We start from the raw sequence: 144179 nt of genomic DNA, 5'->3' as shown, positions 1-144179 counted from the left end.
TTCTGGGGGAAAACTTAAATATTGAAATATTGACTGGAAACAAGCTTTGTTCTGAAACACAAATTATTCATACCTGTTACTATGAGTCTTCCATTCAGTCTTTGGTTTAGTACAGTGAACAAGAAAAGGGAGGCATAGACTTCTGTCTAAGAGAACCAAGGAACATTCTGCAAAGAAGGAATTGGTAAGTTTTTATTTTCTCACATATTTAGTGGCTGGGATTTAGGACACCAGCCTACAATGGAAATTTGAATGGGAAACCAAAGGCATCTACTTAGATACCTTCTTTTTTTTTTTTTTTTTGCAAGCTTTATTTATTTATTTATTATTTATTTATACATACAAGCACTGGGTACAGTCAGAAACGCGGGAAGGTGAAAGAATTCACCAGAGCCAGAGCAGGGAGCAGAGCAGGCAGAATGACCGAAGTACACTGCTGAGGGGAGCAGTGGGCGGCAGGAGAGGTCTACGCGCCATGCGGGACCCTCCTCTGGTGGCCAGGGAGCAGCCGGGGATCGAACCGGTGCCACAGAGGCTGTGGGCAGCTTCGCAACCCAGCGCTCAACCGCTGCACCACAGGGGAGGCCCTACTTAGATACCTTCTTAACGTTATTTTAAAATTATCATGATTCAATATACAGATTCAACACTATTCAAACGAAATTCTCAATGACATTCTTCAAAGAAATAGAACAAACACTGATGAAAATTTATATGTAAACACACACACACACACACACAAAGAAAACCAAAACCATGGATAGCCAAAGACCTACTGATGAAAACAAAGGAGAAAGGAGGTATCACACATCCAAACTTCAAGCTATACTACAAAGCCATAATAATGAAAACAGTTTGGTACTGGAACAAAAACAGACATACTGACTAATGGAACTGAATAGAGAGCCCAGAAATAAAACCACACTTATATTGACAACTGATCTTTGACAAAGGAGCAAAGAATATGCAATGGAATATGAATAGTTTGTTCAATAAGTGGTGCTGGGAAAACTGGAACACCACATGCAAAAGAATGAAACTAGACCACTACCTTTCACCATGCACAAAAATCCACTCAAAATGGATAAAAGAACTGGACATAAGACCTAAAACCATAAAACATATAGAAGATAATATATGTTTTATATACTACAAAACATACATCACAATAGCATCTTCAAAGACTCATCACACAAAGCAAAGAAAGACAAGGAAAAGATAAACACCTGGGATTACATCAAACTGAAAAGCTTCTATACAGCCAAAGAGACATTAACTAAAACAGAGAGACACCCCACTGATTGGGAAAAAAATATTTGCACCCCAGTCAACTGATAAGGGACTGATGACAAAGATATACAAAGAAATCACAGGACTCAACAAAAACAAAATAAACAATCCAGTCAAGAAATGGGCAGAGGCCTCCCATGATGGCACAGGCGGTTGAGCACAGCACTGTGAAGCTGTTGCAGCCTCTACAGAGCCAGTTCTATCCCAGCCAGCTGGCCGGGGAGGGTCCCATATGTCACAGCAGACCTCTTCTGTCACGCCTGCTGCTCCCCTCAGCAGTGTATTTCAATCAGTTGGCCTGTTCTATTCCCCATTCTGTCTCTGCTGAATCCTCTCACCCTCCCACAAATCTGGCCTGTGCCCCGGTTCTCATATAAATAAATAAATAAATCTTAAAAAAAAAAAAGAAAAAAGGGCAGAAGAACTTAAAAGACATTTCTCCAAAGAGGAAATGCAAATGGCCAACAGGCATATGAAAAAATGTTCAACATCACTTGTAATCAGGAAAATGCAAATTAAAACTACATTGAGATACCATCTTACACCAGTAAGAATGACACATATCAAAAATACAAGCAACAACAAATGTTGTGAGAATGTGGTGAAAACAGAACTCTCCTACATTGCTGGTAGGAGAGCAAACTGGTCCAATCACTATGGAAAGCTGTCTGGAGGTTCTTCAGTCTACTAAAAATGGAGCTACCATACGACCTCGCAATTCCACTCCTAGGGATCTACCCAAAGGACACAAAAACATTGATTCAAAAGAACACCTGTACCCCTATGTTTAGTGCAGCACTATTTACAATAGGTAAAACGTGGAAAAAACCCAAATGCCTGAAAATAAATGACTGGATCCAGAAGATGTGACATAATGAACATAATTGAATATTACTCACCAATCAAAAAAGATAAACTCATGCCATTCATGTGGATGGAACTAGAAGTAATTATGCTCAGTGAAATAAGCCAGACGGAAAAAGAAAAATATTGGATGGTTTCACTTATAGCAGGGATATAGGGGAACCAAATAAGATGCCAGTGTGAAAAAAAATAATAACAGTACAAAAAACACAACAAAGCAAGAATGGACAGTTATAAATCAGAGACATACTGCAGGGGAGGAGGAAGGAGAGGGATCAGAGGGAGGGAGAGAGGAGCACAGGGGCCTGAGGTGATGGTGCACAGGTGCACTGGTGAAGGAAACTCTATGGGGAATACACCTGAGGGCGTGGGGGAAGCAAATATTGTTTAAAAATGAACAATGGGGCCTCCCATGGCGGCACAGCAGTTGAGCACTGGACTGGGAAGCTGCCTGCAGCCTCTGCAGCACCAATTCGATCCCCGGCTGCCGGCGAGGGTCCCACATGGTGCGCAGACCTCTACTGCCGCCCGCTGCTCCCCTCAGCAGTGTACTTCGGTCCTTCTGTGCCTATTCTGCTCCCCGCTCTGGCTCTGGTGAATTCTCTCACCCTCCGGCTCTTCTGTCTATACGCAGTGCTTGTATAAAATAAATAAATTAATCTTAAGAAAAAAAAAAAGAACAGGCAGACTTAAAAAAAAAAAAGAACACACTATTGAGGGGAGCAGCAGGTGGGGCAGGAGAAGTCTGCCAAGCCATGTGGGACCTCGCCAGCCAGCCGGGCTCAAACTGGTGCTGCAGAGGTTGCGGACAGCTTCCAGCGTTGTGCTCAACTGCCTGCGCCACCTGCGGAGGCCCAGATGTAAGAAAAAATTAATATTAAAAATTATCAAACTCCTACACTATAGAGAAATACAAAGGTTCATATCATACAAGAATTCTAATATTTCAATAAACATTCGTTCAAATATTACAATTCTGGGGCCTCCCCGGTGGTGCAGCGGTTGAGCGCGGGGTTGCGAAGCTGCCCACAGCCTCTTCAGCGCCGGTTCGATCCCCGGCTGCTCCCCGGCCACCAGAGGAGGGTCCCACATGGCGCACAGACCTCTCCTGCCGCCCGCTGCTCCCCTCAGCAGTGTACTTCGGTCCTTCTGCTTGCTCTGCTCCCCGCTCTGGCTCTGGTGAATTCTCTCACCCTCCCACGCGTCTGACTGTACCCAATGCTTGTATAAATAAATAAATAAATCCTTAAAAATAAATAAATAAACAAATAAATAAATAAATCTTTAAAAAAAAATCTAAAAAAATTATCAAGCTTCAGAGAGGGCCTGCAACTAAGAGATAAGTGGTTATATTAATTTAATTTTTGCCATAACATTGCATTTTCCTGTACAAATTAATGCAACCTAATGTGCAAAAAGTTTGGAATGAATTTTTTTTTAAAGATTTTATTTATTTATTTATACAAGCACTGGTTACAGTCACAAGCGTGGGAGAGGACAGAATTAACCAGAGCCAGAGTGGGGAGCAGAATAGGCAGAAGGACCGAAAAACACTGCTGAGAGGAACAGCAGGCAGCAGGAGAGGTCTGCGCGCCATGTGGGACCCTCCCCTGGTAGTCAGGGAGCAACCGGGAATCGAACCAGTGCTGCAGAGGCTGTGGGCAGCTTCGCAATCCAGCGCTCAACCGCTGCGCCAATGGGGAGGCCCTGGAATAAATTTTTTAATGACCAGTGCAATACTTCAGTTGTTTTAATCAATGGCATATTTATCAATTATGACAAGAAAAGTTTACTTCAGTGAGTATACCCAAAATTATAATAGCTGTAAATCAAAATACTCATTATTTTTAATACATGGTTTTTATGAACATCATTCAAATGACAATGTAAATATTTTAAATTGCAGTGCAGCCCAATACTTGAAGATTATTTGAAACGTTTTGCCAAGTTATAAGTAACCAAACACAACATTTATATAAAAACTATTAAAGGGCCCTTGAAGGTAGGGGAATCAACTAATTCCTATTAAAAATTAACATTTGTCATTGTCATATAATTTTTTTGTAGTAGGCCTCATTATATTCTTTTTGTGTGTGTTCCATGTTATCTGTTCATTTCTTCAAAAGATGTATATGTTGCCACTCCCTTTATCTTATTTGCTTCTCTAAACAGAAATTGCTTGAACAGTATTCATGATAAGAAACTACTATTACTTTGACAACAACTACTTCTACTATCTTTATCCTTCTCTCCCATTAAGCATAATGGAGGTAGATAGATAGATCTTATAGTCCTTGTGTTCTATCTCTTTATAATTTCTTCTCTCCCATCTTATCCCCTTAACAAACCTTTTTATACATAAGAGCAAATGTTTGCTCAATTTACAGACTTGTATCTTTGCCCTTCCCATAGCCCTGTATTGAAAATGGTTCAAGAATTGGGTTAAGTCTTAGAGCCCACATATATATCAAATAGCCAATATTTTATTTCCCATTCTTTAATGAACATCACTGGACAACTGTCTTGTTCCCTTGAATCACATATTGCAAACTGTACAACTTATGCGCAGAATATAAAACATTTCCTGATTAGAAAGTAAATAAGCATGTAGTATATGCTAATTCTTTCTTTATGAATAGTTATTTGTGTTCTCAGTATTTAATGAAGTTATGGACTGTGGCCTTTGTGTGAAGTAATTAGGAATCAATTATACTTTATATTGAAACACTGGTTACTCTGCTGCTGCGGGATAATTGGGAAATAACTATGTTGTCATTTTTATGTACTCTGGGCACATTGACTCAAAACATTTCAGTTATGATGCACTAGCACATTACACATATATTTGTTCATATTATAGCATGGCATGTGAAGACAATTAAAAAAAAAAAACTGCCCACTTAGAATGAACTTTAAAGATAATGCATAAGTTCAGGCAGTTATGCAAAGACAGTCAGGACTTCTCAATTAATTTCCATTCTAAATGCAATTAGTGAATTAATAGAGTGTGGTGTAATACTAGGAAATGGATCTAAATACCATTCTGTTTTTCTTGCTTTCATTTGTTTTTGTTATTGTTTATTTTTGTTTGACTGAACTGAAAAATAATGATTTTTAAAGAATAAAAAATGATTTCTTTAAAATACAACTGTTTTGAGGGTAATATATCAAATAAATGAACACACTAAAAGGCTGATAGAGTGACTTTCAGTTGTGAATTAGAACTTTTTTTTTAAGATTTATTTTATTTTTATGCATACAAGAGCTGTGGTACAGGCCAGAGCTGTGTCGGGGGGGTGGTGGCGAGAGGATTCACCAGAGACAGAGTGGGGAACAGAACAGGCAGATTGACTGAAATACACTGCTGAGGGGAGCAGCAGGCGAGTCAGGAGAGGTCTGCTGCACCATGGGGGTTGCTCCCTGGCCAGGGATGGAACTTGTGCTTGCAGTGGCTATGGTTAGTTTCATAGGATGTGTCTTAACCCCTTGCAACAGAGAGGCCCAGAACTTTATTTTTATATTTTTTTAATTTATGCATACAAAAACTGGAGTATAGGCCAGAAGTGTGAGGGTTGAGAGGATTCACCAGAGACAGAGTACGGAACAGAACAGGCAGACTGACTGAAATACACTGCTGAGGGGAGCAGCAAGCGAGGCAGGAGAGGTCTGCTCTGCCATGTAGGTCACCTTCCTGGCCGGCTGGGGATTGAACTCATGCTGCTGAGGCTGCAGATAGCCTAACTGTGCTGTGCTTAACCCCTTCTGCCACCAGGGAGGTCCTTAATTGGAACTTTTAAAAGGGAAAATTTAAATGTTTATTATTATTAAGAAATAAAACCTGTGATATTGGAGAAAAGTTTTGTTTTGTTTGTATTTATTTCTAGAATCGACATCACTAATCAGGGAAAACTTGTAATGCTACATCTTGAGCCAAGAACTTTTATGGAGATTCTAATATGAATATCATTCTAATATTTAATATGAATAATGGACTTCCACACTAAAGGAAAATATGCTGTTGCTTATTTTCTACAATTAAAGCAATAAAACTCTGCAGGACTCTCCTACTAAAATAACCTATGTGTCATCAGAACCATATAGTTTAAATGACTGCTCTCAACTTTTGAGAGTTTAATTTGGCATGCAGATGCATTGTTTTTTTTTTTTTCTTTTCCTTTCTTATTTTTCCTACATTAAAATATTTGTTTATAATCCATTATTTTAAAAATGGAGATTTCACATTTATCAAAGATTTTTAAAATTAGAGCAGAAAAAATATTTTAGTATAGGCATAGGGAAATGTATCTAAATTATTTTTTTCATATGCCAAGATACAACCCAATTTTCTATTTAGCCTTGTCCTCAATCTGAAAGACAAAGACTTTCCTGACTTTTTGTATATTTTTGTTTTGTATTTTTATATGACCTCAAGTTGAAAAATGTAACCTTTTTGAAATACCTGGATTTCAATTGTTTCATGAAAGTAAGGTTTGGATATAAATTGATTCTGTACCATCCATTCAAATGTAGTGGGTACTTGCATTAACAGTGTGTAAGGGAGGGTGATATGTGTATAGCAAGAGTTGTAGTCTAAAAATAAATTGAAAGCATTGTTCCGGAGCTACATTCAACTAATACCAATAATCTTCATTCAGACAATCCCACCAAATGAGGCAGTACAAATATCCTATAAGCATCAAACTGTTCTGAAAGCTTGGTATACTTGATCACTGATTACATAATTACTTTAGAAGGGAAATCTGAGAAAAAAGTAATTAAGTAGAGGAGACTTTTTTTAATAAGTAATCTAATTTAAGTAAAGCACAGAATTATTACCGTGAAAGGAAGACTACAGCAAAATTGTCACAAATGTTATTTTCTAAAGCATTACTTAGTAGTCAACTTACTTGCATCATTTAACAATAGAAAATTAGAAAAATGGGTACAAATGTGCTTTTCATTTCCTGAAGTGTAATTTGATTCTCCTTCTTTCGTTAAATTTAACAGTGAAAGAAGTAAAATTATTTTAAATATTTTTGCTAAAAATTTACATTTTTCTATGTAAATAACAAAGACTGAATAGGCATCATTTTACCTAGTTGTTTTTTATCCCCTGTTGAGCTAAATATCTGTCAAAACAGTTCATATTGAAGTTATAGAATAATGCAACATTAGATTTATATATACTTTGTAAAGGAAGGAAAAAAGTGATAGAATGTAGTAATAGTTTATCATCATGCAAGGTTAAAATTATGAAATTTTCATTGTTTCAATTGTTTCTCATATTAAGATTAAAATTTATTTTGCTAAAATTTCGTTGACAATTATTTCATTCTATGTTTATCATGGATTTTGTTCTTCAGATTTCCTTGTTTGTGATATTGTAGCTGGGTGGTGCCCAGGAATAAAGAGCAGGTCCCAGGTTCCCTGTCCCACCCAAAGGAGGGTGGAGCTGAGCAGGGAGGAGAAGAAACTGGAGAAGAAACGGAGGAAGAGAGGAATCATGATGAAGAGGAAGAAGGAGACCTGGAGGAGGCATGTGGAATAGAGAAGAATGTAAAGAAACTGTGTTTGCTTCTTGGTCCTATACTGGTTGGACAGATGTGGGTAAGAGACCCATGGGGAGATTAGCAATGGCAGCTTTTATCTTGAATTTGATTTTGTTCTTTTTCTCCTGGACTGTTTCTAAGCATTTTTTTATGGGTCCCTGCTGGAAGGTACTTTAAACTTGTGACAGCCTTTCTAGGCTTGTTTTGGGCTAACCCTGTTTGGCTGGACTTTTAACCATGAGGGGATGAGTAACTTTGGATTCTTGATTTAAAAACCATATTCTTTGTCTTTCCTATATTGCACACTAATTGTATTAAATTTCCTTTCCATTAAAGGTCTTCTATGGTTTGTCTTGATGCAGAGGTGTCAGAACCTATTTGTTTACATATATTTTTATTAAAGATTTATTTATTTATGCACAAAAGAGCTGGGGTGTAGGCCAGAGGTGTGGGGGTGAGAGGATTCACCAGAGACAGAGTGGGGGACAGAACAGGCAGACTGACAAAATACACTGTTAAATGGAGCAGCGGGCCAGACAGGAGAGGTCTGTTGCGCCATATGGGTTAGTTCCCTGGCCAGGGATTGAACTCCTGCTGCAATGGCTGCTAATAGATTCATAGTGCTGAGATTTAACCCTTTGTGCCACAGGGAGGGTTGGCAGAAACTATTTAAAGCAGACAGGTTTGCGGGACTCTCGAGGGCCCTCCCTCTGCCCAGTAACATTATTTTTGTCCTGTTTTGTAGCAGGTAAAATGCTTTTGGAACCACTCTGTCTTAAATTTTTGGAAGGCTTTGAGGATTATAGGTAATAATTTGTCTTTGCAAGTTTGATAAAATGTATTAGTGAAATTGTTGTTTTTTTGCTTTCTAGGAAACTTTTGAATACTGTTTCAATTTCCTTCCTTATAAATGATCTGTTCAGGCTTTCTATTTATTTCCCATTCAATCTTAGATTTTTTTTTTATTTCTAAGAAGTTGTCCTTTTATTCTAGGTTATTCAACTTATATTCATACAAATGTTTATAACAATCTCTTATGATCTGTATTTCAGGATGTTTGCTGTAGTTTCTTCTCTTGTTTTTCTTTCATTAGATTTTTTCTCCCTTTTCTGGAGAGTACATTCCCCCCCACCCCCAAGAGCCAGCTTTTCAGTTAATTGTTCTTTTTTATTTCTATATATTTTATTTTTTTGCTCTAAATTTTATTATTTTCTTCATTCTATTGGGTTCTTGGTATTGTTGTTCTCTGTCTTGTATCTTAAAGAGAGAGGTAGACTTTTGTTTTTGAGGTCTTCCGTATTTTTTGATGTGAACCCACACTACAATGTACTTCCCTCAACAGTGATTTCACTGTGTCTTACAGCTTCTGGTTGGCTGTGTCTTCATTTACATTTGTCTTGAGGTATTTTTTACTTCTTTTTTATTTCCTCATTATTGTATTATTCAGTTGCTGCATGTTAGGGTATTTTCCTTCTTCCTTTTTGTGGTTGATTTCTAGTTTGATATCATTGAGATCAGAAAATGTATTAGACATGATTTCAATATTCACGAAATTATTGGCACTAGTTTTGTGATACAACATGCAGTCTGTCCTGGAGAATGTCCCATGTGCATTCAAAAAGAATAAATATTCATTTTTTAGGGGGCACAGAATCCTATAAATTTTATTAAGTCTGTTATAATACTTCATTTAAAAGCATTGTTTCCTTTTTGATTTTTTAAAAATATTTATTTATTTATTTATACAAGCACTAGGTACAGTCAGAAGTGCTGGAGGGTGAGAGAATTCACCAGAGCCAGAGAGGGGAATAGAACAGGCAGACTGTCGAAATACACTGCTGAGGGGAGCAGCAGGCAAGACATGAGTGGTCTGCGCGCCATGTGGGACCCTCACCCGGCGGCTGGGAATCGAACAGGCGCTGCAGAGGCTGTGGGCAGTTTCGCAGCCCAGCGCTCAACTGCTATGCCACCAGGGGAGGCCCTCCTTTTTGATTTTTCCCTATTTGATCTGCCCATCAGTGAATCCCAGTGCCACTGTTGCGTTCTTGCCAATATTTATTTTCAAATTTGATAATATACATTTTGATACTCCTCCATTTAATGCATATGTATCAGTGGATTTTATGTTTCCCAATATATTATTCCCTGAGTGATTATAGTACACAGAGTATTGTCTATTGCTACCTTTTTTTAAGATTTGTTTATGCATGCAAGAACTGGGGTATAGTCCAGATGTACAGAGAGTGAGAGGATTCACCGGAGACAGAGTGGGGAGCAGAACAGACAGATCTATTGCAACACACTGCTGAAGGGAGCAGCAGGGAGTCAGGAGAGGTCTGCTACACCATGTGGGTAGGTCCCTGGCTGGCCGGATCAATTGTGTGCTGTAGAGTCTGCAGGTAGCTTCACAGTGTTGTGCTTAACCCCTTGCACCACCGGGAAGGCCCTATTGCTACCATTTTAATCAGGAAGTCTTTTTTTTTTTTAAATAATAAATTTTATTTTTTATATTCCCCATACAATTGCAGCCCCCCCATTCTGACCACAATCCCTCCCCTCCTGCCCCCGCCCCCCTAAAAGTGTCTCTGGTTCATAGTTTTTTGTTGATTTTGATTTTCACTTTCTTATAGTTATTCATTTTCCTGGTCCCTTATTTAAGTTTTCTAGATTCCTGCTATGAGTGAGACCATCTGGTATTTTTCTTTTTCTTTTTGGGTTATTTCGCTGAGCATGATGCCTTCCAGCGCCATCCATGTTGCTGCAAATTGCATGTGTTTATCTTTTTTGAATGCTGAGTAATATTCCATATGTACCACATCTTCTTGATCCAGTCATCTATTTTTGGGCATTTGGGCTGTTTCCAAAGCTTAGCTATTGTAAATAGTGCTGCTATAAACATAGGGGTGCAGGTGTTCTTTGGAATTGATGTTTCTGTGTCCTTTGGGTAAATACCTAGGAGTGGAATTTCTGGATCATATGGAAGCTCTATGTTTAGTAGGTCCAGATATCTCCACACAGCTCTCCACAGTGGTTGGACCAGTTTGCACTCCCACCAACAGTGCAGAAGAGTTCCTTTTTCTCCACAATCTCGCCAACATTTGCTGTTGCTAGTTTTTTTAATATGTGCCATACTCACTGGTGTAAGATGGTATCTCATGGTAGTTTTGATTTGCATTTCCCTGATTGCAAGTGATGTTGAACATTTTTTCATATGCCTGTTGGCCATTTGCATTTCCTCTTCAGAGAAGTTTCTTTTTAGCTCTTCTGCCCATTTTTTGACTGGATTATTTTCTTTGTTGTATCTGAGTCTCATCAGCTCTTTGCAGATTTTTGTGATCAGACCTTTATCCTTAGTGTTGGGTGCAAAAATGTTCTCCCAGTTGGTGGGGTTTCTCTTTGTTTTTGTTATTGTCTCTTTTGCTGTGCAGAAGCTCTTTAATTTGATATAGTCCCAGCTGTTTATCTTTGCCTTCACTATCACTGTTTTGGGTGATGTGTCTGTAAAGATATCTTTGATGTGCAAATCCCGTAGTGTTTCGCCTATATTTCCTTCTATATATTTTATGGTTTCAGGTCTTATGTCGAGTTCTTTAATCCATTTTGAGTTGATTTTTGTGTATGGTGTGAGGTAGTGGTCAAGCTTCATTCTTTTGCATGTAGCGACCCAGTTTTCCCAGCACCATTTATTGAACAAACTTTCTTTGCTCCAATGCATAGTCTTTGCTCCTTTGTCAAAGATTAGTTGACCATAAATCTGTGGGTTTATTTCTGGATTTTCTATTTGATTCCATTGGTCTGTATGTCTGTTCTTGTTCCAATACCATGCAGTTTTGATGATTATGGCTTTGTAGTATAGTTTGAAGTCTGGGAGTGTGATGCCTCCATTCCCTTCTTTTTTTTTTCAGGAGAGCTTTGGCTATTCGGGTTTTTTTGTGATTCCATATGAATTTCATCAATAATTGTTCTATTTCTTTGAAGAATGACATTGAAATTTTGATGGGAATAGCATTGAATCTGTATATTGCTTTTGGAAGGATGGCCATTTTAATAATGTTTATTCTTCCAATCCATGAGCAGGGGATGTCTTTCCATTTCTTTGTGTCTTCTTCTATTTCTTTTAACAGTGTTTTATAGTTTTCTTTGTATAGGTCCTTTACCTCTTTTGTTAGATTTATTCCCAAATATTTGATTTTTTTTGTTTCAATAAAAAAGGGATTTTTTTTTTTTTGATTTCTTCTTCTTCAGATTTATTGTTTGTGTATAGGAAGGCTACTGACTTTTGCGTGTTGATTTTGTATCCTGCCACTTTACTGAACTGATTGATGAGTTGAATTAGTTTTTCTGTGGAGTTTTTGGGGTTCTCTATGTATAGTATCATATCATCTGCAAATAGTGATAGTTTGACTTCTCCTTTTCCTATTTGGATTCCTTGGATGTCTTTCTCTTGTCTTACTGCTCTGGCTAGGACTTCCAGTATTATATTGAAAAGCAGTGGTGAGAGTGGACATACTCTTTGAAAAAATCAATAAAATAGACAAACCCCTAGCCAGGCTCACAAAGGAAAAAAAGGGAGAAAGCACAAATAAACAGGATCATCAATGAAAGAGGAGAAATCACAACGGACACAGCAGAAATCAAAAGAATAATCAGTAACTACTATGAACAGTTATATGGAAACAAGTTTAACAATCTAGAGGAGATGGACAAATTCCTACAACTCTACAATCACCCAAAGCTAGATAAAGAAGAAATAGAACACCTAAACAGACCAATTACAACCAGCGAAATTGAAATGGTAATCAAAAACCTCCCCAAAAACAAAAGCCCAGGACCTTATGGATTTACAAATGAATTCTACCAAACATTCAGAGACGAATTAGTGCCTATCCTTCACAAACTCTTCCAAAAAATTGAGAAGGAAGGGACAATACCAAACACGTTCTATGAAGCCAATATTACACTAATAGCAAAACTGAACAAGGACAACACAAAAAAGGAAAACTACAGGCCAATCTCCCTAATGAACACTGATGCAAAAATCCTCAATAAAATTTTAGCTATCAGAATCCAACAATGTATCCATAAGATAATTCACCACGACCAAGTAGGATTCATTCCAGGGACACAAGGATGGTTTAACATCCGAAAATCAATCAACGTTATCCAACACATCAACAAAAAGAAATATAAAAACCATATGATAATATCAATAGATGCTGAGAAAGCTTTCGACAAAGTGCAACACCCATTCATGATAAAAGCCCTTGAAATTCTTGGGATACAAGGAACATACCTCAACATCATAAAGGCCATCTATGACAAGCCAACAACCAGTATCATTCTCAATGGTGAAAAGCTGAAAGGAAGTCTTTTATCTGATGCAAGTATGCCTATCCACTTTCTGGGGTAATGGTGTTCAATTGCTTTTTTTTTAATTAATTAATTAATTTATACAAGCACTGGATACAGTCAGAAGTACGGGAAGATGAGAGTTTTTATCAGATTCACCAGAGCCAGAGCGGGGAGCAGAACAGGCAGTCTGATGAAGTACACTGCTAAGGGGAGAAGTGGGTATGGCAGGAGAGGTCTGCGCGCCATGTGGGACCCTTGCCAGAGGCCTGATTGAACCGGTGCTGCAGAAGCTGCGAACAGCTTCAGAGCCCAGTGCTCAACTGCTGTGGCATGGGGGGGGGGGGCGGTGTCCAATTGCTTTTAAGATTGTTTTCCAGATAATTACTTTGATCCTATTATTATCTTTGGAGCTCAGGGTTTTGCTTTCTAATCCAACTAGCCACTCTGTGTTCATCTATTTACATTATCCATAAGTATTGATATTAAGGGTCTTTTATTCCCATTTGTCTTTAGTTTTATGGTTCTATCTATTTTCTTGCTAAGTTTTTTTTTTTTCTCTCTCTCCGTGTGTGTGTGTGTGTGTGTGTGTGTGTGTGTGTAGATTTTTTCCTTTGAATTCAATAACAGAGCTTTTCCAAAATTTCTAATAGAGGGTGGTCTAATATTTAAAATATCCTCCAGTTTCTATTTTTCTGTATCGTATCTGAAGGACAATATTGCAGGATATAGTATTATTGGTTTCCAGCTATTATAGTTAAACATTTTGAATTTATCATTCCATATAATACTTGTTATTTTTCTTTGTGAAGATCTAAGCCTGTTATGGGCTCATTTATAGTGTATATGCCCCCCTTATCCACCTTTAATATTTCTTCTTTGTCTTACATTCTTGGAAATTACATAAAAATACTACTATGAGAATATGTTCAGCTCTCATATCATTTATGTAATAATATATATTCTTTTACCTTCACGTATCTGTATATTTACTTTCTCCGGTTTGAAACACTTTTCTCTATTATTTATAAGATTAAGTTCTTTATTTAATTCTTTCCTCTTCCACTTCTGTAATATCCACTATCCTTAAGATCATTCTCTTAATGAACTCAGATAATTCTCTATGATGAAGTATTATATCTCAACCAAAAGAAAACAACCCAATTAAAAATGGGTAGCAGAGCTTCTCCAAGAAATACATGAAGATCATCAACAGAAATTTGGAAAAATAAAAACTATATATTCATACAAATATATATGAAGAAAACATTTGAGTGTGATCCCTTCCAGCTCCATCCATGTTGCTGCAAAGGGCATGAGTTATCTTTTTTGATTGTTGAGTAATAGATTATGCTAAGCGAGGTATAAGCAAAGTAAGCCAGAAAGAAAAAGAAAAATACTGGATGGTTTCACTTTTAGGAGGAATGTAGAGGATCCAAATAAGGTATCAGGAAAAGAAAAGTAGTTATAATAAGTAAATATCAAAATCAACAGACAACTATAACCAGAGATTTTTATGGGGTGGGGGGAGGGGAAGAGAAGTAGGATCAAAATAGGGGTCTGAAGAGCACAAGGGACTATGGTGATGGTACATGGGTGAATTTGTGGTGGGGATTTCAGGGGAACTATAACTGACATGAGAAAGTATACATGGTACAAAAATGAAAAATTATGTAAATTATATATATAAAATAAAAATGTTTTAAAAAAGAAAGCATTAAATAAAGTTCCACATCCATTAACTAGGAAAGCCCTGGAAAAAAATGTGGATTTAAAATAACATATACTAACATAATAAAAGCCATATATGACAATCCTACTACAAGTATAAATCTTTTTCTTTTTTTATTTATTATATATATATATATTTAAGATTTATTTATTTTTATACAAGAACCAGGGTACAGGCCAGATGTGTGGGAGGGTGAGAGGATTTACCAGAGACAGAGCAGGGAACAGAACAGGAAGAATGTTGAAATACACTGTTGAAGGGAGCAGCTGGCAAGACAGGAGAGGTCTATGGCGCCATGTAGGTTTCTCCCTGACCAGCCAGGATCAAACTTATGCTGCAGAGGCTGCAGACAGATTCACAGTGCAATGCTCAACCACCTGTGCCAACAGGGAGGCCCATAAATCTTTTCTTAAAGATTTATTTTTATTTATTTATGCATAGAAGAACTGTGGTATAGGATTCACCAAAGACAGAGATGGGAGTAGAAAAGGTGGATTTACTGAAATACACTGCTGAGAGGAACAGCGTGGGAGACAGGACAGGTCTGCTGCCCCATATGTGGATTGGCTCCTTGACTGGAGATTGAACTCAGGACAGAGATGTGATAGCATGATAGCTCTAAGACTTACCCCCTATGCCACCAGGGAGGCCCCAAGCATTAATTTAATGGCCAAATTCTGAAAGCCTTTTTACTATGATCCTGTGGAAAGAAAAAGATGTTCACTCTCACTGATTCAACATAATATTAGAAGTCTTGGCTGGAGCAATTAGGAAAGAGGAAACTATAAAAGGAATCCAAATTTGGAAAGACGCAATAAAGCTATCATTATTTCCAGATGAAATGATAATAGAAATACTATAACCTAAAAATCCACAGAAAAACTAAATAAAACATTATGCAACTTCAGTACAGTGGCAGGTTGCAAAATTAATAAATGAAAATCAGTTGACTTTTTATATGCAAACAGCCTGCAGAGGAAGAAATTAAGAAAACCATCCCACTTAAAATTGTAAACCCCCCAAAAAAAGAAAACCCTGAGAATAAACCTAATAAAATACATGAATGACCAATGCAAGGGAATCTATAAAACATTATTAAAGGAAATAGAGGAAGAAACAATGACATGGAGATTCTCCATGCCAATAGAATGAAAGAAACATTATCAAAAAGGCCATCCTACTAATAGGGATATACAGACTCAATGCAATTCCAATAAAAATCTCAACATCAAATTCAAAGGAATGAAACAAATATTGCTGAAATTCGTTAGGAATCCCAAAAGACCCCAAGTATCCTATACTCTTGTGACTAAAAGGGGGGGGGTGGTAATATACTTTCAGACTTCAAGCAATACTATGTAGACATAAAATTAAAACAGTACAGTGCTGTGACAAAATGAGACAAATAGATTAGAAGATAGAATTGAGAGTCCAGAAATAAAAACACACATTTATAGGCAATTAATCTATAATGAAGAAGCAAAGAATATACACTGGAACACTGAAAACATATTCAATAAATGTTGTTGGGAAAATTGGACTGCCACATGCAAAAGAATGAAACTACACCATTATCTCATTCCATAACAACAAAAAATCAACTAAAATTGGATAAAAGATTTGGATGTAAGACCTGATATCATAAAATGCACAGAAGAAAACATACATAAAACACTTATGACATAAGCTTCAGAAATATTTTTTCAGATTTATTCTCAGCAGCAAGAGAAATAAAGGAGAGTATAAACTAAAAATATAAAAAAGTATCTGTATAGCAAAAGACATAACCAAAATGAAGAGACACTCTATTGAATGGGAGAATATATTTGCACAACATATATCTGACAAGGAACTCATATCAAAGATCTACAAAGAATTCATAAAACTTTATAAAAACAGAACAAATAACCCAATCAAACAAAGGGCAGAGTAGCCAAACAGACACTTATCTAAAGATGACATGAAAATGGCCAATAGGCCCTTGGCTGTTCTTCATGGCTTATACAAATAAATACAAATAAAAATCACAGTAAGATACCACCACCCATTCCCATAATAAAAAAAAAAACCGGAAACATCAATGTTGGGGAGGGTATGGAGAGACAGAACCTTCTTACTCTATTGGTGGGAATGTATATTGGTCCAGCCCTTATGGAAAGCAGTGTGGAATTTTCTCAAAAATATAATTATAGGACCCTTCCTGTTGGTGCAGTGATTAAAGTCTCAGTGCAACCAAACTATCACCAGCCACCTTGGCATGAGTTCTATTCCCAGCCAGAGAGCAACCCACATGGTGTAGCAGACCTATCCTGCCTCACGCGCTGCTTTCCTCAGCCATGTATTTCAATAGATCTGGCTCTTCTGTTCCCCACTCTGTCTCTGGTGAATCCTATCAGCCTCCCTGCCACCACACCTTTAGCCTATGCTCCAGTTCTTTTCTTTTTTTTTAATGCTCCAGTTCTTGTGTGCATAAATTAATAAAATATTTTTTTAAAATATGTATGCATAAATATAGATTATCCCATAATCCAGTAATCCAAGTGTTAAGTATCTACCCCAAATATACTAAAATGCTAATTTGAAAGAAAAAATGCACTCTCATGTTTATAGCAGCACTATTTATTTTAGCCAAGATATTGAGACAAACTAAGTGTCTTAAAATAGACAAGTTGATCAAGAAGATGTGGTATATCACACAGTAGAATACAATTCAGCATTCAAAAAAGATACATTCATATATAAGAAATACATTAATAAATAAATTAAATAATAAATTAAATTACATTCATAAATAGGAAATACATTAATAAATACATCCATAAATAGGAAAAAATGCTCATTGTCTCTTATTGTCAGTGAAATACAAATTGAAACCTCAATGTGAGATTATCCATATCAAACAGGTCATAAACAAATTTTTATGAAGATGTGCAGAAAATGGAACCCTCATACATCTTTGGAAGAGATATGAACTGACCCATGAGCTATAGAAAACAGTATGGAATTTTCTCAAATTATTAATTGTTGATCTACCATATTACCATATTATACATACATCAAGGTATCTGCTTGAAGAATGCAAATACCCCAACTGGAAGGAAACATTTTTATGTTTATTGAAATATGTTTTGCAATAGCCAAGTTATAGGAAAAAAAAAGTGCCCAAGGACAAATGAATGGATTAAGAAGTAGTGGTATATAATTGCTCATTTTAACTGATCTTTCAGTCAAAATCAACTTAGAAGAAAAATCCATTATAAAAATGATGGCCTCTTGCAATTTGTGGGAACATGGATGGATGTGGGGGTGGAGGGGTGAGAACAATAATGCTAAGCAAAATATGTCAGAAGGAAAATACAAAGACTGAGTAGTTTCACTTGTGTGTGAAATATTGAGAAACATAAGAAAAGTATGGACAAAGTAGGGTCCTTTCTAGTGGCATAGGGGTTAAGTCTCAGAACAATCACCCCTATAGCCTGAGCTCCATCTTGACAGGGAGCTGACCCACATGGCACTACAGACCTCTCCTGTCTCACCCGCTGCTCCCCTCAGCAGTGTATTTCAGTCAGTCTGTCTGTTCTGCTCCCCACTCTGTCTCTGGTGACTCCTCTCACCATCCGCACCTCCGGCCTATACCCCAGCTCTTCTATGAGTAAATAAATAAATCTTAAAAATAAAGGAAAACAAGTAACAAACCCTAGAAATTTGGATGTAGAATCAATGTTAGCAGAGGGGTGTAAGAAGATGGAGAACGAAGGGGGTAAATTTCTCAATAGACTGTGAGGGAGGGTGATGGGTGACATGATGGTGACTTTGGTGTGTTAACATACATCTGAAGGTACCACTGAATTATATACAGTTTTGTCAACCAATGTGACATCAATAAGATAATAAAAAAAATGTTAAGTTTAGAATATAAGAACAGTTATCCCCCCAATCCACTCTTTATGTGTACCTGATTAATATGTTATTATTTCTATTGAGGGCATGCTGAAGGATAAATAAAATATTGAATTAATACATATGTAGGTGCTATTATTTGAGTATTTTAAAACTGAAAATGGATGTTTCATAAGGTTACATACAAAATATTTATTAGAGTGTGTTTTGACCGAGGTTTCTGCACAACAATATAACATTTAAAGGAAGAAGATAATTAATAGTGTGAATGTGACTTAGTAACAACTCTGAAGAATTCACATCCTGGTGATATATTTTGAGTGATTCTGCAATGGTAGATGGTAGGCCTTGTTTTAAACAAATATTCAACATTTAAATAAAACATCAGAGTAGAAGAGAATTATAGAAATGGCTATCTTAAAGACACATTGTAAGATAAATGATCAGAATGTTGTTTCTTCTTTTGTTCCTATGAGCAACTCTAGTTTGTATGAGAGCATGATGAATCAAGACACCAGTAATCAGAACTGTCATTTCTATAACTGAGTAATGACACTACTTACGTATAATTTAGGAGAACACAAAAGTACTCAACTATATACCTTTTGTCATTCATTAACCTCTAATATGTTAGACATACTACACCTAGGACCTCTAATACATTCTTTGAAATAACCCTTAGAATATGACAGAGGTTATCTCTCATCGGCTTAGCTATATTCCCTTCATTTAAATGATTTCTTCTTCTCACTGTTATTGATCTTTCAGTCAGAATCCATCTTGAAGAAATATCATGGGATCAAGCACTGGGAAATGAGAAAATAGTGGGCTACATAACATTACAATTTAGAAAATAAGGTTTAAGTATATTAAATGTTTTACACAGATTATAAAGAAAGCTAATTAGAATAAATATGACTTACCTACCAAATCATATTTAACCAGTCAATTATGTCTCAAGGCAATACAAGTCTGCTAAGGAAAATAAAAGCAATTGTCTAAATTATATTTTATTAATATTAGCGTGGAATCTGGAATGGCATTAGCAAACTTGATCAATGAATCCTTTAAGTCAGATCAATATATTTGAACCCATCAAATTTTATTTTACTTTTTTAAAATTTTTTTTATTTATTAGTACAAGAACTGGGGCACAGGTCAGAACTGCGGTAGGGTGAGAAAACTCACCAGAGCCAGAGAAAACTCACCAGGCAGATGGACCGAAGACACTGCTGATGGGAGCAGCAGGTGAGGCAGGAGAGGTCTGCTGCACCAGGTGGGGTTCTCCCTGGCTGGCGGGGAATCCAACCAGTGCTGCAGAAGCTTTGCAGCGCAGCACTCAACTGCTGTGCCACCGGGGAGGCCCTTGATTTTACTTTTTTAAGATTTATTTATGCACACAAGAACTGGGGTACAGGCCAGGGGTATGGGAGGGGGTGAGAGGATTCACCAAATACAGGGTGGGGAATAGAGCAGGCAGATTGACTGAGGGGAGCAGCGGGTGAGTCAGGAGAGGTCTGCAGTGCCATGTGAGTAGCTCCCTGGCAGGGGATTGAACTTGTGCTGCAGTGGCTGTGGATAGCTTCATATGTTGTATCTTAACTCCTTGCGCCACCAGAGAGGCCTCCCATAACATTTTAACAACTTACTAAAACATCAGAATAATCAAATCCTATTTTCATGTTTATATACTTTAATGGTTTGCCATTTTTGTGAATTAGAACTGAAACTCCTTGGTCTATTATTATAGTTTCTGCATAATCCAAGTTACCCATTCTCACTTATTTCTTTCTCTCTCTCTCTCTCTTTCTGTATGTGTGTGTGTGTGTGTGTATACATACATATATATACACACATACATATATATGTATAGAAAAAAAAAATCCCTGATCTGCTATTTGCTAGAGTATCAAGTATCAATCAGAGTTCAAGACTCTTATCAGCTTATCAGAAAAATAAAGATCACTTAATATGGATTCAGAACATTAAATTTTATACACATACACATTTATGTATGATATACACATATGTGTTGTTAATTATATTAATATATACTTATTTATGATACCAAATATAGACTTAAATGATAATATGGGTATAAAATTTATTTACTTATATATTTATGATAAAACAAACCCTAGAAATCTGATTACAGAATTAAAATTAAAAGAGAGAGTGGAGGAGGGGTGCTGAGCAAATGGGCGAGGGTCCAATAGACTATGGTAGAAGTTTACAGATGATTTTGTGGTGGTAGTGGAATGGAAACCTACATCTGAATAGGCATGAATCTATACCTATAACTCATGTATAATATTGTAATCTAATGTAATGTCAGTAAAAATAATACCGTTCAAAAAAGAGAGAAAAAATTAGATATCTGATATATAGACACGTTAATTCAGTAAGTCCTAAAATACTGACATAACATCTGACACAAATGAAAAAAAAAAATGAGAACAGAAATTCTAGCACAAATAATAAATACAGGAAAAGAGGATTTATGAGACAAAGATTTCAAAGCAGCAACATTAAAAATGTTAAATGAGATATTGGAATATCAGTCAAAAAAGAAACAAGAGTCTGAATGAAATTAAGAGAAATATATAGAAAGCACTTTAAATATAATTAAGGTGACAGAAAAATGAATTTCAGAAAGAGACGCCTCAAATATACAAATCTCCCAGTTAGAAATTAGAGAAAGCAGCAAGTAAAAGGGGAAAATTTTGGAAACTCTATGAGTAATGTCATCCTTGATTAAAACAGGAAACATAAGGATATTAAGTGTTTGAGAAGAAGTGAGAGAAAGGAACAGAAACACCATTCAAAAAAATAATAACTGAAATGTCCCAAGCTTAAAACTGAATGAAGTATGAAAATCAGGAAGCAGAGAGAACATCCAGATTTTTAAATGAAAAAAAAAAAAAAAATAGGGCCTCCCTGGTGGCGTAGGCGGTAGAGCGCAGCACTGTGAAGCTGTCCTCAGCTTCTGAAGTGCTGGTTAGATCTCCGCTGGCCTTGGAGCAACCCACATGACCAGCAAACCTCTCCTGCTTGCCCGCTGCTCCCCTCAGCAGTGTATGTTGTCAGTCCACCTGTTCTGTTCCCTGCTCTGTCTCTGGTGAATCCTCTCACACTACCGTGCCTCTGGCCTCTACCCCAGCTCTTGTATAAGTAAAAATAAATCTTAAAAAAAATATATACATATATATATAGTCACACACATCATTGTTAAATTATCAGAAACCAAAGATTAAAAAAAAAATTGGAAACAAAGATAAAGAAAATATTTTACAAAAACACCCAAATAAAGCTTTCCTCAGACTTCATCACACTGTCCAGGCAAGAAGAGAGTGAAAGGAAGTATTCACAATAATAAATGAAAAAACTTTCATAAGAGATTACTTTGTACTGAAAGATTATCATTCATTTATGATGGTGAACAAGTGGCTTGCCAAGACAAATGGAAGTTAATGGAGTTTATTAACACCAAATCTGCCCTACAAAAAATTTTGAAAGGAGTTTTCTATAAGAAAAATAAAATTGAAACACAAAACCCTGAACAGAATTACAATAATAATGAAAAGCAGCAATATGAATCAGATAAAATATTAAGGGGAAGAAGAAATGGACAGAAAACCTGTATAGTTAAATGACACTGAACAAGGCAAACTAATAAAGGACTTACTAAATCACAGTAATTTAAGCAGTAACAAAAATCAAAAATCCAGACTATAGGTTCACAGGGCAGAAACAAAGAAATACATAGAAATTAAAATATATATATATATATATATATATGGAAAGACATCCAAAAAAAGAAGAGAGAAACAAAAAGAAACAACAGAAAAATGAAACAACTCCTGAAATGAATGATAATAAGCATATAAAGATGCATCAATAATCACTCTAAAGTGAATGATAGGACCTTACAAGTTAAAAGACACAAAGTGAAAAATTGGCTCAAAAAGTTTTCGTTATCTAAACTTCCTGTTTCAGAAATCTAGTTAAAATTGAAAGACCTAAACAAACTAAGAATAAAAAGTTGGAGCAGGATCTTAAATGCCAATTATCCACAAGGAAAAGCAGGGACTGCTATTCTCATATTGGGATAAATAGACATTTCAGCTAAAGAAAATGATTGTGGGAAAAGATGGACATATGAGGATGATCAAGGAAACAATTCATCAAGAAGATATGCTTAGGATCTTCCCCAGTGACACAGCAGGTTGAACATAGTGCTGTGAAGCTGTCCACAGCCTCCACAGTGCAGGTTTAATGCCCAGCTGGCCAGGGAAATACCCACATGGTGCAGCAGACTTCTCCTGCATCGCCCACTGCTACCCTCAACAGTGTCTTTGGTCTATCTGCCTGTTCTGCTCCCCACTCTGTCTCTGGTGAATAATTTCACCCTCCCATGCCTCTGGCCTGTACCCCAGTTCATGTATAAATAAAAATAAATCTTTAAAAAAATAAGAAGTTTCTTTTTAGCTCTTCTGCCCATTTTTAGACTGGATTATTTTCTTTGTTTTTGTTGAGTCTCATCAGCTCTTTGTAGATTTTTTGTGATCAGTCCTTAATCATTAGTGTCATATGCAAACATTTTCCCAGTCACTGGGGCTTCTCTTTGTTTTGGTTATTGTATATTTTGCTGTGCAGAAGCTCTTTAATTTTATGTAGTCCCAGCTGTTTGTCTTTTCCTTCACTATAACTGCTTTGGGTGATGCGTCTGTAAAGATGTCTTTGAGGTGCATGTCATGTAGTGTTTTGCCTATATTTTCTTCTATATATTTTATGCAGAAGAGCTAAAAGGAAACTTCTCCAAAGAGGAAATGCAAATGGCCAACAGGCATATGAAAAAATGTTCAACATCACTTGTCATCAGGGAAATGCAAATCAAAACTACCATGAGATACCATCTTACACCAGTGAGAATGGCACATATTAAAAAAAAAACTAGCAACAACAAATGTTGGTGAGGATGTGGAGAAAAAGGAACTCTCCTGCACTGCTGGTGGGAGTGCAAACTGGTCCAACCACTATGGAAAGCTGTGTGGAGATTCCTCAACCTGCTAAAGATGGAGCTTCCATATGATCCAGCTATTCTGCTCCTAGGTATTTACCCAAATGATACAGAAACATTAATTCAAAAGGGCACCTGCACGCCTATGTTTATAGCAGCACTATTTACAATAGCTAAGCTTTGGAAACAACCCAAATGCCCCAAAATAGATGACACAGTCCTTGCGTTCTTCCCTCCTCTGTTTTGACAAATTCCCCAGTCCTCTCCCTTGTTATGTTTCAGATCTATGGGTAGATCCTAGATCCTAGTAGTGGAATCTCAGGCCTAGATAATACAACCATTTTCAGTATTTTTTTTAATCTTTTTTTAAGATTTATTTATTTATTTGTTTGTTTATACAAGCACGGGGTACAGTCAGAAGCGCGGATTGTGAGAGAATTCACCGAGCCAGAGCGGGGAGCAGAGCAGGGAGCAGAGCAGGCAGAAGGACCGAAGTAGACTGCTGAGGGGAGCAGTGCGCGGCAGGAGAGGTCTGCATGCCATGTGGGACCTCGCCCGGTGGCCAGGGAGTGGCCATTGAGCAGCTGGGGATTGAACCGGCACTGCAGAGGCTGCGGGCAGCTTCGTAACCCAGCGCTCAACCACTGCGCCACCGGGAGGCCCACCATTTTTAGTATTTTGAAGAATCTCCACATAGCTTTCTTAAGTGACTGGACCAGTTTATGTTCCCACCAGCAGTGTAAGAGGGTTCCTTTTTCTCCACACATTTGTCATTATATGTTTTGTTTCATTTTGTTTTTTAATATGGACCTTTCTCACATGGGTGATGTGGTATTTCATTATGGTTTTGATTCCCATTTCTCTGATAATTAGTGATTAACATTTTTTCCATATGCCTGTTGGCCATTTGTGTGTGTTTTTTTTTTCTTTGCAGAAGTGTCTTTTTTATCACTTCTGCCCTTTTTTGGGGGGGTTGTGGAGAATCTAAATGGTACACAAAAATGGTCAAAAATATGTGAAAATGAATAAATAAACTTAGGGTAAAAAGACGAAAATTTTATACATACAACAATCCTCAGCCAAAAAGAAATATATTTCATCTATTTAAGGTAGTGTCTTTGTCTATGATTATCCAAATAAATATTTTATAATGAATTAACAACACTAAAGGAGTCAGAAATAAAATACAAAGTTCATGTAAAGGAGTTAAGTAGTTTCCTGGAAGAAATTAAACATTGGGGCCTCCCTGGTGTCCTATGGGTTTTCTTACAACTATCACAGCAACAGCCTGAGTTCCATCCCCACCCAGGTAGCTAACCCATATATGGCTAAGCAGATCTCTCCTGCTTCACCCATTGCTCCTTTAGCTGTGTATTTCAGTAAATCCACCTGTTCTGCATCCCCATTCTGATTCTGGTGAGTCCTCGCACTTCCCACACCTATGGCTTACACCTCAGTTCTTCTGCACATAAATAAATAAACCTTTTAAAAAAAGAAATTAAAAACTGTCAGTGGTTTAAGAAGATGAATTTATTACAAAGATCTACCAAAAATCATTAGCATACATGGATATGAGTATATATGTGACATTCTTAAATAATATTTAAAATAATCAATTTTATTTATTTTATAATAGTTATCTGTTTATAGATTAATAGCTTAGTTTATAGATCATAAATACTTTGTTTCTGGCCCACATAAATTTTAGCTCAAAATTTCTGAGATGATTTACTCATTCTTTCATGGTGTTCTAGTAGAAACGGCAATACATGCACAAAATTCTAGAAGTTTATAAAGATAGCTGCCAAATCTTGGTATCAATAAGAAAAGTTATGGTGAATGCCTTGACTGGTTTTTGGAGTAGAAAAGCAATATTAACAGAGAAACACTGTCCAATTTTGTACTTTTAGTAAACAACAGAAATAAAAGTATTGAATTAGACCAAGTATGACTGCTGATACAGTCAATTTTTTGGACTGCAAATTAAAAAAAAGAGCTTAGAAACAATGAGTAAACAAAATTGATGTCATGAAGACCTAACTTTTCTCTCTCCTGTTATCATCAGATTCATTGATAGAAATGCTATAGGAGGTGAGTGTTATGTTCTATTACTGAAAGTTTAAGTAGTGCAATTGATTATTTTTATTTCTTTAACCCAAATAAGGAGAAAATAATTAAATGTGGGTGATGTGTTCATTATCTTAATTGTGCTAATCATTCCAATACATATGTGTATCAAATCATCACATTGTCTACTTTATATATGTGTATATATGTTTGTATACATACATACATATGTATGTATGTATACACACACATAACCTTCCACAAAGTTAGAGGGGAATAATGTTAAAAAAAAAAGTTATCCTGTCCCAGGCTTTTTTTGTTACTGTTGTTAGGAAAGTTCTTTATATCTCTTTCTGAGTTTGTTATTAGATTATTTAAACTGTCTATTTTAGTATGTTTGTATAGAACATCTTGGGTGTTTGTTTGAATCTAAAATTGTGCCCATTTCCTTAAATTTGTCCAGTTTGTCTGCATAGGTACACTTAGAGTAGGGAAGTAGGGATCTTTAAACTTAGGTATTTATGCAACATCTGTTGTAACTTTGCTTCTTTCATTTCTGATTCTGTTTATTTTGGTTTTCCTTCTATATTCATATAACAGCTATATCTATATTAGATATTTAAATATAAATAAGAATTATGTCTTTTTTATGAGAAATGATACACATTTATTGTTTAAGTCATAACATTTGGCAGTAATTTGTTGCATAGCAAAAAATCATTTGTACATTATTTCACAGAGAATGGAAAACCTTACTTGATATAATCCTATGTTCTATTCATTCCAAGTCATGCTAATTTTAGCTCTTTTGATATTTATTATCTTATATCATTGTTAATTTTTAAATATATTTGATTTCTCCCCGATTGCAAATCAAAACCACAATGAGATAGATAGATAGATAGATAGATAGATAGATAGATAGATAGATAGATAGACAGATAGAATGGCTCATAATAAAGAAAAAAAGAACAAAAAGCAAACCAGAAACAACAAATGCTGGTGAGGACATGGAGAAAAAAGAAACCTCTTAAACTGTTGGTACAAATGTAAACTGCTTTAGCCACTAGGCAATTCTGTGTGGAGGATGCTCAAAACACTAAAAATGGATCTACCATATGGCCCAGCAATTCCATCCCTAGGAAACGACTCAAAAAATCCACAAATTGAAAAAAAAATTACTGAACCCCTATGTTTATTGCAGCACTATTTGTCATAGTCAAGATATAGAAATAAGCTAACTATCCCCAAGCAGATAAATAGATCAAGGAAATATTTTATATATGCACAATGGAATACTACTCATCTATTAAAAATGATATATTCATGTGGCAACATGAATGGTAATGAAAGGGTTGACACTAAGTGAAATAAGTCAGAAATAAAAAAAAAGATAAATGCAATTATATTCACTTATATTTTAAATATAGATAAACCAAACAAAGGATCAGTAAAGTGACAAAACTTTCAAGCTGAACATAGATCTGAATCATATGATAAGGGGTAGGACAAGAAAGGGGTCAAGACAAGGAAGGGAAGAGCACAAGGGACTATGGTGATGGTTCATGGGTGCTATGGTCAGGTGAGAACCACACCTGAGGGCCAGATGACTTCTCCATTGATTACTACCAAAACTCCAAACAAGAACTATACTTATTTTTAACTCAAATTCTACACAAAATTGAAGAGTGTGGTAAACTCCACAACATATTCTATGAGGCCAACAGTATCCTAATACAAAAACAAAGCACTGCACAAAGATACAAAAGTATAGAGCAGTATCACTGATGAACATAGATTCAAATATCCTCAACAAAATCCTAGCAAACTGAACACAGTAATGCACTAAGAGACTCCTCCATCACAATTAAGTAGGTTCCACAACAATGATGTAAAATTGGTACAACATATGAAAATCAATCAATGCTATTCATCTGATGAACAAAATGAAACATAAAACTCACATAATCATTTCAATAGATGAAGAAAAGCATTTGGCAAGATTTAACATCCATTTGTGAAAAAAACAGTTAATATTATGGAAATAAGTGGAATGTATACATTATAAAAGTCATATATATAACCAACCCACAGCCAACATCTTACCCTATGGAGAAAAATGAAAATATTTCCATCAAAATCAGGAACAAGACACAGATGTCCTCTGTCATCACTATTCAACGTAATAAGAATTCTTTGCCAGAGCAATTGGGTAGGAAAAAGTCACAAAAAAGTAACCAAGTTGAAAAAGAACTGAAACTATTGTTATTTGCAGATAACATGATAATATGCACAGATAATCCACAAGACTACCAAAAAACTATTAGCAATTAATGAATAAATACTGTGGCAGAATACAAAATCAGTACACAAAGTTCAGTTGCATTTATGCATGCAGACAATGTTTGAAAAGAAAAGGAAATAAAGGAAACAATTCCAAATATAATTACACCAGAAAGAATGAAACACCTGTTAGTAAACTTAGGGAATTTGAAGTACCTGTACATTGAAAACTATAAGACTCCGTTAAAGGAAATAACATAACACCCTAGAAATGGACAGATATGCCATGCTTACAGGATGGAAGAATAAATACCTAAAACAATTTACAGGTTCGGTGCAATAATTAATCAAAATACCATGTATTTTTTTCAAGGAAAGTCATTATAAAGTTTGTATGGAACCACAAAGGCCCAACTAATGAACATATTCCTAAAAGAAAAGAAAAAAGAGGTATTACATTTCCTATATTAACAGCAATAGTTTCCCAAACAGTATAATATTAGAACAAAAACAAAAACCTTTGTCAATTGATTAGAATAGAAAGGCCAGATTAGGAATAGTTAATTTTTAACAAAGGGACCAGGACCATAGACTGGAGGGGTGGGGAGTGGGAATATTCTCTTAAACAAATACTATTGAGAAACATGCATAGCCATATGCAAAATAATAAAACTGAATACATACTTAACTCATTAAGCAAATAATAATTATAATGGATAAAATATCTACATATAAAAGCCAAAACTATAAAATACTTGAAAGAAAACACAAGGGACACACTACAATGCATCTACTGCAGAGAGGTATTTGGAGACTCTATCACAGTGACAAGGAAAACCATACCAAAAATAAACAAATGGGATCGTATTTGTCTTCATATAGAAAGAATGATAGGAAAATTCTTTTATAGACTTTTTTGTTCTCTCATATGACATATCAATTAAGGTTAACTTATTTGATTGCTTTAGAGTCACCACTATTAATCCATCCCACTTTGGAGAAATATATAGAATATATTCATTTAAAAATGTGTCTATATCTGTATTAATACATACACCTACAAAGTTATTACTACATGATAGATGCTATTTTATGCACTGAAGATCAAATAGGAACAAAAAACAAATCTCTTCTCTTCTTTATATGTTAATATTCCAGTTGCAAGGGACACACACACACATATATATAAATTGTATGTATATATATATATATATATTTGTGTGTGCTATATATTATATATTACAATTATAATAAGGACTTGAAAGTAAAAAAAGAAAGGTGGTGAGTCAGGAAAAGTGAAGGCTGTGGAGTTTTGCTTTAATTAGGATACTCAGAAAGGTCAAACTGTATAGTGTTTAGAATTTCAAAATTTATGTTACTAAAGGTTCCATAATCTACCAATTGGCTCAGGAAAAAATGTATACCATTAATAACAATATAAATTAATACTGATAGGAGAATATATTGATAATATTTGGCAGAACTTTGTCAAGGATAAGCTAATCTATTTGGGTATCTTATTTTTTGTCACTCCAGATCATGTGACAGTGAATTTGCTTTGTACAAAGAAGTTGATTTCAAGTCATGAGTAAATGGTCACTTATATATTTGAAAATCACTCAGACATGCAAATCTGTATTACCCCCTATGTTGTCATAGGCATTAATTAATGTTATTCCAATAATAGCAAACCAAAAAAAAAAAAATCAACACAGACAACTTAAACTATAGTATACAAGATTCATTCCATTAAAGTAGTCTACTTCTGTTTCTTTAAAAAGACACAGCGGATCCATCATCATAAATTTATATACACTCTATATAACTCAAGTTTTTTTATGGATACTCTTTTAGTTTTATGAAACAGCCATTTCGGTTTCATATATTCAAACATATTGATTTTTCCCAACCTGTTCTATTGCTAGAAGATCATTCCATTTAAAGAGTGTATGCAGGGCCTCCCTGGAGGCACAGGAGGTTGAGCTCAGTGCTGCGAAGCTATCCACAGCCTCTGCAGCTGGCCAGTGAGGGGCCACACGGTGAGGGTCCACATGGCATAGCAGAACTCTCATATCTCGCCCGCTACTCCCCTCAGCAGTGTATTTTGTCAGTCTGCCTGTTCTGTTCCCTGCTCTGTCTCTGGTAAATCCTCTCACCCTCCCATGCATCTGGCCTGTACCCCGGTTCTTGTATAAAATAAATAAATAAATCTTTAAAAAAAGAGTGCATGCAAGAATAGTTATCTATTGACTGTTTCTATTGATCATGCATAGAAATTTGAATTAATGGTATAACAATATACTGTAAATTTAAGGCTTTTGCATGGCATATAATTCCTCCAATGGCTGAATTATTAAAAAAAAAAAAACAATAGAGAGAGAGAGAGAGAGAGAGAGAGAGAGAGAGAGAGAGAGATGGTTTAAACAGAATAGGAAGACCGAGGCCAAATTCTTGACTCTGATTCTGCTTTTAAAACATTATGAGATTCTCAGGTTTGACATAGTGTTCTATGCTCATCCTAATTATGCAGATTACCGTTACACTGAGGTGGTTTCAACTATTACTAAATTCACATATTCACAAGCTCATACATGTATATATTTTTGCATTCTCTCTCTCTGTCTGACTCTCTGTGTTACTCTCTCACACAAAACACACAGACAAACATACACATACACAGAACCACAATTTAACTGAATGGCCATCTCATAATTCTTGTTTTGTTAGTTATGAATGAAATTGATGTGATCAGTTTCTGAGATTATATTGACTGTGCTAGACATGGGCCTCCCTGGTGGCGCAGCGGTTGAGCACAGCACTGTGAGGCTGCCCACATCCTCTGCAGTGAGGGTTAGATTTCTGGTCGGCAAGGGTGATACCCACATGGCTCAGTAGTCCTCTCCTGTTGCACCCATTGCTCCCCTTAGCAGTGTCTTTCATTTATCTGCCTGTACTGCTCCCCACTCTGTCTCTGGTGAATTTTCTCACCCTCCCATGCCTCTGGCTTATACCCCAGTTCTTGTATAAATAAATAAATCTTAAAAAAAAATGAGCTAGACATATTAGACAAACCATTTAAATTGACCTGTAACCATTTCTCTTCTTTTGGGAGGGGAGAGGAATGAAATTTTACCTCATTTGGAGATGTGATTGGATTGTTTTCATCCAACAAAATGAAAGAGATTGATATACAGACATTTGAAATTTTAGTATGAAATTTTGGTGACTTCTTTGGCCAGTTCTGTTAAAAAGTGAATTTTTTTTCATTTTTAACTACTAGCAATGTTTTATCTCTCATTGAGAATTATTTTTACAGCAATCAATATTTACATAAATATGATGTAGGAAAATATGTTTTTATATATGTAATTAAGATTTTGTCAATGAAAGTTAGCAAAAAATCAATGAAAAACATGAATGGTTATATAGTTTATTAACTAAGACAAATTAATCATATCTACCTATCATCTAATCAATCAGATATCATCAACCCATCTACCTAGTATATATAAACAAAACAGAATAAGTAAATTATAAAAGACCCTGAAAAATGTTCACATCTAAAAAAAATCAAAAATAATGAAAAGTGCAAATAAAAGATATGAAAACTTATTTACTAAGAAAGAAAGGTATTTAAATGACAGTGTTAAAACTTCAAAATCTATGGTTATATATTTGTTAAAATAGCTTATTCTTAATTTTGTTTCATAAAATATTTAAAACCCAATTATAATATATGACATGACATAACATAAAATAAAATATGTTTTGATAGTAGAAACAAAGAAATATAGTGTAGACTTGAAAATAAGAGAAAATATTTCCTCAAATATTAACATCGTGTAGACTTTTTTTTTTTTTGTATATATGCTAGGGGTAGTTAAAAGAAAAAAACACACACCAAATTTCTTAGTGGCCAGGGGAAAAGGAAAATAAGTTTATATAAAATATTCATACTGTCCAAACAGAAAATCAAATCATTGACCAGGATAAATTGTCTTAGCATTAGATTGAAGGGGGGATTTATTTTCCAAGTATTTCCTGAAGAATATACCATAATACTTGGATATATCCTAACCTAACATCTCTATGACTATATTTAAAGTGCTCATAAAAATATCAGAGTATGTATCAATGCAAACTGATAGCATGAGACCTAGCATAAATCACTGTATTCAAAAAGCAGTCAAATTGAAGTTGTTCAATGTGGTAGTTTTATATGACCTCGGAAATAATATATATAATATCTAAATAAACAAATCCATCTAACAAAGACATATGTACTTTATATAATGTTGCTAAAGTTTAGGGAGCAATCAACTTAAACTTTATAAAAGGTGTAATCCTTGTATTTCTGCCAAAATAATCCCACTAATATGCTGGTAAATTAAATTATATCCTTTTATAATTCAATAACTGTGTTCTAGAAGTTGAACCCTAATCATATGAAGGCCACCTGTAGGAATTCACATAGTATAAAAATACCCTTCACTGGCCAATATGAGGAGAATGGCACCAGAAAGAAATAAAATAATTAAAATGACTATAGAGACGACTTAGATTGTAGATAGAACATTCTACCCTTTCAAGGAGATAGTTTCCTGAGGATATGTGTACTAAGATATCAGTCATAAGAATCTTATAGGTGAAATAATCCGATGATATAATTGACAATCAATAAATAAAATAGAATGAAAAAATAAGGGAGAAAACATCAGGGTCTGTATTTTTAGAGAAAAAATAGGAAATATTTTATACGGATACATAGTAAGTATATTAAGCCAAACTATGTGGGGATGGCTGAATCTACAAAGGGGAGAAACTTCCAAGTCACGAATATGACGAAACAGTGAATTTCCAAATATTAGCGATCAGATAATCTCACCTGAAATATTTGGTAATTATGCAGATTTACAGATTCTGACCCCAGAAATTCAAATTCAGGAGACCTAGAGTGAAGTAAGAAATTTTCACTGTTACAGATATCTAAAATGACACTGAATCAGAACGTCCTATGTAGCTACCCTAAAGAATGTTCATTCCCAGGTCCTCCCCGGTGGTGCAGCGGTTGAGCACTGGGTTTCAAATCTGCCCAAAGCCTCCGCGGCGCCAGTTCGATCCCTGGCTACTCCCCGGCCACTGGAGGAGGGTCCTGCAAGGCGCACAGACCTCTCCTGCTGCCCGCTGCGCCCCTCAGCAGTGTATTTCGGTCCTTCTGCCTGCTCTGCTCCCCGCTCTGGCTCTGGTGAATTCTCTCACCCTCCTGCGCTTCTGACTACCCAGCGCTTGTATAAATAAATAAATCAATCTTTAAAATAAATAAATAAATGAAATAAATAAAAAAAGAATGTTCATTCCACAGAAATATGCAATACAGCTTAAGAAAATAAACTAACAAATATGATTTTGAAAAATCCAATTTTGATTTAGATCCTCACAGTTTATGGTGTCTCAGACATTGGTAGGTTTCCCTCCATGACAAGAAAGACGAGTAAGTGGCTACCTGAACCTAGTATTACTTTCAAAACAGTAAGATATATTCACAAAGATAATCACTAGGGTAACATATGGTTATGTATAAAACAGTTAAAAATAATAGGTTAGATGCCTAATAATATGAGAATGCTAAATTATGTAAAATTATGTTAAATTCGATGGAATTATAATAGCATATTGAAAAAAATGACACTGTCAAATTTGTACATATAACTGCACATATTATGTATAATATCTATGTAGCAACAATTGAAAAGACAAAAATGAAAATTAAATGCTCATGATGAGGGCCTCCCCTGGTGGTGCAGCAGTTGAGCGCTGGGCTGCGAAGATGCCTGCAGCCTCTGCAGTGCCAGTTTGATCCCCCGCCGGCCTCTGGTCAAGGGTGCCACATGGCGTGCAGACCTCTCCTGCCCCCGCTGCTCCCCTCAGCAGTGTATTTCGTCACTCTGCCTGTTCTGCTCCCCGCTCTGGCTCTGGTGAATTCTCTCACCCTCCCGCGCTTCTGACTGTACCCAGTGCTTGTATAAATAAATAAATAATTCTTAAAAAAAAAAAAAGAATATTTAAAAGAAATGCTCAGGATCAAAAAAATATGATTTGTGTATAGTAATATCCACAAAGGAACCCTGGAAGAATTAATATAGTTGTGTATGGAATAAGAAAAGTGTATTTTTTTTTTGGTGTGGTTTTAAAATTGGTGTCCAAATATTAAATTATCTTAATTAGTTACATTAAATTATAACTTGTATGATTTCTGAAAATATATGATATATTAGTAGTTTGACTACCATGTGTTAATATATGTAACACTCTGAAAATGCATAAAACATGTGTATAAAAAGTGCATAAAATATTTTTTTCCAGATTCTAAGTGGTTAGAAGAAAGAGATCTAGTGAAAATTTAAGGATTAACTTCCATAGATGTATGAAAATTAGTTTTAATTAAGGGTTGAAAGAATAAGTTTCAAACACCACGACATTAGTGCTTGCTGTGGGAAGGAAAGGACAATTGACTGTAAACAGGCTTTACTTATTTGAAAAGGGATAGTATGCTTTATGCATATCATTTCAAAGTGATGATTGTGTGTCACATCTCCAGGGCTTGCATGTTAGGTGAGTGAAGAAGGAAAACCAAAGATGTTAGAGATCATTCAGGTGTCTCACAAAGCACAATTCATGAGCTATGACATCATATCCAAAATAGGAGAGAGAAGTATGACAGACACCTTTGCATCAGAAGTTAGTGTCAGTATAAAAAACCAAATATTTGCTCTATGTTCTCTTTCAGTGGTGTCTACCCATTATCTTTCAATTAAGACAGTTATTTTTAACCAGTCTCCCCTTTCTAATTTATGTATATTGTTCTTTTTTTCCCTCAAATAGTACAAGGTGAGAGTGAAAGTGAGATGATTTTGTTCCCATTGTATCCTCATGTGTATTTAAGGTGAAAAAGGCTTTTACAGTTTAAATTTATATTACTATTAATAAATTGATTTATTTAATAGAAACTGCAGATATACAATTCCTAGGGAATATTGTTATTTCTACTCTTTTAAAAATATTTAGTGAAAAGTAATAGAATATTCCTTAATATTCTTGGGGATTGTATTATAATGTCAAGTAAAGAGTAGGATTTTAATATTCCCCAGATTTTATTTTTGTGGTGAAAACCACCCACTTTTTTTCTCAGCTCCTATAACATGCTTAACAATAGTTGGTATTATGATACTTAGATGATTACAAGAATCCCTTTGCAATTGTGTAATGCTTGTGCCTACATAACTTAACAGGCAGCTAGCTATTAATCAGAGACACTCTGAGGGGAGGGGGAGGGGAAAGGGATCAAAACAGGGAAGGGACTGTGTTCTTAGACAAGGGACTATGGTGATGGTGCAAGGTGGAATTGGTGGTAAGAATTTTACCATGACCACACTTGAGAGGAGAAAGCATGCATTGTACAAAAAGGAAGAATGATGTAAAATATATATACAATATAGTTAAATTAAAAATAATATTATAAGATTATAAACTTATTGACCAGCTAAAAATAAATTTCCATAGGTATGTGACAGCTATCCTTTGACACTTCTTTGGTTCTTGTTTTCCAAATTGTCTGGTCCTAGAAAATCATGATATAAAATTCGATGTAATTTTTCATGCATCCTTACCAATGACTCAAATCTACACCTAATGCATTCCAGAATAACTTTCAGTGGTACTTTTCAATTAACACTATTTATATTTCTTCTTTCCTGAATTGATTTTTTTAAATTTTATTTATTTATGCATACAAGAACTGGGGCACAGTCCAGAGGTGTGGGAGGTGAGAGGATTCACCACAGACAGAGTGGGAAACAGAACAGGCAGACTGACTGAAAATGTACTGCCGAGGGGAGAAGCAGGTGAGACAGTAGAGGTCTACGGCACCATGTGGGTAACTCCCTGGCCAAGGATTGAACTTGTGCTGCAGTGACTGCCCATAGCTTCATAGTGCTAAGACTTAACCTCTTGAGCCACCAGGAAGCCCCTTTCCTGAAATGATTTTGAGGAAATTAAAAGCATTAACTTTTATTTAGAATGTATTTTGGGGGCTTCAACAGAGTTATATCAATTTAAATAACAGTATTGGAGGGCTCCAACCTCCACCAAAACAATCTGGAAATTCAAGTAGATCATTACCTTTATCCAATATATTTTTTTTCCAGTGCCCTGGGGGTGACTGCTATTTGCCAACAACATCATGTCCATTTAGTAATGTTATGTGCATACTCTCCTGCTCTGGCTACTGTAAATGCACTTTGTACAGAATTATCTAAGGAGCAGAAGATAGTCAAACCAGGTGCCACTTCTGTCTCCACTGAAAGAAGCTGAAATTGCCTTTCTACTCATTGCCTAGTGACAACATGTTCATTCTTTTCATTTACTCCCTGATACCTTAACAAATTTGAGAAGCTGAAGTAGGCATTGGCCATACAAAAATAAATGTGCCGTTGTTCTTGTGCTGAAGCAGCATACTGTGTAGGGGAAAGAAAGGAATGCAGGACAATAATACAGTATGAAAAAAAAAAGTTTGCTATAGTGTAAGGAAAATGAGTGAAAATCAGGCTATTTTCACCTTCCACACAACAGACAATCCATACTTTGAAATGCTATCTAGCAAACAAGACATGCCCTTACATTTACAACACTGTATCAGATGTGTGGCACTTACCAGTGTAAAGAGTCCAGGTAGTGGAGTAGCTGTTCTGCCTCTCGCAGGGTTGTAGTTTCTCTTGCTTTGCCTGCCTGCCTGTGTATGGCCCAGTCTCAACATTAAAGGTCTGCAAAATCTACCAAAACCCCAAATTCTCTTTAAGTCTGAGACAACTGACAATAAACCTAACTGGTCTATGATGGTTGCACAACAAATAGGTAAGCAGAGTACTACAAAAACTCAAAAGAATAGAATTAAAAAACATTTTTAGAGGTTATGAAAGGCTACTAATAAAAAGTGTCTATGTTGAAATTTAAATAGGAGCTAACCACATGAAACCATATGTGGTGTATAGAGGGAGAAATAGAAAATATTAATAATGTAATAGCATAATAATAGAATTTTTGTAACAATAGTAATAATGGTTATTTAAAAAAATTATATTTACTCATAACTATTTTGAGAAATATATAAAGCATGTATAATCTCCAAAAAGTATTATTTCAAATTTATCATACTTTTCTCCATAAAAATGTTAAATGTGTACAGTATTCATTACCACTGATTTTTTATAAATTCAATATCTGTGAGTACTCATTTTATTGTGACAAATAATACATATATCTATAGACACATGAGAAAATTTTCTGGTGTTTTGACTCCCAACATCTCATACTGATCTCAGTGGCACCAGGCAATTAACCTTCTTCTGATAGCATTAAAAATATACCTCATTTTGCATCTGTGTCCTGGTGAAGACAAGTGACCATGTGATAAGAATTGGCAAACATGCTTAGAGGTCCAATCAGACCTACCAAATAATGAAATCAGATAGGTCCCTGAGGACCCCATTATAAAATGTAAATGGTACATTCAGGATTAGAATCAGGCAGGTTCAAAGACCACACTAAGTAGCTAAAGAGGTTGACTTCATGCTATCAATCTATGCTGCACTGGCTTCTATCAGCTTATACCTTATCTCATGGGAACTAGGTGATAAGGATGAAAATAACTTGAGCTGATTCAAGGGACGGTCAGGTCAACATATGTTTGCAGGAAGAAAAGGGGGCAGAATTTTGAGCAGCATGACTTTTTAGTCAATTTATATAATGAAATTTGCTGCTGAGATAAAATTATACCTGGATTCCGAAGAATAGAATGCATAGCCAATTGTTTGTGGTCTGGAACAACTACGATTGTGAGCTCTTTGCAATGCAAGTTTAAGTATCTTTCAATGCAAGATACTTGTGTTTGAAAATATGGAAGTGGACACAAGATGTGGGGACCATGTAATTCCTACAAAAAACATCCACTGCTCTAAACAACCTAAGGAGACATGATGACTTAACAATCAGATTACAGTCAGTTATCCTCTTGCTTAGACAACGGAATCATAAACGAAGTGGACAAAGTGTACAGATAGATGTACATGAATGATAATTATAACATTGTGTTTAATTGCTAAAGCACCACATGTATATCAGTATAAATCAGATTAAGTAAATCTTAATATGGCCATACATTCCATATGAAGGGAATAGGATTAAGTAGATTCATTTGCTTTAATATAGACACATACCCAACATATTGTAGGAGTAAATCAAACTGAGCTTAAAAATACACACTTTTTGTATTGGCTGAATTGAGTCTTTTACAGATTCCATCTCTTATTTACTGTCTGTCAGTGAAAATGTTTATATCTTGCATCTCATTTTCTTCATTTTTAGTTTGAATTTTAATAACATAACCCATAGAAAACACTTAGCACAAAATTAATGGTAAATATGAATTGTTCTTCCTTTGTTTTATTATATTTTAACTGAAATGTTAATTAGAACGATGATTCATTGATTGTATTTATCATTTGGTATAACACTTAGTAATGTAGTTTAGATAGTACAGAAGCTTCCGTTGGCTAATCCTTTGTTCCGTCACTGTTTTTTAACCTTTGGGAATTTCTTAAACTTTCTCAGTGTAATGCCAGGAAGGCACAGAGTTGGTTCTCTATGATCCCAGCAGACAGGTAAAGGAGAATCTTGAAGCCCTCAGTGGCTTTTCTTGGCTTTTAGTAAGGTTTTTTTACATGTACTGCAACGACCAGGTACATGACATGCAGGGTTTCTAGGGGAGCCAGGAGGCTGGCAGACCTCCCAGCCCCCGGTGAATCTTTGCTCTTTGCTGGGCTCTCTTGCTTTCTCTCATGCCTCTGTTTCTCTTGGAAAATATAAATACTCCAGGTATGGCCCACAAAAGTAAACAATAAACTGAATATAATAATGTAAAATATCCATCTGCTTGCCATTAGACATGCATTCAGGGGCACAGGGATCCATCATCAATTCTAATGGTGGGAGAGCAGAAAAGCCTGACAATCATTTACCCTACACTAAGCTCTAATTTCTTTGTCATAAAATCAGGTATAATAACAGTTTCTTCCTTTGGTGAACACTACCCCAATAGACTTAAAGGCAATAAGGTCATGCATATTATGCTTACTAGATGATAGGGATTGTTCTAAATGCTTTACATGTTTTGTTCATCTAGCCTTACCACAACCCTCTGAGGTAAACATTGTCATCATCCACAGTTTGCAGATGAGGAAACTAAAGCACAAAGTAATTAAATAAATTGTCAAGAATCATACACCTAGTAAAAGGTGAATCAGGTTTTGAATGCTGTCAGATTTCGTATCCTGGATATAGCCCTTTGATATACTGTGGTTCTTAAGCTATATTAATAGGTCAACAAATGTTAAATATCACATTTATATAAAATAGTGTATACATATATGTATATATACACATGTATATATAATCACTCATTAATAATGTGATTATTCTGGGGTAAACATCTAGATATTTTTTAAAGATTTATTTATTTATACAAGAACTAGCATACAGGCCAGATGCGTGGGAGGGTGAGAGGATACACCAGAGACAGAGTGGGAACAGAACAGGCAGACTGACGAAATACACTGCTGAGGGGAGCAGCAGGCGACACAGGAGAGGTCTGCGATGTCATGTGGGACACTCACTGGCTGGCCAGGATCAAAGTGGTGCTTCAGAGGCTGCAGACAGCTTCACAGCATTGCGCTCAACCTCCTGCGCCACCAGGGGAAGCCCAATATCTAGATTGTTATTGCTAAATCAGGACTATTTGTCAGGAAGCTTAGAGGTGGAAATTCAATTTTTAACATCAATGTTTATATTTTTACACATTTTAAAATTGTTGTGAATTCATTCAAAATATATAATTGAAATATAGAAATAAATGTCCTATTAAAATTTCTAAAAATATCTAATAAAGAACAAATTGAAATTAGTACAACTTGGTGATAAAGAACCAGTTACACTTTAAAGTTCAGGTTGGTAAGGAAAGTAGAAAAATATGACATCCATATTTATAGTTCACAAGAGATGAAATGCACTTAACATGTTGGAGCAAGGCTTGGGAGACAGAGTCACTGGTGTTCTTCAAGTAAACAGCTCATTGTTCAGCTAAAGGCATGTGTATCATTTAATGACTCTAACTGGGGCACTCTCTCTCAAATTCTTCAGAGAAGCAACAGGACCATTAGTGATAGACACCTCCTCCTGGGCTTTCATTCTTCCCCTTTTAAAAATGTAAAGAAGGGCCTCCCCTGACGGCACAGCGGTTGAGCGCTGGGCTGTGAAGCTGCCTGCAGTCTCTGCAGCACCGGTTTGATCCCTGGCCACCAGAGAGGGTCCCACATGGCGCACAGACCTCTCCTGCCGCCTGCTGCTCCCCTCAGCAGAGTACTTCAATGGACTGCCTGTTCTGTTCCCCACTCTGACTCTGGTGAATTCTCTCACTTTCCCAAGCTTCTGACTGTACCCAGTGCTTGTATAAACAAACAAACAAACAAACAAATAAATAAATAAACAAACCCTTAAAGTAAATAAATAAATAATTGGGCTAATTAATTAATTAATTAATAGAAGTGTGAAGAACATTTGTGTTCCACATGAGAACAAAACCTTGGAATATTCATTTGTTATTAAGCAGAATTTTCAAAATTCCTTGCCATATTCCCAGTCAGCCTAATATTAAATTATTGATCCTGATCAACAAATTTTGATTTCAAGACTATAGAAAAGGTTCATTGACTATATAAGACAAATTGTAAAAACTATTAAAGGTGAATGCACTCAGTGATAAGAGTTGGGAAGTAATATAGACACTATATTTCAAGGAAGAAAATAAAAAAAAAGTGTGGTGTATTGATTTGGGGTGTTGACAACTACAGTTGACATGACACAAATAGTCAAGTTACCTTGCATGCATTTCTAACAATTCAAACTTATGCTGTACTGAATAGTTCCATAGAAAACATGGTGAATAAAGTGACGCAAATTGAGTATTATTAGCACAAAGAAATAGAACCTGTAGAAGTAGAACATATTCTATAATTCTATGATGGATCATTCTCTCAAATAGCACTTATTTAATTGTTGAATGGATAAAATGTTCTAAGAATAGTTTAGCTCTACTAAAAGTAACTGTACTCCAGATTTCTTTGACTAGAATTGCTCTTATGATATCTTATAGAACTGTCTCATTCTAGATGATGTCCAGATACTTAAAAGAGTGAAAGGTAGGAGATACAAGCCTTTAAAGATAGAACATTTAAATGGCTGGGAAATATATCAGACCTTTACATTAGTCAAACTTTATGCATTAAGGATTTTTTTTTAATTTCTCTGAGTCTCCCAATCTCAGCTAGCAAAAATAACCTTAAATGATTCAGTAAAATTATTAAGATAATTCACTTGGCAATGCAGCATACAATAGGGTGATTATAAATTAGAAGTATAATTATTTTCCTATAACCTTCCACAGATTCTATTATTTTTGAAAATAACAATGTCTTACTTACTAATGTATTATAACAACTGGACACAAAAGAATCGGTCATATTTTATAGAAAATGGAATCATCAATTATCAAATGGAGGTACTAGAATGCAGAAAGCAGAATTATGCAGAGAGAACAAGAAATGGTACATTATTTCTGATTCTAGGATAACATTTTCTGTTCTTTGGCATGAAAAGTTATGACAAAATAAAGGGAAACAGTTACCATGTTTGCTACTGTTCTTTATTTTGTGGTCTGTTTTAATGTGAATTGAATGTAGGTGAGTGGTCAGTTCTGGGAGAATCAATACTTGGGTGGATAATTAAAAAAAATTCAAGTAAGGGGCCTCCCCGGTGGCGCAGAGGTTGAGCGCTGGGCTGCGAAGCTGCCCGTAGCCTCTGTAGCACTGGTTTGATCCCCGGCCTCTGGCGAGGGTCCCACATGGTGCACAGACCTCTCCTGTCGCGCCCGCAGTGTCCTCCGTCTGTCTGGCTATTCTCTTTCCTGCTCTGGCTCTGGTGAATTCTCTCACCATCCCGCGCTTCCCACTGTACCTAGTGTTTGCGTAAATAAATAAATAAATCTTTGAAAAAAAATCAAGTAAGAATTCATTCATTCTAAAGAAAAAACAGGTATGCTGATGTAGTCATTCCTGGAGAAAACAAAGAGTTCAGTGCAAGGAGATACAGTTTATTGAACACACACACACACAAGCACACACGAAAATTTTCAATAATTGGAAGTACTTGCAAGATAGACTACACCATAACTGATTGGTGGCATCAATTTTCCACAGTTTGGAAATGAAATTACTTCCTTTAAAAAAAAAAAAAAAAGATTTATTTACTTATGCATACAAAAGCTGGGTACAGACCAGAGGTGCGGAGGGTTAGAGGATTCACCAGAGACAGAGTGGGCAACAGAACAGGCAGACTTACTGAAATACACTGCTGAGAGGAGAAGTGGGCTAGTCAGGGGAGGTCTGCTGCGACATGTGGGTGCTCACTGGCCCGCCCGGGATAGACCTCGTGCTACCTCGTGCTGCAGATTGCTTCTTAATGAGGTACTTAACGTCTTGTACCACCAGGGAGACCTGAAATTGCTTCTGTTCTTACTAACATTTGGGGTTTGATGATCTGATGGAATTTTAACAACATTGATGAAAGTTTGGTTTTCTTTCAAACTGTAAACTTTGTCATTTGTTATTTACTAATTTATTTAGAGAGAAATAAGATCCCCCCTCCATGTACAAGTATTATAATATCAGGAAATCACTTTTTTAATATTCAGTCTGTCCTTTAAATGGTAGACACCTTTTTTTTTTTTTTTAAGATTTATTTATTTTTATACAAGAGCTGGAGCACAGGCCAGAGGCGCGGAAGGGTGAGAGGATTCACCAGAAATAGGCTGGGGAACAGAGCAGGCAGACGGATCAAAATACACTACTGAGGGGAGGAGCAGACGTGAGAGGAGAGGACTGCCACACCATATGGGAATCTCCCTGGCCTGCCAGAAATCGAACCTGCACTGCAGAGGCTGCGGGCAGCTTCACAGCACTGTGCTCAAACTACTGCACCACTCGGGAGGCCCAGCAGACATCTTCTTAGAAGATAAGAATGCAAAAGTGATTTTGACAAGATTTTATCTTAGAGATGTCCATAGGCTAGTGGGAAAATAGATGCCTTATTATTATAGAAACTACTGAATTCATATTTTAAGAATAAATGAGTATTTCCCAGATTGAAGATGTGAACCAAGAATTACAAAACAAAACAAAACAAAATCATAAGAATATAGACTGTTTGGCTTCTTTATCATGGATCAGTAACTGAGAAAGAAATTATATACATTAACACATTTTTACCTAGTACAAATGCCTTAGATAAGTTTTGTTTTTACTCTCTGGTACATGGGAGTTACAGGTGCCTTGTATAATGGACACACATTTGAACCGAGGGAGTCTAATTTCATTCTTATTACCATTTCACTGGAACATATTTGGTTAAATGGATTTTTATACCACTATTGTAAGGTACAAAAGGCAAAAATAAGAATATTATTAATTAGTGAGTACTTATTTGAAAGCAGACATTGCACTGGAATGAACTTTGCAGAAAAGTATAACATACTCTACAGACAAACAAGTGAGACTGGATAAATTGGCAATAAGAGTAAAAGCAACAACTGGAAATTCATTATTGGCAGTAGATGAGGCATGTGAGATGAAATAGACAAATATGTTATATTTGCTAGAAAAATTGAGTAAATATAATGTCATAATATGAAGCAGGTAAATCATCAGGAATAACAACTTAATAGGTGAAAATAGCAATTCATTTTGGAGCCTTGAGATTCCCCTAAAAATTAGAAAGTGATTTATCCTAATTGTCTCAAAGTTCGGTTTAGAACACCAAATTATATACTAGAACATATTACTCAGAATTACTGTGTCAATTTTAAAATGAATTATTTTATTCTAAATTAATAAAACTCCATAATGATAAAAAACCTTATTTGTTCTACAAGCTCAGGCGAATCTAAGAACAGCCCTTAGGAAAATAAATGACTATTCCAGCAGTTTCACACAGAGAAGATACTTAGTAAACATTTGAGTGAGGTAATACATTATTAAATGAAATAATTTACAAATTCATGGTGATAATATTTAGCGGCATAATTAACTTGTAAAACATAGATTCTATATAAACTTCAGCTGACAGAAGGGATAATTTCAGAAATTTAGGATGCAATGTACAAGAAATAAAATTTAGGAAAAACAAAAGAAATCAATGAGATATGTCAGAGTTTTCTAGAAGACACAAAAATGGGTAATAGATATTGCAGAATGAGAGAAGGGAGCCAAGAAGGGAGAGAAAATTTATACCTGAAGACTTTCCAATTCTATGGAAAGAATTATGCATGGATGACCAGGAAGCCAAAAGAACAACCAGGGACCTCCCTGGTGGTAGTACAAGGGTTTAAGATGCAGCACTATGAAGCTATCCACAGCCACTGTAGCATGAGTTTGATCCCCGACCAGGGAGGTAGCACACATGGTGCAGCAGACCACTCCTGACTTGCCCGCTGCTCCCCTCAGCAGTATATTTCGGTCAGTCCACCTGTTCTGTTCCCTACTCTGTCTCTGGTGAATCCTCTCACCCACCACACCTCTGACCTGTACCCCAGTTCTTGCATGCATAAATAAATAAATCTTTAAAAAAATAACACAAAAGAACAACCACATTTCTAAATGTAAAATGATCTGCATCAAAATATTGTTGTTCTTTGTGGTTGTTTTTTATCATATATATATATGGTATATATATATATATATGTGTGTGTGTGTGTATGTGTATATATAAATATATATATATGGTAGAGTCTACCACAGAGTCTACCATAAAACTATGACAAAACACAAAATCAATACCAAAAAATCTGCTTTGTTTCCATATGCAAGAAAAAAAAAGGAACTGGAAGAAACAGAAATAAGAAAACACCCCATTTATAATTGCAATCAAAAGGATAAACCATCTGGTAGTAAATATAAAATAGGAGACATACTGAAAGCAATAAAACACTGTCAAAGAAAATGAAAGTCAGAGATGGAAAGTAAAAGAATAAATTGAAAGATAAATGTTTTCATGTATTGCAGAATAAGTATTGCTAAAATGTCCATATTACTAAAACAATGTATATACTTGACACAATACCTATCAAAATTCCAATGAAATACTTCAAGAAATTAGACATAAAATACTAAAATTTGGGGCCTTCCCAGTGGCGCAGCAGTTGAGCGCTCGGTAGCGAAGCTGTCCGCAGCCTCTGTAGCGCCAGTTCGATCCCCAGCCGCAGGGCGAGGGTCCCACATGGAGCGCAGACCTCTCCTGCTGCCCGCTGCTCCCCTCAGCAGTGTACTTCGGTCCTTCTGCCTGTTCTGCTCCCTGCTCTGGCTCTGGTGAATTCTCTCACCCTCCTGCACTTCTGACTACACAGTGCTTGTATAAATAAATAAATATATTAAAAAAAAAATTAAAATTTGTATGGTACCACAAGATACCACCAGTAATCATATGGATCCCAAGAGAAAAGAAGAAAAGTAGAAACATCAGACCCCTTGACTTCAAACTAAGGGATAGTAATCAAAACAGTGTGATACTAGAACAAAAACAGATGCACAAATGTATTGAAGAATAAAGAGTTCAGAAATAAATGTAAAAAAATATCAACAATTAATGTTTAACAAAGAGCCATCACTATACAATAGAGTAAGGACAGCCTCTTTAACAAACAGTGTTGAGGAGGAGAAATGCTATATTGTGAGAAAATAAACAAGTTTTTTTTATTTTTTTTAATGATGTTGGGACCCTTGGAAAGTCAAATGCAAACAAAAGAAAACTAGATCCTTAACTGCAGATACAAAAATTCATTCAAAATAAATTACATATTGTTGGCGCCTTACCTCATGGCATCAGGATACTTCCCCCTTCTGTGATTGGCTGTGCTCCTTTCGGCCCAGTGCGCATGACGACCTCCGGCGCACCAAATAAGGGCATGTGCCCTTCCGGGATTAGCTTCTTTTGGTCCAGTGCGCATGACGGCGCACCAAATAAGGTTATGTGTTTGATCATTGGCTATGCACTGTTGGCCTGCTTCTTCCGCTTCCAGTCCCCAGCTATAAAGCCCCGCCGAAACCGAAAGTAAAAGAGACCTGCGATAGCTGAACGAAGAGTGCACGTGTCTCCCTCCGTGGTGTACCCCTGTTCTTCAGGTCGCTGCTCTCCCCTCGAGAACCTCGTTGACCAGTCCGCGGGCTCGGGCAACATATGCATAATGGAATATTGCTCAGCAATCAAAACAGATAAACTCATGCCATTTGCAGCAACATGGATGGAGCCGGAAGGTATCATGCCCAGTGAAATAAGCCAGAAAGAAAAAAGAAAAATAACTGATAGTCTCACTCATAGCAGGAATTTAGAAAACCTTAATAAGGGATCAGGAAAAAGACTAATTATAATAAAGTAAAAATCAAAATCAATGAGCAACTATAAATCAGAGACACACTACAGGAGGTGGTGTGGGAGGGAGTAGGACCAAAACAAGGGTGGTGGGAATTGTATAGGGACTATAACCAAGATGAAAATTCTTACATTGGGGCCTCCCCAGTGGCACTGCAGTTGAGCGCTGGGTTGCGAAGCTGACAACAGCCTCTGCAGCGCCAGATCTATCCCGGCTGCCGGGAGAGGGACCCACATGGCGCGCATAGCTCTCCTGCCCCACCCGCTGCTCCCCTCAGCAGTATATTTCATCAGTCTGTCTGTTCCACTCCCCGCTCTAGGTCTGGTGAATTCTCTCACCCTCCCATACTTCTGACTTTACCCAGTGCTTGTATAAATAAATAAATAAATCTTAAAAAAAATGATGCAAATATATATAAAATAAATGAAAAAAATAAAATAAAAATATATTAAAGACTTGGGCTTCCCTGGTGGCACAGTGATTTTAACCTCAGCTTTAGCCTCAGTTCTATCAAGCTATAATCAGCCACTGCAGCATGAGTTCAATCCCTGGCCAGGCAGCTGACACACATGGCACAACAGAACTCTCTTGTCTTGCATGCTGCTCCCCTCAATAGTATATTTCAGTAGATTTGCCTGCTCTGTTCCCCACTGTCTCTGGTAAATCCTCTCACCCCTTAGTACCTCTGGCCTACTCCCCCAGCTCTATGCATAAATAAATAAAAATAAATATTAAAAAATAGACTTGATATAAGAACTGAAATAAAAAAAAATAGAAGAAAATGTAGGTGATATACTCCTGTATATCAATTACAGCTACAGAATTAGAAAATCAAAGCAAAAAATTAAAAAAAAAATGATGTAGGGCCTCGCTGGTGGCACAAGCAATTGAGTGCCGCACTGTGAAGCTGTCCGCAGCCTCTGCTGCACGGGTTCGATCATGGCTGGCCGGCTAGGGTCCCACATGGCACATCAGACCTCACCTGTCTCACCCACTGCTCCCCTCAACAGTGTATCAGTCAGTCTGCCTGTTCTGTTCCCTGCTCTGTCTCTGGTGAATACTCTCACCCTCCTGCACAACTGGCCTGTACCCTGGTTCTTGTATAAATAAATAAATCTTTTAAAAAATTGGTGTAGATCAAACTAATTATTTTTTTCATCATAAAGTAAATAACCTCAATAACAAAACAACAATCTATGAACTGGGAGAGAATATTTGCACATCATACATCTGACTAGGAAGGAGTTCACTTCCAAAATACATAAATAATCTATAAAACAACAATGAACCAAATAAATTTAAAAAGGGCAAAAATAAAAACTTATCAAAAGAGAACTTGCAGATGGCTTACAAGCACATGAAAAATTGTTCAATATCACTTACAAAGGGAATGAAAAACAAACCACAAAGATTCATCACTTCATTGCTATGTGGATGCCCTATATCTAAAAGACTGAAAACAACAAATGTTGGCAATGATGTTAAAATAGCAACACTGATCACTTTTGGTGTAATTTGGTTCAGCCTTTATGAAAGATGAAAGTGCCTATGGAGAAAACTAAAATAAATATATAGAAATAACGTATGATCCAGGAATATAATTTCTAGGTATTTACCCAAAGAATATAAAAACACTAATACAAAATATATATATATATATATATATGTATATGCACTCTTCTGTTCACAGCAACATTATTTACAATAACCAAATTAACAACCAACCTCAATGTCTACTGACAAGTAGCTGGATATAGAAATTGTGCAATATATGGACAATAGACTATTACTCAGCTACAAAAATGATTAAAGCATCTTTTGGGGCAAAACTGATTGATCTTGAGGTGATTATGCCAAGAGAAATAAACCAGAAGTTGCAAGACAACTATCAGAAGGCTTTACTCATTTGCAGAATTTAAATTACCAAAGAAAAACTGTCAGAGGGCCTCCCCTGTGACGCAGCGGTTGAGCACTGTGTTGTGAAGCTGCCTGCGGCCTCTGCGGCGCCAGTTCGATCCCCGGCTGCTCCCCGGCCACCGGAGGAGGGTACCACATGGCGCGCAGACCTCTCCTGCCACCCGCTGCTCCCCTCAGCAGTGTACTTCGGTCCTTCTGCCTGCTCTGCTCCCCGCTCTGGCTCTGGTGAATTCTCTCACCCTCCCGCGCTTCTGACTGTACCCAGTGCATGTATAAACAAAACAAACAAACAAACAAATAAATAAAAAAAAACATGCCTCTATTAAAAAAAAAAAAAAAAAACTGTCAGAACTTAAAAAAACGATTTTTTTAAAGATTTATTTTTTTTTTTATTTTAAAGATTTATTTTATTTATATAAGAACCAGGGTATAGGTTAGATGTGCAGGAGGGTGAGAAGATTCACCAGAGACAGAGCAGGGAACAGAATAGGCAGACTGACTGAAATAAACTGCTGAGGGGAGCAGTGGGTGAGACAGGAGAGGTCTACTGTGGCATGTGGTTATCTTCCCGCCTGGCCGGGACTGAACCCGCACAGCAGAGGCTGCAGACAGCTTCACAGAGCTGTGCTCAATCGCCTATAGAACTAGGAAGACCCCCAACAAAAACAATTCTTGGACACTGTCAGAAGGGTATGGTGGGTTGGGATGAGGTTGGGGAGGCAATGGAGGGGCATATATTATTGGTACCGGAGCTAGGTGGAGGGTGAATGAGGCATGTGGACATATGGAGGCGGGAATATGTACTGCCAGATGTACTTGGTATGTAAATGACTGAAAAACCAATGAACTATGGGGGGGGGTGTGTCAAGGATGCCCTTATTCTGAAAATTGAAAATTGTGCTAACAGATTAGAGGAATATATAGACAGAAAAATTGAAGTGTCATATATTGAACATTATAGAAGGAAAGAAATCACTATGAAAAATAAACACATATGTCAGTAAACACATATTAACATAATTATACACATGCATATACACATACATACATATGCATGAATACCCACATATATTTAAATAAATTAAATTATTTCCATTTCATCATTTTATTGTAGTTAGACTGTGGGGTTGACACCAATGTAATGATTTATATGTTTCTAAAATACAAATCGTATTTTTCATTATTCTTTTCCCAATTATATTTGAGGTAACATTGGTTACATCACTGTGTTTGTTTTAGGGGCTATGTATGTTTTCACACCACACAAAACACCAAAGTCCCAATAATCTTTCAACATGCCCCACTGGGCCTTACCCTCCTTAGCTCCTACCTCGCCACCCTCTGCTTCTTACTGCTTCAGTTTTACAGTCAAGGGCTTGTATTGGTTTGGTTTTGTCTGACCCTTTGTTTTGTTTCTGTATATTACACATTTGAAAATCTGGAATTTGTCTTTTTGCGGATTTATTTTACTTAGCATTATCTTCTCCAGTCCCAAACATGTTGTTGTAAATGGAAAGAGTTCATCTTTTTTATATATAGCTTACTAGTCTTTTGTACATACATTGTATTCATACACCCCACTTCTTAATTCACTGCTCTGTCAATGGTCGTTCAGGTTGTTTCTAAAACTTGGCTATTTTAAATAATGATGTATATATCCCTTCAAATTAGTGCTTTTTGTGTTCTTTGGGTAGATAACTATTAGTGAAACAACTATGTCCTATGGCACATATTTAAAAAAAAAAAAAAGATTTATTTATTTATTTATACAAGCACTGGGTAGAGTCAGAAGTGTGGGCAGGTGAGACAATTCACCAGAGCCAGAGCGGGGAGCAGAACAGGCAGACTGATGAGACACACTACTGAGGGGAGCAGCAGGTGCAGCAGGAGAGGTCTGCACGCCATGTGGGACCCTCGCTGGCAGCCTGTGATTGAACCGGCGCTGAAGAGGCTGCGGGCAGCTTTGCAGCCCAACGCTCAACTGCTGTGCCTCCGGGGTGCCCTCCGGTTTTTTTAATTGGACTAATTTATTTATTTTTGCTAACTGACTAGAGTTCTTTATATATTTTGGACATCAGTCTTTTGTAAGATCCATGATGTGCAAATATTTCCCATTCATTTGGACATCATTTTGTTTTACTGATAGTTTCTTGCTCTGTGCAGAAGGTTTTCAGTTAATGTAGTCCCATTTGTTTATATTCTTTTTTGTTTTACATCCTTTTGGAGATCAACTAAAAAAGACATTGAAACAAAAGCTCTAGAGTGCTTTTCCTATGGCTTATTTTATTTATTTATGGTATTAGGTCTTACATTCAAATTTTTTTAACTCTTTTGAGTAAATTATTATATATGCTGAAGATAGTAGTCTAGTTTCAGTCTTTGCACCTGGCTGTTCAAATTTCCCATCATCATTTTTTGAAGAGACTCCTCTTTTTCTTGGTTTCTTTGTCATAAGCTCACTGTCCATTATTATAACTGTTTATTTCTGGACTCTGGATCTATTCCATTGGTCTGTGTTTATTTTTTTTTTCCCAGAATACTGTTCATATTTTATTATTACATTTTAGTATACTTAACACTTTTTACAGGATTGTTTTAGCTATTCAGGGTCTTTTGTAGTTCTATATGAAGTTCATTATTGTTTAATCTCTTTCTTTAAAGAATGTCATTGAAGCCTTGATAAGGATTTCACTGAATATATTGCATTTATAATGTTGAAGATTTTTCAATTATATGCCCAAAATTTTTGAGGGATTTTCTCATAAATGAATGTTGAATCTTTTTTTTAACATTTTTTTTAGATATTTATTTATTTATGCATACAAGAGTTGAGGTACAGGCCAGATGTGTGAGGGGTGAGAGGATTCACCAGAGACAGAGCAGGGAGCAGAACAGGCAGACTGACAAAATGCACTACTGAGGAGAGCAGCAGGCGAGTCAGGAGAGGTCTGCTGCACCATGTGTGTTGCTCCCTGGCCAGCCAGGGATCCATCTCATGCTGCAGAGGCTGAGAACAGCTTGATAGGTTGTGTCTTAACCTCTTGCGCCACTAGGGAGGCCTGAATGTTGAATCTTATCAAATGTTTTCTCTATCTCTATTGGTATAATCATTATTTTTATTGTTCCTTACATTGATGTGGCCAATTATCTAGATTGATTTTTTGTATACTGAGCCATCTTGTGTCCAAGGAATAACTCCCAGATGCTCATTGTCATGATGTGTGATTCTTTTGATCTATTGTTGATTTAGTTTGCTAAGATTTGCACTTTTGTTCATTAGGGAAATTAATCTGTCTTTTTTTCTGTGTGATGTCTTTGTCAAGTTTTGGAATCAGGGTAATGGTAGCCTTGTAGAATGTGCTTGGAAATATTTCATTTTTCTTAGTTTTGGAGAAGTGCTTGAGAAGAATAGGTATTATTCATTTTGCTAGCTTTGCTAGAAATCTCTAGTTAAACAGTCACTAGTGTCTAGTCCCAGGCTTTTGTTTTCTAGGAAAGTTTTGCATACTATATCAATTTCCTGTCATGTGATCAGTCTATTCAGGCTTTCTATTTATTTTCTGGTATAGTCGAAGGGTTGCATATTTCTGAAAATTCCTACACTTCATCCAGGTTATTCGATTTGCTGACATATAGATGTTTGTAGTAATATCTTATGATCATCGCTATTTTTGAAATGGCTGTTGTAATTTCTCCTCTTTCATTCCTGATTCTATTTATTGCCTTTTCTGCCATTTAGCACAAGGTTTCTCTATCATTGACTATTTCAAAGAACAGGTTTAATTTATCTTTTGAATTGTATTTTTGGTTTCTATTTAATTTCTACTCTAATTTGATTATTCCCTATTTTCGATAGACTTGGTTTTGTTTGTTCTTTTTCTAATATTAATATATTGAGATGAGAGATTAAGTTGAACTATTTCTTATTTCTTGAGAATGGACACTATAACTATATACTTTTCTCTTAACATTAATTTTGCTTCATCACATAGGTTCAGATAGATGATATATCCATTTTCCTTTGTCTCCAGATATATTTTAATTTCATCTTTGATTTTCTCACTTATGCAAGAGCAGTGTTATTCAATCTCAAAATGTTAGTTGTTTTTCATGTTTTCTTTCTGTAGTTTATTTATACATTGATATCAATGTTATCAGAGACTATAGCTGATATGGTTTTGATGTTCATTAATGTATCCATATTTGATTTGTGATCAAATATGTAGTTTATCATGGGGAATGATCCATGTGTACTTGAGAATAATGTATACTAAGTATTTTGGGGGTGAACTGTTCTATAATGTCTACAAAGCCCTGTTCTCTGATTCCTCATTTTAGTTTGTTTCCTTAAGTTCTGTCCATTATATCTCTCCACTGGTGAAAGTGGGGTGTTGATATTCGCAAACGATATCTTGTTGATACTAGTGCCTAATTTCATATTTGCTAATAATTACCTTATGTATTTTGGTACTCATTAATTTGTATACATATTGGTATGTATATGTCTTCCTTATGTATTGATCACTGAATCATTATATACTATTCATCTATGTTTCTTTTTACTTATTTTAGCTGTAAATCTGTTTTCTCATATGTAAGTATGCGTGCCCCTGACTTTTTCTGGGTCCTCATTCATTTGTAGGACTTTTTCCAATTTTTTATTTTGAGTCAATATTTATCTTTGGAGCTCAGGTGAATCTTCTGGAGAAAACAGAAAGTTGGCATTAGTTTTTCATCCCAATGGCCACTCTGACTTTTGGTTAATAAATTCAGTGTGTTTACATTTGTAGTGATTATTGATTTATAGGACTTGTTATTGCCATTTCAATTTCATTTTCACATTTTATCTATGTCCTTGGTTTTTATTTTGTTTTTGTTTCTGTGGATTTTCCTTTCTTCAGTTTAGAAAGGAGAACCCTATGCATTATTTCTGGTAGGGCAATTCTGGTGTTGGAAAACTTCAAAAGCTTCTGTTTGTCTGAGAAGATATTTATTTTTCTTTCATATAAGAATGAGAGTCTTGAAGTATACAGTATTTTGGCATGCATTTTTTATCATTGAGCATTTTAAATATGGCATACCATTTTCTGTTTGTTCATAGGATTTCCTTCAATAATTGTGATGTCTGATTTAGGGGATTTCCTTTATAGGCTAACTACTTGCACCTTTCAGTATTCTTTCTCTTGTACTCTTGGTAGTTGCAGGAGTGTGTTCTTGGTATAGGTCTCTTTAAATTTAGATAATCATGTGTCTTTTAGCTTCATGATATTTCACATTTAGTTCCTTCCTTTGATTTGGGGAAGGTCTCCTCTTCTATTTTTTTTTTAAGATTTTATTCATTTTTTTATACAAGAACTGGGGTACAGGGCAGATGCATGGAAGGGTGAGAGGGTTCACCAGTGACAGAGCGGGGAACAGAACAGGCAGACTGATGAAACACACTGCTGAGGGGAGCAGCAGGTGAGACAAGAGAGGTCTGCCGCTCCATGTGGGACACTTGCCCGCCAGCCAGGAGCCAGTTGGTGCTGCAGAGGCTGCGGACAGCTTCACAGTGCGGCGCTCAACTGACTGTGCCACCAGAGGAGGCCCTCCTCTTCTATTTCTTTGAGCAAATTCTCTGCTCTTTCCTCACTCTCTTACCTTTCTAGAATTACATTATATTTATTTTTTCTTTCTCAGAGGAATTGGGTAGTTTTCAAAGTTTATCTGTATCCTTTGTGTATTGTGATCTTCAAGCTCCCTTTTCTCCACTTGATCTATTCTTCTTCCATGACTATCTGGAGAATTTTTAGAAATCTGTTGTATCGATATTTTGCATCTTGCAACTACATTATTTTCTTATTTAAAGCTGCAATTTCTAACTTGTATTTATTAATTGCATTTCTTAAGTCACTAATCTTTCTCAATTCAATGTATTTCTAATTATTTTGAATTTCTCTATCATGACAATTTGAACCATCTGTTTGATAAGAAGATAAAATCTTATATATCTTTCTGATTGAGTTCAGAAATGTTGTTTCATCTTTGTCATGATAGACCTCAAGTTGAGGTCTCAAGTTGTTTTGTGTTGTGGATTTTTATTTATTTATTTTTTGTGTGCCCATTCTGCACACTCTAGCAGTAGAAAATTGGAAACTTCAGGGAAAGCCCAATAGAGGGCTCATGGAGAGGAGACTTGTACCTCTCCTGCTTCCCCATATTGACCACCAACAAGCAGGAAGACTTTTGTTTTCAGGCTTTTTTCATTGGAATTACTTGTAGTTTCATACTACAAACTCTGACTATAGGTCCAGATGTCCCACAGGAGGGAGAAGTGTGTGTGTATTCAGCCTTTCCAAAGTCCATTGTCTAGAAGACCCCTGTCCTAGACTATGCATGTGATATGCCAGAGATGCTGCATTCTTACTTTATGCAGTGACACTGTCAGAGGAGTAGCACTCTTCCAGGTCAGCCCTCTGTTTGCCTCTCCAATGTGGGTACAGAAATGTCACTGGGCAGACCAAGTTCACTGTGACATCTTGCAGATTTGATCTAGGTTACACTAGCAAGGAAGGAGTGTATGTGTACTGAGTCCCCAAAGCCCATGGTACAGAAACCCTCAATGAAAAGACTATACCCATGATATGTCCAAGGATGTCATATTCTCACCCCCATACAGCAATGTGGTCACCAGGATTAACACTGGTTTTACATCAGTCCTTTGATTTTCTCCCCAAGACAAGACAGTAAAAGTCATTGTACAGTCTGAGTTCACTGTGACTTCTTGAAGTTTCTTTCTAGATGCAGGATTGAGATAGCTTGGGTGGAAGCAGGTTTAAGTGTTTCCATGACTCCACATGGTAGGTACAGATAATCCTGAGAACCTAGAGACCATGACAGGAATCATGATGTGACTCTCCCCACTCTTGAACGTAGTCTGTGGCCACCTGCGTGTTCTTTGAAATGACAAACAGTCTGTTCTCTGAGTGATAATTATATACTCTCTTTCCCAAGTGGAGGCCCCAGAAGTGGAGGGATTCTATGTAAAGGACCAGTATCCTTTCTGGTGTACTGTCATCTGTCATGTCTTCCTGTTTCTCAGTTGTTGCTAAACTTCCCAATGGTTTCTGGATCCATTCCTTGCTACTGATTGTTAGTTCCCCAGATCCAGTCCAGATGTGGCTAATGCCTCTGAATACTAACGATCAGTAAATTTTAATTGAAATAGAGCTGCAAATGAAATTATATTGTTAGCACATTACCTCCCTCCCTTCCTTCCTTCCTTCCTTCCTTCCTTCCTTCCTTCCTTCCTTCCTTCCTTCCTTCCTTCCTTCCTTCCTTCCTTCCTTCCTTCCTTCCTTCCTTCCTTCCTTCCTTCCTTCCTTCTTTCTCTTTCTCTCTTTCTTTCTCTCTTTCTCTCCTTCTCTCTCTCTCTCTCTCTCTCTCTCTCTCTCTTTCTTTTCTTTTCTTTCTACTGGGATGTAGGCTAGAGGTGCAGGATTTGAGAGGATTCACCAGAGACAGAGTGGGGAAGCATTGACTCAACAAGCCTGTCCACCTGCCATGTTCCAGAGCTCCCTTCTATCCCCATTATTTGAATTAGCATTATATATTTTTAAAATTACTAAGGATTATAATTATGTGTCACTAATTCAATAGTTCACATTTCTAACACATTAGAAAAGGATCGATGTCTTTATGATTAAAAATGAATACAGAGTGACCTCTTTTGAAGTGGTTGACCTATGTGAAAACACAAATTATTAAAGTTGTTGGAAAAAAATGTAAAATTCATGTTGATTTGTGTGAAGCATACTTAAAATACGATATTTAAAATATTCATACATCACAACATTTGAATTTTGATAAATGTGACATAGTATAAGATAATGTTAAAATGAATTTAAAATGACTATAATTTCAAACTAAGATAGGTAGCAAGATAACCTTTTTTTTTAAGATTTATTTTTTTATTTATACAAGCACTGGGTATAGTCAGAAGCACGGGAGGGTGAGAAAATTCATCAGAGCCAGAGTGGGGAACAGAACAGGCAGACTGACGAAATACACTGCTGAGGGGAGCAGTGAGCTCGGCAGGAGAGGACTGTCGCACCATGTGGGACCTTCGCCGGTGGCCGGGAATTGAACCGGCGCTGCAGAGGCTGCGGGCAGCTTCGCAACCCAGTGCTCAACCAATGTGCCACCAGGGGAGGCCCAAGATAACCTTTTAATCTGATTATGAATTAAATGTATTTTAAAAAGTAGAGCCTAGGGGACAAATTTCTGTTTTCTTTCAATTCACACAGGTCTAATAAAGAATTCAAGATGGTCATTAAATGTTGTCTCTGATCTCATTTTAACCTTAGTTGTGATGAGCTTCTGAATTATATGTCCTCTAATGTCCTTTCCATCACTGAAATTGTTACTCTGTAATATAGTGTTATATATTCATTTCTTCTGCAAGAGAAATGTAAAACCAATAGTATTTTCTAAATGAAGATGGTCTGTTGCGTGATATAACATAACTATTAATGCTATTATTGAGAAAAAATTCTTAGGTAAGGTTTGGATGATTAATCTGGACGACTTTATCCAAGATTAACAGAGGATATATTGAGGCACTTTTTACCATTTTTCTATTTAAATTTTATTTGAAATAGAACTACAAATGAAATTATATTGCTGGCACATTACATCTATTTATCTATCTATCTATCTATCTATCTATCTATCTATCTATCTATCTATTTATTTCATAGAGAGAACTGGGGTGTAGGCCAGAGGTGTGGGGTTTGAGAGGATTCACCAGAGACAGAGTGGGAGCTGAACAGAGAGATTTACTGAAATACACTACTGAGGGGAGCAGTGGACGAGACAGGAGAGGTCTGCTGTGCTAGATGTAAGTTAGCTCTCTGTCAGGGGATCAGGCTGTGGCAGTGATAGTGGTAATATTTAACCCCTAAGCCACTAGGGAGGCCCCCCACATTATTTTTAAATTCTTTACTTTTTCTTCCTTTTCCCATATTACATGTGTGTTTCAGTGATGAAAGTTGTTATTAGCATAGCTAGAAAACTTTAAAGAGATTATAAGGGCATACTAAGTAATTAAACTTCTATCTAAACATGCATAATGTTGCATAGTGGTAATGCCAGGGAGAACTAGTAAAGCATGTTTACGTGTTTTAAATTATAAATTAGCTTTCTCTAAACTTGGTTTGGTCAATTAATTGCTGTAAACTAAGTCTACCTTAACTTTCAAATTTATTTATATAACAATGTAAATCATTTGTATGCCTTACTAGTGATTTATCTAGCTTCATCTTTTTAATTAATTAATTTTCTTGCATTGTCATTATTTTTGCACACTATTTGATTTCTCCTCTCAGATGTAGTGCCTGTAGGTCCCCTACTACCATAGCACCTTTGATCTATCACCTCTGTCTCTTGTGTTCTTTTCTCGCCTGTTTTAATCCCTCTATCTAACTTTCCCCTACTGTATGCTTTCCCTTAAGCTTGCAAATTTGTCCTTATTTCCTGAATATTTCTTTGGTTTCTCTATTTTCCACACATAAATGAAACCATCCAATAGTCACCTTTTTTTTTTTTTTTTTTTTCCTTCTGACTAATTTGTCTTAGCATAATCCCTTCAAGCTCAACCCATGTTTCTGGAAAAGACATGAATTTATCTTTTTTTGATTACTGAGTACTATTCTGTTGTGCAAGGATACCATATCTTCCTGATCCATTCATCTATTTAGGGATATTTAAATAATTTCCATATCTCGGTTTATGTAAATAGTGCTACAATTAACACAGAAGTGCACATTTTCTTTCAAATTAGTGTTTTTGTGTATTTTGTGTAGATTCTCAGAAGGGGAATCTCTGGGTCATATTGTAGATCCATTGTTAGGTTTTAAGGAACCTCCACAGACTTCCATGGTTGCTGGGCAAGTTTACATGCCCACCAGAAATATAGGATTCCTTTGTCACCACATCTTCACCAGCACTTGTTGTTTGTTTTTTGTTTTTTGTGTGTGACCATTTGCACTAGTGTGAGGTAGTATACCATTGTAGATTCAATTTACGTTTCCCTGATAGCAAGTGATGCTGAATAATTTTTGTTTGCCTGTTGGACATTTGCATTTCTTCTTCTGAGAAGTTCTTTTTAGCCCTTTTGCCCTTTTTTGATTGGGTTGTTTGTTTTTTGTTTGTTGAATTGTATTGGCTCTTTGAAAATATTTGCTATCAGTCCCTCATCAGTTATGATGGAGAACAAGAATAGAAAAACTGAAAAGGAGGTGCACAAGACCAGAAATGTGGCTCATACAATATCAAGAGCTGGAGGTGGGGGTAGAAGAAATTAGCATAGCCATTGACCCAGTTATAGAAACTGAAATCCTTAGGTGTCAAAGCTTAGATTATAAAGCATAAGATCCAAGCAGGTATCAGACTGCTGTAGGGAGTGTCTAGAGCACAGACACAGATAGGAAGATTGAATCCATTGCAGACTCTTGATCCCTTTCAGATTCTGCCATAGTTTTCCAAAATCAGCAACTAACCTAGGGCTAACAAGCAATGAGCCTCTCCCAAAGAGAAGAAGTCTATAGCACTGCAGTCTTTGCACTGGCGTGAGACAGTAAGTGGTATGGTGTGAAATATTTTTCCCCATTCAGTAGAGTGTCTCTTTGATTTTGTTGCTCTCTTTTTTGTTTTAGAGAAGCTTTTTAGTTTAATGTAGTTCCAGATGTTTATATTCTCCTCATTTTCCTTGCTTCTGGAGATGAAACATACTCAAGATATTTCAGAAGCTTATGTCATGGAGTGCTTTGCCTGTGTTTCCTCCTATATGTTTTATGGTTTCAGCTCTTACATCCAAGTCTTTAATCAATTTTGAATTGATTTTGTGTATGGTGTGAGATAGTAAGCTAGTTTCATTCTTTTGCATGTGGCAGTTCATATTTCTCTGAACCATCCTTCTGCACCACCAGGGAGACCCTATTCTTTACTCCTTTGTCATAGATTAGTGTGACTGTATTTTGGTCTGTCAATTTGATTCCATTGATGTAAGTATCTGTGTTTTATTTTTCCAATGCCACACTGTTTTTATTATTATGGATGCACTATAATTTGAGTTCTTGGAGGGTAATACTGCCATTGTTCCCTGGTTAGTCAGCAACGGATTGTTTTTCAATATTTTTTTAAGATTTATTTATGTATTTATTTATACAAGAACTGTGGTATAGGCCAGATGCGCGGGAGGATGAGAGGATTCACTAGAGATGGAGCGGGGAACAGAACAGACAGACTGATGAAATACATTACTGAGGGGAGCAGCGGGAGAGACAGGAGAGGTCTGCAGTGCCATATGGGACCCTCCCCGGCAGGACTGGATCAAACCGGCGCTGCAGAGGCTGCAGATAGCTTCACAGCACTGTGCTTAACCACCTGAGCCACCAGGGGAGGCCCTCAAGATTTTTTTTTTTTAAGATTTATTTATACAAGCACTGGGGTGTAAGCCAGAGGCACAGGAGGATGAGAGGATTCACCAGAGACAATGCAGGGAGCAGAACAGGCAGAAGGACATGACCGAAGTACACTGCTGAGGGGAGCAGCCGGCAAGACAGGAGAGGTCTGCCATGCCATGTGGGAATCTCCCTGGCTGGCCGGGAAACGATCTGGCTCTGCATATGCTGGGACAGCTTTACAGCACTGCGCTCAACCCTCCACTCCAGCGGGGAGGCCCCTTGAGACATTTTGTTGTGATTCCATGTGAATTTCAGTATGTTACATTTCTTTGAATTATGTCATTGAAATTTTAATGGGATTGCTTTAAATATGTAAATTGGTTTGCATAGGATGACCATTCCCATCCATAAGCAGGAAATGTGTTTCCATTTCTTTGTGACTTCTTCTATTTCTTTTAACAATTTTTATTTTTTTAAAGATTTATTTATTTATGTGTACAAGAACTGGGGTATGGGCCAGAGGTGTGGGGGGTGAGAGGATTCACCAGGGACAGAATGGGGAACAGAACAGGCAGATTGACTGAAATACACAGCTAAGGGGAGCAGCAGGCAAGTCTGGAGAGGTCTGCTGTGTCATGTGGGTAGCTCCCTGTTGGGGATTGAACTCATGTTGCAGTGGCTATGGATAGCTTCATAGGTTGCATCTTTGTTAGTATAGTCCCCATACAATTCCCACTACCTTTGTTTTGACTCCCTTCTCTCCCTCATCCACCCCCCCGTAGTGTGTCTCTGATTTATAGTTGCTGGTTGATTTTGATTTTTACTTTATTATAATTAGTCTTTTTCCTGGTCCTTTGCATCTTAACCCCTTGTGCCACCAGGGAGGCCCCTTAACAATTTTTATAGTCTTCATTGTATAGTACTTTCCCCTTATTTGTAAGATTAATTCCCAGTTGTTTATTATTTAAGTACAGTTGTATGGAGTGGTTTTCTTAATGTCTTCCTATTCAAACTGATTGTTTGCTTATAGGAATTCTACTGGTGTTTTTTTGTTTGTTTGTTTGTTTTGTTTTTTTGTATATTGATTTCGTGACCTGCTACTTGACTGAACTAGTTTATTGATTTAAAAGTTTTTCTGAAGAATTTCTAGGGTTCTCTCTATATGTTACCATATCATCTGCAAATAATGATAGCTTTACTTCTTATTTCCCAGTTTGGATTCATGTTAGTTTTTCTCTTGCTAAATCGCTTTAGCTAGGACTTTTAGTATATATTAAAAAACAGTAGTGAGAATGGCCATACACTTCTTGTTTCAGGAATCAGTGGGGAGGCTTTCAGTTTTTCAACATTGAGAATGAGACTAGCTCCATGTTTGTCATACATGGCTTTTATTATGTTAAGATTACTTTCTTTTATCTCATGTTTTTCAAGAGCCTTCATCATAAATGAATGTCGAACTCTATCAAATGCTTTCTCAGCATCTATTGATATGATAATATGGACTTTATTTTCCTTTTTGTTGATGTGGTGAATTATGTTAATTGATTATCAGATGTGAACTATCCTTGTGTCCCCGAAATAAATCCTGCTTGGTCATGGATTTTAATCCTTTTGATGCATTGTTGGATTCAGTTTGCTAAGATTTCATTGAGGATTTTAACAACCATGTTCATTATGTGAAGTGATCTGTAGTTTCTTTTGATACATTGACTTTGTGCTTTTTATTAATGTAATGTTGACCTCACAAAATTTATTTGATATTGTCCCTTTCTCAGTTTTTTGTAGGATAGATATTACATCATTTTTGAATGCTTCCTCAAACTCACTTGTGAAACCTTCTGGTCCTAACCTGTAGGTTTTTTTTGTAAGGTTTAATTACTGTTTCAATTTCCTTGCTTATAATTGTTTTGTTCAAGTTTCCTGTATCTTCTTGTTAAAGTCTATGTTGATTATATAACTCTAGATTTTTTTTACTTTTTCACATGTAAATGTTCATTGTAATATCTATCCTCTGGATTTCTGGTATGTCTTTTGTATCCTCTTTCATTTATTATTTTGTTTATTTCAATTTTCTCCATTTTTATTTGTGAGCTTAGTTAGAGGTTTATCTATTTTGTTCATTTTTTCAAAGAACTATCTTTTGATTTCATTAGTATTTTAGAATGTGTTTTTTTTTCAATCATTTCTGCTTTAATGTTTCTTATTTTCTTTCTTCTACTGGATTTTCAGGATTTTGTTCTTTTTCTAGTTCTTTGAGGTGGGTAATTAGATTGTTTCTTGGACTCTTTCCTATCTCTTGACACAGGCATTCATTGCTACGTACTTTCCTCTTAATATTGTTTTTCCCATGTCCCATATGCTCTGGAAGGAGGAGTATTTGTCATCATTTGTCACAAGGTATTTTTTTTTTTATTTCTTCTTGGATTTCCACATTATCACAAGTTTTTCAGTACCATGTCATTCAATCTCCATGTAATAAAACTCCATGTTTTTTATCATTGATTTTTAGTTTGATACTCTTATCATTAGAGAAGGTACTTAGTATCACTTGAATCTTTTTTTTTTAAGATTTATTTTATTCATTTATGCATACAAGAGCTGTAGTGTAGGCAAGAGGTGCATGGGGGCGGTGAGAGGATTCATCTGAGACAGAGTGGGGAACAGGACAGGATGATTGACTGAAATACACTGGTGAAGGGAAGACAGGAGAGGTCTGCTGTGCCATGTGGGTTAGCTCCCTGGCTGGGGATTGAACTTGTGCTGCAGTAGCTGCCAATATCCTCATAATGCTGAGACTTAACCCCTTGTATCACCAGGGAGGGACTAATTTCAATCTTTATGTACCTGTTGATATTTTGTTTTGTGACCCAATATGTGATCAATTCTGGAAAATGATCCATGCACACTTGAGAAAAATATACATTCTGGTTTTGGATGAGTAGCGTCCTATCAATGTCTTTTATGCCCACATAGTCTAAATCATCTAAATCTAAATTTAGGGCCAATTTGTCCTTGTTTATTTCCTGTCTCATTGATTTCCGCATTGGTGAGAATGGGGTTTTGAAGTCTCCCAATACATGTGTATTTTCTCCAATGTGCATTTTCAGAGATGTGTGTAATTTTATAATATATTTTGGTGTTACCTCACTAGGTGAATATATATTAATGTTATGTCTTCCTGGTTTATCATCCCCTTGATCACTATATAGTATCCATCTATGTGTCTTGTTGCATTTTTTAGCCAGAAACTCACTTTATCTTACATAAATATGGCTGTCCCTCTTTGTGTGCGTGTGTGTGTGCTTGTAGAATTGTTTCCCTACCATTTACTTTTGATCTATGTTTATCTTTGGACTTAGGTGTGTTTCCATGAGGTTGCAGAAGATTGGATTTGGTTTTCTAATCCAACATGCCACTCTGTATTTTCATTAGTGAGTTTAGTCCATTATTCTTTAAGGTGATTATTCATATGTGGGAGTCCATTACTCATGTATTCATTGTTTTGTGTTAACATTTAATTCCTTGTTTATTTATTTATTTACATTCCCCTATATTTTATATCCTAAAGATCCTTATAATATTATTTGTAATGGGGGTTTTGTAGTAGCAGATTCCCAAAGATTTTGTTTGTCTGAGAAACTCCTTACTCTTCCCTCAGGTAGGAAGGAGAAATTTGTAGGATACAGTATTCCTGGCTGGCATTTTCTTTTTGTAGTTTTTTAATATGTTGCTCCTTTGCCCTTTTCTGATGTTAGCCTAATTGGCTTTCCTTTATTTTTTTTTAAGATTTATTTATTTATTTGTTTGTTTATTTATTTATTCATTAATTTATTAAAGATTTATTTATTTATTTTATACAAGAACCGGGGTACAGGCCAGAAGCACGGGAGGGTGAGAGAATTCAACACATACAGAGCAGGTAGCAGAACAGGCAGAAGGACCGAAGTACACTGCTGAGGGGAGCAGCGGGCAAGACAGGAGAGGTCTGCTGCACCATGTGGGAATCTCCCTGGCTGGCTGGGAATCAAACCCATGCCGCAGAGTCTGCGGGCAGCCCCACAGTGCTGTGCTCAAACCACTGCGCCACAGGGGAGGCCTGGTTTTCCTTTAGAGGTTATCTTTTTCTTCCCCCATGGCAAGTTCTTTTTGTTTTGTTTTGTTTTGTTTTGTTTTGAACTCTTGGAAGCTTTACTACTAAGTGTCTTGCTGTAGACTTCCTTTCATTAAAATACTTTGGCAGTTCAAGCCAAAAAAAAAAAAAAAAAAAAAAAAAAAATCTGGAGGCACTAGCCAAAACAAAACAGCAAATATAACAAATCACAGGAAAAATATTAAAATTGATTCAACTTATGCAAAAACAGGTTGTCTCAACCTGTACTGATAAACTATTTCCCAGGAATGGAGGACTTTTGCTTTTCACAATGGACAATACCTGGAGAGACTGGTTTGCTTTCCAATGGGAACCCCGAGAAAAATTTTCATCTGAGACTATACCCCAGCATCCAAACATTTGATCTTCAACACCATGGAAACGATGGCAAAAAGTGAAGCTAATTCCATCAGGCTTTGTGGATGCCACTCTCTCCCATTCCATCAAGACACCTGGGAACTATGAAACCCAGGATCCCCAAAGGGAAGTGGCGAGGACCTAAGGGCAGAGTTAAGCAGCCATTTTCTCTATTTGTAAATAAAAACCAGCCATGTTAGTGGTGTTGGGCACACCTGGCTCATGCTCTTGGCAAATAATAATAATAATAATAATAATAATAATAATAATAATAAACTTGCTTATGTTTCGATCCCAGACACAGGTGCTTAATAAATGTTTGTTGGGTAAAATAAATAAATAAATAAATAAATAAATAAAGTAGGATATAAATAAAAGTAATGATGATATAAATTATGGTATAATTTATAAATCATTATGAATGACTCATTATGATATAAATAAAAGTAATGATGAACTTAAAAAATATTTTGGCATCCTTTTAACTTCTTGTATGAGTATTTTAATTTTATTCAATTATTACTTTGAATAGATTTTCAATTCCCTTATTTCTCTCTCTTCTCTTTCTGGAATTATATGACTGTTTCATTTCCTTCCCTCATGTTGTAAAGCAATTCTCGAAGTATTTCTTCATTCTTTTTTTTTTTCCTTTAGTATATATTTCTTTGTCTTTCTTGGTTCTCTTCATTTCCATGTCCTCATGATTATTCCACATTGTTTATTCTATTTCCATGGATTTTTCCAGAGTTATTTTTTTAACCTCCTTCATGGATCCTGATACTCCTTTATTCTCTTATTCAAATTTTCAATCTGAACTTTGTCAATTAATATTCTCGTAGCACCCTTTTCTGCATATTCTTTATATTCTTTGGCTTTCTTATTTATGAAAATATTGAATTGTTCATCTGAAAATAAGAAAAAATATTTCATTTCGATGGTCTTGGGTTCTGGAGATAGATTTTCTTTCTAAGGATTATTGTTCCACCAAGGGCTTGCTTGACCTTTTTTAGTATTCATTCTCTTCATTGTTTGCTTTTGGGTTTTTTCCACTATAGATGGGTCTTCTGTTGGGCATGAGTATCCCTGTCCCCTCCATTCTGAGTGTTCACTGGGTCATGGCATGGATCATATGGGTTGTTCTGTTTGCTTTATCTTTGGCACACGGAAGCACTGCAAAAATACTCTATTTTATCTCTTGAATGTCAGTTTTTGTTCTTGGTGTGTTTTCTGTTTGTTATAATGCCATATTTTGGATATTTCAAAACCTGTTTACCCTACAAGGACATAATACAAAAAAAGGAACACTTGTGCACACTTTATAAAAATCTAGACTGGTGTAGCCCATAGGCAAAAGAAAATTAATTTTTTTCAAAATATTTAAATATATTTACTATATAATACAATGATTGTACTATTGGTTATCTACCCAAAGAGTGCAAAAACACTGATCCCAAGGGATATATACACTCTTGTGTTGATGGCAGCACTATTTATTATAACTAAACTACGGAAATTATGTAAGTGCTCATTGACTGGTGAAAGGATTAAGATGTGATCACACACACACACATACAGACACACACACACAAGGGGATACTACTCTGGTATAAAAATATTGAGAATTTATAATCTGCAATTGCATAAATGAGAGTGGATTATGCTATGCAAAATAAGTCAGAAAGGAAATGAGAAAACCAATGATGTCACACTTATATAGAATATAGACAAACAACAACAAAGAAACAGACTAAAATAAATCAAAACAAACCTTATAAATTTGAATGTTGAAATTTAAGCTACCAGAAATAAAACATTTGATACTCTTGCATATGTAGTTACTCCAGTATTTAATTATCTAATAACACATAGTAAATTAAATGTAACTTTTTAAACTGATTGTGCTTAAATATGTGAATGTGCCCATGATAATCAGTGTCAATCATTCTAGAAAATATAATAGTATCTCCCTTTTTTTTTTTGGTGTGTTATTTGAGCAGGAAGAGGAGCCCCAGATGACCAAGTGTTGATTTCATATCAAGTTGATGAATTTATATAATCAGTCTAAACTTTGTAATGGAAGAAATGAATGCAATATATTATTTGTTATTAAGAATAACATGATATTTAGTATTCATTCAATGATTTAGGTTCAACGTATTTTATTATGGGATATGTAGCACAGCCTCATATATTGGTGACTGATTTTTAAATTTCCTTGTCTCCACCAGAAGGTAGTATTTTCACATGTTTCTAACTAATATACTAAACTCAGTCTTTAAGAATCAATTCACCTTCTTCGCATTTGGGAAGTTCTCTTCTATTATCTCCTGGAATATTTTCTCTGTTCCTACATCTCTCTCCTCTCCTTCTGGAATTCCTATAACTCTTATATTTCCTTTCCTCATGGAGTCAGATAGTTCCCAAAGTCTTTATTCGTTCTTTTTCCTTCGTACTTCTCTTTCCTTTTCTGTTTTGGTTCTTTTTATTTCTGTGTCTTCAAGAGTACTTATTTGTTCTTCCATTTCATCTATTCTGCTTTCATTGCTTTTCCCAGAGTTCTTTAGTTCCTCCATTAATTCTTTGATCTCCTACATTTCTTTTACTTCCCTCTTTAGGGACTCAATTTCATTCTTCTGACCATTGTTTTCCCTCTTTTTTTTTTATTTTTTTTGTAGTTATATTAGATTTTATTTTTATTTTATTTTATTTTTTTAAAGATTTATTTATACAAGCACTGGGTGCAGTCAGGAGCGCGGGAGGGTGAGAGAATTCACCAGAGCCAGAGCAGAGAGCAGAGCAGGCAGAAGGACCGAAGTACACTGCTGAGGGGAGCAGCGAGCGGCAGGAGAGGTTACTGTCATTGCAATCTGGGGGGTGTTTTCTTTTTGTGGTGTGCTTCTTTCCTGAGGAGTTGTTAGGTTGTGTGTGGTTCTTCTATTCCCTACTGTCTGTTTTCTAATTTGTCGTATGCATTGGGACACTGTGTTGCTCGGACTGGCTGGCATCTTGGGTGAACTTCTCCGCTCCCCTCTGGCTCCTCTAGGAGCCATCTCTGGCTTCTGGGGGAGCTTTCTGCTGGCTTTAGGCAGTCTTTACTGAAGAAATGTCCCTGATCTAAAATGGCAAAGCGGGACTCAGTCCCTGTGCATCCAGTCTCAGGCACACTCTTCTGCGTGCCCGGTCATTCTCAATGGTGAAAAGCTGAAAGCAATTCCATTAAGATCTGGAACAAGACAAGGATGTCCACTCTCACCACTGCTTTTCAATATAACACTGGAAGTCCTAGCCAGAGCAATAAGACAAGAGAAAGACATCCAAGGAATCCAAATAGGAAAAAAAGAAGTCAAACAATCACTATTTGCAGATGATATGATAATATACATAGAGAACCCCAAAAACTCCACAGAAAAACTAATTCAACTCATCAATCAATTCAGTAAAGTGGCAGGATACAAAATCAACATGCAAAAGTCAGAAGCCTTCCTATACACTAACAATAAATCTGAAGAAGAAGAAATCAAAAAAAAAATCCCTTTTATTATCAAAACAAAAAAAATCAAGTATTTGGGAATAAATCTAACAAAAGAGGTAAAGGACCTATGCAAAGAAAACTATCAAATACTGTTAAAAGAAATAGAAGAAGACACAAAGAAATGGAAAGAAATCTCCTGCTCATGGATTGGAAGAATAAACATTATTAAAATGGCCATCCTTCCAAAAGCAATATACAGATTCAATGCTATTCCAATCAAAATTTCAATGTCATTCTTCAAAGAAATAGAACAATTATTGATGAAATTCATATGGAATCACAAAAAACCCCGAATAGCCAAAGCTCTACTGAAAAAAAAAAGAAGGAAATGGAGGCATCACACTCCCAGACTTCAAACTATACTACAAAGCCATAATCATCAAAACTGCATGGTATTGGAACAAGAACAGACATACAGACCAATGGAATCAAATAGAAAATCCAGAAATAAACCCAAAGATTTATGGTCAACTAATCTTTGACAAAGGAGCAAAGACTATGCAATGGAGCAAAGAAAGTTTGTTCAAGAAATGGTGCTGGGAAAACTGGGTTGCTACATGCAAAAGAATGAAGCTTGACCACTACCTCACACCATACACAAAAATCAACTCAAAATGGATTAAAGACCTACACATAAGACCTGAAACCATAAAATACATAGAAGGAAATATAGGCGAAACACTATGTGATTTGCATATCAAAGACATCTTTACAGACACATCACCCAAAGCAGTGATAGTGAAGGCAAAGATAAACAGCTGGGACTACATCAAATTAAAGAGCTTCTGCACAGCAAAAGAGACAATAACCAAAACAAAGAGAAACCCCACCAACTGGGAGAACATTTTTGCACACAACACTAATGATAAAGGACTGATCACAAAAATCTGCAAAGAGCTGATGAGACTCAGATACAACAAAGAAAATAATCCAGTCAAAAAATGGGCAGAAGAGCTAAAAAGAAACTTCTCTGAAGAGGAAATGCAAATGGCCAACAGGCATATGAAAAAATGTTCAACATCACTTGTAATCAGGGAAATGCAAATCAAAACTACCATGAGATACCATCTTACACCAGTGAGAATGGCACATATTAAAAAAACTAGCAACAGCAAATGTTGGCGAGATTGTGGAGAAAAAGGAACTTTTCTGCACTGTTGGTGGGAGTGCAAACTGGTCCAACCACTGTGGAGAGCTGTGTGGAGATTTGTGGACCTACTAAACATAGAGCTTCCATATGATCCAGCAATTCCACTCCTAGGTATTTACCCAAAGGACACAGAAACATCAATTCCAAAGAACACCTGCACCCCTATGTTTATAGCAGCACTATTTACAATAGCTAAGCTTTGGAAACAGCCCAAATGCCTAACAATAGATGACTGGATCAAGAAGATGTGGTACATATATACCATGGAATATTACTCAGCATTCAAAAAAGATAAACACATGCAATTTGCAGCAACATGGATGGTGCTGGAAGGGATCATGCTCAGCGAAATAAGCCAAAAAGAAAAAGAAAAATACCGGATGGTCTCACTCATAGCAGGAATCTAGAAAACTTAAATAAGGGACCAGGAAAATGAATAACTATAAGAAAGTGAAAATCGAAATCAACAAAAAAACTATAAACCAGAGACACTTTTGGGGGGTGGGGGGCGGGAGGGGAGGGATTGGCATCAGAATGGGGGTTTGCAATTGTATGGGGGAATATAAAAATAAAATTTATTATTTAAAAAAAATAAAAAAAATAAAAGATCAAAAAAAAAGAATCAATTCACCAACTACTGGGGCCTCCCCGGTGGAGCAGCGGTTGAGCGCTGGGTTTCGAAGCTGCGGTTGCGAAGCTGCCCGCAGCCTCTGCAGCACTGGTTCAATCCCAGCCGGCGGCTGGGTGAGGGTCCCACATGGTGTGCAGACCTCTCCTGCTCCCCTCAGCAGTGTACTTCATCAGTCTGCCTGTTTTGCTCCCCACTCCAGCTCTGGTGAATTCTCTCACCCTCCTGTGCTTCTGACTGTACCCAGTGCTTGTATAAATAAGTAAATAAAAATTAAAAAAAAAATCAATTCAACCAACTACTTTGAGAACACAATGAAATTGGTGAATTCTATGACAAAGAAATATTCCCTCATGTTATTGCATGGAGAAGAAGTTTATTCATTCAGAAGAATAATATCATGTATTTCTTCCTCAAATTTCTATGGAACCTACGAATTTTTAATATTTTCTTGCTAATTGCCTGACTATATGACAGATCTCTTGCTCACTCTTCTTGAACAAGTGTCATCCATATTTGCAATTTGATCTCCTTCCATGTAATGTGATAACCACATGTAGCATTCATTTTTTTTTTTTTTCTTAAATAGAGCATCAGTGGTGGTGCAAGGGGTTAAGTCTCAGCACTAGGAAGCTATCATCAGCAACTGCAGCATGAGTTCAAATACTGGCCAGGGAGCTAACCCACATGGTACAGCAGATTTTCCCTGTCTCACCTGCTGCTTCCTTTAGCAGTGTACTTCAGTCAGTTTCCTTGTTCTGCTCCTCACACTGTCTCTGGTGAATCCTTTCACTGCCTGCACCTCTGACATACATCTCAGCTCTTGTGTGCATAAATAAATAAATCTTTAAAAAAACATTTTTTTTAAATAAAATTTCACTCCATTCCAGTCACTAGGCTGTTGCAGCATTGCAGAAACACTTTTGACTATGCATAGCATATATTAAGTACTAATTGTAATCCAGGTTTTATTTTATTTCTCAATGAATTATAGGAGCATGCAAATATGCAGGCTCAGCAGGGCTTGCAATGCAGTAGAGTAGATGCAGAGTTCATTGACTACTAAGTCACCAATTTTACTTTTCTTTAATGTTCTAAAATATTTCTATTTATAATTAAAATAATATTTTTAATAGCTATAATAAAATAATTTGTGACTATAAAGACTTGCTATAAATATAATTACTAAAATAAGTCTTCAGTGAGTCACCCATCTATGTTAATATTTGATATTTCATGAGAAATAAAAGACATTTTTATTATTACCTGTTATGAAATCTAAGATGCATTTGCTTCTACCAATTAAATGTTTCTATTTGTCCTCTGAATTCCAATATCTCTTTATAATTATAAAATCAGAAGTAATATTAATACAACCAATATTAGTTGTAAATAATAATAGCAGCATCATAAAGCTTATTTTAACAATTAATTTCTCAATAACTTGAAATTAATCTCCATTCAGCTACCTCACAGTTAATGGCTATGTGGATGAATCATGCATGATTAAACATACTCAACATTGTTAACTCCTGTTAGCAAAAATATCCTATCTTCTTTTAAAAAAAAAAATTATTTGGAGCAACATGGCGGCGAGGAGACGCTGCGAGTAAGATCTCCCATTAAAAAAAGTGAATAGGGAGGAAAAGCGGCAGGTCCCAGTGAGAACTGGGACACGGAAGATAAACGGGTGACTCCAGCAAACTGCCCAAAGAAGAAAGTGGCCATAAAAGAGGACCAGAAGGGAGGGAAGCGCAGAACCCTGCTCCCCTCCCCCGCCCACAGAGGCGGCACTCTCCCACCGGCAGAGGGGAGGAAACAACAAACCAAAACGGCCAACAAGAAAAACGGACGCAGCAAGCGGGACTGTGAATGGAAAGGAACTATTTCAGCCACCACACCCCGTGAACGGGAGCTGTGGAGAACCCTGCAGGATTCGCCGAGGCGGTGAGCGAACGGCTCCGGGCGCCATTAGAGAAGAACAAAGACCCCGGGAGACGCGCACACAGCCCGGGCTGCCGGTAAGCTTGCGCGGATAGCTGCGCGCTCGGCGCGCTTGAAAAGCAAGTGCAGACCAGGATCGCGCCCAGGTCCCCGCGCCTGCGACCTAGGCTTGGGAGACGACCTAGGCTTGCGGGGAGGCGCGGAGGTCCTCACTGAGGTGAAGGTCCCTCCCTGAGTGAGCAGGAACCAGGCGCCCAGGCACGGGAGCGGTGCAAAAGGCGCCCTTCCCGCGCCACTGAACTGGGCTACAGCCCGCGTCCTGGAACTGAGGGCTTTGGAACTGAGACCCGGGGCATGAAATTAGGGGCGTGGGTTCCCCACGACGGTGGGGCACAAGGCAGACACAGCACCCCAAAGCCGTTGAGGTGTACCCTACCATCCCCGCTTTGCTCCCTGTCCCACGGCGTGGAAAATCAGCTCCCCAAGGGCTCTAGGAGAGATCTTTGGCGCCACCTAGCGACTTGTAGACAGCACAGGCTCCTGAAGGAACTAGTGGCCAGCTGGGGAGTTAGCCCACACCCAGCCCCTTCCGAACAAGTAGTCTGAGCCCACAGGGAGAGCGAGCACCCACAGCCAGGGCAGACCAGGCACGCAGAAGAGTGTGCCTGACACCGGACGTGCCGGGAGTGTGTCTCACATCACCATTTTAGAACAGGGACATTTCTTCAGTAAAGACTACCTGCAGAAGGCTTCCTCAGGAGCCAGAGGTGAGCGGGGGAAGTTCGCCCACGCCAGACCCCCTCTGGCCTGCAGTCCAAGCCCAGAGGGGGAGCAGGAACCCACTGCCGGGGCAGACCAGGCGCACAGGGGAGTGTGTCCCCACATCGACATTTTAGGACAGGGACCTTTCTCCAATAAAGACTGCTTGAAACTGACAGATGACTCCAGGAGGAACCAGAGGGGAGAAGAGAAGCCCACCCAAGATGCCGGCCAGTCCCAACAACACAGTGTCCCAACGCATACGGCAAATTAGAAAACAGACAGTAGGGAGGAGAAGAACCACACGCAACCTAGCAACTCTCCAGAGAAAAAGCACACCACAAAAAGAAAACCAGCCCCCAGATTGCAACGACAGTAACTTGGAAGAACTTCTGAGCCTTCCAGAAAGAGAATTTAAAATTGCCGTGATTAAAAAACTGACAGAAGTCATAAAGGAAAACAATGATAAGGGAAAAATAATCAACGATCAGAAGAATGAAATTGAGTCCCTAAAGAGGGAAGTAAAAGAAATGCAGGAGATCAAAGAATTAGTGGAAGAACTAAAGAATTCTGGGAAAAGCAATGAAAGCAGAATTGATGAAATGGAAGAACGAATAAGTGCTCTTGAAGACACAGAAATAAAAAGAACCAAAACAGAAAAGGAAAGAGAAGTACGAAGGAAAAAGAATGAAGAAAGACTTCGGGAACTATCTGACTCCATGAGGAAAGGAAATATAAGAGTTATAGGAATACCAGAAGGAGAGGAGAGAGAAGTAGGAACAGAGAAAATATTCAAAGAGATAATTGAAGAGAACTTCCCAAATGTGAAGAAGGAGCTGAAAATTGATATACAAGAAGCAAGAAGAACACCAAACTTCCACGACGAAAGAAAAAATACAGCAAGACACATAATAGTAAAGCTCCCAAGAATCCAGGACAAGGAAAAAATAATGAAGCTGGCAAGAGGGAAGAAACAGATAACATTCAAAGGAAAGCCAATCAGGCTGACATCAGACTTCTCCGAAGAAACACTACGGGCAAGGAGAGAGTGGAGGGACATAGTCAACAGACTCCAAGAAAACAGATGCCAACCAAGAATACTCTATCCCGCAAAGCTCTCCTTCCTCTTTGAAGAAAGAATATGGACCTTCCCAGACAAACAGAAACTCCGGAATTTCATTGCAACTAAACCCCCACTCCAAAAAATACTACAAGGAGTCCTAAAGCCAGAACCTCAGAGGGACGAATAACAATGAAAGAAGGCCAAAAAAAAAAAAGTTATTAAAAGAATAAATAAATAAAATCAAAGGAAAGACAAACACAATGGCAAATACAGATGTTAACATATCAATATTAACTCTAAATGTAAATGGACTAAACTCTTCAATAAAAAGACACAGAGTTGCAGCCTGGATTAAGAAACAAAACCCAACCTTTTGCTGTCTCCAGGAAACACATTTAGCTACAAAAGATAAAAATAGGCTCAAAGTCAAAGGATGGAAAACAATCCTACAAGCAAATGGCCAAAAAAGAAAGCAGGAACAGCTATACTTATATCAGATAAAACAGATTTCAAACTCAAAAAGATAAAAAGAGACCCCAATGGTCACTACATTATGATCAAGGGGACAATACTTCAAGAAGAAATAACACTCATTAACATATACTCACCAAACGAAGGAGCACCAAAATATATCAGACAACTGTTGTCTTCTCTGAAAACAGACATCAGAGAAAACACATACGTAGTGGGAGACTTCAACACACCACTATCAACAATGGATAGATCAACAAGACAAAAAATAAGTAAAGAAACCAAAGCTCTAAATAAGGACCTAGAGCAATTGGGCTTAACAGACATCTATAGAACACTAAACCCCAAAAAACGGAGTACACATTTTTCTCAAGCGCACACGGATCATTCTCCAGGATCGATCACATACTGGGGCACAAGACAAACATCAACAGATACACCAAGATTGAAATCATACCAACCATCTTTTCTGACCATGAAGGCATCAAACTAGAACTAAACCATAAAAAGAAGGCAAGGAACTTTCCTACCTCATGGAGATTAAAAACCACACTACTGGAAGACCACTGGACTAATGAGGAGATCAAAGAAGAAATTAAAAAATTTTTTGAATTGAACGACAAGGAGGACACCAATATCCTAAATGTATGGGATGCAGCAAAAGCAGTAATAAGAGGAAAATATATAGCAATAGAAGCTCACATCAAGAAACAAGAAAGAACTCAAAGAAACAACCTAATCTCGAAGCTCAAAGATCTAGAAAAAGAACAACAAAAAAACCCCAAAACCAGTAGAAGAAAAGAAATAATAAAAACCAAAGCAGAAATAAATGAAATTGAAACTAAAAAAACAATCCAAAAGATCAATGAAACCAAGAGCTGGTTCTTTGAAAAAATCAATAAAATAGACAAACCCCTAGCCAGGCTCACAAAGGAAAAAAGGGAGAAAGCACAAATAAACAGGATCATCAATGAAAGAGGAGAAATCACAACGGACACAGCAGAAATCAAAAGAATAATCAGTAACTACTATGAACAGTTATATGGAATAAAGTTCAACAATCTAGAGGAGATGGACAAATTCCTACAACTCTACAATCACCCAAAGCTAGATAAAGAAGAAATAGAACACCTAAACAGACCAATTACAATTAGCGAAATTGAAATGGTAATCAAAAACCTCCCCAAAAACAAAAGCCCAGGACCTGATGGATTTACAAATGAATTCTACCAAACATTCAGAGACGAATTAGTGCCTATCCTTCACAAACTCTTCCAAAAATTGAGAAGGAAGGGACAATACCAAACACGTTCTATGAAGCCAATATTACACTAATACCAAAACCGAACAAGGACAACACTAAAAAGGAAAACTATAGGCCAATCTCCCTAATGAACACTGATGCAAAAATCCTCAATAAAATTTTAGCCATCAGAATCCAACAATGTATCCATAAGATAATTCACCACGACCAAGTAGGATTCATTCCAGGGGCACAAGGATGGTTTAACATCCGAAAATCAATCAACGTTATCCAACACATCAACAAAAAGAAATATAAAAACCATATGATAATATCAATAGATGCTGAGAAAGCTTTCGACAAAGTGCACACCCATTCATGATAAAAGCCCTTGAAATTCTTGGGATACAAGGAACATACCTCAATATCATAAAGGCCATCTATGACAAGCCAACAGCCAGCATCATTCTCAATGGTGAAAAGCTGAAAGCAATTCCATTAAGATCTGGAACAAGACAAGGATGTCCACTCTCACCACTGCTTTTCAATATAATACTGGAAGTCCTAGCCAGGGCAATAAGACAAGAGAAAGACATCCAAGGAATCCAAATAGGAAAAGAAGAAGTCAAACTATCACTATTTGCAGACGATATGATATTATACATAGAGAACCCCAAAAACTCCACAGAAAAGCTAATTCAACTCATCAATCAGTTCAGTAAAGTGGCAGGATACAAAATCAACATGCAAAAGTCAGTAGCCTTCCTATACACAAACAATAAATCTGAAGAAGAAGAATCAAAAAAAAACCATCCCTTTTGTTATTGAAACAAAAAAAATCAAAATATTTGGAATAAATCTAACAAAGAGATAAAGGACCTATACAAAGAAAACTATAAAACACTGTTAAAAGAAATAGAAGAAGACACAAAGAAATGGAGAGACATCCCTGCTCGTGGATTGGAAGAATAACATTATTAAAATGGCCATCCTTCCAAAAGCAAATATACAGATTCAATGCTATCCAATCAAAATTCAATGTCATTCTTCAAAGAAATAGAACAATTATTGATGAAATTCATATGGAATCACAAAAAACCCCGAATAGCCAAAGCTCTCCTGAAAAAAAAAGAAGGGAATGGAGGCATTACACTCCCAGACTTCAAACTATACTACAAAGCCATAATCATCAAAACTGCATGGTATTGGAACAAGAACAGACATACAGACCAATGGAATCGAATAGAAAATCCAGAAATAAATCCACAGATTTATGGTCAACTAATCTTTGACAAAGGAGCAAAGACTATGCATTGGAGCAAAGAAAGTTTGTTCAATAAATGGTGCTGGGAAAACTGGGTCGCTACATGCAAAAGAATGAAGCTTGACCACTACCTCACACCATACACAAAAATCAACTCAAAATGGATTAAAGAACTAGACATAAGACCTGAAACCATAAAATATATAGAAGGAAATATAGGCGAAACACTACGTGATCTGCACATCAAAGACATCTTTACAGACACATCACCCAAAGCAGTGATAGTGAAGGCAAAGATAAACAGCTGGGACTACATCAAATTAAAGAGTTTCTGCACAGCAAAAGAGACAATAACAAAACAAAGAGAAACCCCACTGACTGGGGAACATTTTTGCACCCAACACTAATGATAAAGGACTGATCACAAAAATCTGCAAAAGAGCTGATGAGAACTCAGCAACAACAAAGAAAATAATCCAGTCAAAAATGGGCAGAGAGAGCTAAAAAGAAACTTCTCTGAAGAGGAAATGCAATGGCCAACAGGCATATGAAAAAATGTTCACATCACTTGCCATCAGGGAAATGCAAATCAAAACTACCATGAGATACCATCTTACACCAGTGAGAATGGCACATATTAAAAAAACTAGCAACAACAAATGCTGGCGAGGGTGTGGAGAAAAAGGAACTCTTCTGCACTGTTGGTGGGAGTGCAAACTGGTCCAACCACTGTGGAGAGCTGTGTGGAGATTTGTGGACCTACTAAACATAGAGCTTCCATATGATCCAGCAATTCCACTCCTAGGTATTTACCCAAAGGACACAGAAACATCAATTCCAAAGAACACCTGCACCCCTATGTTTATAGCAGCACTGTTTACAATAGCTAAGCTTTGGAAACAACCCAAATGCCCAAAAATAGATGACTGGATCAAGAAGATGTGGTACATATATACCATGGAATATTACTCAGCATTCAAAAAATATAAACACATGCAATTTGCAGCAACATGGATGGCGCTGGAAGGGATCATGCTCAGCGAAATAAGCCAAAAAGAAAAAGAAAAATACCGGATGGTCTCACTCATAGCAGGAATCTAGAAAACTTAAATAAGGGACCAGGAAATGAATAACTATAAGAAAGTGAAAAATCAAAATCAACAAAAACTATGAACCAGAGACACTTTAGGCGGCGCGGGGCGGGAGGGGAGGGATGGGGTCAGAATGGGGGGCTGCAATTGTATGGGGAATATAACAATAAAATTTATTTAAAAAAAAAAATTATTTGTTTGTTTATTTATTTATTTATACAAAAACTGGGGCACAGGCCAGATGTGAGGGAGGGTGAGAGAATTCTTTAGAGACAGAGCAGGGAACAGAACAGGCAGACTGAGTGAACTACACTGCTGAGCGGAGCAGCAAGACAAGAGAGGTCTGCCTTGGCATGTGGGAATCCCACCTGTCTGCCAGGATAAAATTTCCACTTCAGAGGTTGCGGACAGCTTCACAGTATTATGTTCAACTGCCTGCACCACCAGGGAAGGCCCAAAATATCCTATCTTCTATGGAATGGTAGTTTTGTCATTTTTACAAGTTAGCATAAGCCATGTGTCCGACCATATTTTTTAAAAATCAAATAAAAATATACAATTCTTAGATGCCTCTTATGTAAATAATACCCAGATTCTTTTTTTAAATATCTTCATCCTTAATTACAATTGTGTACTCCCTGCCTTCAGTTAGCATTTAGCATTTGTGCCCATGTTAATGTAAGTTAGCAAAATCTGCAGTTAACTCTGATGAATAAACTTCCTCTACATCATGTCTTTTCTTTTATCTCCTCTTTATGGAGAACAGGAGGTCATTGTGGTTAGGCTTGAAAATAGATATATCTTTCAAGGTACCAACTGCATATGACATAATCAGATATCTTAAGGCAAATCAAAATTAGCTTCATCATTCAGAAGAGAAAGGAAAAAAAAAAAACTGTTACAGGCAGAGAAAGTGCCACAGGTATTCTAGGATTTAAGAGTCAACTAAATCCACGTAAATGTCACCATTCTATTTTTTGAGTTCCCATTATTTCCCAGTAAATATATTATTTTTTCTCATCAGACATCTTACAATACTGTGGATATCACTAATAATTAATACAGAAATCAGCAGCATGTCAAACTCTGTAAATTGTAGTAATTATTACCACTTATATACAAAGTAGAACTTCTACACTATCCAAACAGAAAATAATTTACTATAATAAAATGTATCTTACTGAATAGTTGGGAAGCCATAGGAATAGACTACAGATTGATCACACAAGAATAACTGCCAATTCAACAATGGATATGGACTTCTGAAGGGTCTATTTTTACCATGATTAGAAAGCTGCCTCTTGAATCAGGAACTCAATTATAGCTGCTTGCTTCATGAACATAATATTCCATTATGCATACATGATCAACATACACACACATACAAACATACACATACATATATTTAAATGAATAGCCTATGCCCAGCATTTCTCTACACTTAACTCAGTTTGAATTCAGTCTCATTCAATTGTGTCTAACTGGAGGAATCAAAATCTTGATAAGATAATAAGTAAATCTTGATAACAAGATAATATTCTTGTTTTAGTAATTCAACATCTGCTTTATAAGGAGGCATAATTGAAAGAGTTTTGAATTGATATTTATATGCTATGGACCCTCTGAGTGACTGGGTAATTCTTACTTGAGACACATTTAATTTTATTGCTTAAACTTATATTAAAATAACATTATTTTATATCATTATTTAGGATCCTGTGTTATATCAGAATAATCCTACCAAAATTGAGTTTCCATCTACCACCAATTTACCCCTTTACTTAATCTTTCACAGCATCCCCTTTCTATCTCTGGTCACCATCATTCTGTTTTTATAAACTAAGTTTGTTTTGATTTTTCTCTTCATTTTCCATATATGTGAGAAATGTAATGGTATTTGTTTTTCTCTATCTTATTTATTTCACTTAGTATAATACCCTCTAAATTTTCGTTTTCATAACAGCAAGATTTAATTACTTTTATAGATGAGTTGATCCATCAATAGTGTCTAGGCTGTTTCCATATTCTCAAAACAATACTACAATGAATACAGGCATGCACATATCTTTTTGAACCTCAAGTAGTTTGCAGCTCTTCAGATCCTTTTTCCTAACCTTAGTGACTGTAGATATTTAGAGCTGATACACTTGAACCACTGAATGTGAAATTGTTCTCCCTATATAACTTAATAGATAGAAACAACCTCAGAATGTCATCCAATCCTCATAACATAATGAGGCACAAGAGATGAACCTTTTCCATGTGTAAATGTACTGTACTTACGAATTTGCTTTTATGAGACTTTTATCTGCTTATTCTGACAAAATCAAAATTGAATAGAAGACAGAACATCGGTGGAAATACATAATGATAAAATTTATTGACCATGTATCATAGGTAGTCTTTGTTTTAATCACATTCATTATATGCAACAGCCCACTTGCTATAAGGAAGGTTTGTTCTATTTTAATTTAGAAATGGGGAAATTGAGACGCAGCAAAGTTAGATAATTTGATTTTGTTTTGCTAGTATGCTTTGAGCTTGATATTCTTGACTGTATTTTGTACATGCTGAATTTGAGATAGAATATACAATATGCATAGAGATATATTCATGCTTAAGAAATTTAATTTCATGATTCATTAGCATAGAGTTGATATTGAATCCATAAACAAGATAAATATATTTAGAAGCATATTAATGCAACATGAATACTGAGGTGATGGGAATAATTTTAAGAACTAAAATGACAAGCATACAAACACAGTGGTGTCTAACAAGAATGAAGACTGTTTGCCTGTCCCTTTAGATACCCACTCACACTTCTAAAGCCTAGGTAAAATGGGCAGTGAAATTGGAGACCACTACATAAAACTGAATCTCTGAAAAGCCTGTCATTCTGCAGAGTTGTTCACGATATGTGAGAGTAAGGCATTTTATTGTTCTTCCCTCAAACCGGGTGAACAGGAAAAACGTGAAATGTCTATCCTTATACTTCAGAACAAACCCACTCTCCCAAAGTCTTGATAAGTGCAACTTATCAACCTAATTTTTTAAGTGGAAGAAACTTATAATTGTCTAACCTTGATAAAATTTACTTTCCTTTATTATTTCAAGTACTAAGTTCTATTAATATTCTTTATTGTAAGTGAGCTTTCTCTTGCAATAGTCATCAACTCTTGGACATAGCCATCTATTTGTCTGATATCTGGGGACCTTATATTTCAAACTCATAACTTTCAGTATATATATATATATATATATACTATATATATATACACACATATATATGCAGTATATACACACAATATATATGCAGCGTGTGTGTGTATACACACACACACACATATCTGTACTGGCAGAAAGGCACAGAGCAGGATCTCTATGATCCAGGCAGATGGGAGATGGGTAAAGGAGAGTCCTGGAACTTCTATTGAGCTTTACCAGGTACACCATGGCAGGCAGGGGGCGCCGGGGGAGTCAGGAGCTGGCAGGCCTCCTAGCCCCCCGCGAGTTTTCACTCTTTCTGGGCTCTCTGGTGTAGGGTAAATAATTTTCAGGCTTTTCTGCCCTCCCACCATTAGAATTGATTTATTTATTTATTTTATTTGTTTGTTTTGTTTATACATGCACTGGGTACAGTCAGAAGCGCGGGAGGGTGAGAGAATTCACCAGAGCCAGAGCGGGGAGCAGAGCAGGCAGAAGGACCGAAGCACACTGCTGAGGGGAGCAGCGGGCGGCAGGAGAGGTCTGCGCGCCATGTGGGACCCTCCTCCGGTGGTAGGGGAGCAGCCGGGGATCGAACCGGCGCTGCAGAGGCTGCGGGCAGCTTCGCAACCCAGCGCTCAACCGCCGCGCCACCGGGGAGGCCCCCACCATTAGAATTGATGATGGATCCCTGCGGTCCTGAATGCATGCCTGATGGTGGGCACCTGGAGCAGGCTGTGGGCATACGTAGGTGGGTACACCTGGGCTAAGAATGGGCTTATAAGAGCAGCATCACGGGGACGCCAGCAGAGTGAAAGAGACACCAGAAAGAGAACAAGCAAGAGAGCAGAGTGAAAGAGAAGCAGACAAGAGAAAAGGAGATTACCAGAGAACACCGGAGAGCCCAGGAAGAGTGAAGATTCGCTGGGGGCTGAGAGGCCTGCCAGCCTCCCAGCCCCTGGCACCCATGCCTGCTGTGTACCTGGTAAACTCAGTAAAAGCCTGAAAAAAGCCACTGAGGGCTCCAGAACTCTTCTTCACCCCATCTGCTCGGATCATAGAGATCCTGCTCGGTGCTGTCTGCCACTACACTAGTGCTCTCTCATGGTCTCTGCTTCCTTCTTGCTGCTCTGCTGGTTCTGCTCTCGTTCTGCTGTTCTCATCTCTCTTCTGTTTCTGCTACTCCCGTTCTGCTGGTGGTCCATGGTGCTGCCCTTATAAGCCCAGTCTCAGCCCAGGTGTGTCCACCAATACATACCCACACCCTATTTCAGATGTCCACCATCAGGCATGCGTGTAGGACCGCACTGATCCATCATTTGTGCTAATGGCGGGAGGATGGAAATGCCTGGTAATTTTTCACTTACCCTACAATACCCAAATATTAATTTGTATCTTTATGGCTAACTTGCATTTCTAGTTCTTAGAGTCTTGAGCTCTGAAAAGATATCTACTAATTTGTTCAAACAATATAAACAAATCTGTTTGATGATCAATCATCAAAATTGTTTGATGATTAATATTTCTTAATATCGTTATGAGATTTCTGCGGGGTAAAATATATTATAGATGAGACAAATATCTCTGGAAATAAAACCTTTAGAATCAGTCATTTGATATTAAACTGATCTCTGTTACTTATTTATATGTGAGAATTAGGATCCTCTAATCTTTAAAATTCGGTGCCTTAATTTTCTTATTTTAAATTGGTGTTAACTGAGCTTACTTCAGCTTTTGTGAATACAGACACACTTCAGAAACATTGTGGTTTCAGTTCCCAATGATCAAAATAAAGCAAATGTTGCAACAAAGTAAGTCACATATTTATTTTTTGCTTCCCAACACATACAAAAATCTTGGTTATGATATATTGTCATCTTAAGTGAAAAATAAAATTGTGTGAAAAGTGCATAAGTTAATTAAAATAATTTATAGTTAAACATCACTAACCATCTGTCGGGTAAATGAAGATTGCTCAGACTTTTGTGCTGTTGGCCTCTGTGGCTATCACCTACAGCCTTGAACGCAGGAGGCACCTGGGAGCATGTGTTTGGGATAATCATGCATGATGTTGGAGACCTAGATTATGGTGTTGGCTTGCATAAGTGGGCAGACCTGAGCTGAGATACTGAGCACCAAAGAGTGGTGTCACAGAGGATGGAGTGCAACAAGGGTTGTGGGACAGAGTGCAATGGAGAGTGGCGGAGAATGGCTAGATGAGGAAAGAGCTTATAGATTTGGAGGAGGACTGTAGGGTAAGGAAAAAAAAAAATGTCAGGCCTTTGTGCCCTCCCGCCATCAGGATAGATAATGGATCCTTGCGGTCCTGAATGCATGCCAGATGGCGGGCACCTGGAATAGGGTGTGGGCATAGGTAGATGAGATTCACCTGGGCTGAGACTGTGCTTTTAAGGGCTGCATCACGGGGACGCCAACAGCAGAAGCCGAAAGAGAAGCCAAGAAGCAGCAGAACAAATGGAAGAGCAGAGAAGCAGAGAGGATGCCAGAGAGCCCAAATAGAGTGAGGATTTGCTGGGGGCTGGGAGGACTGCCAGCATCCCGGCCACCCAGCACCCCTGCCTGCCATATGCCTGGTGAACCCCAATAAAAGACCTGCAAAACTCCTGAGGGCTCTGACTCCTCCTTTACCCGGTCTGCATGGGATCCTAGAAAACCTGCACCGTGCCCATTCCTGCCTCTACAAGGACCCAAGTTGTTATTTCCTTGTTAGCTTGTTTCCTGTGTGCACTATTAGAAAACCTGTGGGGTGATGCCAAGGGCTTCAAGTTTCTCTTCTAAGCTGCCTGAACCAATGGTGAACCTACCTGACCTGTGATGGTTGCAGAAAACCATCATCTCAGACTTCAGTAAATCATAATCTTTATGTGGTTTAGGGTCTTTCATCTATATCAATGGCTGCTGAGTGATGGGAGTAGTATTTACTGAAGGTTAGGGAAGCTGTGTCAATTGTTTTAAAATACGAAAATAATGAAGTTCGCCACATCAACTGACTCTTCCTTTCATGAATGGTTATTTGCTGTACATACAATACTGTTTGCACAGTTATTCAAAATTGTCAATTTTCTCAAAACCTACAGATGCTTTATCAACTATGTTACTACACTATTCTAAATCATTTGTTGTTCTTTCAACAAAGTTCACAGTATCTGCACAAGAAGTGGATTCTGATAAATCACTTTCTTTGCTACTCCATAAGAAGTGATTTCTCATCTGTTAATTTTTTTAAAGATTTATTTATTTATTTATATAAGCACTGGGTACAGTCAGAAGCATGGGAGAGTGAGAGAACTCACCAGAGTCAGAGCGGAGAGCAGAGCAGGCAGACTGACGAAGTACACTGCTGAGGGGAGCAGCGGGTGGCAGAAGAGGTCTGTGCGCCTTGTGGGACCTTCACCCGTCGGCCAGGGATAGAACTGGCACTGCAGAGGCTGCGGGCAGCTTCGCAACCCAGCACTCAACCGCTGCACCACCGGGGAGGCCCCTCACCTGTTAAATTTTGATGATGAGATTGTACACATTCAGTCACATCTTTAGGTTTTACTTCTAATTATACATTCTTATCTTGTTTTGACTACACCTGCAGTGATTTCCTTCACTTAAGTCTTGAAACCCTGTAGGGTAAGGAAAAATGTCCGGCTTTTCTGCTTCCCGCCGTCAGGATAGATGATGGATCCTTGGGGTCCTGAATGCATGCCTGATGGCGGGCGCCTGGAGTAGGGTGTGGGCATAGGTAGATGGGATTCACCTGGGCCGAGACTGTGCTTTTAAGGGCGGCATCACGGGGACGCCAGTAGAAGCCAAAAGAAGAAGCCAAGAGAGAAGCAGAGCCATGAGAAGAGCAGAGAGAATGTGAGAGAAGGTCGGAGAGACCAGAGTGAAGACTTGCTGGGGACTGGGAGGCCTGCCAGCCTTCTAGCCCCCCAGCACCCCTGCCTGCCATGTACCCGCTAAATCCCAATAAAAGACTTGCATAAAACCACTGAGGACTCTGACTCCTCCTTCACCCGGTCTGCATGGTATCCTAGGAAACCTGCACTGTGTCCTTTCCTGTCCCTACAACCCCTTTTTTTAAGATTTATTTATTTATGCATACACGAGCTGGGGTGCAGGTCAGAGATACAGGGGGTGAGAGGATTCACCAGAGATAAGAGTAGGGAACATAACAGGCAGATGTACTGAAATACACTACTGAGGGTAGCAGCAGGTGAAACAGGAGAGGTCTGCTGTGCCATGTGGATCACCTCCCTGGCCAGGGATAGAACTCATGCTTCAGTGGCAGCAGATAGCTTCATAGTGCTGCATCATAACCACTTGTGCCACCAGGCAGGACCAAGTCTTGAACCCCTTGAAGTCACTGTAATGTAAATAATTGTCAGGCTTTTCTGCCCTTCTGCCATTAGGATTCACGATGGAAACCTGTGGTCCTGAATGCATGCCTGAAGTAGGGTGTGGGCATATGTAAGTGGGTACACCTGGGCTGAGACTGGGCTTATAAGGTTGGCCTCACATGAACGTCAGCAGGGTGAAAAAGCAAAAGAGAAGCAGAGGCCAGGAGAGAACACCAGAGAGCCCAGAAAGAGAGAAGATTTGCTGGGGGGGTGGGAAGCCTGCCAGCCTCTTGGCCCCCCAGCACACTTGCCTGCCATGTACCTGGTAAATCCCAGTAAAAGCCTGCAAAATCCACCGAGGGCGCCTAGGACTCTCTCCTTCACGTGTCTGCTTGGATCATAGAGAACCTGCCCTGTGTCTTCCTGCTACTACAATCATCCCAGGAGGTTTAGAATCAACATCTCCCAAATTTCATATTAATGTTTATGTAAAGACTACCTTTCACGATTCAGGGATGTTCTTAATGACAGCTAAAATAGATTTGAAAAAAATTCTGGAAAGGTTTAACTCAATGCTTTGACCAAATTCACCAGAGGAATCACTTAAAAATGTATTTCTTAGATAATGGTGGTTAAAATCAAAGTTATTCCTTGGTCTTTGGACAGCATAGAACATACATAGTGTAAACAGGCAAGAAAATAGCATTCATTAATTTTTACTTCTCTGTCAGAGCTCTTGGTTAACCAGGTACATTATCCATTGTGGGTGTTTGTTTTTTATTCAGTCGCTGAAACTTTCTGCATATCAATTAAAAGGTGTAGGGTAAAGAAAAAATGTCAGGCTTTTCTGCCCTCCCGCCATCAGGATAGAAGATGGATCCACACCATCCTGAGTGCATGCCTGATGGCGGGCACTTGGAGTAGGGTGTGGGCATAGGTAGATGGGATTCACCTGGGCTGAGACTGGGCTTTTAGTGGGGGCGTCACGGGGACGCCAGGAGAAGCCACAAAGCCGAGAACGAACAGAAGCAGAGAGAGAAGCAGAGAAGGCCGGAGAGCCCAGATAGAGTGAAGACTTGCTGGGGGCTGGGAGGCCTGCCAGCCTCCCGGGCCCCAGCAGCCCTGCCTGCCATATGCCTGGTGAACCCCAATAAAAGACCTGCAAAAGCCACTAAGGACTCTGACTCCTCCTTTACCCGGTCTGCATGGGATCAGAAAACCTGCACCGTGTCTATTCCTGACCCTACATAAGGTTATCCTGCATTTTTATTACTATGTATGTACTGGAGTAGTGGTTGTATTTGTTTCAAGAGCTTTCCTGTTGCATTCACTGCTTTGCTAACTGGTCAGTGCAAGAGTTCTATCCTTTAGATTATCATAGTTTTCAACATATTATCCTTATGAAGTTTAATCAAGTCTAGCTTTTGATACAAACTGAAAGACACATACCTATTTATTTCACTTGAACACTTAGAGATTATTGTAGGGTGATTAGCTTAATTTCAACTGTGGTTTCTGAGTACAGGGAGGCTGGAGAGGTTAGAGATCAGAGAAAACACCAGCAGGTGTATGTAGTAAGTAAACATACAACATTTATCAATTACAATTTTATCATCTTTATTGGGCATAGTTTGTGGCAACCCCCAAAAATTATAATAATAATATCAACATTCAGTGATCACTGATCACCATTACATAACACATATAATAATGATTTTAAAACCTTGACATATTGTGAGGATTATCAAAATAGAACACAGACAAAAAATGAGCACTTACACCCATAGATTTAATCAACACCAGGTTGCCACAAATCTCCATCTTGCAAAAAGTGCTATATATGTGAAGTGTAATACTTGAGTTCCTTCCTTAGTTGGATGGGATTATAAATATGATCTTTATGTTGTGGCAGCACTGGTTTATAGTATTGTATGTGGTTCAAATGTATAGGATCTCTCCTTTGAGGTGTTGCTACTGTATCATACCTTCACCAAAATACCCATAGCCCTCTACCATAATGCACTGTGTTCCCTCCCCACTTTAATTTCTCCCCATCCCCTCCCCCTTTAGTAGTTTCAATTCTGCACTCAGATTTCTAGGATCTGTTTTTGGTTTGACATTATCTGACCCATTGTTTGGTTTGTCTATATTCCATATGCAAGTGACACCATCCGGTATCAGTCTTTCTCCTTCTGATTTCACTTAGCATAAACTCCTCCATTCACAGCCTCATTTTCTCTAATGGGAAGACTTTCTCTTTTTTATAGCTGATTGGCTTTTCCATGATGTATATATACCATAGATTCCTGATCCACTCATCTGACTTTTGTCATAACAGGCTTCATTAATGTCTCTGTGGACTCATCTCCAACAGCAAGAGAAACAAAACAGAAGGTAAACAATTGGTATTACATGTTGCTGAAAGTTTTTGCACAGTAAAAGAAACTATCACTAAATCTAAATAAACCCCACTGAATAGGAGAAAGTATTTGCACACTCTCTATCCAACAAGGGGCTAATATCCAAAATCCACAAAGAACTCATGCAACTCTACAAAATGAGAAAAAAACTACCCAATTGGAAAAAAAAAAAAAAAGTGTCCCGACCCGCGGGATTCGTAGGCACGAAAAGAGAAGGGCTGAGGATTGAAATGAGGGGCTTGAGACAACTTGACGCTAGCGTTTACTTCTTTATTTTTCCTTTTCCTTTCTTTTACTTTTCCTGTCTTTCTACCTTCCCTGACCTTCTCTCTGCTCCTCTCGCAATAACCTCTCGCAATAACCTCCTGACCTTCTCGTGGTTCTCTTCTTATATCCTGGTAGCTCCTCCCATCGTACCTCCCAGTCTCATTTGATTAATAGGAAACACCTGTGGTTTCTCAGCAGGCAAAATGGTAAAGCGAAAACTAATTAATGGCACATGTGTTGCGCAACACGGCGCATGCTCCAGGCGGCTCCGGACAAAAAAGCAGAAAAATTAGGTAATTTTCCAAAGAAGACATGTAAATAGAACAAAATGTAAAGTGCTTATCATCACTAGTGTCACGGAATGCAAATAAAAACCATGGTGATATTTCTTATCACTTTTGTGATAATGGCCCATATTAGAAAAGATCAGAAACAACAAGTGTTGGTGAGGATGTGGAGAAAAATGAACTATTGTAGACTGGTAGTTGGAATGTAGAGTAGTCCAGTCTCTATGGAAAACAGAATGGAGGTTTCTCGAAATATTAAAAATAGCTCCACCCTATCTACCCTGTGACCCAGCAAGGTGTCTATACAAAACTACAAACACACTAATTTGAATGACTATGCAATTCTATGTTCATTACAGCACTATTTACAATAACCAATCTATGGAAGCACCCTAAGTCCTTAAATATTATTTTTAAATTATTTATTAAATATTTAGTCTCTGTACTTCAACAGTGGGAATCGTTTTGTTTGACAACTAAGAATTATTACACTGCATATATATATATATATATATATATATATATGCAATCTAATACTGCAAAATCAGAAACAATGTAATACTGAAAAATCAAAACAACCTAAGTGTTCCCAAACAGTTCTTGAGTTAAGAATATATATAATACACACACACACTTAGGTTGTTTCTGATTTTTGACTACTATAAAAAGAGTTGCAATAAACATAGGAGCGAAAATTTCTTTTCAAATTAGTGTGTTTCTGTTCTTCAGGTAGATAACTAGGAGTGGAATTGATGATTCCTCCAATCCATGAGCAGGAAATATCTTCCCATTTCTTTGTATCTTCTATTTCATTTAACAATGTCATTCAGTTGTCTTTATAAAGGTTCCTCACCTCATCTATTAAGTTTATTCTGAAGTATTTTTTTCAGTGTGATTGTAAATGAGGTCATTTACTTAATTCCCCTCCCTTCTAAACTAGTGTTTGTATGTAAGAAGGCAACTAATTTGAAATAATTGATTTTAAACCCGCCACTTTACTGAACTGATTGTTTAAAATATTTCCCCCCAGTGGCTTCTTTATGTATGCATATTCTCTATGTATTCTCTATGTATATTATAACATTCTCTATGTATAGTATACATATGTATATTATGTATTCTCTATGTGTATTATAACAATGCCAGCATTCTCTATGTATATTATAACAATGCCACCAAATAATAGATAACTTTTCTCCCTCTCTCCCAATCTAGATTACTTTTATATCATTCGTTTTCATGCTTGTTCTAGTTAGAACTTCCAATATTATACTGAAAAGTAATGGGAAGAGTGCCCAATCTGTCTTATAACTGATTTTAGTGGAAAGGCTTTCAGATTTTCACCATTGAGAAAGATGTTGGTTGTGGGTTTATCATATGTGGCTTTTCTCATGACATTTCATTATGCCATAAGTTCCATTTATACCCAGATTTTGCAGGTTTTTCATCATAAAATTATTATTATTATTATTATTATTTTTATTTTTCAAGACCCACTCATTTATTTATACAAACACTGGGCACAGTCAGAAGCTCGGGAGGGTGAGAGAATTCACCAGAGCCAGAGCAGGGAGCAGAACAGGCAGAAGGACCGAAGTAAACTGCTGAGGGGAACAGCGGGCGGCAGGAGAGGTCTGCGTGCCATGCGGGACCCTCCTCCAGTGGTCGGGGAGCAGCCGGGGATTGAACCGGCGCCACAGAGGCCGCGGGCACTTTCGCAACCCAGCGCTCAACCGCTGCGCCACCGGGGAGGCCCAGATTTAAAATAATTTTATGGGGCCTCCCCAGTGGCGCAGCGGTTGAACGCTGGGTTGCGAAGCTGCCCGCAGCCTCTGCGACGCCGGTTCGATCCCCGGCTGCTCCCCGGCCACCGGAGGAGGGTCCCGCATGGCACGCAGACCTCTCCCGCGCCCGCTGATCCCCTCAGCAGTGTACTTCGGTCCTTCTGCCTGCTCTGCTCCTGGCTCTGGCTCTGGTGAATTCTCTCACCCTCCCGCATTTCTGACTGTACCCAAACAAATAAATAAAACATACCTCTATTAAAAAATATATATATATTTAAAAAATTATTTGAAATCTTTTATAAGCTGGTTACTCTGCATCTATTGATATAAACGTGGTTTTTTATGTTTCTTTTTGTTGATGCAGTGAATTATGTTGATTAATTTTTGGATACTGAATCACCCTTGTGTCCCTGGTAAAATCTCATTTGTTCGTGATGTATAATTCTTTTACTGAATTATTGGATATGGTTTGACAAGATTTTATTGAGAATTTTCATCTGTGTTCATTAGGGAAATTGTTCTGTAGTTCAGTTTTTTGTGTTATCTTTGGTTTTGCTGTTGGAGTGGTATAGGCCCCATAAAATGTGTTTGGGAGTATACCTTCTTTTTCTTTTTTCTTTTTTTTTTTTTTTTTTGTGGGACCCTCGCTGGTGGCTGGGGATTGAACCTGCGCTGTAGAGGCTGCAGGCAGCCTCATAACCCAGCGCTCAACCGCTGCGTCATCAGGGGAGGTCCCTGGGAGTATACCTTCTTTCTCAATATATAAACATTTTTTTAGAAGTCGTTTCTGAAGTCAGGATTCTGAACATTTGTTTTTTGGGAAGAGATTTGACTGTTTCGTACTATTTAAATTTCCTTCTTGTGATTAGTCTGTGTAGATTTTCAACTTCTCTATTCAGTCTCAAATGATTCTGTAATTCTATGAAGCTTTCCTTCTCTTGTAGGTTGTTGAACAATGCATTCTAGATGTTTAAGTTAGCTTTTATTATTCTTTGAATTTCTTCTGTGTCTGTTGTATTTTCTCTTTCATTTCTGATTCTGTTTATTTGTGTTATTGTCCTTAATTTCTTAGTGAACCTAGCCAGAGTTTTGTCCATTTATACCCTTCTCTCTTATTCATTTGCCTCATAATTGCGCTCATTTGTTATTCTGTTTGGTCTATCTTACATAACTTTTTCCTGATTTTTTTCTTTCCTCTATTAATCTTTTTATATCTTGAATCTCTATTGTTTTATTTACAGTTTCAGTTTCTAACTTCTGATCATGGATTTTACCTATAATATATTCATATGTTTTTTCTGAATTTTTTTCCATTTCTTTGAATTTCTTTACCATGGTAATTTTGAACTCTGTTTCTGATAGGAAGAACAGATATTCCATATTTTTGTGATTATATGCTAGGGATTTTTTTTTTTTTCTATAATGTAGTTTTTCTCCCGGGGACACATGTTGCTATCTTTTTTATTGCTGCTGCTTCTCCTCCCCCTCCCCCTTCCAGTCTCCCCCATTCTCCTCTCCCTCCCCCCTCCTACTCCTCTGGCACTGCTGCTTAGGGGTGGGTTTCTTGGCTTGGTGAGTCTCTGCTCCCCACAAAGAACTAAATGTGGCATTACTGGGTTCTCTCTACCCCCACCGCTGCCTTGGTGTGTCAAAGCTTCCTTGTTTCTGACCTCATTCTTTCCATTTTGCATCAATTTTTTTTTTGTTTTGTTTTGTTTTTATTGAGACTATATACCTTTTACTTACAACTGTTTTTGCTGAAAACCATAGGTTCTTGGGGCTTACACCATCATTTCTGTTCACCTCCATTCAACTTTTTTTTTTTCCCTTTGATTTTTCCATTAACCCTATAGTCATACAATAGGATGTTATTTAGTGTCCTCATATTTGAAGTTTTCCCCCGCTTTCTTCCTGCAAATGGTTTGATGGTTTGTAGGGTATATAGCATACTTGGTGTGACTTCAAATTTCATTAATTTATTGACACTTGTTTTGTAACACAATACATGGAATGTCCTGGAATGTGTTCCATGTGCATTTGAGAAGAATATATATTTAGCTTTTGGGGGATTGTAGTACTCTATACATGTGCATTAAGACCATCTGATCCAATTCTTCATTAAGGCTGTTATTTTCTTTACTTTTTTTTACGATCTATTTATGCATCCAGGAACTGGGGTACAGGCCAGAGCCAGAGCCGCGGTGGGTGAAAGGATTCACCAGAGACAGAGCTGGGAACAGAACAGGCAGACTGATCGAAACACACTGCTGAGGGGAGCAGCTGGCCAGGCAGGTGAGGTCTGCTGTGCCATGTGGGCAACTCCCCAGTTGGGGATCAAACTCGTGCTGCAGTGGCTGTGGACCACCCCATAGGTTGCGCCCCAACCCCTTGTGCCACCAGGGAGGCCCAAGACTGTTATTTTTTTTATTATTTTTAAGATTTATTGATTTATTTATACAAGCACTGGGTACAGTCAGAAGTGCAGGAGGGTGAGAGAATTCACCAGAGCCAGAGCACCAAGCAGAACAGGCAGAAGGACTGAAGTACACTGCTGAGAGGAGCAGCAGGCGGCAGGAGAGGTCTGCGCGCCATGTGGGACCCTTGCAAGTTGGCGGGGGATCAAACCTGCGCTGCAGGGGCTGCAGGGAGCTTTGAAGCCCAGCGCTCAACTGCTGCGCCACCTGGGAGTCCCAAGACTGTTATTTTCTTAATGACATTCTCTCAGATTGTCAAGTGTTGAAATCCATTATAAATATTGCACTGTTGGGGCCTCCCCTGGTGGCTCAGCAGTTGAGCGCTGGGCTGCGGGACTGCCCGCAGCCTCTGCAGTGCAGGTTCATTCCCAGGCTGCCACGAGGATCTCACAAAACAAAAAACTAAAAAGAAACTTCTCTGAAGAGGAAATGCAAATGGCCAACAGGCATATGAAAAAATGTTCAACATCACTTGTAATCAGGGAAATGCAAATCAAAACTACCATGGGATACCATCTTACACCAGTGAGAATGGCACATATTAAAAAAACTAGCAACAACAAATGTTGGCAAGGGTGTGGAGAAAATGGAACTCTCCTGCACTGCTGGTGGGAGTGCAAACTGGTCCAACCACTATGGAGAGCTGTGTGGAGATTTGTGGACCTACTAAACATAGAGCTTCCATATGATCCAGCAATTCCACTCCTAGGTATTTACCCAAAGGACACAGAAACATCAATTCCAAAGAACACCTGCACCCCTATGTCTATAGATCACTGTTTACAATAGCTAAGCTTTGGAAACAGCCCAAATGCCCAAAAATAGATGACTGGATCAAGAAGATGTGGTACATATACACCATGGAATATTACTCAGCATTCAAAAAAGATAAACACATGCAATTTGCAGCAACATGGATGGCGCTGGAAGGGATCATGCTCAGCAAAATAAACCAGAAAGAAAAAGAAAAATACCGGATGTTCTCACTCATAACAGGAATCTAGAAAACTTAAATAAGGGACCAGGAAAATGAATAACTATAAGAAAGTGAAAATCAAAATCAACAAAAAACTATGAACCAGAGACACTTTCTGGGGGGTGGGGGGCAGAAGGGGAGGGATTGGGGTCAAAATGGGGGGTTTATTATTAAAAAAAAAATAATGCACTGCTGGCATTGTCAGTATTGTGTTTGCTATAGTTGTTTTGCATATTATGATGTTCTTTAGTTGGGGAGGAGGGAGCTATGCATATATATTATTTTTCTGGTATGCTAATGCATTAATCATGGCATTTCCATTTCTATCTCTTCTTATCATTTTAACTGAAAGACTATTTTTATCTGATATAAGCAAGGGCATAACTGACTTTTTAGGGCACCATTTGCTTATAGTAGGATTCCTTCCCAACCATTTGCTTTGAACATATGTTTGTATTTTGACCTCAAATGTGTCTCTTGGAAATAGGAGAAAATTAAGTTGTGGTTTGTCATCCAACTGCCATTCTGTGACTTTTTAATTGGTTAGTCCATACCATTGACATTTAGGGAGATTATTGATATATAGTATTATTGTTATTTACTATTTGTTTTGTTTTTGCAGTTTGTGTTCTTTTTGTTATTTTCTTGTATTTTCAAAGCTAGTTGTTTTTATTTTAAGCTAAGTTTATTTATTGGTCTCCCTTTTTCTTTTTTCTTTTTTGTAAAGATTTATTTCTTTGTTTGTTTGTTTGTTTATTTATACAAGCACTGGGTACAGTTAGAAGCATGGGAGGGTGAGAGAATTTACCAGAGCCAGAGCAGGGAACAGGACAGGCAGACTGACGAAGTACACTGCTGAGGGGAGCAACGGGCGGCAAGAGAGGTCTGCGCGCCATGTGGGACCCTCACCACCTGGTGGCCAGGGATAGAACCGGCACTGCAGAGGCTGAAATCCAGTGCTCAACACTGTACCACCAGGGAGGCACAAAAGCTAGCTTTTATATAATGTTGGAATCTGCTTTTATCTTCTTTATTTCTTCTAGGTACTTTATTATGAAGTTGCAAATTGGTTTAATTATGGATTTCTATACCTCTAACTTACATTTAATTGAAAGCAAGTTAATCTTAAACTCCTTTTATAATTCCCCAGTTTCACTCTCTGTTATATTTTCTGTGTTGGAGTATTGTTGCTTCTATCAATGTGTTAGATTTCTTTTGTTGCAAGGAAGGAAGCAGATTAATGCCTTCAACTGCTTTCATGAATAAAAATTTTATCACCGCTTCAATTCTGAGTTTAGTTTTTGGTTTGTAGAATATGTTTTTATTTTATTTTTTTTCCTTTTAGTATGTGGAAAATACCATGGACTTCTTTCTAGTCTGTAACATTTGTGCCACAATATCTGCTGGTAGTTTCATAATAATTCTTTTATATGTGACACTTTGCTTTTTTATTTTTTATTTTTTATTTTTTTATTTTATTTTTCTGGCTGCTTTACGATTTTTTTCTTTATCATTAATATTTACCACTTTAATTATAATATACCTTGAACTGCATCTGTTTGTGGTAATTTTGTTTGGCATTCTATGAAGTCCCTGCATCTGGACATCAGTTTCCTTTCCTAGCTTAGGAAAACATTTCAAACATTATTTCCTCAAATAAAATGTCTGTCCTTTCATCTCACTCTTCTCCTTCAGGAACCCCTATGATGCAAATGTTCCTCTTGATGATATACCATCAGTCTCTTATGTTGACTTCGTTTTTCTTTGTTATTTTCTCTATTTGTTTATTTTTCGAATATTTCCATTGCCCTAACTTCAGTTTCACTTATTCATTCATTTTATTCGTTGAGTCTAAAGGTACATCCCTTTTAGTGTGTGTGTGTGCATGCGTGCGTGTGTGTATGTATTAATTCAGGTATTTCTTGGGTTGTTTGATTAATTTTGCTGCATCAGAGTTTTATGGACGCTTTTGTTATGATAGATATACTGGGGTGAATTTTTTTTTACTCATTCTGGTTGATGCTCTGAGATTACATGATTTGACCTAAGCTGATTTCCTTCTCAGCTCTCCTATGATTTTTATCGTTTCAGTATTGCAGTCTTTGCATGTTGGTCTTGGATATGTGCTTTCTATTGTTTGATTGATTGAAAACTTTATACTACTAAGGGTAACTAAAGTTTGAGAGCCAGCACAGGGGGACCGTCCAAGAACTCATTCTACAGGTTGTCAGTTGGATATGTGGAGAATATGGAGTTTGTTGCAGTAGATTATTAAAGGCAAAGATCTTCCTTGGTTCTTCAGTCACTTGAGCCAAGGGATGGATCTGTAATCACTGCTCAGTCAAGACTGATCAAGGTAGAACATTAGTGTTGTTTACTCAATAGCACCAAACTTCAGTCAGCCCTTCAGCTTCAGCCTAGTACTGATCTCAGCAGTTTTCACTGACAGCATCTATTCCATGAGACTCTGAAATTCAGAGTGGCTGGGAAGTTATGGTTATCAGCCACAGGCAGGTACTGCAAGAAGTTTCAAATTATATGTAGTAATTAAGCTACCATAAAGCTTATTAAACTTAATGAGAGTGATTTTGCTTCTTGGTACCACCAACCTGGCTGCCAGCAGCCCCAAGTACCATCACTCAGCACCTGTCTAGCAGTCAGTGATCCTTATAGTGGGTAGCACTTGCCCTGATATGGTACTCTAGAAGTCCAAGGAATTTCCAGGAGTCTGGATAATGATAGAGATGGTTCCTTTTGGGATTGCCAAACTAGTGACCTTCAGCTCCCTTTATACCAACTGCAGCCCTGTTCAAGGGATAATGTTTTTTTTGGAGAGGCATGAGAGTGTGGAGGTAGTGGTTTCAGGTCTGTAATAAAAAGGGAGTAGAAGGAAAGTCTGGGCCTCCCCAGTGGCACAGAGGGTTGAACACAGAGCTGTGAAGCTGTCCATAGCCTCCGCGGTGCCGGATCGATTCCTGCCCAGGGAGATTCCCATATGGTGCAGCAGACCTCTTCTGACTCGCCCACTGCTCCCCTCAGCAGTGTCTTCGGTCTGTCTGCCTGTTCTGATCCCTACTCTGTCTCTGGTGAATTCTCTCACCCTCCAGCACCTCTGGCCTGTACCCCAGTGCTTGTATAAATAAATAAATCTTTAAAAATAAATAAATAAATGGAAAGTCTTAGGTGTGAGAAAGGGTCAAGGGTCCTTTGGGACAGCTGAGTCAGTCAACAGCAACCTAAAGTATGCCATTCAACTCCTGCCAGACCCTTGGTGTTCTTTATACTATGCCACCCTGCAGGAATCCAGGGAAACCCTGTAAGTCCAGATGGGGGAGGGGAAGATGTTTTTAAAAATATGTCCAGCTGTTGGCACAATGGGTTAAGACACAGCGGCTACGAAAGCCATCCTCAGCCACAGCAGCAAGAGTTTGAACCCCAGCCAGGGAGGCGACCCACTTGGTGTAGCAGACCTCTCCTGATTCCCCTGCTGCTCTCCTCAGCAGTGTATTTCAGTCAGTCTGCTTGTTCTGTTCCCCACTCTGTCTCTGGTGAATCCTCTCACCCCCAACACCTCTGGCCTGTACTCCAGTTCTTGTATGCATAAATAAATAAATCTTAAAAAAAATATGTTCAGCTAGATATAAGTAGCTGCAGGTAACTCAGTTTCATGTCTTCCCAGCCACCAGTTTTCTTTAAGTTAAGCAGAACTCACATAACTGTGCTGGGCCATAACTGTGGAGTAGATTGGATTTTGTAGCTGATGGTGTTGTGGTTTATCACCTGGGAATAGGTTCTATGCCTTTCCTAGAGGTGTGAAGGCCCCCACCCCACACTGGAGGCAATGGAAATTCTCAGAGATTCATTCTAAAGACAGGAGTAAGGATGTGGTCATCCCTGCCTCTGTGCAATACTCTAGAGACATGTACCCCCAGAATCTGGACCTTGCTCTGACTGTTCTATACTCTGTGCTCAATCAGAGGTGGTGGCAGCGGTAGCAGATATAGGCTGCTATTGTGCATTTCACCCTTCCTCTTGCGACTCTTACCAGAAATGGCCAACCACCTTTAGAAGTGTGTGTGTGTGTGTGTGTGTGTGTGTAATCAGGCATTTTCAGATAATAAGTTGGTATGAGCTATATGTGATTTTTAGCTGTTTGCTGAATAATATTTGGAAGATGTTTTCTTGACTCAGCTTACTCTGTCATGTTCTCTGGGTGTGTCTCTACATCTTCTTTTTCCACTTATCTATTGATGGACACCTAGGTTATTACCAACTCTGGACTACTTTGAATAGGAAAAATATATATATATAGCCAAATCCATTATAGGTGGATGAGTATTGAAGCCTTCACCTGCTCTCTCTGGTTCCCTAGCTATATCATATGACTGATTCACATAGTGATTTTAATGTCATTATTTTATTGTATTATTTTCCTTCAAGCAATGCTAGATTTGAAAACACTGTTATCTTTCATACTTTGAGATTTATTTTAAAAAAAAATCAGACCTTGTTTTTATTGTATGTAGTATATTTACTGCTACACAGATGTAAATATAATTTAATTTACAATAACTATAAAATAAACATAAACTAAATTAAAACAAATATAAAATAATTTAAAAATAATTTTTGCCAACAATTGGCCATAGGATTATTACTCAATTGATGAAAAATATCAGCTAACCATTTTTTAGAAAACCATTCCTTGAAAATTCAAAATCAACAGAAAAGTTATATATTTAAACTGTTTTTTTCTATTGTACAGTTGAACCACCCTATTGGCATTTGACTCTTTTTTTTTTTTTACCATTGGGAGATTATAATTATTGACTATATGTATCATTATTTGCAAATTTGTCAATATATGATATCTCAATAACCCAACACTGGCTCGCTAGAAAATAACCTGTCATTAAACCAGCATATAGCAATCTATATTTTAGAGGAATGGTTGCCAATTTTCCTTAAAAAATACTTTTATTGCATATTTGTTGTGCATTAGAATTTACTATGACAAAAATTGAAAGAGTAAGGAGAAATTGATCTCCAAGATGTACTTACAAAATACTATTCTTTGATAAGACAAAGCATTATGAACCATGGCCAATGATTTAATATTCTGGTCACTTTTATTTTATTTAATGTTTATGGAATAAAATTAATTATTTATATATCTTACTAGATGTTCTGTGCTGTAATTTTTCCTTACAATATGTATCTTGGTGTTTTACAGTGTTATGCCTATGTGATTAGCAAAATATAAAACTTCAACTGAGACTACAGAACTGGACCCCTGCTTTCTTTTTTTTTTAAGATTTATTTTATTTGTACAAGAATGGGGGTACAGGTCAGAGGCATGGGAGGGTGAGAGAATTCACCAGAGAGATCGGGGAGCCAAACAGGCAGACAGATGAAAGACACTGCTGAGGGGAGCAGTGGGTGAGACAGGAGAGGTCTGCCACACCATGTGGGTTTCTCCCTGGCTGGCCAGGAATTGAACCTGTGCTGCAAAAGCTGCAGACAGCTTCACAGCGCAGAGCTCAACCTGTTGTACCACGGGGGAGGCCCTGGACCCCTGCTTTCTGAGGTGTTTTGTACACATTAGTTGGTCTTGATCTTACAGAGAACTTATGTCTTTCCAGGAAGAGTACAATTGGAACTTTTGCCTGCTCTTTCTAGAGTTGGGACACTTTGTTATTGAGGCAACGTTTGCCGGTGATGTATTTTCTTACTTTAATGGATTTGCCTGTTACAGAAATGAGCTATGGAGTTTAAGAATTGTCATTTTGGTTCTTGTGAATTGTTTTTACTTTTTTATTATTTTAGTTTATAGCACTGTTTAGTTACAACATTAGTTTACAAAAATGTACAGGATTTAGTGGCATAAGTTCACACCTCCTCAGATATGTCGCCACACCACACCTACAACGATAACACCGCCAGTCCTTTACCATAGATATTGAAAAGAGTTTAATGTAAAATACACATTGTTTTTGGTCTAAAGCCCTGGAAAACAGTTTTAGGGCTCCACACTCTCTTGAAATTGCGGGGATAATATAATTCCGCTTTTATTTATTTATTTGATAAACTTGTTAATTTTTCACAATGTAGGATTTCTTCCCTTAGGAACAGTCACCAAAGTTTTCCCACCACCAAACTACCCAGTCTTCTACCGCACACCACCACATTCTCTTTTCTCTATGTTCTTTTCTTTTCTCCTCCCTTTCCCTTCCTCTTGAGTGTCTCAGATCCATGGTCTGCTTTCAAGTGTCCTCAAAAAACTAAAAATAGGGTCTCCCCTGGATGCGCAGCGGTTGAGCGCTGGGCTGCGAGGCTGCCCGCAGCCTCTGCAGCACTGGTTCGTTCCCCAGCCACCTGGCGAGGGGCCCACCAAAAAAAAAAAAAAAAAAAAAAAGACTAAAAATAGAAAAATAGATCTACCATATCATCCAGCAATTCCACTGTTAGGTATCTATCCAAAGAGCTCAAAAACACTAATACAAAAGGTAATCTTCACTCCTGTGTTTATAGAGGTACAATTTTGTGTTTAAACTTTGCCTATATTCTGGGTGATCCCTGAACTGTATAGCAGTGGGGCAGATGGCAAAATATATACTTGAAGGAAATTAAAAAAAAAAAAAAAAGAGAGATTTGAGCTGCTGCACAGAACTTTAACTTTAAAATTCTGTTTAAGCAATAACAACTAGAAAATCAGTACTATTCAGAAGAAAATAACTTTTTATGTTTCCACAGTATAAGAGCACAATCATCAGGACACAACACAGAGGAATACTGAACTTTATTCTAGAAACAAAAGGCCACCTAAGTTATGACCTATTTTTCAAAAGAAAATAAATCAATGTAAGTCAATCTCCAGCTGACCTAGATGTTGGAATTAACAAACAAGCAACTATTTTATAAAAATGTCCATGAGGCAAAGAAAAATGTGATTGCAATAAATTAATGAAAGAGAAACTTTCAGCAGAATAAATAGAATATTTAAAGTATCTTATGAGAACAAGAAAACTGAAAAACATAATTTGAATAAATTATTTTACCCTTGAAAATGTATTTTTCTTCTATAAAATTTACAATACTGCAAAATATCTACTTACAATCTTGTTGCAAATTTTAAACTCTTAATGATTTACTCAAATGCATCCTATGAAAAGAATTATATTCTTATATTTTACCAGTTAGTTATACAATATTGAAATGTGATCAATTCTTATTTAAAAAAAATAAAATGACAAATTATATAAGAATTAATATACAAAATCCATCAGCACAATTCTTTCTCATGTAAATGTATCCTTTTCTGGGACACATTGATGTTAATAGTGTTTTTTTATTAATATTTTAATTTTATATATTTTTACATCATTTTTAAGTTTTGCACAATGTATGCATTTTCATCTTGGTTATAGTCCCCATACAATTCCCAACCCCCCTTGTTTTGATCCTACTCCCTCCTCCCATTCCCATAGTGTGTCTCTGGTTTATAGCTGCTTATTGATTTTGATTTTTACTTTATTATAATTAATCTTTTTCCTGGTCCCTTATTTACATTTTCTAAATTCCTGCTATGAGTGAGACTATCCGGTATTTTTCTTTTTCTTTCTTGCTTATTTTGCTGAGCATGATCCCTTCCAGCTCCATCCATGTTGCTGCAAATGGCATGAGTTTATCTTTTTTGATTGCTGTTTATATGTACCACATCTTCCTGATCCAGTCATTTATTTTTGGGAATTTGGGGAGGAAAGAGACATAGGAACAGAGAAATATTCAAGGAAATAATTGAGGACAACTTCCCAAACATGAAGGAGCTGAAAATAGACATACAAGAAACAAGAAGAACATCAAACTTCCATGATGAAAGGAAAAATACAGCAAGACACATAATAGTAAATCTCCCAAGAATCCAAGACAAGGAAAAATTAATGAAGCTGACAAGAGGGAAGAAACAGATAACATACAAAGTCAAACCAATCAAGCGGACATCAGACTTCTCTGAAGAAAAACTATGGGCAGGCCTCCCCTGGTGGCACAGGCAGTTGAGCACCACACTGTGAAGCTGTCCACAGCCTCTGCAGTGCGGGCTCCATCCAGGCCAGTTGGGGAGGGTCCCACGTGGCACGGAAGGCCTCTCCTGTCTCACCCGCTGCTCCCCTCAGCAGTGTATTTTGTCAGTCTGCCTGTTCTGTTCCCCACTCTGTCTCTGGTGAATCCTCTCACCCTCCTGCACATCTGATCTGTACCCAGGTTCTTGTATAAATAAATAAATCTTAAAAAAAAAAAATACAGGCAAGGAGAGAGTGGAGGGACATAGTCAACAAACTCCAAGACAACAAATGCCAACCAAGAATACTGTATCCCGCAAAGCTTTCCTTCCTCTATGAAGAAAGAATAAGGACCTTCCCAGACAAACAGAAACTCCGGAATTTCATTACAACTAAACCCTCACTCCAAAAAAAAGAGTGTTTAAATAACTGGTCATTTAGACAAGAAGCATACTTAGAAAACTATGGGATTTCTTGATTATGTATTTCAATAAATTTATAGGTGTATAATGAAACAAGAAGGAAGTGTTCCAAGGATCAACTTATCATAAAAAATATATTTGTGTTTGTGTGACAATCAGATTTTTTGTCATTTAGGAAACCCCAGTGTGTTAATGTTTTCATAGTATCATTTGATCTCCGCTTTGCTATAAACAATATCTTCACTAAAGTCACAACGATGTTGGAGGAAGCATAGCAGTTCCAATTACCCATTTAACTGTATTACAGTTGCAATTCTCGTTTAGTTCATCTCTCAAGCTATAACAAGTCAAGCCAATCTCAATTTTTATAAGCAAATATTTGCAATTAAATAATAATGAAATTTTAAAAAAATGGTATAATACTTCTTACATATTTTCAGGTAAATATGTGTTTTGCCAAATTAATTTAAAAATATTTTCTTATTTCATATTCCTTTTCAAATTTCAAATGTGTAATTATGTATACATATGGTAATCCAGCACAGCAAGCTTAAAAACATTGTGTAAAGATTGCTTTTAATGTGAACTGAACAAATGAATGTGGTCAAGAGATCTTGCACATTTAAAGCTCAGGGCTAAAAAATATTTTAAATGTGCTCTGAAGAGTCAGTTTGTGAAAACGTATAACTTAACTTTAACACAGTGGTGGATCACTGCATGTTGAACGGAATCATTTGAAGTTAAAAACCTAGGGTATCGCTTTTATATTTTTCTTCACTATGGTGCAGCATGGAAACATAATTAAGGAATTCAAAATAAAGTAGTTTACTAAGACCTGTGGCGAAAATGACTATGTTTTCATTGAGGATTTGTTTGTTTGTTTTGGTTGCTATTACTAATCCCTATATTTTTCCCTACTTACTTGCTTTTATAGAATTTCTTTTCAACTCAAGCATGATTTTCTGCTTCAGTAAGCCCAGCATACCATTTTACTTGACTGTGTTTAATCTTTTCAGTTACTCTTATTTTCCAAGGTCCATTCATTCCCATGCCCACATCCCTTTAACTGATGGTGTATAGTGCCTTTCATCTTTCCAAAGAATGGTTACTTTCAGTATTTAGGCAAAATATGTTTTGTTTTGTTTTTTTTCAAGTCAGTAAAATGGATTTTAGGCTATATTTTTAAACTATAGTGCAAACATGCTTAATTTTCAGAGAACATCTAGAACTGTGTTTTTAAAAACTGATATTTACCTACATCTAATAAAAGCATAAGTTATGTGTAATCTTGATTGATAATTCTCATTTCATTTAGAAAAATGTACTTCTTTGCATGTTAAATTTTCACTGTTTTCAGTAATCAGCCTGGTCTTGGTCAGGTGGATGAGATAAACATATATGATATAATACATAATTAAAAAAAAGAAAAAAAGAAATAATGGAATTACTTCCTATTTTGATATTATATCCAAAATAATTAAATCAATCAAAAAGAATGAAAATTTGAACTTAGTGCACATATCTGATGAATAACATTTTGCAGAGCTAAGTAACACCTGTCAAGTCTATTCTTTTTTTACCTCCAGAATTATCTGACTTATATTTTACAGCAGCTGTTTCATTATACATGAAAGCAAAGTGAGAGTATTAATAGAGCAAACTGGAGAGTACTGAGAATTATTTTGAGATTCATCCGTGAAATGAGTGTTTTATGATGCATGAGAAAAAAAGCTCAGAAGAAACATCTAAGAAGTGATGTACTGAAGACTGATAAGGCTTTTTCTGTTTCTAAACACCACACCATTTGGGAATAAAGTTACTGAGTATTTGGTTAAAATAATATATTTTCCATATACTAATATAAAGTAAATATATGCTAATCTTGTATTTTTCGGAATATATATCGCTCCTTAATGTCAAATGATAAAATGGACTTAATGCAAAAAGATAAATTAATTTGTTCATTAATATTTAGATTAACCATTATTTTGAAAAAAATGTAAAGAATATTTCTGTTCTCATTTTAAGAAAATATTTACAAAACTATTAATGGTGTGGATGCCAGAAAAATGGTGGAATAAGAGGCTCCAGACACTCTCCTCACAGACCGACAACCAATTTAAGTTATTCCGATATTGATTCCCTTTGTGAAAAATCCAGAAACAGGTTGAAATATTCCTGTATAATCGGTAAATCAGAAACATTCATGTTCTTTAGCTTATCCCAGTCCATTTTTTTCTATTTTTTTCACTTTCATATCAACTATTCAAATTAACTTTTTTTTAATTCATCTTTTTTTTTAAGATTTATTTATTTATACAAGTACTGGGTACAGTAAGAATCGTGGGAGAGTGAGAAACTTCACCAGAGCCAGAGCAGGGAGCAGAACTGGCAGACTGACGAAGTACACTGCTGAGGGGAGCAGCGGCGCCAGGAGAGGCCTGTGCACCATGTGGGACCCTCCCCTGGTGGCCGGGGATTGAACTGGCGCTGCAGAGGGCAGCTTCACAACCCAGCGCTCAACCGCTGTGCCCCAGGGGAGGCCCCTAATTCATCTTTTTTTTAAAGATTTATTTATTTTACACAAGAATCGGGTACAGGTCAGAAGCACGGGAGGGTGAGAGAATTCACCAGAGACAGAGCAGGGAGTGGAACAGGTAGACGGACTGAAGATATTGCGGAAGGGAGCAGCGGGTGAGGCAGGAGTGGTCTGCTGAGCCATGTGGGGTTCTCCGTGGCCAGCGGGGAATCTAACCGGCGCTGTAGAGGGTGCGGACAGCTTTTCAGTGTTGCGCTCAACCGCTACGCCACCGGGGAGGCCTTCAAATTAACTTTTTAACATAATATTTGGATATAGAAATAAGCTTCTCAGGTTTGAAAAACAGGATCACTTTAAATTACCCAAATTATAAGAAAGTATCCAGGTATCTCTTATTCCTGTCACAACATATTTAGGTTAAGAAGAAAATGTGACTTTAAGCCAAATATTATAATCTGCTAACATAATTTCATTCTTATATACACTATTATAGGAGATAATGTGAAAATAAAAATAATGGCTTAGGGAATCTACACTTGAGAAAATTGTATTTTTCTTTTACTCTATCAAACTTTTCTGAATTATCACATTTACTTTCTAAAGTATTTATTTGGTACTAAAATTCCTACTTTCTTATACTTTTTAAAATTTTGATTGAGGCCTCCCTGGTGGCGCAGTGATTGAGCACTGGGTTGCGAAGCTGCCCGCAGCCTCTGAGGCGCAGGTTCAATCCCTGGCCACCAGGCGAGGTGCCCACATGGCCTGCAGACCTCTCCTGCTTCTCGCTGCTCCCCTGAGCAGTGTACTTCGTCAGTCCGCCTGCTCTGCTTTCCCCTCTGGCTCTGGTGAATTCTCTCACCCTCCCGTGCTTCAGACTGTACCCAGTGCTTGTATAAATAAATAAATAAATCTTTAAAAAAATAAAATAAAATTTTGATTGACTTCTATAGCAGGCTAATTCTTCAAAAAGACATTGTATTTTCAGAAAAGAACATATATTTAGACATGTGGTTTTGGCTTTTAGTTGAATGAACAATGATAAATTTCTATGATATTTATGCATAATATGACATTTTATATGTTTTATTTTATTATCTACTCTGGATGAAACTTTTATTTCTAGGAAAGGGTATACAATATGGATACACCAGTAGTTTAGGTTATTCACACCAGATACATTTCTTCACAGAATGACATTAAATTTCTTGAAATTATAAAACAAATATTATACTAACAGATAAAAATAGTGTTACCTACAAATGGGGGATTGTTTTAACATTAGCCTTGATACTGTTAGACAATGAAAATAAAACAAAGCAACCAAACAAACAAACAACAACAACAACAATAAAAACATTGGGTGTATATCCTTGTGAATAGGAAACCCTGAAAAAGTCTTGACAAATTAAATCCAAAAATTAAAAGAAATATTTTTCATGATGAAATAGGATTAATTCCAGGGTTTTAAGGTATGTTTTTGGTATCTTTGACATGCCAAAACTATTAATGCAATAAAACACAGCAAGTGAAGTAAAAATTACTTCATAATATATCAATAGTTATTGAAAAAGCGTTTTATAAGATTTAACAACAAATTATGCTTAAAATCATAACAAAAAGAGATTTAAAATAATACATAGATTAGTGAAACATCAAAGAATTAGAGACAAATAAATGATAATAAAACTGTTAAGGGAGAAAACGCAGATAGCCTAGAAAGATACCCAAGTGACTAATATAGAAATATTCTAAAAAGGGCCTCCCCTGGTGGTGCAGGTGGTTGAGCGCAGCTCTGTGAAGCTCTTGGCAGCCTCTGCAGCACTGGTTTGTTCCCGGCCAGCCTGCGAGGGTCCTACATGGCGCGGAAGACCTCTCCTGTCGCACCCGCTGCTCCCCTCAGCAGTGTATTTTGTCAGTTTGCCTGTTCTGTTCCCCGCTATGTCTCTAGTGAATCCTATCACCCTCCCGTGCATCTGGCCTGTACCCCAGTTCTTGCATAAATCAATAAATTAAAAAACAGAAATATTCTAAAACAGGGCCTCCCCGGTGGCTCAGCGGTTGAGCACTGGGTTGCGAAGCTGCCCGCGGCCTCTGCGGCGCCGGTTCGATCCCCGGCTGCTCCCCGGCCACCGGAGGAGGGTCCCACATGGCGCGTAGACCTCTCCTGCTGCCCGCTGCTCCCCTCAGCAGTATACTTAGGTCCTTCTGCCTGCTCTGCTCCCTGCTCTGGCTCTGATGAATTCTCTCACCCTCCCGTGCTTCTCACCCTCCCGCGCTTCTGACTGTACCCAGTGCATGTAAAAACAAAACAAACAAACAAATAAAATAAATAAAACATGCCTCTATAAAAAAAAATATATATATATATATAAAAGAAATATTCTAAAACAAACAAACCAAAAACAAAACAAAACAAAACAAAACAAACCATGGGAAAGGATGTATACCAAATAGTTAAAAATAAAAACTTCTGGGTATACCCTAGTGGCACAAGGGGTTGAGATGCAACCTGTGGGGTTATCTGCAGCTACTGCAGCAGGAGTTGGATCCCATGGCACAGCTGACCTCTCCTGACTCGCCTGCTACACCCCTCAGCAGTGTATTTCAGTCAATCTGTCTGTTCTGTTCCCCACTCTATTGCTGGTGAATCCTCTCACCCCCCACACCTCTGGCCTGTACCCCAGTTCTTGTATGCATAAATAAATCTTTGAAAAATAGGTAAAAACTGCTGCCCAAGAATATGCTACATAACAAGTGTCAACCTCATATATGAGGGAGGAAATATATTGTCAGACAAAGAAAAACTGAAGAATTTTTCATAGTAGATTCCCACTACAAGAAATAGTGAAAGGCAGGCTTCCCTGGTGGCGCAGCAGTTGAGCGCCAGGTTGCGAGGCTTCCCGCTGCCTCTGCGGCACTGGTTCGATCCCCGGCTGCTCCCTGGCCACAGGAGGAGGGTCCCACATGGCGTGTAGACCTCTCCTGCTGCCTGCTGCTCCCCTCAGCAGTGTACTTCCATCCTTCTGCCTGCTCTGCTCCCCGCTCTGGCTCTGGTGAATTCTCTCGCACTTCTGACTGTACCCAGTGCTTGTACAAATAAATAAATAAAAATAAATCTTTAAAAAAAAAAAAAAGAAAAAATTAAAAAAAAAATAGTGAAAGGAGCTCTCACATGGAACCTGAAGAGAGGAACATACACAAAGAACTGAAAGAGGAGATAAATTGAACCACAAAAATATAGGGTTAAAACGGCAGCAACAATCTTTCATGAATAAATTATCACTTTAAATGTAAATGGCGGGCCTCCCCTGGTGGCACAGCGGTTGAGCAGTGGGCTGAGAAGCTGCTCCCAGTTTCTGCAGCACCAGTTCTATCCCAGGCTGCCCGCGAGGGTCCCACATGGCACGCAGACCTCTCCTGCCATGGCCACAGCTCCCCTCAGCAATGTATTTCATCAGTCTGCCTGTTCTGTTCCCCGCTCTGGCGCTGGTGAATCCTCTCACTCTCCCACACTTCTGACTGTACCCAGTGCCTGTATAAATAAATAAATCTTAAAAAAATATGTAAATGGAGTCAACTGGCCAATTAAAATACAGTGAGTATCTCACTGTATTAGTAATTGGATCCCACTATTCTATTTCCAGGAAGTGCAGCTGAGCTCAAAAAATAAATACAGTCTCAGATTAAAAGTCTGGAAATCATCCCAAAAAGCAAATGAGGCACAAAAGAGGAGGGGACAGCCATACTTATATCAGACAAAATAGATTGAAATGATAAAAAATGATAAAATGATAAAAATAGTTAAAATGATAACAAACATGGTGATGGACACTATATAATGATTAATGGAAAAATACACCAGGAATATGTAACACTCACAAAGAAAAGAATACCCCAGTATATTATGCTATCACTACTAACTCTGAAAACAGACATTGGAAAAAACAAATTTGTGGTAGAAAACGTCAACACCCCACTCTCACTAGTGGACAGAACAAATACTCAGAAAATAAATAAAGGTACTATACCCTAAACAAAAAATTAGATAATAAAGGTCTATAAAAATTATAGAGCACTGCATATGAAAAAAAAGATGAATACATATATTCCTCAAGAATACACAGAAAGAACATTCTCAAGAGTTAATCACATAATGGATTATAAGGCAAGTATCAGCAAATTTATGATCAAGATCATACAAAACATATTTTCTCAACATAAAGGTGTTGAATTAAACATAATTTAAAAGGGAATGCCTCTAATACATCTAAAACTGAACAGCACTACAGTAAAATACTATTGGGGCAACAAATAAATGGTAAAATCAATTTTCAAATGGCTTGAGAAAAATGATAATGAGAACACAACCTTCCAGAACTGAGGAGACACAGCAAAAACAGTAACATGAGGGACATACAACACAGTTCCACAACAAAGAAAAAGAAAAATCTCAAATAACCTTATTGCCCAACTCAAGAAACTAGAAAAAGATATAAAAAATTAAAAAAAAAAACTAGAAAGGAAATAATCAAAAAATAAAGAAGAAATAAATGAGCTAGAAATTGAAGGACAGTAAAAGATTATTGAAACCAAAAGTTGGTCCCTTGGCAGAATAAACAAAATAGGGCCTCCCCTGGTGGCACAGCGGTTGAGCTCTGGGCTGTGAGGCTGCCTGCAGCCTCTGCAGCGCTGGTTCGTTCCCCGGCCGCCAGCGAGGGTCCCACAAAGAAAAAAAAAGAAAAGAATAAACAAAATAGACAAACTTCTGGTTAGGCTCACTTCAAAACTAAGGGCAAGAACACAAACATAATCAGAAATGAAAGATAAGTTACAAAAAACTTGAACATCTTCACTCCAATAATTTCAATAACTTAGAAGAGATGGAGAGCTTCCCAGAATTACAGAATCATTTAAGACACATTTTGAACTTGAAAACTTGAACAGACCAATCACAAGAAGGAAATTGAAATGATAGTTAAAACTTTCAAAAAACAAAACCCCAGTATCATATGGTTTCAGCAGTGAGTTCTACAAAACTAAAGATGACCAAAAAAATTTCCTCCTCAAGTCTTCCAAAAAAAATGAGAAAGAAGATACACTCCCAAATACACTTTATGTGACCAATACTTCTCCAATAGCAAACCAAAGACAGCACAAAAAGGAAAACTACAGAACAATTTCCCTAATGATCACAGATGAAAATCCTCAATAAATCTTATCAAACCGGGAACACAAAGGTGATTCAACATCCAAAAATTAATCAACGTAATTCACCACATCAACAAAAAGAAACATAAAAAGTCACATGGTTATATCAATAGATGCAGAGAAACCAGCTCATAAGATTCAACATCAATTTATAATGAAAAACCTTGAAAAGCTGGATGTAAATGGTATTTACTGACAGCAAATCACTAAAGGGAAGAAAGAAGGGGACAGATATGTATATTAAATACCTGAGACTAGTGAAAAGGCACAAAATAATAAAATGGGTAAAAAAATCATTTTCTGTACTAGAGACATTTAAAAAGGAATGCCAGTCCCTTATCCGTCTTATGATGTAAAAATATTTTCTTCCATTCAGTAGAAAGTCTCTTTATTTTGATTATTGTCTCTTTTGCTGTACAGAAGCTTTTCAGTTAAACATAAGACTGTTATATGTTATGTATGTTATATGTCTTTTCCTTCATTTTCTTTGATTCTGAAGATGAGCCCTTGAAAGTTTCTGAGATGTTGTCATGGAGTGTTTCCCCTATGATTTCCTCAATATATTTTATGGTGTCAGGTCTTACATTAGTCTTTTACACATCTTGAGTGGATTTTTGTATGTGGTATGATAGTAGTCTAGTTTCATTCTTTTGCATGTTGCAGACCAGTTTCCCAACACCATTTATTGGAGAAGCTTTCCTTATTACAGTGTATATTCTTTGCTTCTTTGTCATAGATTAGTTGACCAACTATGTATGGTTTTATTTCTTCCTTTCAATTTAATAACAATATAGGTGTGTTTATTGTTTTTGTTATAATGATTGAGCAGTATTGTTTGAAGTCTGGGTATGCTATACTCTGTTCTTCCCCAGTTTAGTCAAGGATTTTTTGTTTGTTTGTTTGTTTGTTTGTTTTTGTGGTTTCATAAGCATTTCAATTATATCCCATTTATTTGAAGAATGCCATTGAGATTTTTATGGGAATTGCCTTGAATTTGTAAATTGCTTCTGGTAGTATGACCATTTATATAATGTTAATTATCCTGATCCATGAGCAAGAAATACCTTTCCATTTTTTTGTGTCTTCTATTTCTTTTAGCAGTGTTTTGTAGTTTTCCTTGCATAGACATTTCACTGCATTTGTTAAGTTTATTCTGAGGTATTTAATTTTGGGGGAGGTATATTGTAAATGAGATAATTTTCTTAATTTCTTCCTCTTGAGAATGATTGCCTACATATAGGAAGGCTACTGATTTTGGTGTCTTAATTTTGCAACCAGCTACTTTACTAAACTGGTTTATTGTTTTAATTAGTTTTCATGAAGAATTTTTAGAGTTCTCTACATATACATTATCATATAATCTACATATAATGATGCTTTTACTTCCTGTTTCCCTGTTTGGATTCTTTTATATTTTTCTCTTGCCTAATTGCCCTAGTTAGGACTTCTAGTACTATATTGAAAAAGCAGTGGTGGGGCCTCCACGGTGGTGCAGTGGTTGAGCGCTGGGTTGCAAAGCTGCCCGCAGCCTCTGCAGTGCTGGTTAGATCCCCGGCTGCTCCCCGGCCACCGGAGAAGGGTCCCACATGGCGTGCAGACCTCTCCTGCCACCCACTGCTCCCCTCAGCAGTGTACTTAGGTCCTTCTGCCTGCTCTGCTCTCTGCTCTGGCTCTGGCAAATTCCCTCACCCTCCCGCACTTCTGAGTGTACCCAGTGCTTGTCTAAATAAATAAATAAAAAAAAAATCTTTAAAAAAAAAAAAAAAAGAAAGAAAGAAAAGCAGTGGTGAAATTGGACATCCTTGCCTTGTTCCAAATCTTAATGGAAAGGTTTCCATTGTTTCACCATTAAGAATAATATTAGCAGGCCACCTTTGTGGCCTAGGGGTGAGTCTCAATGCTATCACTGTGATGGCCTGAGTTCCATGGCCAGTCAGAGAGTTGACCCACATATGGTACAGCAGACATCTCCTGTCTCGTCCACCGATCCACTCAATCTTGTATTTCAGTCAATCCACCTGTTCTGCCCCTGCTCTGTCTCTGTGAATCCTCTCATACCGCTGCACCTCTGGTCTGCACTCCAGTTCTTTTCTGCAAAAATAAATAAGATCTTTAAAAAAAATAAGAATTATCATAGCTACTAAGATATGTCATTTTATCCTTAGTTCCACAAAGTATATCATCATAAATGAATATTGGATTTTATCACATGCTTTTTTCAGCATCTATTGTTTTTAATTTGTTTTGTTATTAATATGGTGAATTGCTTCAACTAATGTTGGATTTTGAATCATCCTTGTGTCTCTGGAATAAATTCCACCTGTCATGGTGTATAATACTTTTGATGTTTGTTGGATTCAATTTGTTTTTTTTTATATCATTGTTCATTTTTAAACAATATTTGTTTTTCCCCACCCCCTGAGGTATAGTCACCATAGAATTTCCCTCACAAATGCACCCACGTACCATCACCAGTCTGCTGTCCTCCTCCCTCCTTCCCTCTGATTTTTCTCCCTCCTCCTCCCCTGCAGTATGTCTCTGAATTATAATTGTCTGTTATTGCTTTGTTGTGTTTTGTATTGTTATTATTTTTTACACTGATGTCTTATTTGGTTCCACTATATTCCTGCTATAATGAAACCACACAATATTTTTATTTTTCCTTCTGACTTGTTTCACTGAACTTAATTCCTTCTAGCTCCATCCATGTTGCTGCATATGGCATGAGTTTATCTTTTTTTGATTGCTGAATAGTATTCCATTGTCTATATATACCACATTTTCTTGATCCAGTCATCTATTTTTGGGCATTTGAGTTGTTTCCAGGTTTTACCTCTTGTAAGTAGTGCTGCAATAAACACAGGGGCGCAGGTGTTCTTTTGAATCAATGTTTTTGTGTCCTATGGGTAGATCCCTAGTAGTGTAATTGCTGGGTCATATGGTAGCACCATTTTCAGTGGACTGAGGAACCTCCAGTTTTCCATAGTGGTTGGACCAGTTTGCATTCCCATATGTTCTACAAAGCCAACGATACACGAATACCAAAGCCAAACAAAGACAACACACAAAAAAGAAAATTATAGGCCAATCACCCTAATGAACACTGATGCAAAAATCCTCAACAAAATCCTTGCCAACAGAATTGAACAATGCATCAGAGTGATAATTCACTATGATCAAGTAGCATTCATTTCATAAGCACAAGGATGGTTCAACATACAAAAACCAATTAGTGTAATCCAACACATCAACAAAAAGAAAAATAAAAACCATATGAACATATCAATAGATGCTGAGAAAGCATATGTCAAAGTCCAACAACCATTTATGATGAAGGCCCTTGAAATTCTTGGGATAAAAGGAACATCGTTTAATATGATAAAAGCCACATATGACAAACCCATAGTCAATATTATTCTCAATGGTGAAAAGCTGAGGGTCTTTCCTTTAAGATCAGGAGCAAGACAAGGATGTCCTCACACCACTTCTCTTCAATATAATACTGGAGGTCCTAGACAGAGAAATAAGACAAGAGAAAGACATACAAGGAATCCAAATAGGGAAAGAAGGAATAAAGCTATCACTATTTGCAGACAATATATATTATATAGAGAGAACCCTATATATATTATAGAAAGAACCCAATATATATTATATAGAGAGAACCCTAAAAACTCCACAGAAAAAACTACTCAAAATAATCAACCAGTTTAGTAAAGTAGCAGGATACAAAATCAACACACAAAAATCAGTAGCCTTCCTATACATAAACAATCAATCTGAAGAAGAATAAATCAAGGAAACCATCCCTTTTATAATTGAAACAAAAAAATCAAATATGTGGGAATAAACCTAACAAAAGAGGTGAAGGAACTATACAAAGACAACTATAAATCACTGTTAAAACAAATAGAAGAAGACACAAAGAAATGGAAAAACATTCCCTGCTCATGGATTGGAAGAAATGACATTATTAAAATGGCCATCCTATCAAAAGCAATTTACAGATTCAATGCTACTCCAATAAAAATCTCAATGACATTCTTCAATGAAATGGAAGAAATACTGATGAAATTCATATGGAAACACAAGAAACCAGGAATAGCCAAAACCCTACTGACTAAAACAAAGAAGAATGGAGACATCACACTTCCAAACTTCAAACTATACTACATAGCCATAAAAGTAAAGCAGTATAGTACTGGAACAAAAACAGTTTGTTAAGAATTTATTGAGGATTTTTGCTTCTGGATTCATTAGGGAGATTTGTCTCTAGTTTTATTTGTTTTTGTTGTCTTTGTTTGGTTTTGTTATTAGTGTAATGTTGGTGTCATGAATGCATTTTGTAGTTTTCCTTCTTTCTCAATTATTTGAAAGAGTTTTTTAGGCTAGGCATTAGATTTTTGAATTTGGTAGAACATGTTTGTGAAACTATCTGGTCCCGTGTTTGTTTGGAGGGCTTTGAATATGGTTTCATTTCACTCCTTGTCATTTGTTTGTTTATGCTGTCTTTTTCTTTGTTCAGCTTTGGTTGATTGTATAGTTCTAAGAATTTGTAAATCTCTTCTAGATTGTTGAACTTGTTTGCATATAAATGAGCATACACAACTCAAAAGCAATGCAAACAACTCAATCAAAAAATGAGCAGAAGAACTAAAAAGACCCTTCTCAAATGAAGAAATGAAAACGACTAACTGGCATATGAAAAAATGTTCAACGTCACTATCATTGAAATGAAAAATCACAACCACAATGAGACACCACTTCACTCCTGTGAGAGTGGCCCACATTAAAAAAAAAAAAGCAACAAACAAAAAACTGGAAATAACTAATGCTGGAGAGGATGGGGAGATAAAAAAGACCTTCTTACATTGGTGGTTGGAATGTAAACTTGTCCCTCTGCTATGGGAATCTGTGTGGAGGTTCCTTGGAACATTAAAAATGGAACTACTATATGATCCAGAGATTTCAATCCTCGGAACTCTACCCCAAGGACTCAAAGCACTAATTTGAAAGGGCACAACTATGTTTATTGCAGTACTATTTACATTAGACATAATATGGAAACAACCCAACTTCCCCAAAACAGACTAGTTGATTAAAAATATGTTATATTTACACAATAAATTGTTACTCTGTGATCAAAAAAGACACACGCATGTCATTTGCTGCAAAATGGATGGAGCTAGAAGGGATTATGATAGCTAAAATAAGTCAGTAGGAAATAAGATATGTATTATATGTTCTAATTTATATATTAGAATACAGAGAAACCAAACAAAAAGGTCTAGAAAAAGTTAAAACTACCAGGCTGACCATTCATCTGAGTTATACAGCATGGGAGGGGGAAGGACAGGATCAAAACAGGAGATAGAAGAATACAAGAGTATGTGGTGATGTTTCATGCATGATGTGGTGGTGAGAGAACTATTAGGGCTATATAAGAAAAAATAATTAAAATAGAAAAAATAACTAAAATGGAAAGACAAATATTTAAATTAAAATAAAATAGCAGAGGTAGGTTTTACAAACCAATAATACAGAGATAAAACAGGAACTACTCTATCACATTAGCTAGACTTTTAACTAAAAAAAGATAATCAGGGCCTCCCCGGTGGCGCAGTGGTTGAGCGCTGGGTTGCGAAGCTGCCCGCGGCCTCTGCGGCGCTGGTTCGATCCCCGGCTGCTCCTCGGCCACCGGAGGAGGGTCCCACATGGCGAGCAGACCTCTCCTGCCGCCCGATGCTCCCCTCAGCAGTGTACTTCGGTCCTTCTGCCTGCTCTGCTCCCCGCTCTGGCTCTGGTGAATTCTCTCACCCTCCCGTGCTTCTGACTGTACCCAGGGCATGTATAAACAAAAACAAACAAACAAACAAACAAATAAATAATAAATAAATTAAAACATGCCTCTATAAAAAAAAATAAAAAAAAAAAGTTTAAAAAAAGATAATCAGAGAAAAAGATGGACATATATAGTGATAAAGTGAACAATTAACCAAGAAGATATAACTGTTTTTATTATTTATGCGCCAAACAAAACGGCTCATAGTTATACAATGCAGCAATTAACAAACCTAAAATAACAATTATTTTTGGAAACTTCACCAAACTATAGATCTGACATGATAGATCAGCAAGACAGAAAAAAATTAACATAGAAAGAAAGGCCTTAAATCATATATCGGATCATATGTATTTAATGGATATTTATACATTATTACATTACAAAAGTTATAGATATATTTTTTTCTAAAGTGAAATTGCAACATTCCCAATCAATAATAAAAACATTTCTCAAAACATATATGAAAACGGGGCCTCCCTGGTGGCGCAGGAGGTTGAGCACCGCACTGTGAAGCTGTCTGCAGCCTCTGCAGTGCAGATTGGATCCCAGCCAAGCAGCATGAATCCCATATGGCGAAGCAAACCTCTCCTGTCTTGCCCGCTGCTTCAGCAGTGTATTTTTCAGTCTGCCTGTTCTGTTCCCTGCTCTGTCTCCGGTGAATCCTCTGGCCCTCCCATGCATCTGGCCTGTACCCCAGTTCTTGTATAAAAATAAATAAATCTCTAAAAAATATTTGAAAATGGAAATATTGAGCATTTTCATCTATTACAATTGCATAAAGCTAGAAATTAACTATAAAATAGACACCCTACTGAATGAGAGAAACTATTTGTACACCAAACATCAGATAAAAAACTGAAATCAAAGATCTACAAATAGGCCACACAGTTCAGCAAAATGAAAACAAACAACCCAATCAAAAAATGGGCAGGTGGCGGGCCTCCCTGGTGGTGCAAGGGGTTAAGCACTGTACTATAAAGCAGTTCGCAGCCTCAGCAGCAGAGTTCCATCCCCGGCCCGCCCCGGAGCAGCCCACAGGGTGCAGCAAATCTCTCCTGGCTCACCTACTGTTGCCCTCAGCAGTGTATCTTAGTCAGTCTGCCTGTTCTGTTCCCTTCTCCATCTCCAGTGAATCCTCTCACCCCCACACCTCTGCCTGTACCCTGGCTCTTTTATGCATGCATAAATAAATATTTTTAAAAAATGGGCAGATGGATTCAAAAGACTAAAAATGGATCTGCAATATGATGCATCAATTCTACTATTAGGTATCAAAAACTGCAATGTTGGGAAAGCAAACGCCAAGGTTGGTGGGTCTTCACCTGTGCACTCACAACTGCATTTGCAGGACTTAACTCAGTCTTGGGTTACAACAACAGCAAGATTTTTATTTACAAATAGAAGAGAAAAATAGAGTAGTTAGGAAAGAAGAAAGAGGTTGAGGCAAAACCAGATGCAGCATCCATAGTCAGGCTGTGGTTTGAATCATAGATCAGATGCTAAGGTTTCAAAAGTCACAGGTTTCTGTGAAGATCTCTCTAGAGATAGCATCACAAAAGTCAGCAACAACAATCAGAAAAGTGGCTCAGGCAGCATTAGGTGCCACAATGGTCAGTATCAGGGGACAGTGCCAGATGAGTCAGAGGCAGGAACCAGTGTTTCAGCTCTAAGAGATGATGGACATACAACAACAGCAAATGGCTCTTTTAGAAACATCAAAAGTATCATTCAGCAAGTGATGTCACAGGCAGAGTTGGAGGTCAGGTATGGAAAGGAGTGAGACCAGATGACAGGTACCAGTGTTACACTCTACAAAGGTCTTTCCAGGAGAGAGAATCTGAATGCATTTATCTGAATGCTTTTGTCTCAAGCTAACTGACTTGACACTGGCTAGAGTCTGAATTATATATGCTTCAGCATGCCTGCTTTTCCTTGATTGGTACCTGTGGGAGCTCCAATCAGACCAGTCCATTTACAAACCAAGCTATTTGATTGGTGCTGGTCAAATTGTGCCAGGGTGTCCAATGGGACCTATACTGAAGTTAGACTTCAAAATTGAATACTAGGAGCCATGGTGTTGGGGGCAGGGTGCATGATCCAATCTCAGCTGTTTGATTGGTAATGGTAGCACTCTAATCAACTTGGTCCATTTTCTATCCATTTTTCAATCCCATGCTGATTTTGTGGGTTTCTCTGATATATATATATATATATATATATATATATATATATATATCCCCAAAAACACTAATGCAAAAGGAATAAGCACATGCCAATTGCAGTAACATGGAAGGAGATGGATTGGGAACATGCTAATTAAAATAAGCCAGAAGATGAATGATAAATATCAGATGGTGTCATTTATATGTAGAATATAGAGAAACTAAACAAAGGGTGAAAAAAGACAACACTTGAAAGCTGACCACATATCTGTGGCATAGAGCTGTGTGGAGAGGGGGAGGACCATGGGTGCTTTGGTGGTAAGAGAGCTATAGTGTCTTCATGTGAGGAGGGAAATCCTATACTGTCAAATTACAACATGGATGTAAGCAATGGTACTTTATTTTTAAATAATGAATTAATTAAAACATAAGGAGTCCTGAAATAAACCAAAATTGTAGAGACTAAGCAACATGCTTCTAAACAGTTCCTAGATCAAGGAAGAAATCAAAAAGTATCTGTTGACTAATGACGTGGAGAGAGACAAGCTACCATGTGGTAAATTTATAACAATACACTCCCATATTTAAAAAAAAAATAATATAATCTGCAGCTGTGAGAATATAAAAAGAACAAACCAATACATAAGTACAATGACGCTAAGAGCTGGTTCTTTGAAAATATAAACAAAAATACCAACAATCCCTTAGGAAGATTATGAAAAAGAGATGTGGGAAAAATCTAATAAAAAGAATCAAAATGAAAGTGGCAAAATTAGAGCAGGTACTGCATAAATTCATAGGACCATGACATTCTATTACAAACTTATCTATGCAAACAGAGTGGACAACCTAGAAGAAAATGACAAAATTTTAGATTCATACAAATTTCCAAGACTGAATCCAGATGAAATAGACGGTTTAAACAATCCAATCACAAATGCTGTAATTAAGAACAAAAGTTCAGGACCAAATACTCTATCCAGTGAATTCTACAAAACATTCAAAGTGTTAATGACACATATCATACTCAAATTCTTCAAAAATAAATGAAGTAGTTAGAAAACTCCTTAACACATTCTGAGGACAGCATTACTCTAATCCCCAAAGCAGACAAGGAGAGTACAGAAAACAAGAAATTATAGAACAATATCCCTGCTGAACATAGATACAAAAATACTCAACCCAATTCCAGCAAACAAAATATAATAACATGAGAATCATCCACCAAAATCAAGTAGACTTTATCCCAGGGTGTAAAACTAGTTCAACATATACAAATCTATCAATGTCATTCACCAAATTAATAAAAGTGAACAAAAAAATCACATGAAAATTTCAATAGATGAAGAAAAAGCATTTGATAAGATTGAACATAGATTTATGATAATAAACACTCAATGAAGTTGGAATAAAGTGGGAAATATTTAAAAGTTATGGAAAGTATATATGACAAACCCACATGTAATGCCATACTCAATAATGAAAAGCTGAAAGCAATTCCACTATGATAAGGAGCAAGACACAATTATTATGCAATGTAATTACACAATTATTATGTAAGACAATTATTATGCAACACAATTATCATGCAACATAGTTTTGGAATTCCTAGAGAGAACAATTGGGCCAGGAAAAGATGTAATAGGCATTCAAACTGGAAAAAAAGAGAAAGTGTCACAATTAAAAAATGACATGATAATATGCATAGTGAACCCAAAAGTCTACAAAAAACATTAAAACTATTAGAAATAATTAGTGCATATAGTAAACATCAGGTTACAAAATCCATCCACAAAAAAAAGTTACATGTCTATATGAAATGTATCAAAAGAAAGGAAATAAAAGAAATAATTCCACTTATAATGACATGAGAAAGAATGAAATATTCAGGAGTAAATTTAATGAAGGAGGTGAAGGACATATATATTGAAAATTATCAATTTATATTATAGGAAATAGAAAAAGACACAAAGAAATGGCAAGATATCCCATGTTTATGTAATGGAAGAATATGCATCATTAAAATGGACATATTGTATAAGGTAATTTGTCATTACAAAATTTATATGGAACCACAAAAAGCCTCAAATAACTAAAGCTTTCATGAGAGAAAAGAAAATTGGAGGCAGCACAGTAATTAACTTCAAATTGTATTACACAGCAACAGTAAACAAAACAGTTTATCATTGGATCAAGAACAGAAACTTTTATCAATACAACAGAATAAAAATCCAGAGATAAATCAACACAAATATTGACAGGTAACCCAGACCAACAAACTTGAGCATACAATGGAAAAAGGAAAGATTCCTTAACAATTAGTGTTGGGCCTCCGCTGGTGGCACAGCCATTGAGCACTGGGCTGCGAAGCTGCCAGCAGCCTCTACAGCGCTGTTTTTATCCCCAGCCCCTGGAGAGGCTTCTGATTGTAACCAGCGCTTGTATAAATAAATAAATCTTAAAAAAAAAAAAAAAACTTAGTGTTGGGAAACATGGATAGCCACATGCAAATAAATAAATAAATAAATAAGCAAACAAACCAACAAACAAATAATTACATACATAATCCATGCTTAACTCCATAGAGAAAAAAAATAATAGAGAATAGATTAAATATATAGATATAAAAAAACAAAGCACTGAATTCTTGATACAAAATATAGGGAACACATTATAGGATATCTACCACAAACTTGTATTTATGGACTAACCCTCAATGGCAAGGGAATCCAAAGCAAAAATAAATAAGTGTGACTACATCAGAGTAAAATACCTTTTACCTCAATATAAACTATCACAAAATAAAAGAAAATATATCTGCATTTCACACATCTGATATGGAACTAATTTCCAAAATTTACAAATTACTTATACAACCCAACAACAAAAAACAGACAACTCAATCAAAAAATGTACAAAATTTCTAAATGGACTTTTTTACATAGAAGATATTCAGATGGCCTCCAGACATACGAAAATTTGCTTAACATGAGTTTTTATAAGATGAATGAAAACTGAAATCACAATGAGTTATCCTCTCACTCCTATAAGAATAGTCTATAGCAAAAACATTGGACAAAACAAATTGTGAGGATGGAGAGAAAAAAGAACTGTCATCTGTCGTTGGGAATACTGACAAGGTGGTTCAGCCTCTTTTGAAACACTAGGGAGATTTCTTAAGGAAAAAAAAAAAAAGAAATTCTAGCAGAAGAGCTAAATAGGCCCTTCTCCAAAATGCAGATGGCAAAGAGGTGCATGAAAAATATTCAATATAATTTTCATCAGGGAAATGTGAATCAAAACCACACGGAGATACTACCTCGCGCCTGTACAAAATGGTTCATGTTAAAAACAAATAAGCACACAACATACAGAAACAAGTGCTTGTGAGGATAGTGAGAGAAAGGAACCCTGTACCTTCGTTGGTGGAAAGGATATGTTAAAACACAAGTCTGCCAATATATTATTGATTATTCATTTTCTGGTCCTCATTCTGCTGTTCTTGTCTTCCTGAGAGCTACTTGCATCTACTTAAAGAATCCCATCTTGATTCACTTTTCATATTTTTGAACAAATCTTAAATACATAAACATATACCTGTTTATTACCATCTACTGGTATCAACATGCTATATTTTTTGAAAAGTTTACCTACTTCCATTTTGATTCTCATTACTTCTTCCATTTAAATATTTTTTTCTTAGGGCCTCCCTGATGGTGCAAGGAGTTAAGTCTCAGTACTATGAAGCTATCTGCAGCCACAGTAGCACAAGTTCAATCCTGGCTAGGGTGAGCAAACCCACATGGTGCAGCAGACCTTTCCTGCCTCATCTGCTGATCCCCTCAGCAGTGTATTTCAGTCAGTCCACCTGTTCTGTTCCCCAGTCTATATCTGGTGAATCCTCTTACCCCTGCACCTCTGGGCTACACCCCAGTTCTTGTATAAATAAATAAATCTTTAAAAATAAATAAATATAATTTTCTTTATGTTTGATATTTCTAGATATTCAGTCTTTTTAAGCTTTTTTTTGTCTCAATCATCCAACATTTTAATAAAACTTATGAGAATAGGGTAATATATTTTATGGACACAAATAGCTATTCTTTCCATTGTTCTTTCTTTCTTCAATGCTCCAAGATTTCCCTTTTTATTGTTATATTTCTGCTCAAGATTTTCCATTAAATATTTTTAATGGTATGCCTGCTAGCAATTTCTTTTTAGTTTTCCTAATATAAGAAGCCCTTTATTTCCCACTCATTTTTGAAGAATATTTATAATGGAAATGGAATTCACAGTTGACCTTTCTTTTTTCATCAACTGAAAAATGTTATACTCTTTTCTCTGACCTCTGTGGTTTCAAAGTTAAAATCTAAATTAATGTTACTCTATAGGGAAGTTTTCTAATCATATTTCATCTAGAATTCTTTCAGTTCCAATGTCTTCTTTCTTTCTGGAACTCTGACTATAAATATGTTAGCATCCTATAAATACCTGAAAGTGTTCAATTTTTGTCATGTTCTTTTTTGTTGTTTATACTAAGTCAATGCTATGCTTGTCCTTCAGTTCACTGATTCTCTCATCTTTACTCTCATCTTTACTCCATCCTTTGTCATCTCTTCTCTACTATTGAGAGCTTACAGCAGGGTTTTATTTCTCATTGCATCATTTACAATGTGTTTTACATTTTGTTCTTTTAAAAATGTCTCTTTTTACTTAGGATTTTTTTTGTCATTTATTTCAAGAGAATTTGCAATTGATTGTTGAAGAAGTTTTATGGTTGATTCATTTTCTATTCAAGTTGTGAAGTTCATGTTTTTGTTTTGTTTTGTTTGTTTGTTTGTTTTGTGTGTGTGTGTGTGTGTGTGCCAGTTAGTTTTTGCATTGTATTCTGGATATTTTTTCTGTTATGTTAAGATCCATTGGGTATTAATTGTTTTTATCTTAGTAATCAATCATCTAGTTTGTATTTAGTATGTGGTTTCCAATCTGTTTGAATGTTATTGTTCTATATACAGTTTTCAGATCCATAGTGGTGTTATTTTGGTTTTTTTTAGTTGTTTGTTCTTTCTGGGTTTCTACCGGTCCCTGCTGTTTCACATAGCCACTTTAACAGATGCATTGACTAGATACTTTACAATGGCATCCTCCTTATTGAGTTAGGGACTTATTGTAGGGAAAGTCCCCTTTCATTTCCTACTACTTCTTCATCACATTGACTAGTCACACTTCAGTGGGAAAATCAAAGAATACAAAAGGACGGGTCAGAATTGCTTTTCAAATACTCATTGGTAAAGAGAATTCCATGACCAGGATACTTCTTATAGTGTGGTCCCTGTTACTGTTTTCATTTGGCTGTGCTGGTCTTTCAGTGGGAGGTGTTATTTATCTTTTTTCCATGCCCTGCAAAATGTGTGTCCTTGCAACTCTTCGTTTTTCAACAAGGATTTCTTCCAATAAATCTTGTTCTAGTGGTATAGTCTCACCTGAGGTTGTCCAAGTGAGTCCTGTTCAGCTCATGGGGGAGTGAATCTACCTGTTATTCTTTGTTTGCTATGTTCAATTTGGAAACATTGGGTTTCAAACACCTTCTTCTGTTGAAAAGGGAATGCAAGATATTTTACTGTTGTGTTGGTTCTCCAGTTCTGGTGTACTACACTATTTGGTCATATTTCTGAACTTTCTTTGGAAATACTTTGTCTTTAAGAAATTAAGTTTATTTAACCAGGGAAAGCAGGGAGTAATGAATGATTAATATCTTGTCCACATCCTCATATCATTTTAAAAACAGTGAAATATTTACACTTCTCCATATTTTTTCATGCCAGCTGACTCACAGTAAACTTAGAGAAATCATGAGAGACATCTTATATCAATGTTATCCTTTATATAATTAATAATATGCATTACCTGTGTATTTCAACATGGAAAAAAGAAATGTCAGCTCTAGGTTTTTATTATTTTTAAATAAGACTTTTAGTAGTACTAGCTGATCCTTATAGACAACTGAGTACATTATTGCTTCTTAGAATGCCTAAATGATATTTAGTGCTGACGTTAAGGATATTGAGAAGGAAAGACAGAATAGTACATGGAGACTATTTGTAAACAAAGAGCTATAATAAGGAGAGGTGTAATGATGCAGATTTCAATAAAGAGCTAGACAAGATTAAATTAAGTTTTTAAATGTTGTAGTGGAATGATGCATTTAAGTCAATGTCAGTTCTAAAAATAATGTATGGATTGATTAATTTATGTTTGCATTTTGCATTGGGTGAAAGTATTTGTGTATCTATTGTTTTTGAAAGATAAGCCCTTTAATAACAATATAGAGAAAACAAGTTAGTCAGGATTTGAAAACTTAGTTTTTTTCCTGATAGATACAGAGGTGGGGGGCCATGTTCAGAAAATGAAGATCTATTTATTTCCAGTTATAACTTTTGAGAATTGAAATAATTCATAAGGCTTACTGTCTAAATTATCATGGTGTTAACAATTACAGTATTTTTTATCAACATAACTTTACTAATGCTCCAGGAAAATGGAAGTTTGAGTAAAGTTATTATATATTCCAAGACCTTTCTGAAATAGCCATGCTTTCCTCAGTGCAAAACATCCAATAATTATTAACACTCAGATACTCTTAGAGACACTGTGTCCATAAATCTTTAAATTGTTATGTCCTGGTTTGTACTCAGTTTTAACTAAGCCCCGATTTTCAAATGACCTATCTTGAACTAGAATCAAATCTCTCAATAAATATCCCAATTTACAGATTTGTCCTCTTCTTTCTCTCTGGACGTTATTAAGGATCTAATGTAATGGTGATTTCCCGTTCTACAATGGGCAATAAATTCAGGTTTGTTTTGGTGATGCTTGAGGGAATAAGCACTTGGTAATATTTAATATTGTATATAAAGTTTTAAAAAAGATTAGTAATCATATGCCCTTTTTGGAAGTTCTCAAACTAGTCTATTGCCCCTCTCCCCTCTTTTTCTCTCTGCTGTCCACCTTCCTGCCATAGTAGCCTCTATTCTCCAATAAGATCTCAAGTGTTTGTTTCAGTTGGTATGTATGTGTATGTATGTATGTATGTATGCATGCATATGAATATATATACTTATATATATTTTTCTTTTTTTAGTTGAGTAACTTTCCTTTGTTTATATATACCACATTTTCATATTTTTCTTAATCCGACCATCTGTCTTGGGTGCTTGATTCCATAACTTGGCAATTGTAAATAGTGCTGGCATATACATAGAAGTGCATATCTTTCTTTAAATTTGTGGTTGAATATTTTTTGGGTAGTTAACTAGAGCAGTATTGCTAAATTATATGATAAATCAAATTTTAATGTTTTGAGAACCACCATACAGCTTTCTACAGGGGATGGATGAGTCCACATTCCCACTAACACTATACAAAATTTCCATTATCTCCATATTCTTGCCAACACTTGTAGTTCTGGTCCTTTTTATAGGGACCATTCTTATGACTATAAGGTGATATTTCATTGTGATCTTTAAAATTTCCTTGATGATAAAAATTATGAGAATTTTTGTTATGTACCTGTTGACCATCTGCATATCTTATTTGGAGAATTCTCTATTTACCTCTTTTGTCCTTTTTTTAGTGGGTAATTGGTTTTCTTGTTAATTTGTATAACTTCTTTGTAGATATTATACATTAGCACCTTTGTCATATGAATGATATGTACATATTTTCTAACACTTAACTGGGTATATGTTTAGCAATAATTTATTTGCTCTGCAGAAACATTTAACATGATGTAGTCCTATTGTTTTATTTCCCCATACCATTTTAGTCCTGTCCCCAAAGAGTCAATGTAATCCATATTAAAATTTTTGATGGGATTTCTCAATGAAATAGAGAAAACATTAATGAAATATTTATGGAACCACACAAAAACTCCAAATACCAAAAGCAATCCTCACAAATGAAATTGAGGACTCCTGGGATGAAATATAAAAGTATAATCCACTTTATACTTTGTTGCAAATCATATATTATGCTAAAATAGGTGCATAAAACCTTTCCCATAGGTAAGTGAAAATGTGTGGCTCTTAAAGTCCATATGCCAACTATTCCAATGGATATTCAGTAACATACTGTTTCAATCAATATAAATCCATGTGACATTGTTTTTCTTTTTTAACATAAAATAATAGGTCCTCCAATGTGCATATATACAAACAGATCATACATTCATCTTGATATAAAGCAAAGCACACATATTGTGCTTACCAAGTAGAATATATGTTTGATGGATTTGTTTTCTGCCTGTAGTATCCACAGAACTAATAACTATCTGGGCAATGTATGTCAGAAGAAAGAACTGTGAAGAAGGAGGCAATGAAAGAAAAAGAAAAAGTGGACACAGCTTGGGATTTGTAATTACAAACCCTTAGTTCAAATGTTTAGAAATTCATTTTATTTTATTTTTGTAATATTTCTTCTTTCAAACATGATTTACTACATAAATACCAAGTATCATGATATCTATGCACATTTATATATATATATATATATATACATAAATACATACATACATATGTGTGTCTATGCATAGACACACATACATATTTAAAAGTAATAGTTGGTATCCCCCGTGGCACAACGGGTTGAGCGCTACACTGTGAAGCTGTCTGCAGCCCAGGTGTCCCAGGTTTGATTCCTGGCCAACCAGGGAAAATCCCACATGGCATGGCAGACCTCTCCTATCTCACCTGCTGCTCTCCTCAGCAGTACATTTTGTCAGTCTGCCTGTTCTGCTCCCTGCTCTGTCTCTGGTGAATCCTCTCACCTTCTCATACCTCTGGCCTATATCCCAGTTCTTGTATAAATAAATAAATCTTTAAAAAAAAGTTTGAAACAAAATAAAAGTAATAGTTAATCCCTAATGTCAGCGTTCTTGTATGGGAGTATGGTGCATAGAAAAAAAAATGCATATTACATGAGATAACATATAAAACAGGTAAAATGTTAATACATCAACTGTAAAAGAGGGAAAATAGGGTAGTGGAAATGGTGATTTGAGGTACTGGACTTGTTCTAGACTCTTGGTATTTAGACTTTAAATGAATAATGAAATGGAATATATGTAGTTAATTTAATCATAAACCAGCAAAAAACTGGGTTTTGGAGAAAAGAACATATATTTTCTTTTCTTTGCATTTTGATTTTATAAATAATTCTTGAGAAGAGATATTTCAAACAATAGGCATTTTATATTGCCAACCAGAGGGGAAATGAGAATTTGTAATAAAGATGTGGGCCTTTATCACCAAGGCAATATCTGAATCACAAGTATGTAAGAAGAACATAGAAAAAGAAAAGGGTCAATGAAGAAATACTGGATTCCAAGCAAGGAACCAGAGGACAAAGCACAGTTGCCTATAACGTATGGTCAATATACATTTGTTAACTAAATGAATTATAGGACTGTCTGATGTTGCTATTGTTCTGCTTTTACTATTAAAATGTTAGATTTGCTTATGTTGCTATTATCATTACTAGCCTATTGAAGTCACATTTCAATAATTAATTTAATTTTTCTGTGTATATTTCATTTTCCTTTTTTTTTTTTTACTTGAAAGTGGAGGGTTATCCCCCCCCCTTTGAACTTGAACTTATATTTATGTGGAAGAAAGAATTAATTTTAGAACCAATGTAAATGTTATTCTATGACTATTCTCCAACATGCTGCTGGAATCTTTTCTCCTCCCTCAAATTAGTTTGGAGCAGGCCTGGGGACAAAAATGAAACTTAATGTTCCCGGTTGTTGTCTAGGAACTAGGGCCTATCACTATTCACAAAAGCAATTGATGATTTCTAATGTGATGTAAATGATATGGCAGGACCTCTGATAACTTGAATAAGAATGGAAGTATATGGAGGAAACCTTACCCATAATTGAGATAGAATTCAACTAAATCAATGTCAAGGCACTATGACTTTCCATAGGTTCGGAGCATGGGCTATGGAACTTATGCTGGTATTGCTGGTTACAAGACAAGTTATTTGATCTTTTTGTGCTTCAAATTATCCATCAGTATAATGTAGATAATGATTCCTGGAGATGTATGAATTAAATGAGTACACACTTGGAAATGTGTAAGGTGATATTCTTTATAAGTTACTGCATTTAATTTTCTTTTTTTTAATTTAAATTTTATTTTTATATTCCCCATACAATTACAACCGCCTTATTTTGACCCCAAGCCCTCTTTTCCCCACCCCCAACCCCATAGAGTGTCTCTGGTTCATAGTTGTTTGTTGATGTTGATATTTTCTTTCTTATAGCTATTCTTTTTCCTGGTCCCTTATTTAAGTTTTCTAGATTCCTGCTATTAATGAGACCATCTGGTATTTTTCTTTTTCTTTCTGGCTTATTTCGCTGAGCACGATCCCTTCCAGCTCCATCCATGTTGCTGCAAATTGCATGTGTTTTCTTTTTTGAATGCTGAGTAATATCCCATGGTGTATATGTACCACATCTTCTTGATCCAGTCATCTATTTTCTACAATGAGATACCATCTTACACCAGTGAGAATGGCACATATTAAAAAAAAAAAAATAGCAACAACAAATGTTGGCGAGGTTGTGGAGAAAAAGGAACTCTCCTGCACTGTTGGTGGGAGTGCAAACTGGTCCAACCACTATGATCCAGCAATTCCACTCCTAGGCATTTACCCAAAGGACACAGAAACATCAATTCCAAAGAGCACCTGCACCCCTATGTTTGTAGTAGCACTATTTACAATAGCTAAGCTTTGGAAACAACCCAAATGCATTTAATTTTCAAGAGAAAATTATTAGAGCCCCATTTTGCTCATTGAGATTTAAAGATGTGACCCAAATTCATAAGGTCACAGTTTATAAGTAAGGCAAGCACAACATTTGAAACTAAAGGGGGATATATAGAGAGACAAATATATATATATATATATATATATATATATATATATATATATGAATATATATGTAGATATGTATGTCTATATATGTGATATATAAGATATACCATATAGCCTATATCATATGCATAGGATATATTTGATATATATGTGAAAATAATATAAACATTAACTGTTATCCTTCCTAAAGATCACCAAAACAAAACTTGATCAAACCAAGCTAATTTTTTCAGAAAGTAGTGTGACTCTTCACCGTGAAGAGTCACAATACAGCACCTTATTGGCTGGATGGCATTAAACTGGATTTTGATTAGTGGGCACTGTTAGGTATTGGAATTTCATACCTGTTTTGGTTGATGTTCAAACTGAGTGTCTTGAAACAAATATTGATGAACAAACTTCCATGACTAGTAAGTTTTTAGTTTTCAATTATATTCTCAATGAATGGGTATATTTTTGGAGCAAGCAGTCGGGATATTTATGCTTTGTCTCAGCTTTCCCTCTTTGTTCTTCTTACTCCTCTGCCATCCTTTACGCACTCTGGATGCTTCAGTTCTATAATAATATATCAATGCTTAGTTTTACAGTTGTTTTCACTAATCCTTAGGTTGGTTTCTTTACATTATTGACAAAATCTGGTCTTTATATTTCTCCTTCTGACTTAACTCACTTAGCAATATCCTTTCCTGCTTCAACCATATTGCCACAAATGGCACGGGTTTATCATTTTTGAACACTGAGCAATATTCCATTGTGTTTATATAAATTGTCTTCTTGATGCACTCATTTTTTTTAAGATTTATTTATTTATACAAGAACTGGGGTACAGTCAGAGGCACAGGAGGGTGAGAGAATTCACCAGAGACAGAATGGGGAGCAGAATAGGCAGATGGACCAAAAACTCTGCTGAGGGGAGCAGTGGGTAAGACAAGAGAGATCTGCCATGTCATGTGGATTTCTTCCTGGCCCTCCAGAAATCAAACCTGCGCTGCAGTGGCTGCAGACAGCTTCATAGCACGGTTCTCAACCCACTGTGCCACCGGGGAGAATCACTCATCTGTTTTTTGACATTTAAGCTGTTTCCTTAGTTTAGTTATTGTAAACAGTGTTGCAATATCATGGGAGTGAATTTTGTTTTCAATTCAGAGTTTTTGAAGTTTTTTGGTAGACACGTAGGATTGGATTTTCTGCATAATATGGCTGATCCACTTTTAATATTTTGAAACACCTATATATTGTTTTCCATGAGGGCTGGGCCATTCTGCCTTCCCACCAGCAGTGTAGGAGAGTTCCATTGTCTCCATATCTTCACCAGCACTTGCTGTTTATGGTCTTTTCAATATGGATCATTCTCACAGGTGTGAGATAATATTTCATTTTGTTCTTTTTTGTTCATTTTCCTGATGACTAGTGATGGATGAATATATTTTTATGTACCTATTTGCAGTCTGCATGTATCCTTTGAAGCAGAGTCTGTTTAGATTTTCTGTCCATTTATTGACCGTTATCTGTTTCTTTTTGTTGAGTTGTATGAGATTTTTGTAGATCTTCTATCAGTCCCTTGAGAGATAAATGGTGTGAAAATATTTTCTCTTATTCAGTAGGGTTCATTTTCATTACAGTTTCTTTAAATGTGTGGAAGATTTTAGTTCTATGTATTCCCAACTGTTTGTATTCTCTTATTTTTCTTGCTATTAGGGATGAATCCATTATAATGAATCACTAAATACATCATTGAAGCTTATGTCATGAAGTGTTTTGCCTCTGTTTTGTTCTATGTATTTCATGATCTTGGGTATTATGTCTAACTCATTTGTCTGTTATGAATTGATTTTTTTTTTGTGCATGGTGTGAGGTAGTGATCTGGTTTATTTCTTTGGTTTGCAGCTGTCCAGTTCACCCCAAACTATTTACTGGAGATGTGTTTCTTGGTCCAATGCATTTTTTTCACCCTTTTGTCATCAATTAACTGTAGATAGGTAGAGGTTTACTTCTGGGCTCTCAACTGCATTCCATTGGTCTGTGTGTCTGTTTTTGTTCCAGTACCAGGCTGTTTTAATCATTATGGCTTTATAATATAATTTGAAGTATGAAAATGTGATACACACATTCTCTCTCTCTCTCTTTTTTTTTTTTTGGTTAGGGTTATTTTGGCTGTTCAGGATCTTTTGTGATTCCATATGAATTTCAACAGTTTTTGTTCCATTTCCTTGAAAAATCTAATGATATTTTTATTGGATTTTCAATCAATCTGTGTATTGCAGTGGGTAGGAAAATCATTTTGATGATGCTGTTTCTTTCAATCCATGAACAGAGAATAATTTTCCATTTTTTAATGTCTTCTATTTTTTTAACAATGCCAATAGTTATCTTTGTATAGACATTTTACCTCACTTGCTTGGTTTACTCTTTGATATTTATTTATTTGTGGTGATCATAAATGGGATCACTTTCTTAATTTATTCCTCTTCTATTTCATTGTTTGTATAACAGGAGTGAGCAGTAAAACCTTCACAGGAATGTAATAACTGGAGTTCTGTCCAGGAGGTGTAACAGGAGGGAAAATTCAATAACAGAAAAGAAAACAAAAACACCATGTTGAAATATTGTCATTTTACCTATATTATAACATGAGTCCCAAACAGGCATTCAAGAAACTACACAACCACCACTGCTGTTCCCATAAGCCCAAAAAATGAGCACTGCTATAAAACACCTGATGTTGCATTCACCCAGTACTATACCATGTGGGTAGCTCCCTGGCTGGGGATCTAAAACGTGCTGCAGTGGCTGTGGATAGCCTCATAGGTTGTATCTTAACCCCTTGTGACATCAGGGAGGCCCTTTTTCAGGATTTCAACTTTTGCCCTATCCAGTCTCAGATAATTGTGTAATCCCAAGAAGTTGTTCATTTCTTTTGGTTATTGAATTTGTTGCTATATAAATTTTCACAGTAGTCTCTAATTGTATATACTCTGATTTCTGCATTATCTCATAACTTCTCCTCTTTCAATTTTCATTCTATTTATTTCAGATTTTCACCTTTTAATTAGCAAGGCTTGCTAGAGATATATCCATTTTTATTTTTAAGAACCAAATTTTGGTCTCATTACTATCTGGGCTGACATTTTTATTTTTATTTCATTTATATCTGCTTTGATATTTATTATTTCTGTATTCCTACTTTTTATTTGTTGCCTTCTTTTTCTAATTCTTCAAAATGATAAAGAAGTTTATTTGAGCTCTTTGTTGTTTTTTGATGTGTTTGTCTTATGTTTCTGTATATTTCCCACTTAGTACTGATTTGCTATAAGTGATAAAGTTGTGTTTTCATTACCATTTGTGTGAAGGCTTTTTTAAAATTATTTCTTTAATTTCCTCAGTACCCCATTGGCCTTTTAATAATGTGTTGTTCTATTAACATAGATTAAAGAATTTACCTGCTTTATTTGATGATAATCTAGCTTGATTCCTTGATATTCCAAGAAAGTATTAGGTGTTATTTCAGTCTTTGTGAATTTTTTGATAGTATTTTTGTGATCCTGAATGTGGTCTTTCTGTGGAATGTCCCATATGCACTTAAGAAAAATGTGTATTCCACTTTTTGTGGCTGTAGTGTCCCATAAATATCTATGAAAGCCATGTGTTCTCATTATTTATATTTTAAAGCTAACATGCCCCTGTTTATTTTCTACCTGATCAATCTATCTGTTGGTGAAAGTGGAGCAATAAAGATATCTGGCACATATAAATTTTTTTCCAGTGTCTGTTTTCAGAATTGATAGTAGGGGCCTAATGTTATTTATGCTCCTTTATTTGGTGAAAATATGTATACCTGATGTATGGTTCCTTAATCATTATATAGTGTTCATCTTTGTCTTTTGCTACATTCTTTAACTGGAAATCTATTTTGTCTTATATAAGTATGGCTGTCCCTGCATTCTTTTGGGTCCCATTCACTTGGAGGATTTTTCCCTAGCCCTTTACTTTGAACTTGTGCTTTTCTTTGGAGTTTAGTTTTAGTTTCTGGAGACAGGTGAAAGAAGCATTCCTTGTCCTGATTGAAATGGATACTCTGTATCTTTTAAATGGTGACTTCAGTCCATTTATGTTTAGAGAGATAACTGATATGTGGAAGTCTGTTAACTGTCATTTTGCCATTAATTTTTATGGCTTAATGTAATTCCTTTTTCAGTTCTTGGTGTATGTTCCACTTTTCAGTTTAGATGTAAGAGTTCCTTTCAATATTTCTTGGAGTGGGAGTACTAGTGTTTGCACATTTTTTTCAGCTTCTCTTTTTCTGAGAATACTTTGCCACCCCCTCCATATCTGAAAGAGAGCTTTGCTGGATAAAATATTCTTGAATGGGAGTTTTTCTTTAAGTAATTGGTATATGGCATTCCATTCAATTCTTCTGGATTATGATTCTTATTAGAAGTCTGATGTTAGCCTGATCCAAATGTCTTTACAAGTTTTCTGCTTCTCCCACCTTGTCAGTTACAATATTTTCTTCAACCCTTGGAAGATTCGCTACTATATATCTTAATGTAATCTTCTTCTTTTTTTAAAGATTTATTTAATTATGCATACAAGAACTGGGGTACAGGCCAGAGGTGTGAGGGGAGAGAGGATTCACCAGAAATAGAGTGGGAAACATAAAAGGCAAACTGACTGAAATACACTGCTGAGGGGAGCAGTGGGCGAGACAAGAGAGGTCTGCTGCCTCATGTGGGTAGCTCCCTGGCCATCAGGGATTGAACTCATGCTGCAGAGGCTGCAGACAGCTTCACAGTGCTGTGCTTAACCCCTGGAGCACCAGGGAGACCTTTGATTCAATTTTCATTTTGTTTAGGTATCTCTGGGTTCATTTAGTTTTATATTTTGTTCATTTAGACTTATGCATGTATACCCTTATCTAGGTTCTAGAAGTTTTCCTCCATTATTTCTGTAAATATATTTTAATTTATTTCTCTCTCTACCTTCTCTGGTATCCCATTATTCTTAGATTTCATTTCTTATTTAGTCAGATAATTCTGAGTGTTTCTTCATTTTTTAACTCTGTTTTTCTCTTTTTCTACCCTGATTTTCTGAGCATGTGAGACAGGAGAGGTCTGCTGGCCATGTGGGTATCTCCACAGCCAGCGATGGGACTGGAACTACAGAGGCTGCATACAGCTTCACAGCACTGCTCTCAACCGCCTGCACCACCTGCACCACCAGGAAGGCCCTACTTATCCTTCTTAAAGTTTTCTCAAAATTGAGAAAGAGGAAAGACCTCTAAACACATTTCTTTTATATGAAAAACATAAAAGGATGTACACATACTCACACACATACAAATATCCCTGGTGAATATAGATGCAAAAATCCTGAATAAAATCTAGCAGACTGAATGTGACAATCCCTAAAAGTTATCTATACATCATGACCAAGTGTATTTATTCCCTGGATACATATATGGTTCAACATCCACAAATCAATATAATTCAGCATATCAACCAAAAATATAAAAAAAAAACCTGATCATATCAATATATGCATAGGAAACATTTGCCAATATGAATTTTCCATGTAGACAAAAATTTAACAAAATGGAGGTAGAAGGAACATACCTCCATATGCCACATATGGTAAACTGGCACATATGATAAACTGGCATCAAAGTCTTTGGTTAAAAACTTAAAGGTTTTCTTCTAAGATCAGATACAAGACAAGGATGTATAATTTCACCATTACTGGATACAAGATTTTGGAAGTCCTATATAGAACAAAATAAGACAAATTGGAAAAAGAGAACAAAACTCTCATATACAGATAGACAACAATAAACTCTCTTCCAATAAGTATTAGAACAATAAATAAGCACAATACAGCGGCATGCTACAAAATAAATACCCAAAAATCTGTTGCTTTTCTATATATGAATAATGAACTACAAGTGATAGAAATTAAGAAAACAATACAATCTCCAGTCACATAAAAAAGCAATAGCCTTGGGCCTCTCTGGTGGTGAAACAGGTTGAGTGCAGCCCTGTGAAGCTTCCCAGGGACTCTGCATGCCGGTTCGATTCCCAGATGGCCAGGTAGATACCCACATGGCATAGCAGACCGCTCCTGTCTTACCTGCTGCTCCCCTCAGCAGTGTTTTCGGTCCATTTTCCTGTTCTGCTCCCTGCTCTATTGCTGGTGAATCCTCTCATCTTCCCGTGCCTCTGGCCTGTACCCCAGTTCTTGTATAAATAAATGAATCTTAAAAAAAAAAAAAAAAGAATAGCCCTGACAAAAAAGGTGAAAGTTCTGTATAAAGAAAGTTTTTGACATGGATAAAAGAAACAGAGACATAAAGATGTGGAAAAACATCCCCTGTTCATGGATTGGAAGAATTAACATTGCTAAAGCAGCCATCTATGTTTGTTATGTTTTATGTGTGTCTCTCAAAATAAGTCCATATGACATAGAAACCTCTATTTTAAAGGTAAAATGTTTTAACTATATTGAAAAAATAGCTATGATATAGTATTTAGTGCATTTACTTTTTATAATATCTAAAAATCATGCAGACACATTCATTTTTGAATAACTGACAAGTCATCTTTACCTGTACTTTTTTCCTCTCATATTTTCCACCTCAGCAATATTTAGATAATAAAGTGGCAGGATTCATTTTGAAGCATTACCCCTATCACACTTGTGTGATTCACTACTACTATTCCCAGAATAAAATCTTCTGATTTAAACCTACTAGAAAAGAACTTCCCACCATTACACATTGTTTCATGTATTTATAGGTAAGTTATTCATTTTAACTGATACTCTGAGCTGATATAATACATTTGTTCTATAATTAGCAACTCATGCTAATATCCTGAAAAAATTGACCCCACTGCATCAGGGCAAACCCAAAGCAAACAATGAAGGAAAGGAAAATTAAAAATGTTCAAGGAAGCTTTCAGTGGATTAATACACCATAGAAAGAAAATCATACTTCAGAACCCAACAGCACTAATAGGTATAAATTCATTATCCTGTCAGATGAAGAATTCAAAATTTTCATAAATGTTAAAGTCATAGAACTTTAACAACAAACAAAATGCCAGAAAAACAAATCAGGGATATATAGGAAGACACAGAAAAGAAAAAGAGAAAAAAAAAATGCCATGTGAAACCCAATTGGCAAACAGCATATATGATTTAAACTTTAAATAAGAAAATAAAGGAAGTGGATGATGTAAAATATCAATGGGGATAAAAATATTGAAAGTAGAATAGATGATACAGGTATGAAAAGAAACAATAAAGAAAGCAAGATACAAAGCAAAAGTAATGAAGAAACACTTTGAGAATGATCCGAAACTATAAGGAAAGTGCATAAAAGAGGCATAGGAATCTCAGAAAGAGAAAATAGAAGTTGAAAAATATTCAAGGAAATAATTGAAGCAAACTTCCTAAAAATGAAAAAGGAAATAAAATAGATATACATGGAGGCAGAAGAAAAGCATGTTATCATTATGAAAGGAAAACTACAACACATGGAGCAGTAAACCTCAAAGAGTCCAAGGTAAAAACAAACAAACAAACAAAAACAAACAAACAAAAACACCTAACAAAGCAGATAAGGATGCAGAAAAAAAATAACCTGTAAAGGAAATCCAATTATATTAACATCAGACTTCTCTGAATAAATGATATTGGCAAGGAGAAAATGGAGTGACATATTAAAAAACAAGAACAACAAACTCTAATACAAAAAAATGGCATTCAAGTTTATCCTAAAAAGCTCACATTACTGGGCCTCCCAGGAGACACAGCGGGTTGAGTGTAGCACTGTAAAGCTGTCCGCAGCCTCTGCAGCATGGGTTTGATTCCAGGCTGGTCAAGGAGAAGCCCAAATGGCATAGCAGACCTCTCCTGCCTCTCCCGCTGCTCCCCTCAGCAGTGTATTTCCATCTATCTGCCTATTCTGCTCCCCACTCTGTCTCTGGTGAATCCTTGCACCCTCCCACACCTCTGACCTGTACCTCAGTTCTTGTTTAAAAATAAATAAATCTTTATATAATTTAAAAAAAAATCTCACATTACTATGGACAAAAAATAAGGACCTTTTCAGGCAAACAAAATCTTCAGAAATTCCCTGCTACTAGACCCCCGTTAAAATATTAAAAGAAACCTAAGAATCTAAAGCAACAAAGGAATAAAAATGAAGAACAGAGCAAGATATGGAATAAAATGACACAATGGTAAAGAAAATGCCATTAACAGATGTCCATCTATCAATAATCATCATTAAATAATCATCATTAAATGTTAATGATCTAAAATCACCAATACAATGACACAGAGTAGTATATAGTAGTAGAAAACAGACTATAGACTTCTGTTGCCTCAACGAAACACACCTAAGTTCCAAAGACAAACATAGAGTGAAATTAAAGGGTTAGAAACAATTCTAGAAGCAAATGTCTTCCAATAGAATTAAGGGCCAGCCATGTTTATATCAAATAAAGTACACTCTAGGCTATAAAAGGTGACTAGAGGCATATGCGGATACTATATAATGATCAAGGGGACAATACACTGGGAAGACATAGCATTCATCAATATCTACTCAACAAATGAGGGGACACCAAAATATATTATATAGTTAGTATCATCTCTGAAAACTGATATTGGAGAAAATATATTGTCATAGATTTCAATACCCCAATCTCACAAATGTCTAGATCAATGAGACAGAAAATAAACAAGAACATAATACCCTTAAACAAGATTTAGACAAGATAGGTCTAACAGAGAACTATAGGACACTGCACCCCCCACAAGTCAAATACATATTTTTCTCAAGTGCACACAGATAATTCTCCAGGATCAAACACATACTGGTTATAAGAAAAGCATCAAAAGTGGAACTTTCTTGTGGTCAAGGGAATAAGTCTCAGAAATATCATCTCTAAGGCCTGAGTTCAATCCCCAATCCACATATGGTACAGCAGACCTCTCTTGCCTTGCCTGCTGCTCCCCTTAGCAGTGCATTTCAGTAAATCTGCCTGATCTGCTCCCCACTCTGTCTCTGGTGAATCCTCTCACTCCCTGCACCTCTGCCCATACCCCAGATATTCTACACAAAAATAAAAGACAATAAAAGATGAAAAAAGAAAAACATCCACAAATTCATGAACATCAAATCATGCCAAGAATCTTCTCTAACCATAAAAGTATCAAACTAGAAATCAACTACAGAAAGAAAGATATCTATCACTACCTGGACACTGAATGGCACATTACTGAAAGACTACTGGGTTAATGAGGAAATCAAAGAAGGAAAAAAAGGACCTTGAGACAAATGGATATCAGAAAACAACCTTCCAGAATGCAGAACATAAGGGACACAGGAAAAACAGCATTAAGATGAAAGTGTGTAACAATACAGGCTCACATGAAGAAATAAGAAACAACCCCAAAAAACAATGTAATCTCCCATCTCACAGAACTATAAAAAGGACAAAAACAAAACAAAACAAAACATTGGATAAAAGGAAATAATAAAAATTTCAACAGAAATAAATGAAATAGAAATAATAAAAAAAGTCCAAAAGATCAATGAAATCAAAAGACAGTTTTTTGAAAAAATAAAAAAGACAAACCTCAAGCTAGCCTCACAAAGAAAAAGAGAATGAAAACTCAAATAATAGGATGATGAATGAAAGAAGAGAAATTACAAAGGACACAGAAGAAATCCAGAGGATAATTAGAAATTACTGTGGATATTAATATATAACCAAGTTCAATAATCTAGGTGAAATGGAAAACTTCTTAGTATTATACATTTATCCAAGGGTAAAAAAAGAGAAGAAATAGAGAATGTGAATGTTCAATTACAAGCAGCAAAACTGAAATAGTATGCAAACCCTCCCCCAAAAAACAAAGGCTTAGGACCAGATAGTTTCATAAGAGAGTTCTACCAAAGATTCAGGGATGAACTAATGCCTAATCTGCAAAAACTGTTTCAAGGGCCTCCCCTGGTGGCACAATGGTTGAGCGCTGGGCTGCAAGTCTGCCCACAGCCTCTGCAGTGCTGGTTCAATCCCTGGTAGCTGGCAAAGGTCCCACATGGTGCGGGGACCTCTCCTGCCACGCCCACTGCTCCCCTCAGCAGTGTATTTCATCAGTCTGCCTGTTCTGTTCCATGCTCTGGCTCTGGTGAATTATCTCACCCTCCTGCACTTCTGACTGTACCCACTGCTTGTGTAAATGAGTAAATAAATCTTAAAAAAAAAAAAAAAAAAAAAAAAAACAAGACATTGAGAAAGACAGAATACTACCAAATACATTTTACGAAGCTAATGTTACAATAATACAAAAAAAAAAAAGACAACACAAAAAAGATAACTAAAGACCAATCTCCCTAATGAATGTGAATGTTAAAATTCTCAATGAAATCTTAGCAAACTGAATCCAGCAATGTATCAAAAGGATAATACATGATGACCAAGTATGGTTTATTTTCAGGGACACAAGGTCGTACATCTGAAAATCAATTATTGTAATAGACCACATGAACAAAAAAAAATAAAAACCATATGATAATATCCAAAAAATGTTGAGAAAGCATTTGATAGAATTCAACATCCACTTATGATGAAAGCCCTTAAAAAAGGGACAAGAAGAACCTACCCTAACTATTAAAAGTCATATATGACAAAACCCACATTCTCTTTGAGAACAGCATTCTCAATGTTGAAAATAAAACCTTCACATTAATATATAGAACAAAATAAGGATGTCCACACTCACTACTTCTTTCAACATAATATTGGATGCCGTAGCTAGAGCAATTAGACAAGAGAAAGATATAAAATGAATCCATGTTGGCAAAGAAGTAATGCTGTCAGTATTTGCAGATGGTAAGGTGTTGTACATAGAGAGAGAACCCTAAAACTTCCATGGAGAAAATTATTAAGTATATAAACCAGTGCAGGAAAATAGCAGGTTATAAAATCTGTATATTAAAATCAGTAGTCTTCCTATATGCAACAATCAGTCAGAAGAAGAAGAATTTAAGAAAGCCATCTATTTGCAATTGTACCAAAAAATAAATAAGCACACAGGACACAATGAATGGGAAGACATTTTCTGCTCATGAATTGGAAGAATGGTCATTATCAAAATGATGATACCCAAAGCAATTTACAGATCCAATGCAATTCCAATAAAAATCTTAATAACATAATTCAAAGAACTGTAACAAAAATTACTTACATTCATATGGCTTCAAAATAAAAAAGACAAACCTCAAGCTAGCCTCACAAAGAAAAAGAGAATGAAAACTCAAATAATAGGATGATGAATGAAAGAAGAGAAATTATAAAAGACACAGAAGAAATCCAGAGGATAATTAGAAATTACTATGGATATTAATATATAACCAAGTTCAATAATCTAGGTGAAATGGAAAACTTCTTATTATTATACATTTATCCAAGGCTAAAAAGAGAAGAAATAGAGAATGTGAAAAAATAACCTCAAATAACCAAAACTCACCTAACTGAAAAGGGGAACAAAGTAGATATCAAAATCCCATACATCAACCTATACAACAAAGGCATGAAAATTTAAACTGAATGGTACTGGAACAAAAACAAACACAGACCAATGGAATCAAATTGAAAGCCCAGAAATTAAACCATGCATATATGGTCAACTAATCTATGATAAAATAACAAAAACTATACACTGAAACAAGGAAAGTTTCTTCAATAAATGGTGCTATGACAACAGGACTGCTGTGTACAAATGAATAAAACTAGACTATTATATCAAAATTTACATAAAAGCATCACAAAATAAAATGGATAAAATACTTGAATAAAACCTGAAACAATAATATATACAGGAGAAAACATGAATAAAAACTCTATGACATAAGCTTCTAAAACATGGATGAAAGTAGAAGGGGTGTGCTAAGCCAAATATGTGCAAAGGAAAAAAAATATTGGATGGTTTCACTTATATATGGAGTATAGAGAATCTGTACAAAGGGTCTGGAAGAAGACAACTATCAAGGTAACAATAAAGCTAAGGCATACAGCAAGGGACTGAGAGGGAGAGAGGAGGAAACATGACAGAAGAGCACAAGGGATGTTGCTGCGGTGGTGGGAGAACTAAAGGGACTACCCCTGGGTGGAGAAATCAAATACTGTACAAAAATGAACAACAATGTAAGGAAATAACTAAATCAGTTTAATGAAAAAATAAATAAATAAAACTTAAAATACAAATAATGGAGACTCTACCCAAAATATAGCAGCTTATAAAGTGGGATCACATTCTCCCTAAAGACAACTAAAAAAAAATAGGATTTGCTCAAAGGAAGACCCAGAATTTCCCTTGACAACATTCTAGGATTTTCTTTCAGAAGAGATCAAACAGACATCAGGTTGAGCCAGAACACACTGCTTCACTGTCCCAATTGCAGTAGAAGTAGTACTGGTAATGTTACTCACTAATACCAGGGTAAGTACACAGCAGATTTGGTGTGCATGAAGTGTAGCCTTTCAAAGTGGCACAGCAATGGTGGGTGTGGGCTGTTGGTATCCATAGCTGGGCAGCATCATACATGATCCACCAGGGTGCTTAGGACCTAGAGCACAAGTCTTGATGTCTAGACCTAACCCCACCCAACAGAAAACTCAAGCATCATAGCTCAAGACTCGTAACATAAAGGGACAGCAGGCAAACAAGGTGGGAAGTTAAGACAATTGAAGCACCAAATAGCTTTCTGTGGAGAAATAGTATAGAAGGCAGAGGTGACCAACCTCACTCATCAGAGATTTAAAATATAAAACCCAGACATCTCTCCTATCCCTACCTCATGCCAAGGAACACTTTGAAGAGAAAACTAACTCCCCATCATTTTTCACAAAATAAATAGTAAATAACACAACCACACATGCTTTGGAAGCAAGAGGCAGGCAAACATAAGAAGGAAAATCAAAGTGTGAAAAACAGAAGTTCTGGGAAATATGTAAAGGGTGCAGAAATAGAGGAGTTTTCAGATAAGGATTTGAAAACAATATTTGAAACATTGAACACTAAATGTGTCATATTTAAATGAGATACTAGAAGGTCAGTTAATGGCAGAGAGCTAGGTATCACAATTCCTGATTTCAAACTATGTTATATAACATCAGTAATCAAATCAATATGGTAATGAAACAAAAGCAAAAACCCAGAACAATGAACTAGAATATAAATAACAGAATTAACTCACACAAATGTGAACAGTTAATTTTTGACAGAACACTATTAATGGGTGGTCACTTGCCAAAAAAAATGAAAGTAGACTGATACTTAATACCATAAAAACAAAATGTTTTTTCAATGTTTTAAATATGTGGATATAAAAACCAAAACCTTAAAATACTTGAAAGAAAACAGGTGACAAATTACAGGACATCTTCTACAAAGATGTATTTCTGGACTCAACCCCAATGGCCAGTGAAATAAAAGTAAAAATAAACAAGAAAACTGCAAAAATCTTTTGTATAAGACACCCAATATAATGAGAAACAGAGATGTGTACATCACACTTCTGACAATCTCCAAAATAAAAGTTCATGTACAAATTATCAACAACAACACAATTTAAAAAAAGCAGACAAAATAAAAAAATGGGCTATATACATAAATCTTTCCTAAGAAAGTCATTCATAGGGCCTACAGCCATGTGAAAAACTATTTAACATCATTTATTATAAGGGAAATGCCAATCAAAACCATAAAAAGGGCCTCCCAGGTGGTTCTAGGGGTTAAGACACACCCTATGAAGCTATCAGCAGCCACTGAAGCATGAGGTTGATCACTGGCCAAGGAGCTACCCACATGGTACAGCAGACCTCTCCTGAGTTCCTGCTGCTCCTCTTAGTAGTGTATTTCAGTTATTCTGCCTGTTTTGTTCCCCACTCTGTCTCTGGTGAATCCTCTAACCTCCCCACACCTCTGGCCTGTACCCCAGTATATATGTATGTATGTATAAAGAAATCTTAGAAAAAAAAAAAAAACCTTAAAAAAAATCACCTCATCCATGGGAAAATGACCTATATCAAAAGGAATGGAGACAACAAATTTCGACAAAGATATGGTGAAAAGAACATCTTATCACCATTGGTGGGAATGCAATTGGTGCAGCCTCTTTGGAAAATGGTCTGAAGATTTCTTAAGAAAATAAAAATGGAAATTCTGTATGATATTTATCATACAGATAAATATCTGTAATCAGTATTACCCGTAATAGGTATTCATTTATCATAAAAACACAAAAATATTTATGTACATAATATCACTGTCCACAATTGTCAGGTAATGGAACAAACCTAGGTGCCTTTTAACAGATGACAGGATAAAGAAATTGTGGACTACATACTCAATGGAATAGTACATTCCTGTGTAGAAGTACAACCTATTGGCTTTGGGGCAAAATGGATGGACCTCAAGGTGATTAGATTAAATGAAATAAGACAGAAAGTGATGGATGGTTTCGTTCATCTGTAGAACATGAGTGACGAAAAACAAGTGACAGAAGTAGTAAATATTGTACTAAATGAAAGAATTTAATGGTTTCCAAAAGGAATAGGAGGTTAGGAATAGGGATAAGGAGGGGGGGGGAGTCACTGGAGATATTGGCATGGATAATTTGGTAGAGAATGAGTGGAACATGGTCTTTTTTTTAATATTTATTTATTTATGCATATAAGATATGGGGTACAGGCCAGAAGTGTGGGGGTGAGAGGATTCACCAGAGACAGAATGGGGAATGGGATGGGCAGATTGATTGAAGTACACTGCTGAGGGGAACAGTGGGTGAGTCAGGAGAGGTCTGCTGCGCCATGTGGGTTGCTCCATGGCCAGCCAGGGACTGCACTTATGCTGCAGAAGCTGTGGATAGCTTCATAGGTTGTGCCTTAACCCCTTGTGCCACCAGGGAGGCCCAGGAACATGTGGTCTTATAAAAAAGCAAAAATGCAATCCCAAAAATAAAAATTAAAATAGAAGCACTGCAACAGAAATCAGGGGATGTTACTTTGAAACCTAGGTGAATAATTAATTAACAACTAATTTAACTTGCAAAATATATCAAAGTAATTTAATCATTGTACTCCATTTTCTCTGTGTATTAAGATATGGAATAAATAATTTTGAGACAGAGAATACTGATATGTGGTCATGTGACCACCTACATCAGCTTATTCTGAGTTACTTTATAAAATCCATGTTCCTTGGGCCTCCCAGTTGGCGCAGCGGTTGAGCACTGGGTTGCAAAGCTACCGGCAGCCTCCGTAGCTCCGCTTTGAACCCAAGCTGCTAGGCAAGGGTCCCACATGGCGCGCGCAGACCTCTCTTGCTGCCCGCTGCCCCCCTCAGCAGTGTATTTCTGTCCACCTGTCTGTTCTGCTCCCGCTCTGGCTCTGGTGAATCCTCACACCCTCCCACACTTCTGACTGTACCCAGTGCTTGTATAAATAAATAAATAAATCTTTAAAAAAAATAAAATAAAATCCATGTTCCTTTCAAGCATTCTTAGTTAGAAAAACA

The sequence above is a fragment of the Talpa occidentalis genome, unplaced genomic scaffold (assembly GCF_014898055.3).
Source record: "Talpa occidentalis isolate TD23 unplaced genomic scaffold, MPIMG_talOcc4v2.1 talOcc4.6, whole genome shotgun sequence".
NCBI lineage: Eukaryota > Metazoa > Chordata > Mammalia > Eulipotyphla > Talpidae > Talpa > Talpa occidentalis.
Note: the sequence above shows the minus strand (reverse complement) of the source record.